At 41.5% G+C, this 144,179-nt stretch overlaps 2 protein-coding genes across 5 annotated transcripts; both read right to left on the bottom strand.

Annotated features, from left to right (window-relative positions):
- Positions 1-27,126: 27,126 nt before the first annotated feature.
- On the bottom strand, positions 27,127-111,038 carry SPG21 (SPG21 abhydrolase domain containing, maspardin). 4 transcript variants are annotated; one of them, XM_060003727.1, is made up of 10 exons: positions 110,705-111,038; positions 106,879-106,965; positions 105,171-105,257; positions 103,772-103,933; positions 82,294-82,374; positions 81,259-81,404; positions 79,173-79,281; positions 78,387-78,494; positions 29,312-29,452; positions 27,127-27,813 (listed from the first exon to the last, which is right to left on the bottom strand). In XM_060003727.1, exons 2-10 carry the CDS (start codon positions 106,939-106,941, stop codon positions 27,697-27,699), a joined length of 1,014 nt encoding a protein of 337 aa, XP_059859710.1. In that variant the 5' UTR covers positions 106,942-106,965; positions 110,705-111,038; the 3' UTR covers positions 27,127-27,696. The 4 variants fall into 4 exon arrangements, with proteins under 4 accessions (XP_059859710.1, XP_059859711.1, XP_059859712.1 ...); XM_060003728.1 differs by having other exon boundaries at positions 110,769-111,038; XM_060003729.1 differs by lacking the exon at positions 105,171-105,257.
- A 7,401-nt stretch (positions 111,039-118,439) lies between these two features.
- MTFMT (mitochondrial methionyl-tRNA formyltransferase) lies at positions 118,440-137,842 on the bottom strand. Its single transcript, XM_060005771.1, has 9 exons — positions 137,589-137,842; positions 135,447-135,656; positions 133,848-133,970; positions 132,011-132,113; positions 130,801-130,876; positions 127,558-127,649; positions 121,280-121,358; positions 120,340-120,422; positions 118,440-119,178 (listed from the first exon to the last, which is right to left on the bottom strand). The coding sequence occupies exons 1-9, from the start codon at positions 137,840-137,842 to the stop codon at positions 118,993-118,995; spliced, it is 1,206 nt and encodes a 401-aa protein (XP_059861754.1). The 3' UTR covers positions 118,440-118,992.
- Between the last annotated feature and the right edge of the window lie 6,337 nt (positions 137,843-144,179).

Genomic DNA, 144,179 nt, shown 5'->3' with positions numbered 1-144,179 from the left:
TATCAGTATCCTGTAGTTTTCAGCATATAGGTCTTTCAACTCCTTGGTTAAGTTTATACCCAGGTGTTTTTATACATGATTTTAAATGGGATTTTTTTTAAACTTTCTGATATTTCATTGTTCATATAAAGAAATGCAACAAATTTCTGTATATTAATCTTCTATCCTGCTACCTTGCTGAATTCATTTATTAGTTCTGGTAGTCTTTGTGTGGAGACTTTGGGGTTCTCTATATAGAGTATCTTTTCATCTGCAAATAGTGACAGTTTTACCTCTTCCCTTCCAATTTGGATACATTTTATTTCTTTTTCTTGTCTGACTGCTGTGGCTAGAACTTCCAATAATATGTTGAATAACAGTGGTGAGAGTGGGTATCTTTGCCTTGTTCCTGAATTTATTGGGAAGACTTTCAGCTTTTCACCATTGAGTATTATGTCAGCTGTGGGTTTGTTGTAAATGGCCTTTATTATGTTGAGATATGTTCTCACTATACCCACTTTGATGAGAGTTTTTGTCATGAATGGATGTTGAATTTGTCAAATGCTTTTTCTGCATCTATTGAGATGATCATGGTTTTTGTGTTTTCTTTTGTTGATGTGGTGCATCACATTGATTGATCTGCATATGTTGAGCCATCCTTGCAACTCTGGAGTGAATCCAACTTGATCATGGTATATGATCCCTTTTATGTATTGTTGGATTCAGTTTGCCAATATTTTGTTGAGTATTTTCGCATCTATATTCATGAAAGACATTGGCCTGTCATTTTCATTTTTTGTAGTATCTTTGTCTGGTTTTGATATCAGGGTGATGGTGGCCTCATAGAATGAATTTGGGAGTGTTCCCTCCTTCTCAGTTTTTTGGAATAGTTTGAGAAGGTTCAGTATAAGTTCTTTATATGTTTGGTAGTATTCCCCAGTGAAGCCGTCCAGTTCTGGACTTTTGTTTGCGGGGAATTTTAATCCTTGTTTTTCAGTTGTTTTTGTAGCTCTTCTTTGTTCATTTCTTTTTGTTTGTTTTTCCTTTTGTGGTTTGATGATTTTCTTTTGTAGTATGTTTGAGTTCCTTTCTTTTTGGTTTGTGTGAATCTGTTGTATGGTTTTTTTTTTGTTTTTTTGTTTTTGTTTTTTTGCGGTACGCGGGCCTCTCACTGTTGTGACCTCTCCCGTTGCGGAGCACAGGCTCCAGACGCGCAGGCTCAGTGGCCATGGCTCACGGGCCCAGCTGCTCCGCAGCATGTGGGATCTTCCCGGATCGAGGCACAAACCCGTGTTCCCTGCATCGGCAGGTGGACTCTCAATCACTGCGCCACCAGGGAAGCCCCTGTTGTATGTTTTTGATTTGTGGTTACCATGGGGTCAAGTATGTTGACCCATAACTAAATCTACTTGCTTTAAACTGATAGTCGTTCAAGTTCAAACACACTCTAAAAGATCTACATTTTTATACTCCCCTTACCCACATTTTGTGATTTTTGATGTCCTATTTTACATCTTCATGCTTATCCTTTTACTGTTTATTGTATTGATAGTTAAAGTCACTTTTTAAAAAAACTAATTAATTAATTTATTTTTGGCTGCATTGGGTCTTCACTGCTGCACAGGACCCTCTCTAGTTGCGGTGAGCGGGGGCCACCCTTCGCTGTGGTGCACGGGCTCATCGCGGTGGCCTCTCTTGTTGTGGAGCACGGGCTCTAGGGACGTGGGCTTCAGTAGTTGTGGCACGCAGGCTCAGCAGTTGTGGCTCGCAGGCTCAGCAGTTGTGGCTCGTGGACTCTAGAGCGCAGGCTCAGTAGTTGTGGTGCACAGGCTCAGCCGCTCCACGGCATGTGGGATCCTCCCGGACCAGGGCTCAAACCCGCGTCCCCTGCGTTGGCAGGCTGATTCGCTTCGCTGTACCACCAGGGAAGCCCTAAAGTCACTTTTACAATTTTTTAAGTTGTCTTTTAATCTATGTACTGGCTTATTTAAGTGATCTTCAATCTTTTTATATATTTGCCTTTCCTATTATGATTTTTCCTTTCCTGTAGACTTTTGTCTTTCCTCTATTAGAGAAGACCCTGCAATATTTCTTTTAGGGTAGGGTTAGTATTGCTGAGTTCTTTTAGTTTTTGTTTGTCTGAGAAATTCTTTCTCTCTCCTTCTATTCTAAATGATACTCTTGCTGGGTAGAGTATCCTAGGCTGCAAGTTTTTCCCTTTCAGTACTTTGACTACATTCATGCTATGCGCTTCTGGCCTGCAAAGTTTGTGCAGGGAAATCAACTGAGCCTTATGGGGTGGGGGGTCCCTTTAACTGACTCTTTGTTTTTCTCTTGCTGCCTTTAGAATCTGCTCTTTAAATTTTGCTATTTTAATTATAATATGTTTTGGTCTGGGTCTCTTTGGGTTTATCTTATTTGGGAGCCTCTGTGCTTCCTGTACCTGGATATCTGTTTCCTTCTTTAGGTTTGGGAAGTTTCCAGCCTTACTTTCTTCAAACGCATTTTTGATCCCCTTCTCTCTCTCTTCTCCTTCTGGAACCCCTATTATGTGTAGGTTGGCATGTTTTATATTATATAAGTCTTGTATGTCGCTTTCATTTTTTTTTTCATTTGTCTTTCTGTCTGCTCTTCTGATTGGGTGATTTCCATTATTCTGTCTTCCAAATCACTTATTCATTCTTCTGTGTCATTTAGTTGACTATTGATTGCTTCAACATTGGTTTTCATATTGGCAATTGAATTGTCTGTTTTTTAAAATTTTATTTATTTTTTGGCTGTGTTGGGTCTTCATTGCTGCATGCGGGCTTTCTCTAGTTGTGGTGAGAAGGGGCTACTCTTCTTTGCGGTGCACAGGCTCCTCATTGCAGTGGCTTCTCTTGTTGCGGAGTATGGGCTCTAGGTGCGTGGGCTTCCGTAATTGTGGCACGCAGGCTCTAGAGCATAGGCTCAGTAGTTGTGGTGCACAGACTTAGTTGCTCTGTGGCATGTGGGATCTTCCCAGACCAGGGCTTGAACCTGTGTCCCCTGCATTGGCAGGCGGATTCTTAACCACTGCACCACCAAGGAAGTCCCTGAATCGTCTATTTTTGATTGGTTCATCTTTGTAGCTTCTAGTTCCTTGTTACAGTGATCTGTGTTTCTAATGATAATCTTTCTTAATTCAGTTAGCATTTTTATTACCTTTTTGAACTCGGTGTCTAGTAGACTGGTGAGCTCTGTTTCATCATTCTTTCAGAAGATATCTCTTGCTCTTTTAATTGGGAGTAATTCCTCTGCCTTTTCATTTGACTTAACGTTCTCTGTCTCTATGAATTTAGGAGAAACAGTTATCTACTGTGGTCTTGAAGAGGCATTTTTTTGTGGGAGTGTCCGTGTGTAGACCGTGTGTGTCCAGTGTTTTTGGTGAGAGGGCTGGTTCGGTATGGATGACAGCCACATCTTCCCTCAGGAAGTGCTGGCCATTATCCCCTTGATAGGGGTGTGTGGTTGGTGTTGGAGTATCTAAAGCCTGTGCAGGGTGTGAGGCGGGACTTCCCCTCTGCTCCGCGGCTGTCACAGCTCTGTCAGGGGTGGGGTCTGCTCCTCAGTTGTTAAAGTAGAAGCCCTGAGGGTTGGGTTCAGTCAGGCTCTGTTGCCTTTGGGCACGTGCCCTGCTGCAAATGAGGTAGTTGCTGGAGCAAGTGAGGCCCATGCAGTCACAGGGGACCTATGTGTTACCTGTGTATGCATCCACAGTTCTGCTCAGAAGCAGCCCAAAGTCGTGTCCCTTCCTCAGTTGTGTTTGTATCAGATCTACTGCAAGGCTATGCTGTGGAGCAGGCTGAGGCTGGGGGCTGTGATGTGTGGCTGCAGGAACTGAGGTGGCTGCACTGCCCACCAGAGATCTGGGCTGCCTCTGTGGCAATCTTCTCTCAGGACATGTCTGCCAGATCCAGCGCTAAGCTGTGGTGTGGAGTGGGCAGAGCTGAGGTGTTGACCCCTTTGGGTTGGGAAGTGTGGTGAGGTGGCAGCAGCCAGTGCAAGGCTCTCTCTGCCCTGATTGTTAGTGAGCCAGCATGAGCATACTCCTTGTGAGTGGAGTCTAGGCTTCTGCAGCCCTTCTGTCTATCCCAGTGGATTTCCCAGCAGGCAAGTGGGCTTGTGTCCTCCATGCAAGACCCCCAGGACGGGGATACCCAGATTGTGGCTCAACTTGCTTGCTCTCCAGGGCGAGGGTCCCAATCTAATGGCTTTTTTACCCGTCTTACCCAGTTACATGGAAATCTTTCTCGCAGGTTTGGTTATATAGGCGTTCTTCTGCCAGTTTCCAGTTGGTTTTCCACAAGAATTGTTCCACATGTAGATGTATTTTTGATGTGTTTGTGGGGGGAGAGGTGAGCTCTATGTCCTCCTACTCTGCCATCTTGATCCTCCTTTCTGTCTCTGAGGAGGGAGGTGGAGGCACTGACAGCACAGAGCTGAGGTAAGTTTTTTTAGTTGAAGTATTGTTGATGTACAATATTATATAACTTTTAGGTGTACATATAATGATTCACAATTTTTTTTTCTGTGGTACGCAGGCCTCTCACTGTTGTGGCCTCTTCCGTTGCAGAGCACAGGCTCCGGACGTGCAGGCTCAGCGGCCATGGCTCACGGGCCCAGCCGCTCCGCGGCATGTGGGATTTTCCCGGACCGGGGCACGAGCCCGTGTCCCCTGCATCGGCAGGCGGATTCTCAACCACTGTGCCACCAGGGAAGCCCAAAGATTCACAATTTTTAAAAGATATACTCCATTTCTACTTATTATAACATATTGGCTATATTGCCTGTGCTGTACAGTATATTCTGTTTTTTTTAACATCTTTATTGGGGTATAATTGCTTTACAATGGTGTGTTAGTTTTTGCTTTATAACAAAGGGAATCAGTTATACATATACATATGTTCCCATATCTCTTCCCTCTTGCGTCTCCCTCCCTCCCACCCTCCCAATCCCACCCATCAAGGCAGTCACAAAGCACCAAGCCGATATCCCTGTGCCATGCGGCTGCTTCCCACTAGCTATCTACCTTACGTTTGGTAGTGTATATATGTCCATGCCTCTCTCTCGCTTTGTCACAGCTCACCCTTCCCCCTCCCCATATCCTCACGTCCATTCTCCAGTAGGTCCGTGTCTTTATTCCTGTCTTACCCCTAGGCTCTTCATGACATTTTTTTTTCTTAAATTCCATATATATGTGTTAGCATATGGTATTTGTCTTTCTCTTTCTGCCTTACTTCACTTTGTATGACAGACTCTAGGTCTATCCACCTCGTTAGAAATAGCTCAATTTCGTTTCTTTTTATGGCTGAGTAATATTCCATTGTATATATGTGCCAGATCTTCTTTATCCATTCATCCGATGATGGGCACTTAGGTTGTTTCCATCTCTGGGCTATTGTAAATAGAGCTGCAATGAACATTTTGGTACATGACTCTCTGAATTTTGGTTTTCTCAGGGTATATGCCCAGTAGTGGGATTGCTGGGTCATATGGTAGTTCTATTTGTAGTTTTTTAAAGAACCTCCATACTGTTCTCCATAGTGGCTGAACCAATTCACATTCCCACCAGCAGTGCCAGAGTTTTCCCTTTTCTCCACACCCTCTCCAGCATTTATTGTTTCTAGATTTTTTGATGATGGCCATTCTGACTGGTGTGAGATGATATCTCGTTGTAGTTTTGATTTGCATTTCTCTAATGATTAATGATGTTGAGTATTCTTTCATGTGTTTGTTGGCAGTCTGTATATCTTCTTTGGAGAAATATCTATTTAGGTCTTCTGCCCATTGTTGGATTGGGTTGTTTGTTTCTTCGTTATTGAGCTGCATGAGCTGCTTGTAAATTTTGGAAATTAATCCTTTGTCACTTGCTTCATTTGCAAATATTTTCTCCCATTCTGAGGGTTGTCGTTTGGTCTTGTTTATGGTTTCCTTTGCTGTGCAAAAGCTTTGAAGTTTCGTTAGGTCCCATTTGTTTATTTTTGTTTTAATTTCCATTTCTCTAGGAGGTGGGTCAAAAAGGATCTTGCTGTGATTTATGTCATAGAGTGTTCTGCCTATGTTTTCCTCTAAGAGTTTGATAGTGTCTGGCCTTACATTTAGGTCTTTAATCCATTTTGAGCTTATTTTTGTGTATGGTGTTAGGGAGTGATCTAATCTCATACTTTTACATGTACCTGTCCAGTTTTCCCAGCACCACTTATTGAAGAGGCCGTCCTTTCTCCACTGTACATTCCTGCTTCCTTTATCAACGATAAGGTGACCATATGTGCGTGGGTTTATCTCTGGGCTTTGTATCCTGTTCCATTGATCTATCTATCTGTTTTTGTGCCAGTACCATACTCTCTTGATTACTGTAGCTTTGTAGTATAGTCTGAAGTCAGGGAGCCTGATTCCTCCAGCTCCGTTTTTCGTTCTCAAGATTGCTTTGGCTATTCGGGGTCTTTTGTGTTTCCATACAGATTGTGAAATTTTTTGTTGTAGTTCTGTGAAAAATGCCAGTGGTAGTTTGATAGGGATTGCATTGAGTCTGTAGATTGCTTTGGGTAGTAGAGTCATTTTCACAATGTTGATTCTTCCAATCCGAGAACATGGTATATCTCTCCATCTATTTGTACCATCTTTAATTTCTTTCATCAGTGTCTTATAATTTTCTGCATACAGGTCTTTTGTCTCCTTAGGTAGGTTTATTCCTAGATATTTTATTCTTTTTGTTGCAGTGGTAAATGGGAGTATTTTCTTGATTTCACTTTCAGATTTTTCATCCTTAGTATATAGGAATGCCAGAGATTTCTGTGCATTAATTTTGTATCTTGGTACTTTACCAAATTCATTGATTAGCTCTAGTAGTTTTCTGGTAGCATCTTTAGGATTCTCTACGTATAGTATCATGTCATCTGCAAACAGTGACAGCTTCTTTTCCGATTTGGATTCCTTTTATTTCCTTTTCTGCTCTGATTGCTGTGGCTAAAACTTCCAAAACTATGTTGAATAAGAGTGGTGAGAGTGGGCAACCTTGTCTTGTTCCTGATCTTAGTGGAAATGCTTTCAGTTTTTCACCATTGAGGATGATGTTGGCTGTGGGCTTGTCATATATGGCCTTTATTATGTTGAGGAAAGTTCCCTCTATGCCTACTTTCTGCAGGGTTTTTATCATAAATGGGTGTTGAATTTTGTCCAAAGCTTTCTCTGCATCTATTGAGATGATCATACAGTTTTTCTTCTTCAGTTTGTTAATGTGTGTCACATTGATTGTTTTGCGTATATTGAAGAATCCTTGCATCTCTGGGCTAAATCCCACTTGATCATGGTGTATGATCCTTTTAATGTGTTGTTGGATTCTGTTTGCTAGTATTTTGTTGAGGTTTTTTGCATCTATATTCATCAGTGATATTGGTCTGTAATTTTCTTTTTTTGTAGTGTCTTTGTCTGGTTTTGGTATCAGGGTGATGGTGGCCTCATAGAATGAGCTTGGGGGTATTCCTTCCTCTGCAGTTTTTTGGAAGAGTTTGAGAAGGATGGTGTTAGCTCTTCTCTAAATGTTTGCTAGAAATCACCTGTGAAGCCATCGGGTCCTGGACTTCTGTTTGTTGGAAGATTTTAAATCACAGTTTCAATTTCAGTGCTTGTGATTGGTCTGTTCATATTTTCTGTTTCTTCCTGGTTCAGTGTTGGAAGGTTATACCTTTTTAAGAATTTACCCATTTCTTCCAGGTTGTCCATTTTATTGGCATAGAGTTGCCTGTAGTAGTCTCTTAGGATGCTTTGCATTTCTGTGGTGTCTGTTGTAACTTCTCCTTTTTCATTTCTAATTTTATTGATTTGAGTCCTCTCCCTCTTTTTCTTGATGAGTCTTGCTAATGGTTTATCAATTTTGTTTATCTTCTCAAAGAACTAGCTTTTAGTTTTATTGATCTTTGTTGTTTTCTTTGTTTCTTATTTCTGCTCTGATCTTTATGATTTCTTTCCTTCTGCTAACTTTGGGTTTTGTTTGTTCTTCCTTCTCTAGTTCCTTTAGGTGTAAGGTTAGATTGTTTACTTGAGATTTTTCTTGTTTCTTCAGGTAGGCTTGTATAGCTATAAACTTCCCTCTTAGAACTGCTTTTGCTGTAACCCATAGGTTTTGGATCATCGTGTTTTCATTGTCATTTGTCTCTAGGTATTTTTTGCTTTCCTCTTTGATTTCTTCAGTGATCTCTTGGTTGTTTAGTAACGTATTGTTTAGCCTCCATGTGTTTGTGTTTTTTACGTTTTTTTCTCTGTAATTCATTTCTAATCTCATAGCGTTGTGGTCAGAAAAGATGCTTCATATGATTTCAATTTTCTTAAATTTACTGAGGCTTGATTTGTGACCCAAGATGTGATCCATCCTGGAGAATGTTCCGTGCGCACTTGAGAAGACAGTGTAATCTGCTGGTTTTGGATGGAATGTCGTATAAATATCAATTAAATCTATCGGTCTATTGTGTCATTTAAAACTTCTCTTATTTATTTTCATTTTGGATGATCTGTCCATTGGTCCATTGGTCAGTGAGGTGTTAAAGTCCCCTACTATGACTGTGTTACTGTTGATTTCCTCTTTTATAGCTGTTAGCAGTTGCCTTATGTATTGAGGTGCTCCTATGTTGGGTGCATATATATTTATAATTGTTATATCTTCTTCTTGGATTGATCCCTTGATCATTATGTAGTGTCCTTCCTTGTCTCTTGTAACATTCTTTATTTTAAAGTCTATTTTATCTGATATGAGTATAGCTACTCCAGCTTTCTTTTGATTTCCCTTTGCATGGAATATCTTTTTCTATCCCCTCACTTTCAGTCTGTATGTGTCCCTAGTTCTGAAGTGGGTCCATTGTAGACAGCATATATATGGGTCTTGTTTTTGTATCCATTCAGCAAGCCTGTGTCTTTTGGTTGGAGCATTTAATCCATTTACGTTTAAGATAATTATCAACAGGTATGTTCCTATTACCATTTTCTTAATTGTTTTGGGTTTGTTGTTGTAGATCCTTTTCTTCTCTTGTGTTTCCCACTTAGAGAAGTTCCTTTAGCATTTGTTGTAGAGCTGGTTTGGTGGTGCTGAATTCTCTTAGCTTTTGCTTGTCTGTAAAGCTTTTGATTTCTTCATGGAATCTGAATGAGGTCCTTGCCTTGCTAGAGTAATCTTGGTTGTAAGTTTTTCCCTTTCATCACTTTAAGTATATCATGCCACTCCCTTCTGGCTTGTAGAGTTTCTGCTGAGAAATCAGCTGTTAACCTTAAGGGAGTTCCCTTGTATGTTATTTTTCGTTTTTCCCTTGCTGCTTTCAATCATTTTTCTTTGTCTTTAATTTTTGCCAGTTTGCTTACTATGTGTCTCGGCATGTTTCTCCTTGGGTTTATCCTGTATGGGCCTCTCTGCACTTCCTGAACTTGGGTGGCTATTTCCTTTCCCATGTCAGGGACGTTTTTGACTATAATCTCTTCAAATACTTTCTCGGGTCCTTTTTCTCTCCCTTCTCCTTCTGGGACCCCTATAATGAATGTTGTTCTGAATGTGAATGTTGTTGCGTTTAATGTTGTCCCAGAGTTCTCTTAGGCTGTCTTCATTTCTTTTCATTCTTTTTTCTTTATTCTGTTCCACAGCAGTGAATTCCACCATTCTGTCTTCCAGGTCACTTATCCGTTCTTCTGCCTCAGTTTTTCTGCTGTTGGTTCCTTCCAGTGTAGGTTTCATTTCAGTTATTGTATTGTTAATCTCTGTTTGTTCTTTAATTCTTCTAAGTCTTTGTTAAACATTTCTTGCATCTTCTCGATCTTTGCCTCCATTCTTTTTTTAAGGTCCTGTATCATTTTCGCTCTCATTATTCTGAATTCTTTTTCTGGAAGGTTGCCTATCTCCACTTCATTTAGTTTTTTTTCTGAGGTTTTATCTTGTTCCTTCATCTGGTACATAGCCCTCTGCCTTTTCATGTTGTTTATCTTTCTGCGAATGTGGTTTTTGTTCCATAGGCTGCAGGATTGTAGTTCTTCTTGCTTCTGCTGTCTGCTCTCTGGTGGATGAGGCTATCTAAGAGGCTTGTGTAAGTTTCCTGATGGGAGGGACTTGTGGTGGGTAGAGCTGACTGTTGCTCTGGTGGACAGAGCTCAGTAAAACTTTAATCCATTTGACTGTTGATGGGTGGGGCTGGGTTCCCTCCCTGCTGGTTGTTTTGCCTGAGGCAACCCAACACTGGAGCCTACCTTGGCTCTTTGGTGGGGCTAATGACAGACTCTGGGAGGGCTCACGCCAAGGAGTACTTCCCAGAACTTCTGCTGCCAGTGTCCTTGTCCCCATGGTGAGCCACAGCCACACAGCCACCCCCCGCCTCTGCAGGAGACCCTCCAACACTAGCAGGTAGGTCTGGGTCAGTCTCCTATGGGGTCACTGCTCCTTTCCCTGGGTCCCGATGCACACACTACTTTGTGTGTGCCCTCCAAGAGTGGAGTCTCTGTTTCCCCCAGTCCTGTCGAAGTCCTGCAATCAATTCCCACTAGGCTTCAAAGTCTGATTCTCTAGGAATTCCTCCTCCCATTGCTGGACCCCCAGGTTGGGAAGCCTGACGTGGGGCTCAGAACTTTCATTCCAGTGGGTGGACTTATGTGGTATAAGTGTTCTCCAGTTTGAGAGTCACCCACCCAGCAGTTATGGGATTTGATTTTACTGTGATTGTGCCCCTCCTACCCTCTCATTGTAGCTTCTCCTTTGTCTTGGATGTGGGGTATCTTTTTTGGTGAGTTCCAGTGTCTTCCTGTCGATGATTGTCCAGCAGCTAGTTGTGATTTTGGTGTTCTCACAAGAGGGAGTGAGAGCATGTCCTTCTACTCTGCCATCTTGGTTCCTCTCGATCGTTTCCTTTGGTCTGCAAAAGCTTTTAAGTTTGATTAGGTCCCATTTGTTTATTTTTGCTGTTATTTCTTTTGTGTTGAGAGGCTGATGTAAGAAAATATTGCTATGATTTATGTCAAAGTGTATTTCACCCATGTTCTCTTCTAGGAGTTCTATGCTGTCATGTCTTACATTTAGGTCTTTAAACCATTTTGAGTTTATTTTTTGTATGGTGTGAGGGAGCGTTCTAATTTCAGTTGATATACATGTAGCCGTCCAGCTTTCCCAACACCACTTGTTAAAGAGACCATCTTTTCTCCATTGTATATTCTTGCCTCTTTTGCATAAATTAATTGGCCATGGGTGTGTGGGTTTAGTTCTAGGCTCTCTATTCTGTTCCATTGATCTATATGTCTGTTTTTGTGCCAGTACCAGGCTGTTTTGTTAACTGTAGCTTTATAATATAGTCTGAAGCCTGGAAGGGTTATACATCCGGCTTTTTTCTTTTTCCTCATGATTGCTTTGGCAGTTCTGGGTCTTTTGTGGTTCCATATAAGTTTTAGGATTATTTGTTCTAGTTCTGTGAAAAATGTCATGGGTAATTTGATAGGGATCACATTAAATCTGTAGATTGCCTTGGGTAGTATGGCCATTTTAACAATATTAATTCTTCCAATCCAAGGACATGGAATATCTTTCCATTTCTTTGAATCATCTTCAGTCTCCTTTATCAGTATCTTGTAGTTTTCAGCATATAGGTCTTTCAACTCCTTGGTTAAGTTTATACCCAGGTATGTTTTTACATGATTTAAATGGGATTTTTAAAAACTTTCTGATATTTCATTGTTCATATAAAGAAATGCAACAAATTTCTGTATATTAATCTTCTATCCTGCTACCTTGCTGAATTCATTTATTAGTTCTGGTAGTCTTTGTGTGGAGACTTTGGGGTTCTCTATATAGAGTATCTTTTCATCTGCAAATAGTGACAGTTTTACCTCTTCCCTTCCAATTTGGATACATTTTATTTCTTTTTCTTGTCTGACTGCTGTGGCTAGAACTTCCAATAATATGTTGAATAACAGTGGTGAGAGTGGGTATCTTTGCCTTGTTCCTGAATTTATTGGGAAGACTTTCAGCTTTTCACCATTGAGTATTATGTCAGCTGTGGGTTTGTTGTAAATGGCCTTTATTTTGTTCAGATATGTTCTCGCTATACCCACTTTGATGAGAGTTTTTGTCATGAATGGATGTTGAATTTGTCAAATGCTTTTTCTGCATCTATTGAGATGATCATGGTTTTTGTGCTTTCTTTTGTTGATGTGGTGCATCACATTGATTGATCTGCATATGTTGAGCCATCCTTGCAACTCTGGAGTGAATCCAACTTGATCATGGTATATGATCCCTTTTATGTATTGTTGGATTCAGTTTGCCAATATTTTGTTGAGTATTTTCGCATCTATATTCATGAAAGACATTGGCCTGTCATTTTCATTTTTTGTAGTATCTTTGTCTGGTTTTGATATCAGGGTGATGGTGGCCTCATAGAATGAATTTGGGAGTGTTACCTCCTTTTCAGTTTTTTCGAACAGTTTGAGAAGTTTCAGTATAAATTCTTTATATGTTTGGTAGTATTCCCCAGTGAAGCCGTCCAGTTTTGGCCTTTTGTTTGCAGGGAATTTTAATCCTTGTTTTCCAGTTGTTTTTGTAGCTCTTCTTTGTGCATTTCTTTTTGTTTGTTTTTCCTTTTGTGGTTTGATGATTTTCTTTTGTAGTATGTTTGAGTTCCTTTCTTTTTGGTTTGTGTGAATCTGTTGTATGGTTTTTTTTTGTTTGTTTTTTGCGGTATGCGGGCCCCTCACTGCTGTGGCCTCTCCCGTTGTGGAGCACAGGCTCCAGACGCGCAGGCTTAGTGGCCATGGCTCACGGGCCCAGCTGCTCCGTGGCATGTGGGATCTTCCCGGACCGAGGCACAAACCTGTGTCCCCTTCATCGGCAGGTGGACTCTCAATCACTGCGCCACCAGGGAAGCCCCTGTTGTATGTTTTTGATTTGTGGTTACCATGGGGTCAAGTATGTTTACCCATAACTAAATCTACTTACCTTAAACTGATAGTCGTTCAAGTTGAAACACACTCTAAACGATCTACATTTTTATACTCCCCTTACCCACATTTTGTGATTTTGATGTCCTATTTTACATCTTCATGCTTATCCTTTTACTGTTTATTGTATTGATAGTTAAAGTCACTTTTTTTAATTTTTTAATTTTGTTTTATTTTTTTAATTTTTTTTTCACGTCTTTATTGGGGTATAATTGCTTTACAATGGTGTGTTAGTTTCTGCTTTATAACAAAGTGAATCAGTCATACATAAACATATGTTCCCATATGTCTTCCCTGTTGCGTCTCCCTCCCTCCCACCCTCCCTATCCCACCCCTCCAGGCTGTCACAAAGCACCGAGCCAATATCCCTGTGCCATGCGGCTGCTTCCCCCTAGTTATCTACCTTACTACGTTTGTTAGTGTGTATATGTCCATGACTCTCTCTCGCCCTGTCACAGCTCACCCTTCCCCCTCCCCATAACCTCAAGTCCATTCTCTAGCAGGTCTGCGTCTTTATTCCTGCCTTACCCCTAGGTTCTTCATGAGATTTCTTTTTTCTTAAATTCCATGTATATGTGTTAGCATACGGTATTTGTCTTTTTCTTTCTGACTTACTTCACTCTGTATGACAGACTCTAGGTCGATCCACCTCATTACAAATAGCTCAATTTCGTTTCTTTTTATGGCTGAGTAATATTCCATTGTATATATGTACCACATCTTCTTTATCCATTCATCCGATGATGGGCACTTAGGTTGTTTCCATCTCCGGGCTATTGTAAATAGAGCTGCAATGAACATTTTGGTACATGACTCCTTTTGAATTATGGTTTTCTCAGGGTATCTGCCCAGTAGTGGGATTGCTGGGTCATATGGTAGTTCTATTTGTAGTTTTTTAAGGAACCTCCATACTGTTCTCCATAGTGGCTGAACCAATTCACATTCCCACCAGCAGTGCAAGAGTGTTCCCTTTTCTCCACACCCTCTCCAGCATTTATTGTTTCTAGATTTTTTGATGATGGCCATTCTGACTGGTGTGAGATGATATCTCATTGTAGTTTTGATTTGCATTTCTCTAATGATTAATGCTGTTGAGCATTCTTTCATGTGTTTGTTGGCAGTCTGTATATCTTCTTTGGAGAAATGTCTATTTAGGTATTCTGCCCATTTTTGGATTGGGTTGTGTGTTTTTTTGTTATTGAGCTGCATGAGCTGCTTGTAAATTTTGGAGATTAATCCTTTGTCGGTTGCTTCATTTGCAAATATTTTCTCCCATTCTGAGGGTTGTCTTTTGGTCTTGTTTATGGTTTCCTTTGCTGTGCAAAAGCTTTGAAGTTTCATTAGGTCCCATTTGTTTATTTTTGTTTTAATTTCCATTACTCTAGGAGGCGGGTCAGAAAGGATCTTGCTGTGATTTATGTCATAGAGTGTTCTGCCTATGTTTTCCTCTAATAGTTTTATAGTGTCTGGCCTTACATTTAGGTCTCTAATCCATTTTGAGCTTATTTTTGTGTATGGTGTTAGGGAGTGATTTAATGTCATAATTTTACATGTGCCTGTCCAGTTTTCCCAGCACCACTTATTGAAGAGGCTGTCCTTTCTCCACTGTACATTCCTGCCTGCTTTATCAAAGATAAGGTGACCGTATGTGTGTGGGTTTATCTCTGGGCTTTCTATCCTGTTCCATTGATCTATCTTTCTGTTTTTGTGCCAGTACCATACTCTCTTGATTATTGTAGCTTTGTAGTATAGTCTGAAGTCAGGGAGCCTGATTCCTCCAGCTTCATTTTTCGTTCTCAAGATTGCTTTGGCTATTCGGGGTCTTTTGTGTTTCCATACAAAGTGTGAAATTTTTTGTTGTAGTTCTGTGAAAAATGCCAGTGGTAGTTTGATAGTGATTGCATTGAGTCTGTAGATTACTTTGGGTAGTAGAGTCATTTTCACAATGTTGATTCTTCCAATCCAAGAACATGGTATATCTCTCCACCTATTTGTATCATGTTTAATTTCTTTCATCCGTGTCTTATAATTTTCTGCATACAGGTCTTTTGTCTCCTTAGGTAGGTTTATTCCTAGATATTTTATTCTTTTTGTTGCAATGGTAAATGGGAGTGTTTCTTGGTTTCACTTTCAGATTTTTCATCATTAGTGTATAGAAATGCCAGAGACTTCTGTGCATTAATTTTGTATCCTGCTACTTTACCAGATTCATTGATTAGCTCTAGTAGTTTTCTGGTAGCATCTTTAGGATTCTCTGCGTATAGTATCATGTCATCTTTAAACGGTGACAGCTTTACTTCTTCTTTTCCGATTTGGATTCCTTTTATTTCTTTTTCTTCTCTGATTGCTGTGGCTAAAACTTCCAAAACTATGTTGAATAATAGTGGTGAGAGTGGGCAACCTTGTCTTGTTCCTGATTTTAGGGGAAATGCTTTCAGTTTTTCACTATTGAGGATATTGGCTGTGGGTTTGTCATATATGGCCTTTATTATGTTGAGGAAATGTCCCTCTATGCCTACTTTCTGCAGGGTTTTTATCATAAATGGGTGTTGAATTTTGTCAAAAGCTTTCTCTGCATCTGTTGAGATGATCATATGGTTTTTCTCCTTCAATTTGTTAATATGGTTTATCACATTGATTGATTTGCATATATTGAAGAATCCTTGCATTCCTGGAATAAACCCCACTTGATCATGGTGTATGATCCTTTTAATGTGCTGTTGGATTCTGTTTGCTAGTATTTTGTTGAGAATTTTTGCATCTATGTTCATCAGTGATATTGGCCTGTAGTTTTCTTTCTTTGTGACATCCTTGTCTGGTTTTGGTATCAGGGTGATGGTGGCCTCATAGAATGAATTTGGGAATGGCCCTCCCTCTGCTATATTTTGGAAGAGTTTGAGAAGGATAGGTGTTAGCTCTTCTCTAAATGTGTGATAGAATTTGCCTGTGAAGGCATCTGGTCCTGGGCTTTTTTTTGTTGGAAGATTTTTAATCACAGTTTCAATTTCAGTGCTTGTGATTGGTCTGTTCATATTTTCTATTTCTTCCTGATTCAGTCTTGGCAGGTTGTGCATTTCTAAGAATGTGTCCATTTCTTCCAGGTTGTCCATTTTATTGGCATAGAGTTGCTTGTAGTAATCTCTCATGATCTTTTGTATTTCTGCAGTGTCAGTTGTTACTTCTCTTTTTCATTTCTAATTCTATTGCAGTATATTCTTATAACTTATTTATTTTTATATATAGTAGTTTGTACCTGTTAATCCCCTACCCCTATGTTGCCCCTTCCCCTTCACACTGGTAACCACTAGTTTGTTCTCTATATCTGTGAATCTCTTTCTTTTATGTTATATTTAGTAGGTGGTTTTAGTTTTTAAATTCCACATGTAAGTGATATCATACAGTATTTTTCTTTCTTTGACTCATTTCATTAAGCATAATACCCTGCAAGTCCATCCATGTTGCTGCAAATGGCAAAATTCATTCTTTTTTTCATGGCTGAGTGGTGTTCCATTGTGTGTATATTTTCTTTATCCATTTTTCTGTTGATGGACATTTAGGTTGCTTCCATATCTTAGCAATTGTAAATAATGCTGCTATGAAAATGGTGTGTATGTAGCTTTTCGAATTAATGTTTTTGTGTTTTCAGGTAGATACCCAGTAGTGAAATTGCTGGATCATATGGTAGTTCTATTTTTAGTTTTTTGAGAAACTTCAATGTTGTTTCCTACAGTGCCTGCACCAATTTACATTCCCACCAACAGTGTATTAGGGTTCCCTTTTCTCCACTTCCTCACCAACATTTGTTATTTGTGTTCTTTTTGATGATAGCCATTCTAACAGGAGTGAAGTGTGATACATCATTGTGGTTTTGATTTGCATTTCTCTGATAATTAATGATCTTGAGCATCTTTTCCTGTGTCTGTTGGCCATCTGCATGTCCTCTTTGGAAAAATGTCTATTCAGGTCTTCTGCCCATTTTTCAATCTGGTTGTTTTTTTGATGTTGGGCTGTCTGAGCTGTATAAATATTTTGGATATTAAGCCCTTATCAGTTGCATGGTTTGCAAATATTTTGTCCCATTAAGTAGGCTGTCTTTTTATTTTGTTGATGGTTTCCTTTGCTGTGCAAAAGCTTTTAAGTTTATTTAAGTCCCATTTGTTTGTTTTTTCTTTTTTCTTGGCAACTGATCAAGATGCTTTTTTTTTTTTTGTGGTACACGGGCCTCTTACTGTTGTGGCCTCTCTCATTGCAGAGCACAGGCTCTGGACGCACAAGCTCAGCAGCCATGGCTCACGGGCCTAGCTGCTCTGCGGCATGTGGGATCCTCCCAGACCAGGGCACGAACCCGTGTCCCCTGTATCGGCAGGTGGACTCTCAACCACTGTGCCACCAGGGAAGCCCTGTTTTTGCTTTTTTTCCCTTTGCTGTAGGGGACAGATTCAAAAAAATATTGCTACAGTTTATGTCAAAGAGTGTTCTGCCTATGTTTTCTTCTAGGAGTTTTATAGCCTCCTGCCTTACATTTAGGTCTTTAATCCATTTTGAGTGTATTTTTGTATATGGTGTTAGACAATGTTCTAATTTCATTCTTTTACATGAAGCTGCCTGGTTTTCCCAGGACCATTTATTTTTACACGTTGCCCTGTTCTTTTTTTTTCTTTTGAATTTTATTTTATTTTTTTATACAGCAGGTTCTTATTAGTTATTTATTTTATACATATTAGTGTATATATGTCAATCCCCATCTCCCAATGCATCCCATCACCCCCCGGCTTTACCCCCTTGGTGTCCATACGTTTGTTCTCTACATCTGTGTCTATTTCTGCCTTGCAAACCGGTTCATCTGTACCATTTTTCTAGATTCCACATATATGCATTAATATCCGATATTTGTTTTTCTCTTTCTGACTTACTTCACTCTGTATAACAATCTCTACCTCTATCCACGTCTCTACAAATGACCCAATTTCATTCCTTTTCATGGCTGAGTAATATTCCATTGTATATATGTACCACATGTCTTTATCTATTTGTCTGTCGATGGGCATTTAGGTTGCTTCCATAACCTGGCTATTGTAAGTACTGCTGCAATGAACATTGGGGTGCATATGTCTTTTTGAATTATGGTTTTCTTAGGGTATCTGCCCAGTAGTGGGATTGCTGGGTCATATGGTAATTCTATTTTTAGTTTTTTAAGGAACCTCCATACTGTTCTCCATAGTGGCTGTATCCATTTACATTCCCACCAACAGTGCAAGAGGGTTCCCTTTTCTCCATACCCTCCCCAGCATTTGTCGTTTGTAGATTTTCTTTTTTTTTTTTTTTTAATGATGGCTAGCACTTTTTAACAATCAAGTATTTTTTAACTAAAAGAAAAAGAGAGAGACCACTCTGGCTGTTTTGTAGGAAATAGACTTGCAGGCGGGACTGGAATAGAATCAGAGAGACCAGTTAGGAGGCTACTGGAGTATTTCAGGCAGAGAAGATGGTGGTTTGGATGGTGACAGCAAGAAGAATTGGTCCAAGTCTGGCTATAATTTGAAGGTTCTTGCTGCTGATTGTATGTGGAGTATGAAAAAGAGAGAAATCAAGGATTGCTCCGGAATATATCGTCTGCTCAATTGAAAGGGTAGAGGGACCTCTAGAGGCAAATGTGGAGTTTAGTTTGGGGCATGTTTGAGACACCTTTTAGACACACAACTGGAGCCGTGAAGTTGGCATCGAGTCGTCAGCATATGGATGCACTTTGAAGTCATGAAGTTGAATGTGTTCACCAAGAGAGTGATGAGTCGAGATAGAGAAGAACTTTCTGGACTGAATCTTGAGGCAGCCCTAACTGTTGGAGGTCAGGGACATGAGGAGGAACCAGAAGGAAATTCTGTACAAACTAGAAGCCCCTGGAAACCTTGGAAATCAGTAGAGTATCTTAGCATTTGCTGCTTAAAGGGTGGTCCTTGGGGCAGCTGTATCAGCAACACCTGGAAACTTGTTAGAAATACAGATCCCTGGGCTCCACTGCAGAGCTGTTGCATCAGAATCTTTGGAGGTGGCATCCAGCAGTCTGTTTTAGCAATCTCTTGTGGTGATTTTTAAAAACTCTAAAGTTTGCAAAGTGCAGTCCTGGAGGATCGTGAAGAGTTGAGTTTGAAAGGCATTGTTGTGGAGCACTTGTTACAGATCTGGCCTCTGCTTTCCTTTGCCCTTTATCCTCCATATAGGAGGTCAGCAGGTGACCCAGTCTTCCACACTTGCTTCAGAGAGAGCGATCCTAGTGCAGGGCAGGGCACACATGGTGTGAGACAGGTGCCTGGCAGAGCAGGCTGTGCAAAGATCCAGGACAGGTGGTTAGAGGAAAGGTGGACACCTGAGCTCCTGAAGTGCCACAGTCCAGGGAGCATCTTAGAGTGGACATCCCAAGCAGGTGTATCTGTTAGTCTGAATTTGCCCTGGGGCTTGGATCTAAGGGAAAAACAAGTAAGGGAAGGCAGAAGCCTCCTGGTCAGTGTCTTTGCATTACCTACTCACTAGCTCCAGGCTGATTTTGAGAGTTCTGTTCGCCTGTGTGCATCACAGACTGCTGATGGGGATTTGCTAAGTGCATCCGAGGGGCCATACCTGTCTAAGATAGTGAAGATAAATAAAGGAAGAAGACTGGAGTCCCTCAGTGATTTAGAGATGTTAACAAGGCAGGCTGTGTGAAAGGTGCTAAGCCAGCATTTTAAACAGAGTGTGGCTGGGGCCCAGAGTGGTTCATCCGATCTGGTGCTGGCAGGAGAAGGCTTTGTTAGAAAAGGAGTTCTTGAACTCGAGTCCATGGTGTAATGCAGTAGGTCCATGAACTTGAGTGGGAAAAAAATGTATACTGGTCAAACTGAAAATTAGCATTTCCTTCTATTATGAATGTAGGCAGCAAACCACAATAGTATTAGCAGAACCTGTGACTCTGTTATCCATGTAAATCATAGATATTCTTTTTTTAATTACTAATTTATTTATTTTTGGCTGCGTTGGGTCTTTGTTGCTGCACGTGGGCTTTCTCTAGTTGTAGCGAGTGTGGGCTGCTCTTTGTTGTGGCGCACGGGCTTCTCATTGCGATGGCTTCTGTTGTTGCAGAGCACGGGCTCTAGGCACGAGGGCTTCAGTAGTTGTGGCACATGGGCTCAGTAGTTGTGATTCACGGACTTTAGAGCGCAGGCTTAGTTGTGGCGCATGGGCTTAGTTGCTCCGCAGTGTCGTTTGTAGATTTTCTGATGATGCCCATTCTAACTGGTGTGAGGTGATACCTCATTGTAGTTTTGATTTGCATTTCTCTAATAATTAGTGATGTTGAGCAGCTTTTCATGTACCTCTTGGCCATCTGTATGTCTTCTTTGGAGAAATGTCTATTTAGGTCTTCTGCCCATTTTTTGATTGGGTTGTTTATTTTTTAAAATATTGAGCTGCATGAGCTATTTATATATTTTGGAGATTAATCCTTTGTCTGTTGATTTGTTTGCAAATATTTTCTCCCATTCTGAGGGTTGTCTTTTCATCTTGTTTATAGTTTCCTTTGCTGTGTAAAAGCTTTTAAGTTTCATTAGGCCCCATTTGTTCCAGGACCATTTATTGAAGAGACTTTTTTTGCATTGTATATTCTCATGTCCTTTTGAATAGATTAATTGACCATAGGTGTGTTGGTTTATTTCTGGGCTTTCTGTTCTATTGGTCTATGTGTCTGTTTTTATGCCAGTACCTTATTGTTTTTATTACTGTATCTTTGTAGTATAGTTTGAAGCCATGGAGTGTGATTCCTCCAGCTCTGTTCTTTCTCAAGATTGTTTTGGCTTTTTGTGGTCTTTTGTGTTTCCATACAAATTTTAAAAGTGTTTGTTTTAGTTCTGTGAAAAATGTCCTTGGTATTTTGATGGGGTTTGCATTGAATTTGTAGATCACCTGGGTAGTATGGTCATTTTAACAATATTAATTCTTCCAATCCATGAATGTGGTCTATCTTTCCATCTGTCTGTGTCATCTTCAACTTCTTTCATCAGCGTCTTATAATTAGTTTTCTGAGTACATTTCTTTTACCTCCTTAGGTAGGTTTATTCCTATTTTACTCTTTTTGATGTGACAGTAAATGGATTGTTTCCTTAATTTCTGTTTCTAATAGTTCATTCTTAGTGTTTAGAAATGCAACAGATTTCTGTATATTAATTTTGTACCCTGCAACTTTAGTGAATTAATTGATGAGCCCTGTTAGTTTTCTGGTGGTGTCTTTAGGATTTTCTATGTATAGAATCATGTTTTATCCAAACAATGACAGTTTTACTTCTTCCTTTTCAATTTGGATTGCTTTTCTTTTCTTGTCTGATTGTTGTGGCTAGGACTTCCAATACCATGTTGAATAAAAGTGGCAAGAGTGGGCATGCTTGTCTTGTTCCTGATCTTAGAGGAAATGCTTTCAGCTTTTTACTGTTGAGCATGATGTTAGTAGTGGGCTTGTCATATATGGCCTTTATTATGTTGAGTTATGTTTCCCTCTATGCCCACTTTCTGGAGAGTTTTTTATCATAAATCGTATTGAGGTTTTTTGTTTGTTTGTTTCTGCGGTATGCGGGCCTCTCATTGCTGTGGCCTCTCCCGTTGCGGAGCACAGGCTCCGGATGCTCAGGCTCAGCAGCCATGGTTCACGGGCCCAGCCGCTCCATGGCATGTGGGATCCTCCCTGACCAGGGCACAAACCCGCGTCCCCTGCATCAGCAGGCAGACTCTCAACCACTGCGCCACCAGGGAAGCCTGGATATTGAGTTTTTATCAAAAGCTTTTTCTGAATCTATTGAGATGATCATATGGTTTTTATTCTTCAGTTTGTTAATGTGGTGTATCACATTGATTGTGAATATTGAAAAATTTTTGCATCCCTGGGATAAATCCCACTTGATTATATTATATGATTATTTTAATGTATCATTGGATTTGGTTTGCTAATATTTTGTTGAGGGTTTTTGCATTTATATTCATCAGTGATATTGGCCTGCGATTTTCTTTTTTTGTGGTATCTTTGTCTGGTTTTGGTATCCGGGTGATGCTGGCCTCATAGAATGAGTTTGGAGTATTCCTTCCTCTGCAGTTTTTTGGAATAGTTTCAGAAGGATAGGTGTTAACTCTTGTAGAAATGTTTGGTAGAATTCTCCTGTGAAGCCACATGGTCCTGGAATTTTTGGTGTTGTTGGAAGTTTTTAAAGTTTCTGATTCAGTTTCATTATGGGTAATTGATCTGTTCATAATTTCTATTTTTTCCTGGTTCAGTCTTGGGAAGTTGTATATTTCTAGGAATTTGTCCATTTCTTCTAGATTGTTCATTTTATTAGCATATACTTCTTTGTAGTAGTCTCTTATGATCCTTTGTATTTCTGTGCTGTTGGCTGTAACTTCTCCTTTTTCATTTCTGATATTATTGATTTGGGCCCTCCCTCTTTTTTCTTGATGAGTCTGGCTAAAGGTTTATCAATTTTATCCTTTCAAAGAACTAGCTCTTAGTATCATTGATTTTTTAAAAATCTCTATTTCATTTATTTCTGCTCTGATTTACAATTTCTTTCCTTCTACTGACTTGGGGTTTTTTTGTTGTTCTTTTTCTAGTTCCTTTACATGTAAGGTCAGGTTGTTTGAGATTTTTCTTGTTTCCTGAGATAAGCTTGTATTGCTATAAACTTCCCTCTTAGAACTGCTTTTGCTGTAACCCATAGGTTTTGGATCATTGTGTTTTCATTTTCATTTGTCTCTAGGTATTTTTTATTTCCTCTTTGATTTATTCAGTGCTTGTTTAGTAGCATATTGTTTAGCCTCCACCTGTTTGTGTTTTTTGCAGGTTTTTTTTCTTGTAGTTGATTTCTAGTTTCATAGCATTGTGGTTGGAAAAGATGCTTGATATGATTTCAATTTTCTTAAATTTCCCAAGGATTGTTTTCTGGCCTAGCATGTGATCTATCCTGGAGAATGTTCCATGAGCACTTGAATGTGTATTCTACTGCTTTTTATGGGATGTTCTCTATGTATCTATTAAGTTCATTAGGTCTAATGTGTCATTTAAGGCCAGTGTTTCCTTATTGATTCTCTGGATGTTCTGTCCATTGATGTAAGTGTGGTAAGGTCCCCTATTGTTACTATCAATTTCTGCCTTTATGTCCATTAATATCTGCTTTATGTATTTAGGTGCTCCTATGTTGGATGCATATATATTTACAATTGGTATATCTTTTTCTTGGATTGATCCCTTGTTCATTATGTAATGTCCTCCTTTATCTCTTGTAACAGTCTTTATTTTAAAGTCTATTTTGTCTGATATGACTATTGCTACGTTGGCTTTCTTTTAATTTCCATTTGTATGGAATGGAAATTTTTTCATCCCCTTTTTCCATCCCCTCACTTTCAGTTTGTGTGTGTCTCTACATCTCAAGTGAGTCTCTTGTAGCCAGCATATATGTGGGTCTTGTTTTTTTATTCATTCAGCTACTCTGTCTTTTGATTGGAGCATTTAGTCCATTTACATTTAAAGTAATTACAGATATGTATGTTCTTATTGCCATTTTCTTAATTGTTTGGGGTTATTTTTATAGGTCTTTTTTGTTCCTTTCTTCTTTTGTTCTCTTGTGATTTGATGACTATCTTTAGTGTTATGTTTGGATTCCTTTTTCTTTTTGAGTGTGTGTGTCTATTACAGATCTTGTGTATGATTACCATGAGGTTTTTTTTTTTTAATATTTATTTATTTATTTTGGCTGCGCCACGTCTGAGTTGCGGCATGTGGGATCTTCATTGCAGCATGCATGTGGGATCTAATTCCCTGACCAGGGATCGAACCTGGGCTCCCTGCATTGGGAGCATGGAGTCTTAGCCACTGGACCACCAGGGAAGTCCCCCATGAGGTTTTTATATATCAATTGATATATATATATATGTGATTGTTTTAAGTTGCTGATCTCTTAATTTCCAATGCCTTTTAACAACCCTGCATTTGTACTCTCCTCCCCTCATGTTTACTGTTTTTGATATTATGTTTTACATCTAATTGTTTTGTGTATCTCTTTACTGCTTACTGTGGATGTAGATTTTACTACTTTTGTGTTTTAACCTTCCTACTAGCTTTGTGTGTGTGTGATTTCCTGCCTTTACTGTTTGCCTTTACCAATGAGATTTTTCCTTTCATGATTTTCGGGTTTCCTGTTATGGCCTTTTCTTTTTTGCTTAGAGAAGTTCCTTTAACATTTCTTGTTTGGTGGTGCTGAACTTTTTTTGCTTTTGCTTGTCTGTAAGGCTTTTGATCTCTCCATCAAATCTGAATGAGAGCCTTGCTGGGGTATTCTTGGTTGTTGTAGGTTTTTCCCTTTCATCAGTTTAAATATATTGTGCCATTCCCTACTGGCCTACAGAGTTTCTGCTGAAAAGTCAGCTGATAGGTTTATGGGACTTTATTTGTATATCATTTGTTGTTTTTCCCTTGCTGCTTTTAATATTCTCTCCATCTCTAATTTCTGCCATTTTGATTACAATGTGTCTTGGTGTGTTTCTCTTTGGGTTAATCCTGTGGGGACTCTGTACTTCCTGGATTGGCTGTTTGTTTCCTGTCCCATTTTAGGCCAGTTTTCATCTATTATGTCTTCAAGTTTGTCCTCGGCTCCCTTTTCTCTGTTTCCTCTTTCTTGGACCTCTATATTAGTGCACTTGATGTTGTCCCAGAGGTCTCTTAAATTGCCCTCATTTCTTTTCATTATTTTTTCTGTTCAGCTTCAGTGATTTCCACTTCTCCATCTTCCAGCTCGCTGATCCATTCCTCTGTCCCATTTAGTCTACTGTTGGTTTCTTATAGTATATTTTTCATTTCAGTTAGTGTATTCTTCATCTCTGTTTGGTTCTTTACATTTTCCAACTCTTTGTTTAAAACTTCCAACTTCTCTCACTGTTTATCCACTCTTCTCCCGTTTTCTTTGATCATTTTTACCATCACTACCCTGAACTCTTTCTTGAGTAGACTGCATATCTCCACTTTGCTTAATTTTTCTTCTGGAGTTTTATCTTGTTCCTTCGTTTGGAAAATACTCCTCTGTTGCCTTATTTTGCCGAGTTGTTGTTGTTTTTTTTATGTATCTGGCAGGTTGGTTACATTTCCCCATCCTGGAGAAGCAGCCTTCTGTAGGAGATGTCCTATGCATCCGAGCAACGCATCCCCCTCTTGTTACCCAAGCTGTATGTCCTCTAGGGTTTCACCCTATGAGGGGTGCATGGGTCCCTCTGTTGTGGCAGGCTGTGTGGATAGTTTGGTAGGCTTGATTGGCCCCGGGTTCAGTTGATTGCCAGGCCTTGCCTTGTGTGTGGGGTGCTAACCCCTGGTTGGTGGGACCAGGTCACGTGGTGGCTGACTGTGGAACCCAGGAGGCCTGGGAGTAGTGCTAGGCACTGGTGGGCAGAGTCAAGGTCAAGGAGACTCTGGGGCTGTTGCCCACCCACTGGTGGGGGAACCCAGGTCCTGGGGCTAGTGCCAGCCTACTGGTAGGCAGAGCCAGATCCTGGAATCTAGTCCCAGTGACCAGGGGTCCCTGAGCTGGTGTTAGGTCGCTGGTGGGTGAGGCCCATTCCTGACATGGTTGAGTGCAGAGTCCAGAGCATCCTGAAGTTTGTGATGGCCTGCTAGTGGGTGGGGCCAGGCCCAGCTGGTCCTAGTGCAGGATCTGGCCTGCTGGTGGAGTGTCCGGGTCCAGCGGCCGTGGAGGTGTGGTTTTCTTCCTGTTGGTGTCTGCTCCCTGGTGGGTGAGACTGGTCTGGAGGCTAGAGCAGACTCCTTGGAATGTGGGACTGTGGCCCAGGCACTGGTGCCTGCCCATGAGTGGGTGGAGCTGGGCCCTATGGTGGGTAAGGCCATGTCCAGAGGTGGCTGGGGGCTCAGGGGGTCTCAAGGCAGCCTATCTGATGGTGGGTGGAGCTGTGTCCCCACCCAGTTAGTTGCTTGGCCTAAGGTATCCCAGCAGTGGTGCCTATAGGCTGTTGGGCCAGGGCCAGGCTGGGTGCTGGGGCTAATAAGCCAGAGGGAGGATTCCACAATGACTTGCCAGCACCAGTGTCCACATGGTAGAATGAGCTCCCAAGAATGGCTGCTGCCAGTGACTATATCCCTAGGGTGAGCTGCAGTTGCCTCCTGCCTCTCCAGGAGATTCTCTAAGAGCAGCAGGTAGGTCTGGCCCAGGCTCCTATATAATCACTGTTCCTGCCCTGGGTCCTGGAGCATGTGAGATTTTCTGTGAGCCCTTTGAGAGTGAAGTCTCTGTTTCCACCAGCCCTCTGGTACTCCTGAAAGTAAGCCCCTCTTGCCTTTTAAAGCCAAATGCTCTGGGTGCTCATCTTGCTAGTGCAGGACTCTTGGGCTGGGGAGCCTGACTTGGGGCTTGGAACCCTCTTTTGGGAGAACCTCTGCAGTTGCAATTCTCCCGTATGTCGGTCCCCCACCTGGGGGTATGGGACTTGGCTGTATTGTGACTCCGCCCCTCCTGCCCATCTTGTTGTGGTTCCTTCTTTATATTATCTTTAGTTGTAGAAGACCTTTTTGGTAGGTTCTGGTCTTTCCAAAGTGTCAACTTTGGAAGCTGATTAGAACAAGTCAACTGTAAAAAGACATTTATGAGATAATCACAAATGAGAACACTGACTGGATGTTAGTATGAAGGAATTATTGATGAATTTTTTAGTGTGATAATGGCATTATTTTATCTCTTGAAGGTACATATAGAAATGTACAGATGAAGTAAGGTATCAGAAATTGCCTTAAAATCATTCATTCATAGGAGTATGTGTGGAAAAAGTGAGGGTTGGATAAGAGATGATACAACACAGTCCATGAGTTGATAATTTTTGAAACTGGGTAATGTGGATGTAGTTCACTATAGTATTTTCTCTACTTTATGTGTGTTTAAAATTTTCCACTGAGGGGGAAAAAAAGCAGGTATGAAAAGTACCTTGCACATAGCAGCAGCTCAATAAAGGATTGTTTCTGTAATCTAACAATGAGCAAACTGCACTTTAGAGAGGTTAAGTAACTTAATCTAAAGACACACGGGCTTGGCAAACATCAGTCTGATTCTCAGAGAGTCCTATGTGTAGGTAGCCCAGTTGGCAGCTATGATAATCACAAAAGCCACTCACTCAAATTGAATTTTTATTCCAAAGACTGTAATGGGTATAAAGACAACAGCCCAAACTGAAAACAATCTGCTTAACTGGAAATTAGAAGTAGTTCATTTGCAGGAGAACAAACAGTGGGTGACAGCCTTGGCACTCTGATAAGTTATAACCAAGAAAGCATAAAAATAACCAATGTCCTTCTGATACACAATGTGGATGTGCAGCATTTACAGCAAATAACAGAAAGGAAAGGAAAAAAATCCACAGAATCCCCCAATTCAGAAATTAATATTCACTTAACAACACAGTGGTGAAGACTTTTGGTAGCAAAATTTTCACAATTCTTAAAATGGGAATCTTCAAAAGTACTTCGTTAAGTTCAAAAGCTAAAAAAACTGAAGAGGGAATAGTTACACTGGCTTAGAAGAGCTGCCGCCTGTCACGAAGATGACAATCAATCAGTCCTAGTTCCAAACACAGTGATAACCGGTGAACCTGACAAACCGAAGAGAGAGGCCGACTGGTGGGCACTGATGTCACTGATTGTACGGACACACTGGATCACTCATCATTAAGAGCCAACTCTAACAGCTACTGCTCCTCCTGACTGATGCCAAGGTTGCCTTTCTGCACCTCGAGCTCCTCAGCACTGACCATCGATGGGTCAATGGCCGCATATTTGGTTCCGTGGAATTGCAGCAAATGTATCTGCAGAAATGCAGAATAATTATTTTAAACAAACATCACTGTTGTGTATTAATGGTTTCTAGTTCTAAAATTAAAGAGTCCTGGGGGAATGGGCAAGATAAGGTCAGGGGGTTAAAAGGTACAAAACTACCATGTATAAAATAAGCTACAAGAATATATTGTACAGCACAGGAAATACAGCCAATATTTTATAGTAACTTTAAATGTAGTATAATCTATAAAATTGTTGAATCACTATATAGAACACCTGAAACTAATATTATAAGTTAACTATACCTCAATAAAAATATATACAGTAAAACATTAGAGTAATACATACTAATTAGAAAAACTAGAAAACAGAAAAGTCAAAAAAATTTTAAAAACCACAATTTGGGGACTTCCCTGGCAGTGCAGTGGTTGAGAATCCGCCTGCCAATGCAGGGGACATGGGTTCAAGCCCTGGTCTGAGAAGATCCCACATGCTGTGGAGCAACTAAGCCCGTGTGCCACAACTGCTGTGCCTGTGGTCTAGAGCCTGCAAGCTACAACTACTGAGCCCGTGCGCCACAAATACTGAAGCCTGCATGCCTAAAGCCTGTGCTCTGCAACAAGAGAAGCCACCGCAATGAGAAGCCCGCACACTATGATGAAGAGTAGCCCCTGCTTGCTGCAACCAGAGAAAGCCCACATGCAGCAACGAAGACTCAATGCAGGCAAAAAACAAAAAAACACAAAAACAAACCAAAACCACAAAACCACTATTTGGGATCTTTGTTCCTCACTTAATATGTAACCAGTCTTTCCAGGTAGCTCCAAATTGTTATTAACATCTTAAATTGCCACATGCTGCTTCACCAGTAGGTGTTAATCCTTCCCCTCTGCTGCTAGGAATCAGGTCCTTCCCATCCTCTGCTGTTCTAACACCGTAATCACTATCTCTGGGAATCAAGTTTTTTTGTATTTATGATCCTCTCCTCAGGATCTGTTGCCACATGTGGAAAACAGGATCAAAGAACATGACTGGTTTTTTAAGCCTCTTGATAGTACTTGCCAAATTGCAAAGCAACCATTTCTCACCACTATTCTAATATCCATTTAGGCAGGTATTAGAAGAAGTAGTGTTTGTTTGTGTGCGTGTGTTTTAATGCATTAAAATTAGACCAAGAAGTCACTTCGTGGGATTCAGATTGACTCCATTTAAGTCTGGTGTCTTGCTCTGGCTGAATTCATTACATCCAGGAGCCAAGGTCCCATTGTACCAAACGGCTGCTTCAGTGTGTGAGTTCAGGCCTGTGGTTCTTAGAAAAGGGAGAGTGGGCATAGAGTCCCTCAGGTGGCTCTAATATGCTTGAATTCTCCTGTAAGTTACTAATGTGGAGCAATGTATCAAGTCAATGCTTCATTCCTACAGAGAATTCTGTAGTTCTCTTACTCGACGACCAAAAAATAAAAGAAACTTTATGTTTCAAACCAGATTCTGTGTTCAAAGTGCTCTGGGATCCAACCTAGGACCTACCTGTACATAGAGATTCACCTCTGCACTTCTGCACAGGTAAGGGAAATTGCCTCCTGTTTTCAGGTGAGCCCTCCGGGCATTAGGATACAGTTTGTACATTTCTTCTTTAGCTTCTGTTGAAAGTGCACTCTGGTCAAACACCTTTAACAGAACATGAGGCCCAAACTGTTATTTCAATGTGTTCTTTGCATGTTCAGCAAAGTGCCGTCCCCCCGCCCAAACCTTACGCTAACCCCTACTCTCATCCTAACCCATACACTAACACTAACCCGTTGTCATACCCTAACCTGTACCCTAAACCGTACCCGTACCCTAACACGTACCCGTACCTTAACCCTAACCTGTACACTAAAACTAACCTGTACCCTAACCCGTTGTCATACCCTAACCTGTACCCTAAACCATACCCGTACCCTAACACTAACCCTTACCCTAACCTGTACACTAACACTAACCCGTACCCTAACCCGTTGTCGTACCCTTACCTGTACCCTAAACCATACCCGTTCCCTAACCCTAAACTTATCCTAACCTGTACCCTAATCCTAACCTGTACACGAACACTAACCTGTACCCTAACATGTACCCTAATCCATTGTCATACCCTAACCTGTACCGTAAACCCTACCCGTTCCCTAACCCTTACCCTAACCCATACACTAATACTAATCCATACACTAACCCGTACCCTAACCCTAAGCCGTTATCATACCCTAACCTGTACCCTAAACCTTACCCATTCCCTAAAACATACCCTAACTCTAAACTGTTGTCTTACCCTAAACTGTACCCTAAACAGTACCCGCTCCCTAACCGTTACCCTAACCGTACCCTAATCCTAACCCGTACACTAACACTAACCGGTACCCTAATACGTATCCTAAACCTAACCCGTGGTTGGACCCTAACCTGTACCCTAAACTATACCCGTTCCCTAATACTAACCTAAACTTAACCTAACCCATACCCTAATCCTAACCTGTACACTAATACTAACCCATACCCTAACCCGTTGTCATACCCTAACCTGTACCTTAACCGCACCTGTTCACCAAACCTAACCCTAACCCTTACCCTAACCCTTACCCTTATCTGTACCTTAATCCTAACCTGTACAGCAACACTAACCCATACCCTAACACGTACCCGATCCCTAACCCATTGTCATACCCTAACCTGTACCCTAATCCTAACCCATACACTAACAGTAACCCGTACCATATCACGTATCCTAATCCTAACCTGTTGTCATACACTAACTGGTATCCTAAACCAAACCCATACCCTAACCCTAACTATAACCCTAATCCTTACCCTAAACATACCCTAATCCTAACCCGTACACTAACACTAACCTGTACCCAGACACATACCCTAATCCGTTGTTGTACTTTAAACTGTGATCTAAACCGTACACGTTCCCTAACCCTTACGCTAACCCATGCCCTAATCTTAACCCATACACTAACACTAACTCATACCCACACATACCCTAATCCTAACCTGTTCTCGTACCCTAACCTGTACCCTAATCCATACCCATTCCCTAACACTAAACCTAACCATGACCCTAACCCTAACCCTTAGCCTAACTCTTGTCCTAACGTATACCCTAATCCTAAACCATACACTAACACTAACCTGTACATTAACACATACCCTAACCTGCTGTCGTACCCTAAACCGTACCCGTTCGCTAACCCTAAACCTAACCCTAACCCTTACCATAACCTTACCCTAACACGTACTTTAATCCTAACCTGTACACTAACACGTACCCTAACCCGTTATCGTATGCTAACCTGTACCCTAAACCGTATCCGTTCCCTACCCTAAACCTAACCCTTACCTTAACCCATACACTAGCCCCTACCCTAACACGTACCCTAACCCATTGTCATGCCCTATCCTGTACCCTAAACCGTACCCGTTCCCTAACCCTTGACCTTACTGTTAACCACACCAATATCCTAACCCGTACACAAACACTAACCCATACCCTAACACATACCCTATCTCTATCTCATTCTCATAGCCTAACCGGTACCCTAAACCATACCCGTTCCCTAATGCTAACCCTAACCCGTACCCTAATCCTAACCAATATACTAATACTAACCCATATCCTAACACATACCGTAAACCAAATCCCTTGTTGTACCCTAAACTGTACACTAAACCTCACCTGTTCCCTAATCCTAACTATAACCCTAAACCTTACGCCAAACCGTACCCTCATCCTAACCCATACACTAACACTAATCCGTACCCTAACACGTACCCTAAGCTTAACCTGTTGTCGTACCCTAATCTGTACCCTAAACTGTACATGTTCCCTAACCCTTACCCTAACTCGTACCCGAATCCTAACCCTTACACTAACCCGTACCCTAACATGTACCCTAAGCCTAACCCGTTGTCATAACCTAACCTGTACCCTAAATCGTACCCATACCCTAACCCTTACTCTAACCTGTAACCTAATCCTAAACCATACACTAAAACTAACACATACCCTAACCCGTTGTCGTACCCTTACCTGTACCCTAATCCTAACCCGTACACTAACACTAACCCCGTACCATAACACGTATGCTAACCCCAACCTGATGTCATACACTAACCTGTACCCTAAACCGCACCCGTGCCCTAACCCTTACCCTAACCCGTACCCTCATCCTAACCCGTACACTAACACTAACCCGTACCCGAACATGTACCCTAACCCGTTGTTATATCCTAACATGTACCCTAAAATGTATATGTTTCCTAACCCTAACACTTACCCTAACCCTTACCATAATCCTAACCTGCACACTAACACTAGCCCATAACTTAACACATACCCTAACTCTAACCCGTTTTTGTACTCTAACCGGTAACCTAAACCTTACCCGTTCCCTAACCTTAACCTTAAACCTAATCCTAACCCTTATCCTAAGCCGGACCCTAATCCTAACCCATACACTAACACTAACCCATACTCTAAATTTAACCCATTGTTGTACACTAACCTGTACCCTAAACCATACCCGTTCTCTAACCCTAACCCTTACTCTGTTACTTGTACCCTGAATCTAACCCGTACACTAACACTAACCTGTACCTAAAACGTACCCTAATCCTAACCTGTTGTCGTACCCTAACCTGTATCCTAATCCATACCCGTTCCCTAACACTAACCCGAACCCAGACTCTAACCCTAACGCTAAACCTTACCCTAATCCTTACCCTAACGTATACCCTAATCCTAACGTGTACACTAACACTAATCCATATCCTAACACATACCCTAACCCTAATCTGTTGTCATACCCTATCCTGTACCCTAAACCGTACCCGTTCCCTAACCCTTACGGTTAACCATACCGATATCCTAATCCATACACTAACACTAACCCCTCCCCTAACACATTATCGTACCCTAACCTGTACCCTAAACCGTACCCGTTCCCTAACCCTAAACCTAACCATAACCCTTACCCTAACCCATACACTAATCCTAACCTGTACCCTAACACATACCCTAACCCGTTTTCGTACCCTAACCTGTACCCTAAACCATACCCATTCCCTAGCCCTAACCCTAAATCTCTTACCCTAACCCTTACCCTAACTCATACGCTAACCCTAACTGGTACACTAACACGTACCCTAACACACACCCTAAACCTAACCCGTTGTCATATCCTAACCTGTACCCTAAACCGTACCCGTTCCGTAACCATAACCCTAACCCTTCCTGTAACCCTTATCGTAACACGTACCCTAATCCTAACCCATACACTAACACTAACCGGTACCCTAACACATACCCTAAGCCTAACCCCTTGTCATACCCTAACCTGTACCCTAAACCATACCCGTTCTCTAACCCTAATGCTAACCCTTACCCTAACTCGTATCCTAATCGTAACTAGTACACTAACACCAACCCATACCATAACACATACCCTAACCTTAAACTGTTGTCATATGCTAACCTGTACCTTAAACCATACCCGTTCCCTAACTGTAACCCTAATCCTGACCCTTACTTAACCGTAACACTTAACCCTAACCCTTGCCCTAACCCGTACACTAACACTAACCCGTAACCTAAAACGCAACGTAACCCTAACCCATTGTCGTACCCTAAACTGTACTCTAAACCATACCCATTCCCTAAGCCTAATCCTAACTCTAACCCTTACCCTAGCCTGTAACATAAACCTAACCTGTACACTAACCCGTATCCTAACCCATACCCTAACCCTAAACAGCTGTCATAACCTAACCTGTAACCTAAACCGTACCCGTTCCGTAACCCTAACCATAACCCTTACCCTAATCCTTACCTCAACCTGTACCCTAATACTAATTCATACACTAACATGTACCCTAATAGTACCCTAAACCTAACACGTTGTTGTACCCTAACCTGTACCCTAAACCAAGCCTGATCCCTAACCCTAGCTGTTACTCTAACTCGTAACCTAATACTAACCTGTACACTAACACTAACCCATACCCTAACATGTACCCTAACCTTAACCCATTGTCATACCCTTATCTGTACACTAAACCATATCCGTTCCCTAACCATAATCCTTAACCTACCATACCCTAATCCTAACCCGTACACTAACACGTACCCTAAACTTAACCTGTTGTCCTACTCTGACCTGTACCCTAAACCACACCTGTTTCCTAACCCTAACTCTAACCTTAACTTTTATCCTAACTCTTACCCTAACCGTACCCTAACCTAACCAGTACACTAACACTAATCCATACCCTAAGACGTACTCTAAGCCTAACCTTTTGTTATACCCTAACCTATACGCTAAGCCATACCCATTCCCTAGCCCTAACCCTTACCCTAATCCTTACCCTAACCGTACCCTAACCCGCACACTAACACTAATCCATACTGTGACACATACCCTAAGCCTAACCTGCTGCAGTACCCTAAACCGTAACCGTACCCAACGCTAACCCTAACCCTTACCGTAACCCATACCATAATCCTAAACCGTAAACTAAAACTAACCCATACCCTAACATGTACCCTAACCCTAAACCGTTGTTGTACCCTAACCTGTACCCTAAACCATACCCGATCCCTAACCCTATCTGTACCCTAATCCTAACCCATACAATAACACTAATCCATACCCTAAGCCTAACCTGTTGTCGTACATAACCTGTAGCCTAAACCATACCCATTCCCTAACCCTAACGCTAACCCTTACCCTAACCAGTACCCTAATCCTAATGCATATGCTAATACAAACCCTTACCCTAACACGTGCCCTAACCAAAACCCATTGTACCCCAAACTGTACCCTAAACCGTACATTAAACCTTACGCTAACCCGTATCCTCATCCTAACCTGTACACTAACACTAACGAACACCCTAACACGTACACTAACCCTAACCCATTGTCATACCCTAACCTGCACCCTAAACTGTACCCGTTCCGTAACCCTAACCCTAAACCTTACCCTAACCTAACCCGTACCCTAATCCCAATCCATACACTAACAATAACCCGTACCCTAACCCTAATCCATTGTCGTAGCCTAACGTGTACCTTAAACCATACTCGTTCCCTAACACTAACCCTATTCCTAATCCTTACTCTAACCCTTACCCTAATCCGCACCCTAATCCCAATCTGTACACTAACACCCGTAACTTAACACGTACCCTAACTCTAACCCGTTTTCGTACCCTAACCAGTACCCTAAACCTTACCAGTTCCCTAATCCTAACCTTAATCCTAACACTTACCCTAACACTTATCCTAATCCTAACCCGTACCCTAACACTAACCCTTACACTAACATGTACCCTAACCCGTTGTTGTACCCTAACCTGTACTGTAAACCATACCAGTTCTCTAACCCTAAACCTAACCAAAACCCTTACCCTAACCCTTACCCGATCCATACCCTAATCCTAACCCATACACTATACTAATCGGTACCCATAACATACCCTAAGCCTAACCTGTTGTACCCTAACTTGTACCCTAAACCCTAGCCTTTCCCTAATCCTAACCCTAACCCTTAACCTAACCCTTACCCTAACCCGTACGCTAACCCTAACCCGTACCTTAACACTAACTCGTACCCTAACATGTACCCTAACCATAACACGTTGTTGTTCCCTAACCTTTTCTCTAAACTGTACTCGTTCCCTAAGCCGTACCCTAATCGTAACTCATATGCTGACACTAACCCATTCCCTAACACGTACCGTAATCCTAACCCGTTGTCGTACCCTAACCTGTACCCTAAACAGTACCTGTTCCCTAACGCTAACCCTAACCCTAGCCTTATCCTAAACCTTACCCCAAACCGTACCTTAATACTAATTCGTACACTAACACGTACCCTAACACATACCCTAAACCTAACTTGTTGTAGTACCCTAACCTGTACCCTAAACCGTGCCCATTCCCTAACCCGTACCCGAACCCTTACCCTAACCCATACCCTAATGCTAACCTGTACACTAACACCCATACCCTAACACGTACCCTAACACTAACCCACTGTCATACACTGAACTGTACCTGTGCCCTAACCCTTACCCTAACATGTACCGTAACTATAACCCATTCTGTACCCTAAAACATATACATTCCCTAACCCTAATACCCTAACCCTAACCCATACAGTAATTCTAACCCGTACACTAATACTAACCTGTAACTTAACACGTATCCTAACTCTAACCCGTTTTCATACCCTAACCGGTAACGTAAACCTTACCCGTTCCCTAACCTTAACCCTAATCCTAACCCTTACCCTAACCAGACCCTAATCCTCACCTGTACACTAACACTGATCTGTACCCTAACACGTACCCTAAACCTAACCCGTTGTACCCTAAATTGTACCTGTTCCCTAACCCGAACCCTTACTCTTACCCTAATCTGTACCGTAATCCTAAGCTATACACTAACACTAACCCATACCCTAACACGTACCCTAATCCTAACCCATTGTGGTACCCTAACCTGTACCCTAATTCATACCCATTCCCTAACACTAACCCGGACCCATACCCTAAACCTTACTCTAACCCTTTCCCTAATGTATACCCCAATTCTAACCCATACACTAACATGAACCCATACCCTAACATGTACCCTAACCCTAACCTGTTGTCATACTCTATCCTGTACCCTAAAACATACCCGTTCCCCAACCCTAACCCTTACCATTACCCATACCAATATCCTAACCCGTACCATAGCTGTACCCTAACATGTTGTCATACCCTAACCTGTACCCTAAACTGTACCTGTTCTGTAACCCTAACACTCACCCTTAACCCAACCGTCACCCTAACCCGTACCCTAATCCTAACCCATACACTAACAATAACCTGTACCCTAAGCCGTACACTAACACTAACCCGTACCACAACATGTACCCTAACCCTAACCTGTTGTCGTACACTAACCTGTACCCTAAACCGTATCAGTTCCCTAACCCTAACAATAACTCTTACCCGAACCGTACCCTAATCCGAAGCTGTACACTAACGCTAATCCGTACCCAATCCCTAACCCTAATCCTTACCCTAAGTCTTACCCTAACCTGTACACCAAAACTAACCCGTACCCTAACCCGTTATCGTACCCTAACCTGTACCCTAAACCGTACCCGTTCCCTAACCCTAATCCAAACCCTTACCCTAACTTGTACGCTAATCCTAACCCATACACTACTACATACCCTAACATGTACCCAAAATCTAATCCTTTGTCATACCCTAACCTGTACCCTAAGCCGTACTCATTCTCTAACCCTAATCCTAACCCTTAATCTAAACATAACCCTTACCCTAACCCGTATCCTAATCCGTAAACTAAAAACCCGTACCCTAACACGTACTGTAACCCTAACCTGTTGTCATACCCTAATCTGTACCTGAAACCGTACCCGTTCCCTATCCCTAACCGTTACCCTAACTCGTACCCTAATCCTAACCCATATGCTAATACTAATCCGTACCCTAAAATGTACCCTAACCTGTTGTCATACCCTAAACTGTAACCTAAACAGTACCCGATTCCTCACCCTAACCCTTACCCTAACCGTACACTAATCCTAAACCGTACACTAACACGTAACCTAACCTTAACCTGTTGTGCCCTAACCTGTACCCTAAACCGTACCCATTCCGTAGCCCAAACCCTAACCCTCACCCTTAACCTAACCCTTACCCTAACCCCTGCCCTAATCCTAAACCGTACACTAACACTACCCTGTACCATAACACACACCCTAAGCCTAACCCGCTGTCAATACGCTAACCTGTACCCTAAACTGTACCTGTTCTCTAACCCTTACCCTAACATGTACCGTAACCCATTGTACCCCAAACTGTCCACTAACAGTAACCCATACCCTAACATGTACACTAACCCGTTGTCATACCCTAACCTGCACCCTAAATTGTACCGTTCCCTAACCCTAACCCTAAAGCTAATCCTTAACCTAATCAGTACCCTAATCCTACTCCATACACTAACCCTAACCCTAACACATACCCTAAGCCTAATCCATTGTACCCTAACCTGTATCCTAAACAGTACCCGTTCCCTAAAACTAACCCTAACTCTAACCCTTACCCTAACTTTACCCTAATCTTAAGACGTACCCTAACCCTAACACGTTGTTGTACCCTTAACTGTACCCAAACTGTACCCATTCCCTAGCCCTAACCCTTACACTAACCATTTCCCTAATACTAAACTGTACACTAAGACTAATCTGTACCGTAACACGTACCCTAACCCTAACACGTTGTCATACCCTTACCTGTATCCAAACCGTACCCATTCCCTAGCCCTAACCCGAACCCTAACACTAATCCTTACCCTAACCTATACCCTAAACCTAACCAGTTGTACACTAACCTGTACCCTAAACCGTAGCCATTCCCTAACCCTTACCCGAACCGTACACTAATCCTAACCCGTACACTAACACTAATCTGTACCCTAACACGTACCCTAAGCCTAACCCATTGTCGCACCCTAACCTGTACCCTAACCGTACCCATACTCTAGCCCTTAACCTAAACCTTATCCTAACCCATACTCTAATCCTAGTTCATAAACTAAAACTAACCCATACCCTAACCCATTGTTATAACTTAACCTTTACCCTAAACCATACCCATTCCCTAAACTTAACCATTACCCTATCCCTTGCCCTAACTGTACCCTAACCTAACCTGTGCACTAACACTAATCCGTACCCTAACATGTACCCTAAGCCTAACCCTTTGTCGTACCCTAACCCGTATCCATTCCCTAACCCTAACCCGTACCCTAATCCTAGCCGTACACTAACACTAACCCTTTCCCTAACACGTACCCTAACCCTACTCCCTTGTTATACCGTAAACTGCACTCTAAACCGTATCTGCTCCCTAGCCTGAACCTTAATCCTAAAACTAATCCTTACTCTAACACCCTAACTGGTACTCTAACCTAAACTGTACATTAACCCATACCTTAACATGTACCCTAACTCAAACCCATTTTCATACCCTAACCTGTACACTAAACCGTACCTGTTCCGTATCCATAACCCTAACCCTTACCCTATCCCATAACCTAATCCTGAATCGTACACTAACACTAACCCGTACCCTAACCCTAACACGTTGTCATACCCTAACCTGTACCCTGAACCATACCCGTTCCCTAACCCGTACCCTAATCCTAACCTGTACCTTAACACTAACGCATTACCTAACACGTACCCTAACCCTAAACAATTGTCATACCCTAATCTGTACTTTAAAGCATACCTGTTTCCTATCCCTAACCCTTACCCTAACCTGTACCCTAATCCTAACCTGTACGGTAAAACTAACTCTTACCCTAATACATACCCTAACCCTAATCCGTTGTCATACCCTAACCTGCACCCTAAAGCGTACCTGTTCCCTAACCCGAACACTAACCCTAATCCTTACCTTAGCACGTACCCTAACCCTAAACCGTTTTCGTACCCTAACCTGTACCCGAAACCGTACTGTTGCCTACCCATAAATCTAACCCTTACCCCAACCTGTACCCTAAACTGTACAGTAACACTAATGCGTACCCTAACCGTTGTCAGAACCTTACCTGTACCCTAAACCGTACCCGTTCCCTAACCATAACTCTAACAATAACCCTTACCCTAAACTTACTCCTATCTTAACACATACACTAACACTAATCCATACCCTAACCCAAACCCATTGTCATACCCTTTACCCTAAACCATTCGCGTACCCTAGCCCTAACCTTAATCCTTAACCGTACCCTAAGCCTAACCCATACAGTAACACTAACCGGTACCCTAACACGTACCCTAACCCGAACCCTAATCGTAACCGAAACACTAAGACTAACATGTACCCTAACACGTATCTTAACCCTAAACTGCTGTCATGCCCTAACCTGTACCCTAAAGTGTACCCATTCCCTAACTCTCACCCTAACCCGTACACTTACACTAATCTGTACCCTAACACATACCCTAAACCTAACCTGTTGTTCTACCATAATCTGTACTCTAAACTGTACCTGTTCCCCAACTCTAACTCTTACTCTTACTCTTAAACTTACCATTACCTGCACCAATATCCTAACCTGTACCCTAACACGTACCCTATCCCTAACCCCTTGTCATTCCCTAACCCTAAAGCTTACCCTAACCCATAACTTAATCCTAACCTGAACACTAACACTAACCAGTACCCTAATCCTAACACACTGTCATACCCTAATCTGTACCCTAAACCATACCTGTTCCGTAACCCTCACCCTTACCATAACCCTTACGCTAACATGTATCCTAATCCTAACCCACAAACTAACACTAACCCGTACTCTAACACTTACCCTAAGCCTAACCCATTGTACCCTAAACTGCACCTGTTCCCTAACCCTAACCCTTATCTTAACCCGTACCCTAATCCTAACCCATACACTAAAACTAACGGGTACCCTAATCCGTTGTTGTACCCTAACCTGTACCGTAAACCGTACCCGTTCCCGAACCCTAACACTAACCCTTACCCTAACACTTATCCTAACCCGTACCCTAATCCTAACCCATACACTAATAAACACTCACCTATACCATAACACACACCCTAACCCATTGTCCTACACTTACCTGTACCCATTCCGTAAACCTAACCCTAACCCTTACCCTAACTTTACCCTAATTCTAACCCGTACACTAACACTAATCCGTACCCTAAGCCTAACCCGTTGTCCTACTCTAACCTACACCCTAAACTGTACCTAACCCTAACACTAACCCTAATCCTTAACCTAACCCTTACACTAACCCATACCCTAATAATAAACCGTAAACTAGAACTAACCCATACCCTAACACGTACCCTATACCTAACCCCTTGTCATTCCCTAACCCTAACCCTTACCCTAAAGCTTACCCTAACCCGTAACCTAACCCTAACCCAAACACTAACCAGTACCCTAACCCTAACACGTTGTCATACCCTAAACTGTACCCTAAACAGTGCCTGATCCCTAATACTAGCCCTAACCCGTACAATGACCCTTAACCTATCCCGTACCCTAATCCTAACCCATACACTAACATTAACCCATTTCCTAAAACGTACCCTAATCCTATCCCGTTTTCGTACCCTAACCTGCACCCTAAACTGTACCCATTCTCTAACCCTAACTCTAACTCTAAATCTAATCCTTATCCTAATCCTTACTCTAACTCGTACCCTAATCCTAGCTCGTAAAACACCACTAACCCATAGCTTAACACGTACCCTAAACCATAGCAGTTCCCTAATCGTAACCCTTACCCTAATCATAACCTGTACACTAACACTAATCCATACCCTAAAACGTACCCTAAACCTAACCAGTTATCATATGCTAACCTGTATCCGTTTCCTAACACTAACCCTTACCCTAACTCATATCCTAATCATAACCAGTACACTAACACTGACACGTACTCTAACACATACCCTAAACTGCTGTCATACCCTAACCTGTACCTTATATGGTACCCGATCCCTATCCCTATCCCTAACCCTTATCTTAACCCTTACCCTAACTCATACCCTAATCTTAACCCGTACACCAACACTAATCTGCACCCTAACACATACCCTAAACTTAACCTGTTGTCCTACTCTAACCTGTACCCTAAACTCTACCCACTCCATAACCCTAACCCTTACCCTAACCCTTCTCCTAACCCATTCACTAATGCTAACCCCATACCCTAACCCTTACCGTAAGTCATACCTTAATCCTAACCCATACACTAACACTAACCCGCACCCTAACATGTACCCTAAACTTAACCCGTTGTCCTACTCTGATCTGTACCCTAAACCATACCCGTTCCCTAACCATAATCCTTAACATACCATACCCTAATCCTAACCCGTACACTAACACTAACCTGCACTCTAACACGTACCCTAAACTTAACCCGTTGTCCTACTCTGACCTGTACCCTAAACCATACCCGTTCCCTAACTCTAACCTTAACCTTTATCCTAACTGTTACCCTAACCGTACTCTAATCAGTACACTAACACTAATCCGTACCCTAAACCTAACCCTTTGTCATACCCTAACCTATACGCTAAGCCGTACCCGTTCCCTAGCCCTAACCATAACCCTTACCCTAACCGTACCCTAATCCTAACCCGTACACTAACACTAATCCGTACCGTAACACATTCCCTAAGCCTAACCCGCTGCAGTACCCTAAACCGTACCCAACGCTAACACTAATCCTTAATCTAACCCTTACCATAACCCACACCATAATCCTAAACAGTAAGCTAACCCTTACCCTAACACGTACCCTAACCCTAAACCGTTGTCGTACCCTAACCTGTACCCTAAACCATATCCATTCCCTAACCCTTACCTTATCTGTACCCTAATCCTAACCCATACAATAACACTAATCCATTCCCTAACCTTACCCTAACCAGTACTCTAATCCTAACCCATATGCTAATACAAATCCTTACCCTAACACGTACCCTAACCCAAACCCATTGTACCCCAAACTGTACCCTAAACCGTACCCGTTTCTTAACCCTAACCTGAACCCTAAACCTTACGCTAACCTGTACCCTCATCCTAACCCATACACTAACACTAACGAATACCCTAACACGTACGGTAACCCTAACCTAACCCCTACCGTAATCCTAATCCGTACACTTACAATAACCCGTACCCTAACCCTACCTGTTGTCATACCCTAACCTGTACCCTAAACCGCACCCATTCCCTAACCCTAACCTTAACCCTAACCCTTATTCTAACGCTTATTCTAATCCTAACCCTAACACTAACACTTACATTAACCCGTCCCCTAATCCTAACCTGTACACTACACTAATCGTTACCTATAATGTACCCTAAGCCTAACCCATTGTGGTGCCCTAACCCGTACCCTAATCCTAACCATACACTAACACGTACTCTAACACACAACCTAACCCATTGTCGTACCCTGTGTACCCTAAACCGTACACATTCCCTAACCCTATCCCTAATCCTAACACTAACCCTAACCCGTACCCTAATCCTAACCATAAACTAAAACTAACCCATACCTCTATACGTACCCTAACCCTAACTCATTGCCATACCCTAACTCATGCCCTAAACTATACCCGTTCCCTAACCTTAACTCATACTCTTATCCTAACCCTTACACCAACACTAACACGTACCCTAACACATACCCTAAGCCTAACCCGTTGTCTAACCCTAACCCATACCCTCAACCGTAGCGATCCCATAACACTAACCCTTACCCTAACCCATACCCTAATCCTAACACACACCCTAACTCTAAACCATTGACGTACCCTTACCTGTACCTTAAACCTCACCCGTTTCCTGTCCCTAACCCTAACCTGTACCCTAATACTAACCTGAACACTAATAGTAACCCATACCCTAAAACGTACCCTAACCTAACCCGTACCCTAATCCGTACACTAACAATAACCCACACCCAACACGTACCCTAACCCTAACCCATTCTCATACACTAATCTGTATTGTAAACCACACCCGTTCCCTAATCCTAATCCATACCCTAATCATAACCCATACACTAACACTAACCTGTACCCTAACAAGTACCCTAATCCTAATCCGTTGTCGTAGCCTAACCTGTACCTTAAACCATACTCGTTCCCTAACACTAGTCCTATCCCTATTCCTTACTCTAACCCTTAACCTAATCCTAATCTGTAACACTAACCCATAACTTAACAAGTACCCTAACTCTAACCTGTTTTCGTACCCTAACCAGTACCCTAAACCTTACTGGTTCCCTAACCCTAATCCTTACCCTAACGCTTATCCTAATTCTAACCCATACACTAATACTAACCCTTACACTACCATGTACCCTAACCCGTTGTTGTACCCTAACCCTAACCCATACACTATACTAATTGGTACCCATAACATACCCTAAGCCTAACCTGTTGTACCCTAACTTGTACCCTAAACTCTACCCTTTACCTAATCCTAACACTTAACCTAATCCTTACCAGAAGCCTTACCCTAACCCGTACCCTAATCCTAACCCATACCCTAACACTAACCCATACCCTAACACATACCCTAACCCTTGTCATACCCTATCCTGTACCCTAAACTGTACCTGTACCCTAAACCGTACCCATACCCTAATCCTAACTCGTACCTTAACACTAACCTGTACCTAACCATAACATGTTGTCGTTCCGTAACCTTTTCTCTAAACTGTACTAGTTCCCTAACCCATACCCTAATTCTAACCCATACACTAACACTAACCCGTTCCCTAACACATACCATAATCCTAACCCATTGTCGTACCCTAACTTGTATCCTAAACCATACCTGTTCCCTAATGCTAACCCTAAACTTACCCTAAACCTTACCCTAACACTAATCTGTACACTAACACGTACCCTAACACATACCCTAAACCTAGCTCGTTGTAGTACCCTAACCTGTAACCTAAACCGTGCCCATTCCCTAACCCGTACCCGAACCTGTACCCTAACACTAACCTGCTGTCATACACTAAACTGTACCCTAAATTGCACCCGTGCCCTAACGCGTACCCTAATCCTAAACCGTATACTAACAATGACCCGTACCCTAACACATACCATAATTATAACCCATTGTCATATCCTATCCTGTACCCTAAAACGTATACATTCCCTAATCCTAACACCCTAACCCTTACCCTAACCCGTACAGTAATCCTAACCCATACACTAACACTAACCCGTAACTTAACACATACCCTAACTCTAACCTGTTTTCATACCCTAACCGGTAACCTAACCTTAGCCATTCCCTAACCTTAACCCTAACCCATATACTAACACTGATCCGTACCCTAACATGTACCCTAAACCTAACCTGTTGTCGTATCCTAAACTGTACCCGTTCCCTAATCCGAACCCTTACCCTAATCCGTACCATAATCCTAACCCATACACTAACACTAATCCATACCCTAACACGTACCCTAATCCTAACCCATTGTGGTACCCTAATTCATACCCGTTCCCTAACGCTAACCCGAACCCGGACCCTAAACCTTACCCTAACGTATACCCCAATCCTAACCCATACACTAACATGAATCCATACCCTAACACGTACCCTAACCTGTTGTCATACTCTATCCTGTACCCTAAAACATACCCGTTCCCCAACCCTAACCCTTACCCTTACCCGTTCCAATATCCTAACCTGTACCATAACCATACCCTAACATGTTGTCATACCCTAACCTGTACCCTAAACTGTAACTGTTCTGTAACCCTAAGCCTAACACTCACCCTTACCGTCACCCTAACCCATACCCTAATCCTAACCCATACACTAACCCATACCACAACATGTACCCTAACCTGTACCCTAAACTATCAGTTCCCTAACCCTAACAATAACCCTTACCCTTACCCGAACCGTACCCTAATCCAAACCTGTACACTAACGCTAATCTGTACCCCGATAAGTACCCTAAGGCTAACCCATTACTGTACCCTAACCTGTACCTAAACCATACCCAATCCCTAACCCTTACCCTTACCCTAATCCTTACCCTAACCTATACACTATTCCTAACCTGTACACCAAAACTAACCCATACTCTAAACCGTACCCTAACCTAAACCCTTACCCTAACTCATATGCTAATCCTAACCCATACACTAACACCACTGTGTACCCTAACACGTACCCAAAACCTAACCCTTTGTCATACCCTAACCGGTACGCTAAACCATACCAGTTCCCTAAACCTCACTCTAACTCTTACTCTTATTCTAACATATACCCTAATCCTAACCCATACACTAACCTGTACCCTAACACTTACTCTAACCCTATCCCGTTGTCATACCCTAATCTGTACCCTAAGCCATACTTGTTCCCTAACCCTTACTCCAAACATAACCCTTACACTAACTCGTACCCTAATCTTAACCCATACTCTAAAATGTACCCTAACCCGTTGTCGTACCCTCAACTGTACCCTAAACAGTATCCGATCCCTAACCCTTACCCTAACCGTACACTAATCCTAAACCGTACACTAACACGTAATCTAACCTTAACCTGTTGTCGGGCCCTAACCTGTACCCTAAAGCGTACCTGTTCGCTAACCCTAACCTGCTGTCATACCCTAACCTGTACCCTACACCCTACCCATTCCCTAACCCTTACCCTAACCTGTATCCTAATACTAACCCATACACTAACACTAACCCGTACCCTAAAACATACCCTAACTCTAAACCGTCATCATACCCTAAACTGTACCCTAAACAGTACCCGCTCCCTAACCCTAACCGGTACCCTAATACGTATCCTAAACCTAACCCGTGGTCGGACCCTAACCTGTACCCTAAACCGTACCCTAACACTAACCTAAACTTGACCTAACCCGTACCCTAATCCTAACCTGTACACTAATACTAACCCATATCCTAACCCGTTGTCATACCCTAACCTGTACCTTAACCGCACCTGTTCACCAAACCTAACCCTTACCCTAACCCTTACCCTTATCTGTACCTTAATCCTAACCTGTACAGCAACACTAACCCATACCCTAACACGTACCCGATCCCTAACCCATTGTCATACCCTAAGCTGTACCCTAATCCGTACCCATTCCCTAACCCTTATCCTAACCTGTACCCTAATGCTAACCCATACACTAACAGTAACCCGTACCATATGACGTATCCTAATCCTAACCTGTTGTCATACACTAACTGGTACCCTAAACTGTACTGATACCCTAACCCTAATTATAATCCTAATCCTTACCCTAAACATACCCTAATCCTAACCCATACACTAACACTAACCTGTACCCAGACACATACTCTAATCCGTTGTTGTACTTTAAACTGTGATCTAAACCATACATGTTCCCTAACCCTAACCCTTACGCTAACCTGTGCCCTAATCTTAACCCATACACTAACACTAACTCATACCCTAACATGTACCCTAATCCTAACCCATTCTCGTACTCTAACCTGTACCCTAATCCATACCCGTTCCCTAACACTAAACCTAACCATGACCCTAACCCTAACCCGAAGCCTTACCCTCTTATCCTAATGTATACCCTAATCCTAAACCATACACTAACACTAACCTGTACATTAACATATACCCTAACCCGCTGTCGTACCCTAACCTGTACCCTAAACCGTACCCATTCGCTAACCCTAAATCTAATCCTAAGCCTTACCATAACCCTTACCCTAACACGTACCTTAATCCTAACCTGTACACTAACACGTACCCTAACTCCTTATCGTACGCTAACCTGTACCCTAAACCGTATCCGTTCCCTACCCTAAACCTAACCCTCACCCTAACCCGTACCCTAACACATACCCTAACCCTAACCCATCATCATGCCCTATCCTGTACCCTAAACTGTACCCGTTCCCTAACCCTTGACCATACTGTTAACCACACCAATATCCTAACCTGTACACAAACACTAACACATACCCTATCTCTATTCCATTCTCATAGCCTAACCGGTACCCTAAACCATACCCGTTCCCTAACGCTAACCCTAATCCTTACCCTAACCCGTACCCTAATCCTAACCAATATACTAATACTAACCCATACCCTAACACATACCATAAACCAAATCCTTTGTTGTACCTTAAACTGTACACTAAACCGCACCTCTTCCCTAATCCTAACTATAACCCTAAACCTTACGCCAAACCGTACCCTCATCCTAACCCATACACTAACACTAATCTGTACCCTAACACGTACCCTAAGCTTAACCTGTTGTTGAACCCTAACCTGTACCCATTCCCTAACCCAACCCTAACTCATACCCGAATCCTAACCCTTACACTAACACAAAGCTGTACCCTAACACATACCCTAAGTCTAACCCGTTGTCATAACCTAACCTGTACCCTAAACCGTACCCATACCCTAACCCTTACTCTAAGCTGTAATCTAATCCTAAACCATACACTAAAACACGTACCCTAACCCATTGTCATACCCTTACCTGTACCCTAAACCATACCTGTTCCCTAACCCTAACACTAACCCTTACCCTAACCCGAACCCCATGCCATAACATGTACACTAACCCCAACCCGATGTCGTACACTAACCTGTACCCTAAACCTCACCAGTTCCCTAACCCTTACTCTAACCCGTAACCTAATACTAACCTGTGCACTAACACTAACCCGTACCCTAATACGTACCCTAACACTAACCCGTACCCTTACCCGAACCATACCCTAATCCTAACCCATACACAAACACTAATCTGTACCCTAATAAGTACCCTAAGCCTAACCCGTTCTCTTACCCTAACCCGTACCTAACCCGTACCTGATCCCTAACCCTTACCCATGCACTAATCCTAATCTGTACACCAAAACTAACCCGTACCCCTAACACATACCCTAACCCTAACCCATGTCCTACACTAACCTGTATCCTAAACTCTACCCATTTCCTAATCCTAACCATAACCCTTACCCTTACCCAAACTGTACCCTAATCCTAACCCGTACACTAACACTAACTCATACTCTAATATGTACCCTAAACCTAACCCATTTTCGTACCCTAACCTGTACCCTAAACCATACCCATACCCTAACCCTATCCTAACCCTAACCTGTTGTCATACCCTAACCTGTACCCTAAACGATACCCATTCCCTAACACTAACTCTAACCCTTACCCTAACTTGTATCCTTGTCGTAACCAGTACACTAACACTAACCCGTACCCTAAACAGTTGTACCCTAATCTGTACCTTAAGCCATACCCATTCCTTAACTGTAACCCTAACTCTAACCCTTACCTTAACCCTAACCCATACCCTAAAACGTACTCTAATCGTAACCCATTGTCGTACCCTAAACTGTACCCTACACCATTACCTGTTCCCTAACCCTAATTCTAACCCTTACCCTAACATGTAACATAATCTAACCCGTATACTAACACGTACCCTAACCCGTTCTCGTACCCCTAACCCTTACCCCAACCCGTACCCTAATACTAATTCGTACACTAACAGTAACCTGTAGTCTAACAGTACCCTAACCCTAATCCTCATCCTAACCCGTATCCTAATCCTAAACCATACACTAACACTTACCCGTACCCTAACTCCTACCCTAATCCGTTTTCATACCCTAAACTGTACTCCTTCCCTAATCTTATACCTAATCCTAACTCTAACCTTTACCCTAATCCGTACACTAACACGTAAGTTAACACGTACCCAAACTCTAACCCGTTTTCGTACCCTAACCGGTACTGTAAATAAACCTGACAAGTTCCCTAACCCTAACCTTAACCCTAACCCGTACCCTAAACCGTGCCCATTCCCTAACCCTAAACGTTATCCTAACCCTTACTCGTACTCTAAAACTAACCCATACACTAACACTAAGCTGTACCTAACACATACCCCAACACTAACGCATTGTCGTACCCTAAACTGTACCGTAAACCGTACCCGTTCCCTAACCCTTACCCTAACCCTTGCCCTAATCCGTACCTAATCATAACCTGTACACTAACCCATACCCTAACATGTACCCTAATCCTAACCCCTTGTCGTACCCTAAACCGTATCCGTTCCCTACCCTAATCCTAACCTTTACCGTAACACATACACTAACCCGTACCCTAATTCTAACCCGTAGACTAACCCAAACCCTAACCCATACCCTAACCTGTATCCTAATCCTAACCAATATACTAATGCTACCCCATACCCTAACACGTACCCTAGCTCAAATCCCTGTTGTACCCTAAGCTGTACACTAAACCATACCTGTTCCCTAATCCTAACCATAACCCTAAACCTTACGCTAACCCATACACTAACACTAATCTGTACCCTAATGCGTACCCTAAGCCTGACCTGTTGTCGTACCCTAAACTGTACCCTAAAGCGTACCCATTCCCTAACCCTAACTCTAACCCTTATCCTAGCTGGTACCCTAATCCTAATCTTTACACTAACACTAACCCATACCCTAACAAGTACTCTAAGCCTAACTCTTTGTCGTACCCTAACCTGTACCCTAAACCTAACCAAAAACCCTTACCCTAACTCTTACCCAAACCATACCCTAATCCTAATCTGTACACTAACCCGTACCCTAACACATACCCTAACTGTAACCCATATCTGTTCCCTAACTGTAACCCTAAACCTAACCCTTGCCCTGATCCATAAACTAATCCTAACCTGTACACTAACACTAACCCATACCCTAACATGTACCCTAACCTTAACCCATTGTCGTACCCTTACCTGTACCCTAAACCACATCCATTCCCTAACCATAACCCTTAACCTACCGTACCATAATCCTAACCCGTACACTAACACTAACCCTCACCCTTACACTAACCCTTATCCTAACCCATACCGTAAGCCTGTCCTGTTGTCATACTCTAACCTGTACCCTAAACCGTACCTGTTCCCTAACCCTAACACTAACCCTTACGCTAACCCATACCCTAATCCTAACCCGTACCCTAACACGTACCCTAAACTTAACCCGTTGTCCTACTCTGACCTGTACCCTAAACCATACCCATTTCCTAACCCTAACCTTAACCTTTATCCTAACTCTTACCCTAACCGTACCCTAACCTAACCAGTACACTAACACTAATCCATACCCTAAGACGCACTCTAAGCCTAACCTTTTGTCATACCCTAAGCTATACGCTAAGCCATACCCATTCCCTAGCCCTAACCCTAACCCTAATCTTTACCCTAACCGTACCCTAATCCTAACCCATACACTGACACTAATCCGTACCATAACACGTACCCTAAGCCTAACCTGCTGCCGTACCCTAAACCGTAACCGTACCCAATGCTAACCCTAACCCTTAATCTATCCCTTACCGTAACCCACACCATAATCCTAAACCGTAAACTAAAACTAACCCATACCCTAACATACCCTAACCCTAAACCGTTGTTGTACCCTAACCTGTACCCTTACCTTATCTGTACCCTAATCCTAACCCATACGATAACACTAATCCATACCCTAAGCCTAACCCGTTGTTGTACATAACCTGTAGCCTAAACCACACCCATTCCCTAACCCTAACGCTAACCCTTACCCTAACCAGTACCCTGATCCTAACACATATGCTAATACAAACCCTTACCCTAACACGTACCCTAACCAAAACCCATTGTACCCCAAACTGTACCCTAAACCGTTTCCTAACCCTAAACTGAACCCTAAACCTTACATTAACCCGTATCCTCATCCTAACCTGTACACTAATACTAACGAACACCCTAACATGTACGCTAACCCTAACCCTAAACCTTACCCTAACCTAACCCATACCCTAAAACATACCATAACCCTAACCCATTCTCATACACTAACCTGTACCCTAAACCACACCCGTTCCCTAACCCGTATCCTAATCATAACCCATACACTAACACTAACCTGTACCCTAACAAGTACCCTAACCCTAATCCGTTGTCGTAGCCTAACATGTACCTTAAACCATACTCGTTCCCTAACACTAACCCTATTCCTAATCCTTACTCCAACCCTTACCCTAATCCACACCCTAATCCTAATCTGTACACTAACACTAACCCGTAACTTAACACATACCCTAACTCTAACCCATTTTCGTACCCTAATCAGTACCCTAAACCTTACTGGTTCCCTAACCTTAACCCTAACCCTTACCCTAACGCTTATCTTAATCCTAACCCGTACACTAACACTAACCCTTACACTAACATGTACCCTAACCCGTTGTTGTACCCTAACCTATACTGTAAACCATACCAGTTCTCTAACCCTAAACCTAACCAAAACCCTTACCCTAACCCTTACCTGATCCATACCCTAATCCTAACCTGTACACTATACTAATTGGTACCCATAACATACCCTAAGCCTAACCTGTTGTCGTATCCTAACTTGTACCCTAAACCCTATCCTTTCCCTAATCCTAACCCTAACCCTTAACCTAACCCTTACCCTAACCCTAACCCATACCTTAACACTAACTCGTACCCTAACCATAACACGTTGTCGTTCCCTAACCTTTTCTCTAAACTGTACTCGTTCCCTAAGCCGTACCCTAATCCTAACCCATACGCTAACACTAACCCATTCCCTAACACGTACCGTAATCCTAACCCGTTGTCGTACCCTAACCTGTACCCTAAACAGTACCTGTTCCCTAACGCTAACCCTAACTCTAGCCTTATGCTAAACCTTACCCCAAACCGTACCTTAATACTAATCCGTACACTAACACGTACCCTAACACATACCGTAAACCTAACTCGTTGTAGTACCCTACCGTGCCCATTCCCTAACCCGTACACTAACACCCATACCCTAACACGTACCCTAACAGTAACCCACTGTCATACACTGAACTGTACCTGTGCCCTAACCCTTACCCTGACACGTACCCTAACATGTACCATAACTATAACCCATTATCATATCCTATCCTGTACCCTAAAACGTATACATTCCCTAGCCCTAATACCCTAACCCTTACTCTAACCCGTACAGTAATCCTAACCCGTACACTAACACTAACCTGTAACTTAACACGTACCCTAACTCTAACCTGTTTTCATACCCTAACCAGTAACGGAAACCTTACCTGTTCCCTAACCCTAACCCTAAGCCTAATCCTAACCCGTACACTAACACTGATCTGTACCCTAACACGTACTCTAAACCTAATCCATTGTACCCTAAACTGTACCTGCTCCCTAACCCAAACCCTTACTCTTACCCTAATCTGTACCGTAATCCTAAGCTATACACTAACACTAACCCATACCCTAACACGTGCCCTAATCCTAACCCATTGTGGTGCCCTAACCTGTACCCTAATCCATACCCGTTCCCTAACACTAACCCGGACCCAAACCCTAAACCTTACTCTAACCCTTTCCCTAATGTATACCCCAATTCTAACCCATACACTAATACGAACCCATACCCTAACACGTACCCTAACCCTAACCTGTCGTAATACCCTATCCTGTACCCTAAAACACACCTGTTCCCCAACCCTAACCCTTACCATTACCCGTACCAATATCCTAACCCGTACCATAACTGTACCCTAACATGTTGTCATACCCTAACCTGTACCCTAAACTGTACCTGTTCTGTAACCCTAACCCTAACACTCACCCTTACCCCAACCGTCACCCTAACCCGTACCCTAATCCTAACCCATACACTAACAATAACCTGTACCCTAAGCCATACACTAACACTAACCCGTACCACAACATGTACCCTAACCCTAACCTGTTGTCATACACTAACCTGTACCCTAAACCGTATCAGTTCCCTAATGCTAACAATAACCCTTACCCGAACCGTACCCTAATCCGAAGCTGTACACTAACGCTAATCCGTACCCAATCCCTAACCCTAACCCTAATCCTTACCCTAAGTCTTACCCTAACCTGTACACCAAAACTAACCCGTACCCTAACCCGTTATCGTACCCTAACCTGTACCCTAAACCGTACCCGTTCCCTAACCCTAATCCAAACCCTTACCCTAACTTGTACGCTAATCCTAACCCATACACTACCACATACCCTAACATGTACCCAAAACCTAATCCTTTGTCATACCCTAACCTGTACCCTAAGCCATACTCGTTTTCTAACCCTAATCCTAACCCTTAATCTAAACATAACCCTTACCCTAACCCCTATCCTAATCCATAAACTAAACACCCGTACCCTAACACGTGCCATAACCCTAACCTGTTGTCATACCCTAACCTGTACCTTAAACCGTACCCGTTCCCTATCCCTAACCATTACCCTAACTCATACCCTAATCCTAACCCATACGCTAACACTAACCGATACCCTAAAATGTACCCTAACCCGTTGTCGTACCCTAAAACTGTAACCTAAACAGCACCCGATTCCTCACCCTAACCGTACACTAATTCTAAACCATACACTAACACGTAACCTAACCTTAACCTGTTGTCGTGCCCTAACCTGTACCCTAAAGCATACCTGTTCGCTAACCCTAACCTGCTGTCATACCCTATCCTGTACCCTAAACCATACCCATTCCGTAACCCAAACCCTAACTCTCACCCTTAACCTAACCCTTACCCTAACCCGTGCCCTAATCCTAAACCTTGCACTAACACTACCCTGTACCATAACACACACCCTAAGCCTAACCCGCTGTCAGTACACTAACCTGTACCCTAAACTGTACCTGTTCCCTAACCCTTTCCCTTACCCTAACACGTACCGTAAGCCTAACCCGTTTTCATATCTTAATCTGTACCTTAAACCGTGCCTGTTCCCTAACCCTTACCCTAACATGTACCATAACCCATTGTTGTATCCCAAACTGTACACTAACACTAACCCATACCCTAACATGTACACTAACCCGTTGTCGTACTCTAACCTGCACCCTAAACTGTACCATTGCCTAATCCTAAAGTTAATCCTTAACCTAATCAGTACCCTAATCCTACTCCATACACTAACACTAACCCGTACCCTAACACATACCCTAAGCCTAATCCATTGTACCCTAACCTGTACCCTAAACCGTACCCGTTCCCTAAAACTAACCCTAACTGTAACCCCTACCCTAAACCTTACCCTAACTTTACCCTAATCTTAAAACGTACCCTAACTCTAACACATTGTTGTACCCTTACCTGTACCCAAACTGTACCCGTTCCCTAGCCCTAATCCTTAAACTAACCATTTCCCTAATACTAAACTGTACACTAAGACTAATCTGTACCCTAACACGTACCCTAACCCTAACGCGTTGTCATACCCTTACGTGTATCCAAACCGTACCCATTCCCTAGCCCTAACCCTAACCCGTACCCTAAACCGTACCCGTTCCCTAACCCTTACCCAAATCGTACCGTAATACTAACCCATACACTAACACTAATCTGTACCTTAACACGTACTCTAAGCCTAACCCATTGTCGTACCCTAACCATATCCTAACCCTAACACTAATCCTTAACCTAAACCTTACCCTAACCCATACTCTAATCCTAGTTCATAAACTAGAACCCATATCCTAACCCATTGTCATAACCTAACCTTTACCCTAAACCATACCCATTCCCTAAACTTAACCATTACCCTATCCCTTGCCCTAACTGTACCCTAACCTAACCTGTGCACTAACATTAATCCGTACCCTAACATGTACCCTAAGCCTAACCCTTTGTCATACCCTAACCCGTACCCTAAACCGTACCCATTCCCTAACCCTTACCCTAACCCGTATCCTAATCCTAGCCGTACACTAACCCTTTCCCTAACACGTACCCTAACCCTACTCCCTTGTTATACCGTAAACTGCAGTCTAAACCGTATCTGCTCCCTAACCTGAACCTTAATCCTAAAACTAATCCTTACTCTAACACTTACCCTAACTGGTACTCTAACCTAAACTGTACATTAACCCATACCTTAACACGTATCCTAACTCAAACCCGTTTTCATACCCTAATTTGTACACTAAACTGTACCCGTTCCCTATCCATAACCCTAACCCTTACCCTATCCCATAACCTAATCCTGAATCGTACACTAACACTAACCCGTACCCTAACCCTAACACGTTGTCATACCCTAACCTGTACCCTGAACCATACCCGTTCCCTAACCCGTACCCTAATCCTAACCTGTACCTTAACACTAACACATTACTTAACATGTACCCTAACCCTAAACCATTGTCGTACCCTAACCTGTATTTTAAACCATACCCGTTTCCTATCCCTGACCCTTACCCTAATCTGTACCCTAATCCTAACCTGTACGCTAAAACTAACTCTTACCCTAACACATACCCTAACCCTAATCCGTTGTCATACCCTAACCTGTACCCTAAAGCGTACCTGTTCCCTAACCCGAACACTAACCCTAATCCTTACCCTAACCCGTACCCTAATCTTAACCCGTACACTAACCCTAAGCGTTACCTTAGCATGTACCCTAACCCTAAACAGTTTTCGTACCCTAACCTGTACCCGAAACCGTACTGTTGCCTACCCATAAATCTAACCCTTACCCCAACCTGTACCCTAAACCATACAGTAACACTAATACGTACCATAACCGTTGTCAGAACCTTACCTGTACCCTAAACCGTACCCGTTCTTTAACCATAACTCTAACAATAACCCTTACCCTAAACTTACTCGTATCTTAACACGTACACTAACACTAATCCATACCCTAACACGTGCCCTAAGCCAAACCCGTTGTCATACCCTTTACCCTAAACCTTTCGCGTACCCTAGCCCTAACCTTAATCCTAACCCTTACCTTAACCGTACCCTAAGCCTAACCCGTACAGTAACACTAACCGGTACCCTAACACGTACCCTAACCCAAACCCTAATCGTAACCGAAACACTAAGACTAACATGTACCCTAACACGCATCTTAACCCTAAACTGCTGTCGTCCCCTAACCTGTACCCTAAAGTGTACCCGTTCCCTAACCCTCACCCTCACCCTCACCTGACCCTAAACGGTGCCCTATTCCTAACCCGTACCCTAACACATACCCTAAACCTAACCTGTTGTTCTACCATAATCTGTACCCTAAACCGTAGCTGTTCCCCAACCCTAACCCTTACTCTTACTCTTAAACTTACCATTACCCGCACCAATATCCTAACCCGTACACTAACACTAACCCATACCCTAACACGTACCCTATCTCTAACCCCTTGTCATTCCCTAACCCTGAAGCTTACCCTAACCCATAACCTAATCCTAACCTGAACACTAACACTAACCAGTACTCTAGTCCTAACACACTGTCGTACCCTAACCTGTACCCTAAACCATACCTGTTCCGTAACCCTCACCATAACCCTTACACTAACACGTATCCTAATCCTAACCCACAAACTAACACTAACCCATACTCTAACACCCTAAGCCTAACCCGTTGTCGTACCCTAAACTGCACCTGTTCCCTAACCCTAACCCTTACCCTAATCCTAACCCATACACTAAAACTAATGGGTACCTTAACCCGTTGTTGTACCCTAACCTGTACCGTAAACCGTACCCATTCCCGAACCCTAACACTAACCCTTACCCTAATCCTAACCCATACACTAACAAACACTCACCTATACCATAACACATACCCTAACCCATTGTCGTATACTTACCTGTACCCGTTCCCTAAACCTAACCCTTACCCTAACTTTACCCTAATTCTAATCCGTACACTAACACTAATCCGTACCCTAACACGTACCCTAAGCCTAACCTGTTGTCCTACCCTTACCTACACCTTAAACCATATCTAACCCTAACACTAACCCTAACCCTTAACCTAACCCTTACACTAACCCATACCCTAATAAACCGTAAACTAGAACTAACCCATACCCTAACACGTACCCTATACCTAACCCCTTGTCATTCCCTACCCCTAGCCCTAACCCTTACCCTAAAGCTTACCCTTACCCGTAACCTAACCCTAACACTAACCAGTACCCTAATCCTAACACGTTGTCATACCCTAACATATACCCTAAACCATTCCCCCTCCCTAACCATAATCCTAACCCTAACCTTAACAGTACCCTAATCCTACCCCGTACACAAACACTAATCCATACCTTAACAAGTACCCTAAACCTAACCCATTGTAGTACCTTTACCTGTATCCTAAACCATACCCTAATTCTAACCCATATACTAACCCTTACCCTAACAGGGACCCTAACCCAAACCCATTGTTGTACCCCAAACTGAACCCTAAACCGTACCCTAACCCGAACCCAAAACCTTACACTAACCCGTACCCCTATCCTAACCTGTACACTAACACTAACCCATACCCTAACACATACGCTAACCCTAACCTGCACCCTAAACCTTACCGGTTCCCTAACTTTAAACCTAAACCTAACCCATACCCTAAACCTAACCCGTACACTAACACGTACCCTAACCCATTTCCTAGCCCTAACCATACCCTAATCCTAAACCGTACACTAACACTAGTCCCTACCCTAACGGGTACCCTAAGCCTAAGGCATTGTCGTACCCTAACCCGTACCTGCACCTAACCCTAACCCTTAACCTAACCCTTACCCTAACCCATACCCTGATCCTAACCTGTAAACTAAAACTAACCCGTACCCTAAAACATTCCCTAACCCTAGCCCTTACCTTAACGGTACCCTAATCCTAACCCGTACACTAACAATTCGTACCCTAACACATACCCTAAGCCTAACCCATTCTCGTACCGTAACCTGTACCCAAAACCGTACCCGTTCCCTAACCCTTTACCTTAACCAGTACTGCAATTCTAACCCATACACTAAAACTAACCCATACCCTAACACATATCCTAACCCTAACCTCTTGTCATATCCTAACCTGTAACCTTAACCCTACCCATTACCTAACCCTAAAACTAAAACTAATCTTTACCCTAATTCTTACCCTAACCCGTACCGTAATCCTACCCCGTACACTAACACCCATACCTTAACATGTACCCTAACCCATTCCCTAACCCTAAACCTTACCCTAACCCTAACCTGTACACTAAAACTAACCCATACTCTAACATGTACCCTAACCCTAACCTGCTGTCGTGTCATAACCTGTACCCTAAACCGTACCTGTTCCCTAACCAAAACCCTTACCCTAACCCTTACCCAAACCGTACCATAATCCTAACCCATACACTAACACTAGTCAGTACCCTAACACGTACCCTAAGCCTAACCTGTTGTCGTACCCTAATGTGTAACCTAAACCGTACCCATTCCCTAACCCTAACCCTTACCCATACACTAACATTAACCCGTATCCTAACACCCTAAACCTAATCTGTACTCTAAACCGTACATGTTCCTAAACCTAATCATACCCTAATCTGTACCCTAAACCGTACATGTTCCTAACCCTAATCCTAACCCATACACTAATGCTAAGCCATACCTTAACACATACCCTAACCCGTTTTCGTACCCTAAACTGTACCCGTTCCCTAACACTAAACCTAACCCTGACCCTAACCAGTACCCTAATCTGAACCCGTACACTAAAAATAACCCGTCTAAACCTAATCCTAATCCTAAATCTAATGGTTACCCTAACCCATACCGTAATCCTAACCAGTACACTATCACTAACCTGTACCCTAACACATACCCTAGCACTAACACGTTGCACCCTAATCTGCACCCTAAACCATACCCATTCCCTAACCGAAACCCTAACCCGTACCCTAATGCTATCCCATATACTAATACTAACCCTTACCCTAACACATACCCTAACCCAAACCCATTGTACTCTAAACTGTACCCTAAACCATACCCGTTCCCTAACCCAAACCCCAAACATTATGCTAACCCGTACTCTCATCCTAACCCATACACTAACACTAACCCATAACTTAACACGTACCCTAACCCGTTGTCATACCCCTACCTGTACCCTAAAGCATACCCATTTCCTAAACCTAACCCTCACCCTTACCCTAACCTTAACCTAATCCTAACCCATACCGTAACACATACACTAACCCTAAAACATTGTCGTACCCTTACCCTAAACCATATCCATTCCCTAACTGTAACCCTTACCCTAACCATACCCTAATCCTAACCCGTACACTAACACTAATCCGTACCCTAAGCCTACCCTGTTGTCGTAGCCTATGCTGTACCCTAAACCGTACCCTTCCCTAACACTAACCCTTAACCTAACCCTTACCCTAACCTGAACCCTAATCCTAAACCATACACTAACCCATTCTCTAACACGTATACTAACCTATCAGACCCTAACCTGTACCCTAAAGAGTACCCATTCCCCAACCCTAATCCTAACCCGTACCCTAACACATATCCTAAGTCTAACTCATTGTGGTACCCTAACCTGTACCCTAAACTGTACCTGTTTTGTAACCTTAACCCTAACCCTATCCTTGCCCTAACCCTTACACTAACCTTACCCTAATTCTAACCAACACTATCCCATACCCTAACATGTACGCTAACTCTAAACCATTGTTGTATCCTAACCTGCTGTACCCTAAACCATACCCTTTCCCTAACCTGTACCCTAACGGTAACCTGTTGTCGTATCCTAACCTAATCCATACCCTAATCCTAACCTGTACACTAACACTAGCCTAACCTGTACCCTAACCCATACCCGTTCCCTAACCCTAACCCTCACCCTAAGCTTACCCTAACCCGTAACCTAATCCTAACCCATACACTAACCCATACCCTAACACATACCCTAACCTGTTGTCATACCCTAATCTGTAACCTAAACCGTACCCATTCACCAACCCTAACCAGTACCCTAACAGTAAACCATACCCTAACGTACCCTAACACTAACCTGTTGTACTCTAACCTGTACCCTAAACCATTCCCGTTCCCTACCCTAACCCATTGTTGTACCCTAAACTGTAACCAAAGCCATACCCGTTCCCTAACACTGATGCTAACCCTAACCTTAACCTAACCTGTACACTAACACTAACCCGTACCCTAACATGTACCCTAACCCGTCGTTGTACCCTAACCTGTGCCCTAAAGCGTACCCATCCCCAATCCTAGCCCTAATCCTTACCCTAACCCGTACCCTAATCCTAACCCATACACTAACACTAACCTGTACTCTAACACGTACCCTAGCCCTAACTCATTGTGGTACCCTAACCAGTACCCTAAACTGTACCCATTCCCTAACCCGTACCCTAAGTGTAACCCCTTGTCATTACCCTAACCTGGACCCTAAACCATACCCGTTCTCTAACACTAATCCTAACGCTAACCCTTACCCTAACTTGTATCCTAATCGTAACCAGTACACTAACACTAACCCATACTGTAACACGTACCCTAACCCTAAACTGTTGTCGTATGGTAACCTGTACCTTAAACCATACCCGTTCCCTAACCCTCACCTTAACCCATACCCTAACACTAACCCGTAACCTAAAACGTACTGTAACCCTAACCCATTGTCGTACCCTAAATGGTACCCTACACCATACCCATTCCCTAAGCCTAATCCTAACTCTAACCCTTACCCTAACCCATACACTAACACTAACCCGTACCCTAACCCTAAACAGTTGTACCCTAACCTGTATCCTAAACCATACCTGTTCCGTAACCCTAACCATAAGCCTTACCCTAATCCTTACCGCAACTCATACCCTATTACTAATTCATACACTAACACATACCCTAACAGTACCCTAAACCTAACCCGTTGTCATACCCTAACCTGTACCCTAAACTGAGCCCGATCCCTAACCCTAACCGTTACTCTAACCCGTAACCTAATAATAACCCATACCCTAACACATACCCTAACCCTACCCTGTTGTCGTACGCTAACCTGCACCCTAAACTGTACCCGTTCCCTAACTATAACCCTTACCCTTACCATACCCTAACACTAACCTGTACACTAACACTAATCCGTAACCTAATAAGTACCCTAAGCCTAACCCGTTATCTTACCCTAACCTGTACCTAAACCATACCCGATCCCTAACCCTTACCGTAACCCATGCACTAATCCTAATTTGTACACCAAAACTAACCTGTACCCTAAACTCTACCCGTTCCCTAATCCTAACCATAACCCTTACCCAAACTGTACCCTAATCCTAACCCGTACACTAACACTAACCCTAACACGTACCCTAACCTGTATCCTAATCCTAACACGTATGCTAACACTAACCCATACCCTAACGTACCCTAAACCGTACCCATTCCCTACACTAAACCTAACCCTAACCCTAACACTAACCCGTATCCTAAAACGTACCCTAATCCTAACCCACGTACCCTAATCCTAACCCATTGTCATACCCTAAACTGTACCCTACACCATACCCATTCCCTAACCCTAACCTTATCCTAAGCCATAACTAATCCTAACCTGTACGCAACACTAACCCATACCCTAACACATACCCTCTCCCTAACCCAATGTCGTACCATAACCTGTACCCTAAACCACACACGTTTCGTAATCCTAACCCTTACCCTAACCAATACCCTAATACTAACCCATCCACTACCACTATTCCATACCCTAACATACCCTAAACCTCACCTGTTGTCATACCCTAACCCGTACCGTAATCCTAACTCGTACGCTAAAACTATCCCATACCCTAACTCTCACCCGTTGTCGTACCCGTTCCCTGGCCCTAACCCTAAATTTAATCCTTACCGTAACCCTTACCTTAATCCGTACACTAAAACTAACCCATACTCTAACCTGTTGTCATACCCTAAGCTGTACCTTAAACCGTACCCGTTCCCTATCCCTAACCCTTACCCTAACCCATAACTTAATACTAACCCGTACCTTAAAACGTACCTAACCCGTTGTCATACCCTAAACAGTACCCGATCCCTAACACTAGCCCTAACCCTTACAATGACCCTTAATCTATCCCGTACGCTAATCCTAACCCATACACTAACATTAACCCATTTCCTAAAACGTACCCTAATCCTATCCCGTTTTCGTACCCTAACCTGCACCCTAAACTATACCCATTCTCTAATCCTAACTCTAAATCTAATCCTTATCCTAACCCTTACCCTAACTGGTACCCTAATCCTAGCCCGTAAAACAACACTAACCTGTAGCTTAACACGTACCCTAACCTGTACCCTAAACCATAGCAGTTCCCTAACCATAACCCTTATCCTAACTCGTACCCTAATCATAACCTGTACACTAACACTAATCCATATCCTAAAACGTACCCTAAACCTAACCAGTTATCATATGCTAACCTGTACCCTAAACTGTACCCGTTCCCTAACACTAACCCTAACCCTAACTCATATCCTAATCGTAACCAGTACACTAACGCTGACATGTACCCTAAACCGTTGTCGTACCCTAACCTGTACCTTATATGGTACCCGATCCCTATCTCTATCCCTAACCCTTATCCTAACCCTTACGCTAACTCATACCCTAATCTTAACCCATACGCCAACACTAACCTGCACCCTCATACCCTAAACTTAACCCGTTGTCCTACTCTAACCTGTACCCTAAACCATACCCGCTCCATAACCCTAACTCTAACCCTCACCCTTACCCTAACCCTTCCCCTAACCTGTACCCTAATCCTAACCCATACACTAATGCTAACCCCATACCCTAACCCTTACCCTAAGTCATACCCTAATCCTAACCCGTACACTAACACGTACCCTAAACTTAACCCATTGTCCTACTCTGACCTGTACCCTAAACCATACCTGTTTCCTAACTCTAACCTTAACCTTTATCCTAACTTTTACCCTAACTGTACTCTAATCTAACCAGTACACTAACACTAATCCATTCCCTAAGCCTAACGCTTTGTCATACCCTAACCTATACGCTAAGCCGTACCCGTTCCCTAGCCCTAACCATAACCCTTACCCTAACCGTACCCTAATCCTAACCTGTACACTAACACTAATCCGTACCGTAACACGTACCCTAAGCCTAACCCGCTGCAACCCTAAACCGTACCCAACGCTAACACTAACCCTTAATCTAACCCTTACCATAACCCACACCATAATCCTAAACTAACCCTTACCCTAACACGTACCCTAACCCTAAACCGTTGTCGTACCCTAACCTGTACCCTAAACCATATCCGTTCCCTAACCCTTACCTTATGTGTACCCTAATCCTAACCCATACAATAACACTAATCCATTCCCTAACCTTAACCTTACCCTAACCATTACCCTAATCCTAACCCATATGCTAATACAAATCCTTACCCTAACACGTACCCTAACCCAAACCCATTGTACCCCAAACTGTACCCTAAACCGTACCCGTTCCTTAACCCTAACCTGAACCCTAAACCTTACGCTAACCTGTACCGTCATCCTAACCCGTACGCTAACACTAACGAATACCCTAACACGTATGGTAACCCTAACCTGCATGCTAAACTGTAACCGTTTCCTAACCTAACCTGTACTGTAATCCTAATCCGTACACTAACAATAACCCATACCCTACCCGTTGTCATACACTAACCTGTACCCTAAACCGCACCCATTCCCTAACCCTAACCTTAACCCTTACCCTAACGCTTATCCTAATCCTAACCCTAACACACTCACCTGTTCCCTAATCCTAACCCGTACACTACTTGGTACCCATAACGTACCCTAAGCCTAACCCATTGTGGTGCCCTAACCTGTACCCTAAACCGTACCCATTCCCTAACCCATACCCTAATCCTAACCATACACTAACACTAACGCGTGCTCTAACACACAACCTAACCCGTTGTCATACCCTAACGTGTACCCTAAACCGTACACGTTCCCTAACCTGTACTTTAATCCTAACACTAACCCTAATCCGTACCCTAATCCTAACCATAAACTAACCCATACCCCAATACATACCCTAACTCATTGCCATACCCTAACTTATGCCCTAAACCATACCCGTTCCCTAACCCTAACCTTAGCTCATACTCTTATCCTAACCCTTACACCAACACTAACATGTACCCTAACACATACCCTAACCCGTACCCTCAACCGCAGCAATCCCATAACACTAACCCTTACCCTAACCCGTACCCTAATCCTAACACATACCCTAACTCTAAACCATTGACGTACCTTACCTGTACCTTAAACCTTATCCATACCCTAATACTAACCTGAACACTAACAGTAACCCATACCCTAAAACGTACCCTAACCTGTTGTTGTACCCTAAACAGTACCTGATCTCTAACCCTAATCCTACCATAACCCTTACCCTAACCCATACCTTAACACTAACCCATACCCTAACCATAACACATTGTCATTCTCTAACCTTTTTTCTAAACTATACTCGTTCCCTAACCCTAACCCTTACCCTAACCCATACACTAACCCGTTCCCTAACACGTACCCTAATCCTAACCCGTTGTCATACCCTAACCTGTACCCTAAGATGTACCTGTTCCCTAACGCTAACCCTAAACCTAAGCCTTACCCCAAACCTTACGCTATTCCATACCCTAATCCTAACCCATATACTAATACTAACCCATACCCTAACACGTGCCCTAACCCAAACTCCTTGTTGTATCCTAAAGTATACCCTAAACTGTACCCGTCTCCTAACTCTATCCCTAACCCTAAACCTTACGCTAACCTGTACCCTAATCCAAACCCATACACTAACACATACCCTAACATGTACCCTGACCCTAACCCATTGTCGTACATAACCTGTAGCCTAAACCGTACCCGTTCCCTAACCCTAACCTGAACCCTACACCTTACTCTAACCCGTACCCTCATCGTAACCTGTACACTAATGAATACCCTAACACATACGCTAACCCGTTGTCATACCCTAACCTGCACCCTAAACAGTACCCATTCCGTAACCCTAACCCTAAACCTTACCCTAACCCGTACCCTAATCCGTACACTAACAATAACCCATACCCAACACATACCATAACCCTACACTAACCTGTACCCTAAACCGCACCCATTCCCTAACCATAACCCTAATCCGTACCCTAATCATAACCCATACACTAACACTAACCTGTACCCTAGCAAGTACCCTAACCCTAATTCGTTGTCGTAGCCTAACCTGTACCTTAAACCATACTCGTTCCCTAACACTAATCCTATTCCTATTCCTTACTCTAACCCTTACCCTAATCCTAATCTGTAACACTAACCCATAACTTAACAAGTACCCTAACTCTAACCTGTTTTCGTACCCTAACCAGTACCCTAAACCTTACTGGTTCCCTAACCCTAATCCTTACCCTAACGCTTATCCTAATCCTAACTCATACACTAATACTAACCCTTACACTACCATATAACCTAATCCGTTGTCGTACCCTAACCTGTACTGTAAACCGTACCAGTTCTCTAACCCTAAACCTAACCCAAACCCTTACCTGATACGTACCCTAATCCTAACCCGTACACTATACTAATCGGTACCCATAACATAGCCTAAGCCTAACCTGTTGTTGTACCCTAACTTGTACCCTACACTCTACCCTTTCCCTAATCCTAACCCTTAACCTAACCCTTACCAGAAGCCTTACCCTAACCCGTACCCTGACACTAACCCATACCCTAATACATACCCTAACCCGTTGTCATACCCTATCCTGTATCCTAAACCGTACCCATACCCTAATCCTAACCCATACCTTAACACTAACCCATACCCTAACACGTACGCTAACCATAACACATTGTCATTCCCTAACCCTTTCTCTAAACTACTCGTTCCTTAACCCATACCCTAATCCTAACCCATACACTAACACTAACCCGTTCCCTAACACGTACCGTAATCCTAACCCGTTGTCGTACCCTAACCTGTACCCTAAACCGTACCTGTTCCCTAATGCTGACCGTAACCTTACCCTAAACCTTACCCTAATACTAATCCGTACACTAACACGTACCCTAACACATACCCTAAACCTAACTCGTTGTAGTACCCTAACCTGTAACCTAAACTGTGCCCATTCCCTAACCCATATCCTAACACTAACCTGCTGTCATACACTAAACTGTATCCTAAATCGCACCCGTGCCCTAACGTGTACCCTAATCCTAAACCGTATACTAACAATGACCCGTACCCTAACACATACCATGACTATAACCCATTGTCATATCCTATTCTGTAGCCTAAAACGTATACATTCCCTAGTCCTAATACCCTAACCCTTACCCTAACCCGTACACTAACACTAACCTGTAACTTAACACGTACCCTAACTCTAACCCGTTTTCATACCCTAACCGGTAACCTAAACCTTACCCGTTCTCTAACCCTAACCTTAACCCTAACCCATACACTAACACTGATCCGTACCCTAACACGTACCCTAAACCTAACCCGTTGTCGTACCCTAAACTGTACCCGTTCCCTAACCCGAACCCTTACCCTAATCTGTACTGTAATCCTAACCCATACACTAACACTAACCCATACCCTAACACGTACCCTAATCCTAACCCATTGTGGTACCCTAATCTGTACCCTAATCCATACCCATTCCCTAACACCCAAACCCGGACTCTAAACCTTACCCTAACGTATACCCCAATCCTAACCCATACACTAACATGAATCCATACCCTAACACGTACCCTAACCTATTGTCATACCCTATCTTGTACCCTAAAACGTACCCGTTCCCCAACCCTTACCCTTACCCTTGACCCTACCATTACCCGTTCCAATATCCTAACCCGTACATAACCGTACCCTAACACGTTGTCATACCCTAACCTGTACCCTAAACTGTACCTGTTCTGTAACCCTAACACTCACCCTTACCCTAACCGTCATCCTAACCCATACACTAACAATAACCCATACACTAACCCATACCACAACACGTATCCTAACCTGTACCCTAAACTGTATCAGTTCCCTATACCTAACAATAACCCTTACCCTTACCCGAACCGTACCCTAATCCGAACCCGTACACTAACGCTAATCCGTACCCCAATAAATATCCTAAGGCTAACCCATTACCGTACCCTAACCTGTACCTAAACCATACCCAATCCCTAACCCTTACCCTAATCCTTACCCTAACCCATACACTATTCCTAACCTGTACACCAAAACTAACCCATACTCTAAACCATACCCTAACCCAAACCCTTACCCTAACTCATATGCTAATCCTAACCCATACACTAACACTACTGTGTACCCTAACACGTACCCAAAACCTAACCCTTTGTCATACCCTAACCTGTACGCTAAACCACACCCATTCCCTAAACCTAACTCTAACCCTTACTCTTATTCTAACATATACCCTAATCCTAACCTGTACCCTAACACGTACCCTAACCCTATCCTGTTGTCATACCCTAACCTGTACCCTAAGCCGTACTTGTTCCCTAGTCCTTACTCTAAACATAACCCTTACACTAACTTGTACCCTAATCCTAACCCATATGCTAACACTAACCCATACCCTAAAATGTACCCTAACCCGTTGTCGTACCCTCAACTGTACCCTAAACAGTACCCGATCCCTAACCCTTACCCTAACCGTACACTAATCCTAAACCGTACGCTAACACATAACCTAACCTTAACCTGTCGTGCCCTAACCTGTACCCTAAAGCGTACCCGTTTGCTAACCCTAACGCTAACCCTAACCTGCTGTCATACCCTAACCTGTACCCTAAACCGTTCCATAACCCAAACCCTAACCCTCACCCTTAACCTAACCCTTACCCTAAACCGTACACTAACACTAACCTATACCATAACATATACCCTAAGCCTAACCCACCGTCGTACACTAACCTGTACCCTAAACCGTACCCTACTCCTAACCCATATGCTAATACTAACCCTTACCCTAACCAGTACCCTAACCCAAACCCATTGTTGTACCCCAAACTGTACCCTAAACTGTACCCATTCCCTAACCCTAACCTGAACCCTAAACCTTATGCTAACCTGTATCCTCACCCTAAACTGTACACTAACACTAACCCATACCCTAACATGTATGCTAACCCTAACCCATTGTCGTACCCTAAACCGTACCTATTCCCTAAAACTAACCCTAACTCTAACCCTTACCCTAAGCCTTACCTTAACTTTACCCTAATCCTAAGACGTACCCTAACCCTAACACGTTGTCGTACCCTTACCTGTATCCAAACTCTACCCATTCCCTAGCCCTAACCCTAATCCTAACCCTTACCCTAACCTTAACACGTACCCTAAACCTAACCAGTTGTACACTAAACTGTACCGTAATCCTAACCCGTACACTAATCTGTACCCTAACATGTACCCTAAGCCTAACCCATTGTCACACCCTAACTGTACCCATACCCTAACCCTAACACTAACTCTAACCCATACTCTAATCCTAGCTCATAAACTAAAACTAACCCATATCCTAAGACGTACCCTAACCCATTGTCGTAACCTAACCTTTACCCTAAACCATACCCATTCCCTAAACTTAACCATTACCCTATCCCTTACCCTAACTGTACCCTAACCTAACCTGTACACTAACGCTAATCCGTACCCTAACATGTACCCTAAGCGTAACCCTTTGTTGTACCCTAACCCGTACCCTAATCCTAACCGTACACTAACACTAACCCTTACCCTAACACATACCCTAACCCTACTCCCTTGTTATACTGTAAACTGCACTCTAAACCGTTTCCGTTCCCTAAACCGAACCTTAACCCTAAATCTAATCCTTACTCTTAACACTTACCCTAACTGGTACCCTAACCTAAACCGTACCTTAACACGTACCCTAACTCAAACCCGTTTTTGTACCCTAACCTGTACACTAAACCATACCCTTTCCCTATCTATAACCCTAATAACCCCTACCCTAATCCTAAACCGTACACTAACACTAACCCGTACCCTAACCCTAACAGGTTGTCATACCCTAACCTGTACCCTTAACCGTACACGTTCCCTAACTCGTACCCAAATCCTAACCCAAACACTAACACTAACTCTTACCCTAACACGTACCCTAACCCTAATCCGTTGTCATACCCTAACCTGCACCCTAAACCGTACCCATTCCCTAACCCGTACACTAACGCTAAGCCTTACCTTAGCACGTACCCTAACCCTAAACCGTTTTCGTACCCTAACCTGTACCCGAAACCGTACCATTGCCTACCCATAAACCTAACCCTTACCCCAACCCGTACCCTAACACTAATCTGTACCCTAACCTGTTGTCATAACCTTACCTGTACTCTAAACCATACCCGTTCCCTAACCGTAACTCTAACAATAACCCTTACCCTAACCTTACTCCTATCCTAATGCATACACTAATACTAATCCGTACCCTAACACGTGCCCTAACCCAAACCCGTTGTCATACCGTAACCTGTACCCTACACCATTTGCGTACCCTAGCCCTAACCCTTTCCTTAACCATACCCTAATCCTAACCCATACAGTAACACTAATCAGTACCCTAACATGTACCCTAACCCTAAACTGTTGTCATGCCCTAACCTGTACCCTAAAGTGTACCCATTCCCTAACCCTAACCCTCACCCTAACCTGACCCTAAATGGTGCCCTAATCCTAACCCGTACCCTAACACATACCCTAGACCTAACCTGTTGTTCTACCATAATCTGTACCCTAAACTGTAGCCGTTCCCCAACCCTAACCCTTACTCTTACCCTTAAACTTACCGTTACCTGCACCAATATCCTAACCCATACACTAACCCGTACCCTAACACGTACCCTATCCCTAACCCCTTGTCATTCCCTAACCCTTACCCTAAAGCTTACCCTAACCCGTAACCTAATCCTAACCCAAACACTAACCAGTACCCTAATCCTAACACGTCGTACCCTAACCTGTACCCTAAACCATTCCCTAACCATAATCCTAACCCTTACCTTAACGGTACCCTAATCCTACCCCATGCACTAACACTAACCCATACCCTAACAAGTACCCTAAGCCTAACCCAGTGTAGTACCCTAACCTGTACCCTAAATCATACCCATTCCCTAACCCTTACCCTAAACAGTACCCTAATCCTAACCCATATACTAATACTAACCCTTACTCTAACACGGACCCTAACCCAAACCCACTGTTGTACCTCAAACTGAACCCTAACCTGAACCCAAAACCTTATGCTAACCCGTACCCCTATCCTAACCTGTACACTAACCCATACCCTAACACGTACGCTAACTCTAACCCGTTGTCATAACCTAACCTGCACCCTAAACCTAAACCTAACCCATATCCTAAACCTAATCCGTACACTAACATGTACCCTAACACGTACCCTAACTTTACCCTAATCCTAAGACGTACCCTAACCCTAATACGTTTTGGTACCCTTACCTGTACCGAAACCATACCCGTTCCCTAGCCCTAGCCCTAACCCTAACCCTTACACTAACCCTTACCCTAACCGTACACTAACACTAGTCCATACCCTAACGGGTACCCTAAGCCTAAACCATTGTCGTACCCTAAACCGTACCCATACCCTTACCTTAACAGTACCCTAATCCTAACCCGTATACTAACATTAATCCGTACCCTAACACATACCGTAAGCCTAACCCGTTCTCGTACCCTAACCTGTACCCGAAACCGTACCCGTTCCCTAACCCTAACACTAAATCTAATCCTTACCCTAATCCTTACCCTAGCCCATACCCTAATCCTAACCCGTACACTAACACCCATACCTTAACACGTACTCTAACCTGTACCCTAATCCTAACCCATACACTAACAGTAGTCAGTACCCTAACACGTACCCTAAGCCTAACCCGTTGTCATACCCTAACGTGTAACCTAAACCGTACACGTTCCCTAACCCGTACCCTAATCCTAACCCATGCACTAAAACTAAGCCGTACCTTAACACATACCCTATCCCTAACCCGTTTTCGTACCCTAAACCGTACCCGTCCCCCAACCCTAACCCGTAACCTAATTCTAACCCATACACTAACACTAACCCATACCCTAACCTGTACCCTAAACTGTTCACGTTCCCTACCCTAACCGTTACCCTAACCCTTACACTAAGCCGTACCAAAATCTAACCGGTACACTAACACCCATACCATAACACCTACCCTAACCCTAATCCATTGTTGTACCCTAAACTGTAACTTAAGCTGTACCCGTTCCCTAACATTAACGCTAACCTTAACCTAACCCGTACACTAACACTCACCCATACTGTAACATGTACCCTTACCTGTACCCTAAACCGTACCCCATCCCTAACCCTTACCCTAACCCGTGCACTAATCCTAATCTGAACCCAGACCCTAACCCTAACGTATACCCTAATCCTAACCTGTATACTAACACTAACCCATACCCTAACATGTACGCTAACAGTAAATTGTTGTCATACCCTATCCTGTACCCTAAACCATACCTGTTCCCCAACCCTAACCCTTAACCTTACCGTTATCCGTACCGATATCCTAACCCATACCCTAACCTGAACCCTAACACGTTGTCGTACCCTAACCTGTACCCTAAACCGTACCTGTTCTGTAACCCTAACACGTATGCTAATCCTAATCCGTACAGTAAAACTAACCCGTACTATAACACATACCCTAACCCGTTGTCATACCCTAACCTGTAACCTAAACCCTACCCATTCCATCCCTAACCCTTACCCTAACACTTACCCTGACCATACCCTAATCCTAAACCATACACTAACAGTAAATCCGTACCCCAACACGTACCCTAAGCCTAACCCGTTGTCCTACCCTAAGCCGTACCCATTCCCTAACCCTAATGCGTACCCTAATCCTAACACGTATCCTAACTCTAACATGATGTACTACCTTAACTTGTACCCTAAACCGTACACGTTCCCTAACCCCAACCCTTACCCTAACCCATACCCTAATCCTAACCTGTAGGCTAACACTAACATGTACCCTAACCCTAACATGTTGTCATACACTAACCTGTACCCTAAACCGCACCCGTTCATTAACGTTAACCCTAACCCTAAGCCTTATCCTAACCCGTACCCTAATCGTAACCCACATACTAATACCCATACACTAACACATACCCTAACCCATTGTCGTACCATAAATGGTACCCTAAACCATACCCATTCCCTACCCTCAACCTAACCCTTACCCTAATCCTGACCCGTACACTAAAACTATCCCATACCCTAACACATACCCTAACCCTCACCCGTTGTCGTACCCTAACTTGTACCCTAAACCGTACCCATTCCCTGGCCCTAACCCTAAAATTAATCCTTACTGTAATCCTTACCCTAACCCGTACCCTAATCGTAACCCGTACACTAAAACTAACCCATACCCTAACCCTAACCCATTGTCGTACCCTAAGCTGTACCTTAAACCATACCCGTTCCCTAACCCATACACTAACATTAACCCATTCCCTATAACGTACCCTAATCCTATCCCGTTTTTGTACTCTAACCTGTACCCTAAACTGTACCCATTCTCTAACCCTAACTCTAATCCTTATCCTAACCCTTACCCTAACTGGTACCCTAATCCTAGCCCGTAAAACACCACTAACCCGTAGCTTAACACGTACCCTAACCCGTTTTCGTACCATAACCCTTACCCTAACTCGTACCCTAATCCTAACCTGTACACTAACACTAATCCATACCCTAAAACGTACCCTAAACCTAACCAGTTATCATATGCTAACCTGTACTCATTCCCCTAACCCTAACTCGTATCCTAATCATAACCAGTACACTAACACTGACGCGTACCTTAAACAGTTGTCGTACCCTAACCTGTACCTTATCTGGTACCCGTTCCCTATCCCTAACCCTTATCCTAACCCTTATGCTAACTCGTACCCTAATCCTAATCCATACCCTAAACCGTACCCGCTCCATAACCCTAACCCTCACCCTTACCCTAACCCATACACTAATGCTAACCCCATACCCTAACCCTTACCCTAAGTCGTACCCTAATCCTAACCCGCACCCTAACACGTACCCTAAACTTAACCCATTGTCCTACTCTGACCTGTACCCTAAACCATACCCGTTCCCTAACCCTAACTCTAACCTTTATCCTAACTCTTACCCTAACCGTACCCTAATCTAACCAGTACACTAACACTAATCCGTACCCTAAGATGTACCCTAAGCCTAACCCTTTGTCATACCCTAATCTATATGCTAAGCCGTACCTGTTCCCTAGGCCTAACCCTAACCATAACCCTTACCCTAATCCTTACCCTAACCATACCCTAATCCTAACCTGTACACTAACACTAATCCGTACCATAACACGCACCCTAAGCCTAACCCGCTGCAGTACCCTAAACCGTAACCGTACCCAACGCTAACACTAACCCTAACCCTTAATCTAACCCTTACCGTAACCCACACCATAATCCTAAACAGTAAACTAAAACTAACCCATACCCTAACATGTACCCTAACCCTAAACCGTTGTCGTACCCTAACCTGTACCCTAACCCTAACCCAAACCCATTGTACCCCAAACTGTACCCTAAACCTTACGCTAACCCATACCCTAATCCTAACCCGTACACTAACGAATACCCTAACACGTACAGTAACCCTAACCCGTTGTCGTATCCTAACCTGCATGCTAAACTGTAACCGTTCCCTAACCCTAACCTAACCTGTACCATAATCCTAATCTGTACACTAACAATAACCCGTACCCTAACCCTACCCGTTGTCATACACTAACCTGTACCCTAAACCGCACCCATTCCCTAATTATAACCCGTACACTAACACTAATCTGTACCCTAACCCTAATCCTTTGTTGTACCCTAACCTGTATCCTAAACTGTACCTGTTCCCTAACCCTTACCCTAAACAGTACCCTAATCCTCACCCATATACTAATACTAACCCTTACCCTAACACGGACCCTAACCCAAACCCATTGTTGTACCCCAAACTGAACCCTAACCCGAACCCAAAACCTTACGCTAACCCATACCCCTATCCTAACTTGTACACTAACCCATACCCTAACACGTACGCTAACTCTAACCCATTGTCATAACCTAACCTGCACCCTAAACCTTACTGGTTCCCTAACCTTAAACCTAAACCTAACCCATACCCTAAACCTAATCCGTACACTAACATGTACCCTAACACGTACCCTAACTTTACCCTAATCCTAAGACATACTGTAACCCTAATACGTTTTGGTACCCTTACCTGTACCGAAACCGTACCCGTTCCCTAGCCCTAACCATAACCCGTACACTAACCCTTACCTTAACCGTACCCTAATCCTAAACCGTACACTAACACTAGTCCGTACCCTAACGGGTACCCTAAGCCATTGTCGTACCCTAACCTGTACCCTAAACCGTACCTAACCCTTACCCTACCCTTACCTTAATGGTACCCTAATCCTAACCCGTACACTAACATTAATCCTTACCCTAACACATACCCTAAGCCTAACCCGTTCTCGTACCCTAACCTGTACCTGAAACCGTACCCATTCCCTAACCCTTTACCTTAACCAGTACTGCAATCCTAACCCATACACTAAAACTAACCCATACCCTAACACATACCCTAACCCGTTGTTGTATCCTAACCTGTAACCTTAACCGTACCCGTTCCCTAACCCTAAAACTAAATCTAATCCTTACCCTAATCCTTACCCTAGCCCATACCCTAATCCTAACCCATACACTAACGCCCATACCTTAACACGTACTCTAACCTGTACCCTAACCCGTGCCCGTTCCGTAACCCTAACCCTCACCCTTACCCTAACCCGTACACTGACACTAATCCATACCCTAACACGTACCCTACGCCTAACCTGTTGTCGTACCCTAACCCTTACCCTAACCTGTACCCTAATTCTAACCTGTACACTAAAACTAACCCATACCCTAACATGTACCCTAGCCCTAACCTGTTGTCGTGCAATAACCTGTACCCTAAACTGTACCCGTTCCCTATCCCTAACCAAAACCCTTACCCGAACCGCACCCTAATCCTAACCCGTACCCTAACACTAGTTGGTACCCTAACATTGGTACCCTAACATGTACCCTAAGCCTAACCCGTTGTCGTACCCTAACATGTAACCTAAACCGTACCCGTTCCCTAACCCTAACCCATACCCTAAGCCTAAGCCGTACACTAACACCAACCCATACCCTAACACATACCCTAAACCTAACCCGTTGTTGTACCCTAACCTGTACCCTAACACTAACCCTTAACCTAACACTAAGCCGTACCTTAACACGTACCCTATCCCTAACCCGTTTTCGTACACTTACCTGTACCCTAAACTGTACCCGTTCCGTAACCCTTACCCTAATACTTACCCCCCCACCCGCCACGCATTCCTTTCAACAGACATGGCTGAACCCTTCTAGAGCCCTCTTGCTCTAGACTCTAACTCCAATGTCAAACATTAATACAGATTTTTTTGCCAAATGTCTCTTGCACTGTTTAGCGGAAAAAATTCTACCATGAATTTCCTTTGTCCTCAAACATAAGTAAATTAACAGAATATTAATAGCAATCTTTTTTTTTTTCTGGCTGAGTTGGGTCTTCGTTGCTGTGTGTGGGCTTTCTCTAGTTGCGGCGAGCGGGATGTGGTGTGTGGCTTCTCATTGCAGTGGCTTCTCTTGTGGAGCACGGGCTCTAGAGCGCAGGCACAGGAGTTGTGGCGCAGGGCTGGGATCTTCCCGGACCAAAGATCCAACCCATGTCCCCTGCATTGGCAGGCGGATTCTTAACCATTGAGCCACCAGGGAAGTCCCACGAACAATCATTGAAAATACTAATTTCAAAAAGATCACGAAACCCCAAAAGGGACTTCCCTGGTGGCGCAGTGGTTAAGAATTCGCCTGCCAACGCAGGGACATGGGTTCATGCCCTGGCCTGGGAACATCCCACATGCCGCAGAGCAACTAAGCCCATGCGCCAAAAACTGAGCCTGTGCTCCGCAACAAGAGAAGCCACCGCGATGAGAAGCCCGCGCACCGCAACAAAGAGTAGCCCCTGCTTGCCACAACTAGGCCCGGGCACAACAATGAAGATTCAGTGCAGCCATAAATAAATAAATTTATAAAAAAAAGAGAAAAAAGAAAATTTTATTAAAAAAATTAAAACAGTTATATAAGTAGCATATACTCAGTGAAAAAGAATTCAAAAAAAATTTTTTATAGTATAAGATAAGAAGTCCAAACCCTTTTCTGGGGGAGCCACTGTTAGAAGTTTGGAATATATGACTCTAGAATCTTTCAGTATTCATACAAATTTATGTTTATGCACGTGCAAAAAATTATTCAAAGTAATTTAAAAGAAACAAAAGAACCCATGAAAATAAAAATAGGTGCATCTCCACCTTGCTAAAACTTGTAGACAGTTTTAAGTGACTATGTACCTAAGTTGTGAACATAACTTTGAAAGGGCAGGCAGAGCAAATGCCCTGTGAGGACCATATATTTCACTGAGAGTACTGAAAAGCCTGCTCTGTGTCATGGTAAATGTTGGAATTATAGTGGAGAATGATAAGTTCTTGTACATGTTTGTAATGGATAATTTCCTGATAAAAATCAGTTCTTAAACATACCATGTTACTTGCACTTAGGAATAAATCCATTATGAGACAGAACAGTTATGTGATTAAAATAAAAAGTCAAAGCCACAGTGAGATACCACTTCACATCCATTAGGGTGGCTACTACTACCAAGAAAAACAGAAAATAACAAGTGCTGGAGAGGATATGGAGAAACTGGAAACCTTATGCATTGCTAGTGGGAATGTAAAATGGCACAGCCCCTGTGGAAGACAATAAGGCAGTTCCTCAAAAAGTTAAATATAGAATTACCAAACATTTCAGCAATTCTACTTCTAGGTATGCACTACCCAAAAGGATTGAAAGCAGGAACTCAAATGGGTATTTGTACACCGATGTTCACAATAGCCAAAAGGTGGAAACAACTCAAATGTGTCAGTAGATGAGAAGATAAACAAAAGGTGGTATATACGTACAATGGAGTATAATTCAACCTTAAAAGGGAATGATACTGTAACATGGATGAACCTTGAAAACATTATGCTAAGTAAGTGAAACAAGCCAGATACAAAAAGATAATTATATGATTCCACTTGTATGAGGTATCTAGAATAGGCAAAGTCATAGAGAAAAGAAGTAAGATAAAGGTTAGTAGTAGGGATTGGTGGGGGGAATGGGGAATTATTGTTTAATGGGTACAGAGTTTCAGTTTGGGATGATGGAAAGTTCTGGAGATAGATAACAGTGGCAGTTGGACCACACTGTAAATGTATTTAATGTCACTGCTCTGTACACTTAAAAGTGATTTAAATGGTGAATTTTGTTATGTATATTTCACTACAATTAAAAAATATATAAGAAGCAAGTTTTTGTGTTAGACTTTATGGAATTCTTGATTCTCTGCACTCACGAGGCACCTTCACTTTACTGCCCAGATTTGTAATTTCGGCTAAAGAGCAATATCTGTTGATGAGAATAGCAAAGCAAACCAAAATGGGTCAGGACTACCATGTTTGTTTAAATTTACTTTGATTTCAATGGTGTTATTCCTGCCAGGAAAAATACAGGATAAGCAATAAAAGATTATTTTGGATTTGAAAAAGCTGGGGGGTAAAAATAAAGAAAATCCAAGGCAGTATTTGAAGAGGCACACTGAAAAATCATAAAATAATTACAAGGTGGATCTTGACATATACATATAGAAAAAGGCAAAGCATCTATTTTACTTAAAAGAAAACTTACGTCCATGATGGTTACAGGGATGTCCCGAATTTTATGAGGTTCCACATAAGAATTTTGACAATTCAGGGTAAGTCTTGAAGCCAGTTCACTCTGCCCCAAACTTTCCAGCTGCAGAAAGAAACAAACAAAGGTGAATTTTTAAAAAATTAATTTTGTTTTGTACATTTACATTAAATCCACAGATAATGTCTGTGCTTAGAAAGGTGGTATTATGTGTGGTGGGGCCAGTATGGTCACCACTGAGGAAACACAGTGTATTTGAGACCATAACTGGGCCTTGCAAGTGGTGACATTTTTCTATTCTGGGCACCTGGCCTTCCACAGCCCTCAGCCTGAGCCGACGCTTCCACCAGGTGCCTGTGGGCGCCAAGCCAATTCCAGCAGCTCCAAGAGGACAGGGAGACATTTAAGTAGAGGCCTCCAAAGAAAAACGTCTATCCCAGTAGTCCCTGAATGCAAGTCCACAGACCTGCTCCATCACACTTACCTGGGGAGGTGGAAGAGGAGGGGTGAGGTAAAAACACAGATTCCCAGTGCCCTCGGCCAGGGATTCTAGTTCAATGGTCTGGTGTGAGGCCTTAGAATCTGTATTTTTAAAAGCTCCCCCAAGTGATTCTGATGAATTACTCAGCAGCAGGACTATCTGTCTGGATGTAGTAAAGTTAATATGGAAGAACGCTTAACAAATACCTCTGGTACACAGTGAGACAGGTATTTCTTCAGGAACCAAGCAGACATGAAAATTCCAAGTACAAGGTGTCCCCACCCCAAGGCCATGATCCTTACCCTGTCCACCATGAAATCAATGGCATCAGCCATCATAGGGTCCACTGGGCCAGATGAAAAGTTTCCAAGAACGATTTTTTTGAGCATAAATGACGGCATCAGCCAAAAGCTGTTAAAAAAAAAAAAACCTGATAATTTAAATTTCCAAGACTACACATAAATGGCAAATATTCATTCAACACTGAAGCTTCGTATTAGCTAGGTACTTGGGACCTAGAGATTTAAAAAAACCTAGTCCCTTCCCTTTAAAGAGCTAGTTTTGAAGCACCTAGTTTTTGTATACATTTTCTCAAGCTCCGAGTTATGGTTTAATATGATCCAACTTTTGGGGATTTGGAATAATTATAAGCAATATTTCAAAAATGCCTTTACAGAGGTAGACATTCTGATGATTCCAAGATTTTATTTTCTATTTGGTCTTATTCCAATGGCTAACCTATTTGCGGTAAACTGTACACTTAACATATCAGCCTTGAGGTTTATATCACCTTTTGATTAAAGATAGATTTCAAAATAGGAAAATCAGAGTTATTATACCTCCTATTGCTACTACTGGGTTCAATTGGGCTAATTCAAGGCAATTCAGTCTTTATGTATTTCTATATGTGATCTGTCATTAGTATTTACTCCACTAATTACACTGAGAGCCATTATACAGGGTAAACATGAATTTCTCTACCCTATGCTGAAAATGACTTATAAAAGGTGTAGACCAGGGACTTCCCTGGTGGTCCAATGGTTAAGACTCCATGCTTCCAATGCAGGGCACATGGGTTCGATCCCTGGTTGGGGAACTAAGATCCCACAGGCCGCAGCCGAAAAACAAAACAAAACAAAACAAAAAACCACAAAACATGTGCAGACCACCTTCTGATGCATATTCCCAGTGGGCTTCCCTCACAAGGACCAGACAGCCATCTTCCAGTCACCTTCAGTGATCTTTCTAAGTTCTCTACCCCACAGCTCCTTATCTTCTAAAGGTGATGCTGCCTAGGTGTGCTCTGTAGAGGGCGCATCCTCTTGGCTCTGTTTGCCCCTGCAGCCTCTGTGTGGCACACGGTAAGCACTCAGACATTTGATAAAAAGTAGCTGATAGGCAAGAGCACAAACGAAGTGGGGGAAGTCTTGGCTTCTGACAATTAAAACATGAAAAATCATCAAAAATAATCAATGACTTAGTGCATTATCTGGACATGAAGTATCTGTGTCTGATGTATACAAGAAATTGCTGCACGAATGCTGAGTAAACAACTGAGAAAATATCAGGAGAAATATTTTAAAAATCAGAGTGAATGTTGAGTAGATGTGAAAACCATGAAAACAATGTTTACCTAGAACATTATATGAAAACCAATCTGATCACACAGGTAGGTTTAGTTACTAGGTTGCTTTCTGCGGTAGAGCCTAGCCTTGCTAGCAATGAAAGAAATATCATGAAGTCAGCTTTAAGGTACCATTAGACATCTATCAAGTTAATTAAAATGATAAAATCAATAAAGGGATGGCTCAGAGGAAACAGGTACCCCACTAGTTGCCCCACAAAGCATTCCACCATTTCCATCTTTCTAAAAAGCAGACTAACGTTGTAAAAGTGTCAAGATGTGCAGAATCTGCTGACAGACTAAATGCTCTAATCTCTCCCTTTTGGGGAACATGTCTCAAGAAAATAACTCAGAAAGGGAAGGAACAAAAGTAATTTATACAAAGATTTACAGTAGAACATGATGAAAAATTGGGAGAAGCCAAAGGCCTTAAAAAACTACAACAGGACTGTGTACACAAAATACTAAGTGGAGCAAGCAGAACACAGTATCAGTTACATATGCACTAAACTGTAAAGGCATGTGAACATATAGTAAATAAAGCTAGACAATGATTTAGAGTAGTGGAAACAACTGAATTTAGAACTCTTTCAATTCTTTTCTTTTCCAAAGGTGACTGTTTCTAATTTTAAAAGCCAGGGTGGTTTCAAAAGACACAAGTATAGATGGCCTCTCCCTCCCTAATGCATTGAAAAACCAAAAGCCAACATTTTCAAAATTCCACTGAAAATAAAAAAATGTTGGTTGAATGTTTACATTCTTACCTGTTTGCAGTCCATGTTTGGTTAAAGATAGAAGTGTCACTGAAGGAATTGCAGAGGATGAGAGAATGGACTCTGGGAGATTTGTGAGTGTATTCAGCAAACTTCTGGGCCAAAAAGCCTCCCAAAGAAGCCCCAAAGAGATGAACCTAATTGGAAACAAACACAAGGATCCTAAAAACAATGATCTTGAAGTATCAAAAAAAATTGTTTTAATTATCACCAACCACAGAATACAATGTCATCACCAGTCATTAGACTGAAATATTTACAGCAGTTAGAAGTTTAGAAAATACTGTATTTAAATGCAATGTCTACACCCTGTCAAGAAGAAATACAACTGTGCATATAAATTACACAAGTTAAAAAATATTATTCATAGATTACATTAGAAAATTAAACTACTTTGTCATTTCTGTTTCAGAAAACTATGATTCGGTAATTCCACTCCTAGACACGTACCCAAGAGAACTGAAAACATCTGTCTACACAAAAACTTGTATAAGAATGTTCATAGCAACATTACTCATAATACCTAACCAATGGAAACAAACCAAATGATGAATGGATAAATAAAATGTGTTATATCCATACAATGGGATATTATTTGACAATAAAAAGGAATGAAATAGTGATATAATCTGCAATACTGATGAACCCTGAAAGTGTTATGCTAAGTGAAAAAAGCCAGTCACAAAAGACCACAGATTACATCATTCCATTTACATAAAATATCCAAAATAGGCAAATCCATAGAAACAGGGCTCCAGGGAGGAAGGGTGGGGAGTGACTGCTAAGTATGGGGTTTCTTTTAGGGGTGGAAAAATGTTCAGAAATTGACTGTGGTGATGGTTGTACATACTGTGAATATATTAAAAAACGGTGAATTCTACACTTTAAAAGGGTAAACTGTACAGTATGTGAATTCTATCTCAAAAGAGCTGTTATTAAAAAATAAAAGACAACACCAGACTTAACAATGTATCAATAAATGTTGCATTAAAATCACATGTGAGTAATTAGTTTCAAGGGACTCACTTTATCCAACTGTAAATGGTCTAAAAGTTTTCTGAATCCATCACAGAATTCAAGATGGTCCCAATAAACTGGATACTGCAACTAGAATAATAACAATAAATTTAAAATTTATTTTAAAAACTGCAGAGGTAAAATACAACTCATATATATATGAAAAATTCAGGACTTTCATAATAGCATTTCTCATTTGCTTAATCTCTGCTCCTCATTCAAAATATGTGGAAAATAAGCTCTCATCTTATCCTAAACTTCAAAATTCACATTTTATCTAATAGAACAACTTAAAAAATAAAAATAAAAAAAGCACACTTTAGTGATATTATGTACACAATTTTAAGTCACATCAATTTCCTTTCCAAATAGCTAAGAAACTCTGAGGTTCAAGGATGAACAGAGCAGAACCCATTCAAATGAAGAAATTCTTTTTCCCCTTTAAACCAATTTCGTTCTGAATTATGGCTCAGGAGAACTAGAAATAAAATCTGTTCTAAGGAGAGTTTCCTCTCTTTTTGGTAGCATTTCTTTAAGGCAGTATTCAATAAAATTGTTCCTCTACTTTTAATGACTTAGTCATTCTAACTGATTTCTTGTAGTACTTTTGTTTGTGACCAAAAATTTCAGATGCTTGACCCTAAGTAGCCTATTAATGTTGACAATAATGAAGAAAAAGAAACACAAGTCATTAATTCCTTTCTAGGAGGCTCAGGCTTGTCACCTAAGAGTTCCCCTCTCTTTAATACGTGTAAAACCCATCTTAAAGGCTTGCTGTTTTAAGCACTTAGATTCATTTTGCCATTGACATATCACTGGGATAGATACTGCCATGTAAATTATGGGATAATTTCAGATATGATGTAATATGTTACTTTTACTACTAAAATTCCACTTGTGGATAGGATTCCACTTTTCTGAAGCAGGATGGAGAACAGACTCTCCTAGCTGCAAATTTGAGAATTTGAGTCAGATGACAGCCTAAAAGAAAGGAGATGACATTTTTATGAATCCTTTAATTTAAAAATGTCTGTGCCTTACGGAGTGTAGCAGAGCTGAGGTGTCAAGCACAGCCATTTCACACTAGAAACTCTGGCTTGAAGTACCAGGTGGAAGGCCTCTGCATGCAGGACTCTATGAGCAAGTGAGACTGGAAGCACAAAGGGAAAAAAAAAAACTGGAGACAAGATGGTGGAGAAGGACTTGAGCTCACCTCCTCTTATGAAAACACCAAAATCACAACTAACTGCTGACAAAAAAAACTTGAGCCTACCAAAAAAGATATTCTATACCCAAAGACAAAGAAGCCATAACGAGACACCTGAGGAACAGAGACCACAAACACAGAAAATTAGACAAAATGAGATGCAGAGAAATATGTTCCAGATGAAAGAACAAGACAAAACCCCAGAAGAACAACTAAGTGAAGTGGAGATAGGCAAGCTACCTGAAAAAGAATTCAGAGTAATGATAGTAAAGATGATCTAAGATCTTGGTAAAAGAATGGAGGCACAGATCGAGAAGATGCAAGAAATGTTTGAGAAAGAGCTAGAAGCTTTAAAGAACAAACAAACAGAGATGAACAATACAACTGAAATGAAAAATAGAATAGAAGGAATTGATAGCAGAATAAATGAGATAAAAGAACGAATAAGTGAGTTGTAAGACAGGTTGGTGGAAATCACTGCTGCAGAACAGAATAAAGACAAAAGAATGAAAAGAAATGAGGACAGTCTGAGAGACCTCTGGGACAACATTAAACACACCAACATTCACATTATAGGGGTCCCAGAAGAAGAGGGAGAGAAAGGGCCTGAAAAAATATTTGCAGAGATAATAGCCAAAAACTTCCCTAACATGGGAAAGGAAACACTCAAATCCAGAGAGTTCCATATAGGATAAACCCAAGGAGGAACACACCAAGAAGTGTATTAATCAAATTTATAAAAATTAAAGACAAAATATTAAAAGCAACAAATCATATACAAGGACTCCCCATATGGTTATCAGCTGATTTTACAGCAGAAACTCTGCAGACCAGAAGGGAGTCGCACAATATATTTAAAGTGATGCAACCCAGAATACTCTACCCAGCAAGACTCCCACTCAGATTCAACGGAGAAATGAAAAGCTTTATGGACAAGCAAAAGCTAAGAGAATTCAGCACCACCAAACCTGCTTTACAACAAATGCTAAAGGAACTTCTCTAGATGGAAAAGAAAGGCCACAACTAGAAACAAGAAAATTACAAACGGGAAAGTTCACCAGTAAAGGCAAACATACAGTAAAGGTAGGAAATCATCCACACACAAATACGATATGAAAACCAGCAATCATGGGACTTCCCTGGTGGTCCAGTGGGTAAGGCTCTGTGCTACCAATGCAGGAGGCCCGGGTTCGATCCTTAGTGGGGGAACTAGATCCCACATGCATGTCACAACTAAGCATGCCACAACTAAGAGTCCACATGCTGCAACTAAGAAGTCTGCATGCCGCAACTAGAAGATCTCACATGCTGCAACAAAGATCCCGTGTGCTGCAACTAAGACCCAGCACAGCCAAAATAAATAAATAAATAAACAAACAGATAGATAGATAACACCAGCAATCGTGAGAAGAGAGTACAAATACAGGATGTTAGAAATGCATTTGAAATTAGGAGACCAGCACTTAAAACAATCTTGTATATACAGACTACTATAACAAAACCTCATGGTAACTGCAAACCAAAAATCTACAATAGATACACACACAAAAAAGCAGCAGCAATCCAAACAAAACACTAAAGATAGTCATCAAATCACAAGAGAAGAGAACAAAAGAGGAAGGGAAGAAAAAAGACCTACAAAAACAAATCCAAAACAATTAACAAAACAGCAATAAGAGCATACATATCGATAATTACCTTAAATGTAAATGGATTAAATGCTCCCACCAAAAGACACAGACTGGCTGAATGGATACAAAAGCAACACCGATATATATGCTGTCTACAAGAGACCCACTTCAGACATAGGGACACATACAGACTGAAAGTGAGGGGATGGAAAAAGGTATTCCATGCAAATGGAAATTAAAAGAAAGCTGGAGTAGCAATTCTCATATCAGACAAAACAGACTTTAAAATAAAGACTGTTACAAGAGACAAAGAAGGACACTGCATAATGATCAAGGGATCAATCCAAGAAAAAGATATAACAATTGTAAATGTATATGCACCCAAGATAGGAGCACCTCAATATATAGGCAAATGCTAACAGCCATAAAAGGAGAAATTAACAGTAACACAATAATAGTAGGGGACTTTAACACCCCACTTACATCAGTGGACAGAACATCCAGACAGAAAATCAAATAAGGAAACACAAGGCTTAAATGACACATTAGAGCAAATGAACTTAATTGATATTTATAGAACATTCCATCTGAAAGCAGAATATACATTCTTCTCAAGTGCATATGTCCCATTCTCCAGGACAGATTACATGCTGGGCCACAAAGCAAGCTTTGGTAAATTCAAGAAAACTAAAATCATATCAAGCATCTTCTCCAACCACAATGCTATGAGATTAGAAATCAACTACAAGAAAAAAAACCTGAAAAACACAAACACATGGAAGCTAAACAATATGTTACTAAACAACCAATGGATTGCTGAAAATATCAAAGAGGAAATCAAAAAATATCTAGAGACAAAAGAAAATGAAAACACGATAATCCAAAACTGATGGGATGCAGCAAAAGCAGTTCTATGAGGGAAGTTCACAGCAATATAATCTGACCTCAGGAATCAAGAAAAATCTCAAACAACCTAACCTTACACCTAAAGCAATTAGAGAATGAAAAACAAACAAAACCCAAAGTTAGTAGAAGGAAAGAAATCATAAAAATCAGAGCAGAAATAAATGAAATAGAGATGAAGAAAACAATAGGAAAGATCAATGAAACTAAAAGCTGGTTCTTTGAAAGGATAAACAAACTTGATAAACCTTTAGCCAGACTCATCAAGAAAAAAAGGGAGGGGCTCAAATCAATAAAATTAGCAATGAAAAAGAAGTTACAATGGACACCACAGAAATACTAAGGATAATAACACACTACTACAAGCAACTATATGCCAATAAAACGGACAACCTAGAAGAAGTGGACAAATTCTTAGAAAGGTACAATCTTCCAAGACTGAACCAGGAAGAAATAGAAAATAAGAACAGACCTATCACAAGTACTGAAATTGAAACAGTGATTTAAAAACTTCCAACAAATTAAAGATGATACAAATAGAGGGAGAAATATACCATGTTCTTGGATTGGAAGAATCAACATTGTGAAAATGACTCTACTACACAAAGCAATCTGCAGATTCAATGCAATCCCTATCAAACTACCACTGGCATTTTCACAAAACTACAACAAAAAATTTCACAATTTGTATGGAAACATAAAAGACCCCGAATAGCCAAAGCAATCTTGAGAACGAAAAACAGAGCTGGAGGAATCAGGCTCCCTGACTTCAGACTATACTACAAAGCTACAGTAATCAAGACAGTATGGTACTGGCACAAAAACAGAAAGATAGATCAATGGAACAGGATAGAAAGACCAGAGATAAACCCACGCACATATGGTCACCTTATCTTTGATAAAGGAGGCAGGAACGTACAGTGGAAAAAGGACAGCCTCTTCAATAAGTGGTGCTGGGAAAACTGGACAGGTACATGTAAAAGTATGAGATTAGATCACTCCCTAACACCATACACAAAAATAAGCTCAAAAGGGATTAAAGACCTAAATGTAAGGCCAGAAACTATCAAACTCTTAGAGGAAAACATAGGCAGAACACTCTATGACATAAATCACAGCAAGATCCTTTTTGACCCACCTCCTAGAGAAATGGAAATAAAAACAAAAATAAACAAATGGGACCTAATGAAACTTCAAAGCTTTTGCACAGCAAAGGAAACCATAAAGAAGACCAAAAGACAACCCTCAGAATGGGAGAAAATATTTGCAAATGAAGCAACTGACAAAGGATTAATTTCCAAAATCTACAAGCAGCTCATGCAGCTCAATAACAAAAAAACAAACAACCCAATCCAAAAATGGGCAGAAGACCTAAATAGACATTTCTCCAAAGAAGATATACAGAGTGCCAACAAACACATGAAAGAATGCTCAACATCATTAATCATTAGGGAAATGCAAATCAAAACTACAATGAGATATCATCTCACACCAGTCAGAATGGCCATCATCAAAAAATCTAGAAACAATAAATGCTGGAGAGGGTGTGGAGAAAAGGGAACACTTCTGCATTGCTGGTGGGAATGTGAATTGGTACAGCCACTGTGGAGAACAGTATGGAGGTTCCTTAAAAAACTAAAAATAGAACTACCATATGACCCAGCAATCCCACTACTGGGCATATACCCTGAGAAAACCATAATTCAAAAAGAGTCATGCGACTTCCGGGAAGATGGCGGAAGAGTAAGACGCGGAGATCACCTTCCTCCCCACAGATACACCAGAAATACATCTACGCGTGGAACAACTCCCACGGAGCACCTACTGAATGCTGGCAGAAGACCTCAGACCTCCCAAAAGGCAAGGAAGCCCCCACGTATGTGGTTAGGGCAAAAGAAAAAAATAAACAGAGACAAAGGGATAGGGACGGGTCCTGCACCAGCGGGAGAGCTGTGAAGGAGGAAAGGTGTCCACACACTGGGAGGCCCCTTCGCGGGCGGAGACTTTGGGTGGCGGAGTGGGGGAGCTTGGGAGCCGCGGAGGAGAGCACAGTAACAGGGGTGCAGAGGGCAAAGCGGAGAGATTCCAGCGCAGAGGATCGGGCCGACCGGCACTCACCAGCCGAGAGGCTTGTCTGCGCGCCCGCCGGGGCGGGCGGGGCTGGGAGCTGAGGCTCCGGCTTCTGTCGGAGCGCCGGGAAAGGACTGAGGTTGGTGGCGTGAACACAGCCTGCAGGGAGTTAGTGCACCGCGGCTAGCCAGGAGGGAGTCCGGGGAAAAGTCTGGACCTGCCGAAGAGGCAGGAGACTTTTTCTTCCCTCTTTGTTTCCTGGTGCACGAGGAGAGGGGATTAAGAACGCTGCTTAAGAGAGCTCCAGAGACGGGCGGCTCGCGGCTAAAAGTGCGGAGCCCAGAGACAGACATGAGGCGCTAAGGCCGCTGCGCCGCCACCAAGAAGCCTGTGTGCGAACGCAGGTCAGTGTCCACACCACCTTCTGGGGAGCCTGTGCAGCCCGCCACTGCCAGGGTCCCGGGATCCAGGGACAACTCCCCCGGGAGAACGCACGGCACACCTCAGGCTAGCAACGTCATGCTGGCCTTTGCCGCCGCAGGCCCGCCCCACACTCCGTGACCCCCCCCCCCCCCACCGCCGGCCTGAGTGAGCCAGAGCCTCCGAATCAGCGGCTCCTTTAACCCCGTCCTGTCTGAGCAAAGAACAGATGCCCTCCGGCGACCTACACGCACAGGCGGGGCCAAATCCAAAGCTGAGCCCCTGGGAGCTGTGAGAACAAAGAAGAGAAAGGGAAATCTCTCCCAGCAGCCTCAGAAGCAGCGGATTAAAGCTCCACAATCAACTTGATGTACCCTGCATCTGTGGAATACATGAATAGACAACAAATCATCCCAAATTAAGGAGCCCTGTGGATGAAAGGCTCTTGGTGCTGCAGCCAGGAGTCAGTGCTGAGCCTCTGAGGTGGGAGAGCCAACTTCAGGACACTGGTCCACAAGAGGCCTCCCAGCTGCACATAATATCAAACAGCGAAAATCTCCCAGAGATCTCCATCTCAACGCCAGCACCCAGCTTCACTCAACGACCAGCAAGCTACAGTGCTGGACATCCTATGCCAAACAACTAGCAAGACAGGAACACAACCCCACCCATTAGCAGAGAGGCTGCCCAAATCATAAGTCTACAGACACCTCAAAACACACCACCAGACGTGGACCTGCCCACCAGAAAGTCAAGATCCAGCCTCATCCACCAGAACACAGGCACTAGTCCCCTCCACCAGGAAGCCTACACAACCCACTGAACCAACCTTAGCCACTGGGGACAGACACCAAAAACAACAGGAACTACGAACCTTCAGCCTGCAAAAAGGAGACCCCAAACACAGTAAGATAAGCAAAATGAAAAGACAGAAAAACACACAGCAGATGAAGGAGCAAGATAAAAACCCACCAGACCTAACAAATGAAGAGGAAATAGGCAGTCTACCTGAAAAAGAATTCAGAATAATGATAGTAAAGATGATCCAAAATCTTGGAAATAGAATAGACAAAATGCAAGAATCAGTTAACAAGGACCTAGAAGAACTAAAGATGAAACAAACAATGATGAACAACACAATAAATGAAATGAAAAATACTCTAGATGGGATCAATAGCAGAATAACTGAGGCAGAAGAACGGATAAGTGACCTGGAAGATAAAATAGTGGAACTACTGCAGAGCAGAATAAAGAAAAAAGAATGAAAAGAACTGAGGACAGTCTCAGAGACCTCTGGGACAACATTAAACGCACCAACATTCGAATTATAGGGGTTCCAGAAGAAGAAGAGAAAAAGAAAGGGACTGAGAAAATATTTGAAGAGATTATAGTTGAAAACTTCCCTAATATGGGAAAGGAAATAGTTAATCAAGTCCAGGAAGCACAGAGAGTCCCATACAGGATAAATCCAAGGAGAAATAGGCCAAGACACATATTAATCAAACTGTCAAAAATTAAATACAAAGAAAACATATTAAAAGCAGCAAGGGAAAAACAAATAACACACAAGGGAATCCCCATAAGGTTAACAGCTGATCTTTCAGCAGAAATTCTGCAAGCCAGAAGGGAGTGGCATGACATATAGAAAGTGTTGAAGGAGAAAAACCTGTAACCAAGATTACTCTACCCAGCAAGGATCTCATTCAGATCTGATGGAGAAATTAAAACCTTTACAGACAAGCAAAAGCTGAGAGAGTTCAGCACCACCAAACCAGCTCTACAACAACTGCTAAAGGAACTTCTCTAGGCAAGAAACACAAAAGAAGGAAAAGACCTACAATAACGAACCCAAAACAATTAAGAAAATGGGAATGGGAACACACATATCGATAATTACCTTAAATGTAAATGGACTAAATGCTCCCACCAAAAGACACAGATTGGCTGAATGGATACAAAAACAAGATGCATATATTTGCTGTCTACAAGAGACCCAGTTCAGACCTAGAGACACATACAGACTGAAAGTAAGGGGATGGAAAAAGGTATTTCATGCAAATGGAAACCAAAAGAAAGCTGGAGTAGCAATTCTCATATCAGACAAAATAGACTTTAAAACAAAGACTATTAGAAGAGACAAAAAAGGACACTACATAATGATCAAGGGATCAATCCAAGAAGAAGATATAACAATTGTAAATATTTATGCACCCAACATAGGAGCACCTCAATACATAAGGCAAATACTGACAGCCATAAAAGGGGAAATCGACAGTAACACATTCATAGTAGGGGACTTTAACACCCCACTTTCACCAATGGACAGATCATCCAAAATGAAAATAAATAAGGAAACACAAGCTTTAAATGATACATTAAACGAGATGGAGTTAATTGATATTTATAGGACATTCCATCCAAAAACAACAGAATACACATTTTTCTCAAGTGCTCATGGAACATTCTCCAGAATAGATCATATCTTGGGTCACAAATCAAGCCTTGGTAAATTTAAGAAAATTGAAATTGTATCAAGTATCTTTTCCAACCACAACGCTATGAGACTAGATATCAATTACAGGAAAAGAGCTGTAGAAAATACAAACACATGGAGGCTAAACAACACACTACTTAATAACGAAGTGATCACTGAAGAAATCAAAGAGGAAATCAAAAAATACCTAGAAACAAATGACAATGGAGACACAACTCAAAATCTATGGGATGCAGCAAAAGCAGTTCTAAGAGGGAAGTTTATAGCAATACAATCCTACCTCAAGAAACAGGAAACATCCTGAATAAACAACCTAACCTTGCACCTAAAGCAATTAGAGAAAGAAGAACAAAAAAAACCCCAAAGTTAGCAGAAGGAAAGAAATCATAAAAATCAGATCAGAAATAAATGAAAAAGAAATGACGGAAACGATAGCAAAGATCAATAAAACTAAAAGCTGGTTCTTTGAAAGGATAAACAAAATTGATAAACCATTAGCCAGACTCATCAAGAATAAAAGGGAGAAGACTCAAATCAATAGAATTAGAAATGAAAAAGGAGAAGTAACAACTGACACTGCAGAAATACAAAAGATCATGAGAGATTACTACAAGCAACTCTATGCCAATAAAATGGACAACCTGGAAGAAATGGACACATTCTTAGAAAGGCACAACTTGCCAAGACTGAATCAGGAAGAAATAGAAAATATGAACAGACCAAACACAAGCACTGAAATTGAAACTGTGATTAAGAATCTTCCAACAAGCAAAAGCCCAGGACCAGACGGCTTCACAGGCGAATTCTATCAAACATTTAGAGAAGAGCTATCACCTATCCTTCTCAAACTCTTCCAAAATATAGCAGAGGGAGGAACACTCCCAAACTCATTCTACGAGGCCACCATCACCTTGATACCAAAACCAGACAAGGATGTCACAAAGAAAGAAAACTACAGGCCAATATCACTGATGAACATAGATGCAAAAATCCTCAACAAAATACTAGCAAACAGAATCCAACAGCACATTAAAAGGATCATACACCATGATCAAGTGGGGTTTATTCCAGGAATGCAAGGATTCTTCAATATATGCAAATCAATCAACGTGACACACCATATTAACAAATTGAAGGAGAAAAACCATATGATCATCTCAATAGATGCAGAGAAAGCTTTTGACAAAATTCAACACCCATTTATGATAAAAACCCTGCAGAAAGTAGGCATAGAGGGAACTTTCCTCAACATAATAAAGGCCATATATGACAAACCCACAGCCAACATCGTCCTCAATGGTGAAAAACTGAAAGCATTTCCACTAAGATCAGGAACAAGACAAGGTTGCCCACTCTCACCACTCTTATTCAACATAGTTTTGGAAGTTTTAGCCACAGCAATCAGAGAAGAAAAGGAAATAAAAGGAATCCAAATCGGAAAAGAAGAAGTAAAGCTGTCACTGTTTGCAGATGACATGATACTATACATAGAGAATCCTGAAGATGCTACCAGAAAACTACTAGAGCTAATCAATGAATTTGGTGAAGTAGCAGGATACAAAATTAATGCACAGAAATCTCTGGCATTCCTATACACTAAGGATGAAAAATCTGAAAGTGAAATCAAGAAAACACTCCCATTTACCATTTTAAAAAAAGAATAAAATATCTACGAATAAACCTACCTAAGGAGACAAAAGACCTGTATGCAGAAAATTATAAGACACTGATGAAAGAAATTAAAGATGATACAAATAGATGGCGAGATATACCATGTTCCTGGATTGGAAGAATCAACATTGTGAAAATGACTCTACTACACAAAGCAATCTATAGATTCAATGCAATCCCTATCAAACTACCACTGGCATTTTTCACAGAACTACAACAAAAAATTTCACACTTTGTATGGAAACACAAAAGACCCCAAATAGCCAAAGCAATCTTGAGAACGAAAAATGGAGCTGGAGGAATCAGGCTCCCTGACTTCAGACTATACTACAAAGCTACAGTAATCAAGACAGTATGGTACTGGCACAAAAACAGAAAGATAGATCAATGGAACAGGATAGAAAGCCCAGAGATAAACCCACACACATATGGTCACCTTATCTTTGACAAAGGAGGCAGGAATGTACAGTGGAGAAAGGACAGCCTCTTCAACAAGTGGTGCTGGGAAAACTGGACAGGTACATGTAAAAGTATGAGATTAGATCACTCCCTAACACCATACACAAAAATAAGCTCAAAATGGATTAAAGACCTAAATGTAAGGCCAGAAACTATCAAACTCTTAGAGGAAAACATAGGCAGGACACTCTATGACATAAATCACAGCAAGGTCCTTTTTGACCCACCTCCTAGAGAAATGGAAATAAAAACAAAAGTAAACAAATGGGACCTAATGAAACTTAAAAGCTTTTGCACAGCAAAGGAAACCATAAAGAAGACAAAAAGACAACCCTCAGAATGGGAGAAAATATTTGCAAATGAAGCAACTGACAAAGGATTAATCTCCAAAATTTACAAGCAGCTCATGCAGCTTAATAACAAAAAAACAAACAACCCAATCCAAAAATGGGCAGAAGACCTAAATAGACATTTCTCCAAAGAAGATATACAGAGTGCCAACAAACACATGAAAGAATGCTCAACATCACTAATCATTAGAGAAATGCAAATCAAAACGACAATGAGATATCATCTCACACCAGTCAGAATGGCCATCATCAAAAAATCTAGAAACAACAAATGCTGGAGAGGGTGTGGAGAAAAGGGAACCCTCTTACACTGTTGGTGGGAATGTAAATTGATACAGCCACTGTGGAGAACAGTATGGAGGTTCCTTAAAAAGCTACAAATAGAACTACCATATGACCCAGCAATCCCACTACTGGGCATATACCCTGAGAAAACCATAATTCAAAAAGAGTCATGTACCAAAATGTTCATTGCAGCTCTATTTACAATAGCCCAGAGATGGAAACAACCTAAGTGTCCATCATCGGATGAATGGATAAAGAAGATGTGGCACATATATACAATGGAATATTACTCAGCCATAAAAAGAGATGAAATTGAGCTATTTGTAATGAGGTGGATAGACCTAGAGTCTGTCATACAGAGTGAAGTAAGTCAGAAAGAGAGAGACAAATACCGTATGCTAACACATATATATGGAATTTAAGAAAAAAAAAATGTCATGAAAAACCTAGGGGTGAAACAGGAATAAAGACACAGACTTACTAGAGAATGGACTTGAGGCTATGGGGAGGGGGAAGGGTAAACGGTGACAAAGCGATAAAGAGGCATGGACATATATACACTACTAAACGTAAGGTAGATAGCTAGTGGGACGCAGCCGCATAGCACAGGGAGATCAGCTAGGTGCTTTGTGACCGCCTGGAGGGGTGGGATAGGGAGGGTGGGAGGGAGGGAGACGCAAGCGGGAAGAGATATGGGAACATATGTGTATATATAACTGATTCATTTTGTTGTGAAGCTGAAACTAACATACCATTGTAAAGCAATTATACTCCAATAAAGATGTTTAAAAAAAAAAAAAAAAAAAAAAAGGCCATATATGACAAACCCACAGCCAACATCGTCCTCAATGGTGAAAAACTGAAAGCATTTCCACTAAGATCAGGAACAAGACAAGGTTGCCCACTCTCACCACTCTTATTCAACATAGTTTTGGAAGTTTTAGCCACAGCAATCAGAGAAGAAAAGGAAATAAAAGGAATCCAAATCGGAAAAGAAGAAGTAAAGCTGTCACTGTTTGCAGATGACATGATACTATACATAGAGAATCCTAAAGATGCTACCAGAAAACTACTAGAGCTAATCAATGAATTTGGTGAAGTAGCAGGATACAAAATTAATGCACAGAAATCTCTGGCATTCCTATACACTAAGGATGAAAAATCTGAAAGTGAAATCAAGAAAACACTCCCATTTACCATTTTAAAAAAAGAATAAAATATCTACGAATAAACCTACCTAAGGAGACAAAAGACCTGTATGCAGAAAATTATAAGACACTGATGAAAGAAATTAAAGATGATACAAATAGATGGCGAGATATACCATGTTCCTGGATTGGAAGAATCAACATTGTGAAAATGACTCTACTACACAAAGCAATCTATAGATTCAATGCAATCCCTATCAAACTACCACTGGCATTTTTCACAGAACTACAACAAAAAATTTCACACTTTGTATGGAAACACAAAAGACCCCAAATAGCCAAAGCAATCTTGAGAACGAAAAATGGAGCTGGAGGAATCAGGCTCCCTGACTTCAGACTATACTACAAAGCTACAGTAATCAAGACAGTATGGTACTGGCACAAAAACAGAAAGATAGATCAATGGAACAGGATAGAAAGCCCAGAGATAAACCCACACACATATGGTCACCTTATCTTTGACAAAGGAGGCAGGAATGTACAGTGGAGAAAGGACAGCCTCTTCAATAAGTGGTGCTGGGAAAACTGGACAGGTACATGTAAAAGTATGAGATTAGATCACTCCCTAACACCATACACAAAAATAAGCTCAAAATGGATTAAAGACCTAAATGTAAGGCCAGAAACTATCAAACTCTTAGAGGAAAACATAGGCAGGACACTCTATGACATAAATCACAGCAAGGTCCTTTTTGACCCACCTCCTAGAGAAATGGAAATAAAAACAAAAGTAAACAAATGGGACCTAATGAAACTTCAAAGCTTTTGCACAGCAAAGGAAACCATAAAGAAGACCAAAAGACAACCCTCAGAATGGGAGAAAATATTTGCAAATGAAGCAACTGACAAAGGATTAATCTCCAAAATTTATAAGCAGCTCATGCAGCTAAATAACAAAAAAACAAACAACCCAATCCAAAAATGGGCAAAAGACCTAAATAGACATTTCTCCAAAGAAGATATACAGAGTGCCAACAAACACATGAAAGAATGCTCAACATCACTAATCATTAGAGAAATGCAAATCAAAACGACAATGAGATATCATCTCACACCAGTCAGAATGGCCATCATCAAAAAATCTAGAAACAACAAATGCTGGAGAGGGTGTGGAGAAAAGGGAACCCTCTTACACTGTTGGTGGGAATGTAAATTGATACAGCCACTGTGGAGAACAGTATGGAGGTTCCTTAAAAAACTGCAAATAGAACTACCATATGACCCAGCAATCCTACTACTGGGCATATACCCTGAGAAAACCATAATTCAAAAAGAGTCATGTACCACAATGTTCATTGCAGCTCTATTTACAATAGCCAGGACATGGAAGCAACCTAAGTGTCCATCATTGGATGAATGGATAAAGAAGATGTGGCACATATATACAATGGAATATTACTCAGCCATAAAAAGAGATGAAATTGAGCTATTTGTAATGAGGTGGATAGACCTAGAGTCTGTCATACAGAGTGAAGTAAGTCAGAAAGAGAGAGACAAATACCATATGCTAACACATATATATGGAATTTAAGAAAAAAAAATGTCATGAAAAACCTAGGGGTGAAACAGGAATAAAGACACAGACTTACTAGAGAATGGACTTGAGGCTATGGGGCGGGGGAAGGGTAAACAGTGACAAAGCGAGAGAGAGGCATGGACATATATACACTACCAAACGTAAGGTAGATAGCTAGTGGGAAGCAGCCGCATAGCACAGGGAGATCAGCTCGGTGCTTTGTGACCGCCTGGAGGGGTGGGATAGGGAGGGTGGGAGGGAGGGAGACGCAAGCGGGAAGAGATATGGGAACATATGTATATATATAAAAAACAAAATTAACTTGTAAATGAGCTGTATTTAATTTGCTTAAAAGAAATTGAGTGCTTATATACATTCTCAGAAATATAAAAGAAGCTCACTAGAATACATTTCAGGTTCGTGTGATCTGGGAAATATTTAATATTGAATTAATATTTGGTATTAGAGCTAGCTTAAGCTTGTGGTCTTAATTAATACAGACCTGTCTTTAGAGACATCAACATTAAGCACAATATTTTCATTGTACCTAGGGCTATTGAAAGTCAATAAATGCATATTGTTTCTGTTATGAAATTTGTCAACAGGGAAAATAACCTGATATGATTAAACTTTTAAGTAAAAAAAAAAAAAAAAAGAGTCATGTACCAAAATGTTCATTGCAGCTCTATTTACAATAGCCCGGAGATGGAAACAACCTAAGTGCCCATCATCGGATGAATGGATAAAGAAGATGTGGCACATATATACAATGGAATATTACTCAGCCATAAAAAGAAACGAAATTGAGCTATTTGTAATGAGGTGGATAGACCTAGAGTCTGTCATACAGAGTGAAGTAAGTCAGAAAGAGAAAGACAAATACTGTATGCTAACACATATATATGGAATTTAAGAAAAAAAATGTCATGAAGAGCCTAGGGATAAGACAGGAAGAAAGACACAGACCTACTGGAGAATGGACTTGAAGATATGGGGAGGGGGAAGGGTGAGCTGTGATAAAGCGAGAGAGAGGCATGGACATATATACACTACCAAACGTAAGGTAGATAGCTAGTGGGAAGCAGCCGCATAGCACAGGGATATCAGCTCGGTGCTTTGTGACCGCCTGGAGGGGTGGGATAGGGAGGGTGGGAGGGAGGGAGACGCAAGCGGAAAGAGATATGGGAACATATGTATATATATAAAAAACAAAATTAACTTGTAAATGAGCTGTATTTAATTTGCTTAAAAGAAATTGAGTGCTTATATACATTCTCAGAAATATAAAAGAAGCTCACTAGAATACATTTCAGGTTCGTGTGATCTGGGAAATATTTAATATTGAATTAATATTTGGTATTAGAGCTAGCTTAAGCTTGTGGTCTTAATTAATACAGACCTGTCTTTAGAGACATCAACATTAAGCACAATACTTTCATTGTACCTAGGGCTATTGAAAGTCAATAAATGCATATTGTTTCTGTTATGAAATTTGTCAACAGGGAAAATAACCTGATATGATTAAACTTTTAAGTAAAAAAAAAAAAAAAAAGAGTCATGTACCAAAATGTTCATTGCAGCTCTATTTACAATAGCCCGGAGATGGAAACAACCTAAGTGCCCATCATCGGATGAATGGATAAAGAAGATGTGGCACATATATACAATGGAATATTACTCAGCCATAAAAAGAAACGAAATTGAGCTATTTGTAATGAGGTGGATAGACCTAGAGTCTGTCATACAGAGTGAAGTAAGTCAGAAAGAGAAAGACAAATACCGTATGCTAACACATATATATGGAATTTAAGGAAAAAAAGTGTCATGAAGAGCCTAGGGATAAGAGAGGAAGAAAGACACAGACCTACTGGAGAACGGACTTGAAGATATGGGGAGGGGGAAGGGTGAGCTGTGATAAAGCGAGAGAGAGGCATGGACATATATACACTACCAAACGTAAGGTAGATAGCTAGTGGGAAGCAGCCGCATGGCACAGGGATATCAGCTTGGTGATTTGTGACCGCCTGGAGTGGTGGGATAGGGAGGGTGGGAGGGAGGGAAATGCAAGAGGGAAGAGATATGGGAACATATGTATATGTATAACTGATTCACTTTATTATAAAGCAGAAACTAACACACCATTGTAAAGCAATTATACCCCAATAAAGATGTTAAAAAAAAACAACAACTTCCAACAAACAAAAGTCCAGGACCAGATGGCTTCACAGGGGAATTCTATCAAGCATTTAGACAAGAGTTAACACCTATCCTTCTGAAACTATTCCAAAAAACTGCAGAGAAAGGAACACTCCCAAACTCATTCTATGAGGCCATCATCACCCTGATACCAAAACCAGACAAAGATACCACAAAAATAGAAAGAAACCAATATCACTGATTAACATAGATGCAAAAGTCCTCAAAAAAATAATAGCAAACTGAATCCAACAATACATTAAAAGGATAATACACCATGATCAAGTGGGATGCAAGGATTTTTCAATATCCACAAATCAATCAGTGTGATACACCACATTAACAAACTGAAGAAGAAAAACCATATGATCATCTAATAGATGCAGAAAAAGCTCTTGACAAAACTCAACACCCATTTATTATAAAAACTCTCCAGAAAGTAGGCATAGAACCTACCTCAACATAATAAAGGCCATATATGACAAACCCACACCAACATCAGACTCAACGGTGAAAAGCTGAAAGCATTTTCTCTAGGATCAGAAACAAGACGAGGATGTCCACTCTTGCCACTTTTTTCAACATAGTTTTGGAATTCCTAGCCACGGGAATTAGAGAAGTAAAAGAAATAAAAGGAATCCAAATTGGAAAAGAAGTAAAACTGTCACTGTTTGCAGATGATGCGATAGTATTCAGAGAAAATCCTAAAGATGCTATCATAAAACTACTAGAGCTCATCAATGAATTCGGTAAAGTTGCAGGATACAAAATTAATACACAGAAATCTGTTGCATTTCTATACATTAACAATGAAAGATCAGAAAGAGAAATTAAAGAAACAATCCCATTTACCAATGCAGCAAAAAGAATAAAATATCTAGGAATAAACCTGCCTAAGGAGGAAAAAGGCCTATACTCTGAAAACTGTAAGATGCTGATGAAAGAAACTGAAGGTGACACAAACAAATTGAAAGATAGACTGTGTTCTTGGATTGGAAGAATCAATATTGTCAAAATGACTATACTACTCTAGGCAATCTACAGATTCAATGCAATCCCTATTAAATTACCAATGGCATGTTTCACAGAACTAGAACAAAAAATTTAAAAATCTGTATGGAAACACAAAAGACCCGAATAGCCAAAGCAATCCTGAGAAAGAAAAATGGAGCTGGAGGATCCGGTCTCCCTGATTTCAGACTATACTACAAAGCTACAGTAATCAAAACAGTATGGTACTGGCACAGAAACAGAAATATAGATTAGTGGAACAGGATAGAAAGCCCAGAAATAAACCCACGTGCCTACAGTCAATTAATCTATGACAAAGGAGACAAGAATATACAATGGAGAAATGGTGCTGGGAAAACTGGACAGCTACACGTAAAAGAATGAAACTAGAACATTCTCTAATACCATACACAAAAATAAACTCAAAATAGATCAAAGACCTAAATGAAGACTGGATACTGTAAAACTCTCAGAGGAAAACATAGGCAGAACACTCTGACCTAAATCACAGCAATATCTTTTTGGATCCACCATCTAGAGTAATGAAAATAAAAATAAACAAATGGGACCTAATTAACCTTAAAAGCTTTTGCACAGCAAAGGAAACCATAAACAAAATGAAAAGACAATCCACAGGATGGGAGAAAATATTTGCAAATGAAGCAACTGACAAGGGATTAATCTCCAAAATATACAAACAGCTCATGCAGCTCAATATCAAAAAACAAACAACCTGATTGAAAAATGGGCAGAAGACCTGAGTAGACATTTCTCCAAAGAAGACATACAGATAGCCAAAAAGCACATGAAAAGATGCTCAACACTGCTAATTATTAGAGAAATGCAAATCAAAACTACAATGAGGTATCACCTCACATGAGTCAGAATGGCCATCATCAAAAAGTCTACAAACAATAAATGCTAAAGAGGGTGTGGAGAAAAGAGAACTCTCCTACACTGTTGGTGGGAATCTAAATTGGTACAACTACTGTGGAGAACAGTATGGAGGTTCCTTAAAAAACTAAGAACTACCAGGCTTCCCTGGTGGCACAGTGGTTGAGAGTCCGCCTGCCGATGCAGGGGACATGGGTTCGTGCCCCAGTACGGGAAGATCCCACATGCCGCAGAGCGGCTGGGCCTGTGAGCCATGGCCGTTGAGCCTGCGCGTCCGGAGCCTGCGCTCCGTAACGGGAGAGGCCACAACAGTGAGAGGCCTGCGTACCACAAAAAAAAAAAACAAAAAAAAAAACTAAGAACTACCATTTTATCCAGCAATCTCACTCCTGGGCATATATCCAGAAAAAATCATAATTCAAAACGATACATGCACTCCAATGTTCAGTGCAGCACTGTTCACAACAGCCAAGACATGGAAGCAACCTAAATGTCCATCGAGAGGAATGGATAAAGAAGATGTGGTACATATATACAATGGAATACTACTCAGCCATAAAAATGAATGAAATAATGCCATTTGCAGCACCATGGATGGATCTAGAGATTATCATACTAAGTGAAGTTAAGTCAGACACAGAAAGACAAATATCATAGGATAACATTTATATGTGGAAGTTAAAAAAATGATACAGGGGCTTCCCTGGTGGCGCAGTGGTTGAGAGTCCGCCTGCCAATGCAGGGGATACGGGTTCGTGCCCCAGTCCGGGAAGATCCCACATGCCGCGGAGCAGCTAGGCCCGTGAGCCATGGCTGCTGAGCCTGCGCGTCCGGAGCCTGTGCTCCGCAACGGGAGAGGCCACAACAGTGCGAGGCCCACGCATCGCAAAAAAAAAAAAAAAAAAAGATACAAATGAACTTAAAACAGAAACAGACTCACAGACTTCGAAAACAAACTTACTGTTACCAAAGGGCAATGGTAGGGGGAGGGATGAATTAGAAGTTTGGGATTAAAATATATATATAGTAGTGTTACTATATATAAAATAGATAATCAACAAGAACCTACTGTATAGCTCAGGAAACTCTACTCAATATTCTCTAATAATCTATATGGGAAAACCATCTGAAAAAGAATGGATATATGTATATGTATAACTGAATCACTTTGCTGTACACCTGAAACTAACACAACATTGTAAATCAACTATAATATAAAATAAAAATTAAATTTAAAAAATCTGTGCCCTAGACAGGTAATAAAACTGTATATGACTTGATACACACACACACAACTGAGTACGAGTAAAACTGGGAAATCTGAACAAGGCTGGTGGATTACATTAACATCAATGTCTTGGTTGTGATATCCTACTACAGTTTTATAAAATGTTACTATTGGGAGAAACTGGGCAAAGTATATAAGGGATATCTCTCTAGTATTTCTTACTGCATGTGAACCTATAATTATCTCAATAAATATGTAAATGAAAAGAGGATCCATGCATTTTAACTGCTAGGTATTTAACAAATACCTAGTAAATTTCAGAACCTCCTGGGGTTGGGCATTCTGATCAAATCTTAAGAAGGACAAAGTAATTTTGAAGACATTGGTGGCCTTTTTCTTGATTCATTATCTAGCTAAGAAATAGCAAAAGCCTACATCAAGAAGCAAGAAGAAACATCCAGCCAGAAGGCAAGGCTATGTGCCCTGTCAGTTTAGAGTGATAACCACACTGTTCGCTTTGGACAGCACTCTAAAGTGAGACAGACACCCAGGGGCTGCTCAGGTTCCCCCTCCCTGGCTGATCAACAGGGACCACAAGGACAGAAAGTGTCACGACTTAGGCTGCAGTGGACTGGAATGAGGGCGGTTACCACTCTGCTCTCCTGCAATGCTGTCCACTGAGAGGGATTACTGAAAACCCAGAACAAGGGAGGATTATGTTGCAGGGATTCAAACACACAATACGAGGAATGGTTAAAGAATCTGGAGAAATTTAGCTGGAGAAGAAAAGACCTGGGGGCGGAAGGCAGTAGGCCACCGATAATAACTAGTTTTTTCAAGAAAGAGAAGGGCTGCCTGGATGAAGAGGAATTGGATTTGTCTTTTATGACCCCAATTAGTGGTAACCCCATTGGAATTTTCAGTTATCAACCAAGAGAAGAGATCTGGTCCACGTTTTCTCTCTTCTAGGCAGTAAATAAAATGTATACTAACAGCAGTACTTCCAAGGGGAGTAATGTTTACATGTTAACATTCCAGGTCCCAAAAACAACTGCTGGCTCCAAAGCCAGAGCCTCTCCTTCCAGGGGAAGTTAGGAAACCAACATCCATTGTCCTGATCCGATCGAGGCACACCAAACACTCCACTGTGAGCAACAGTGCCTTCCTGGGAATTCCCTGGCAGTGCAGTGGTTAGGACTCTGTGCTTCTACTGCACGGGGCATGGGTTCAATCCCTGGTCAGGGAACTAAGATCTCGCTGCCACACCGTGTGGCCAAAACAAAAACAAAAAAACAAACAGTGCCTTCCTACCTACGCCCACCTCCCAGAGAAGAAGCTTAGAGAATGATCAATGCGAAACTAGATTTGGACCGAACTCAGTGATAAAGATTAGAAACAAAAAACCAAATGCGAAGGATATGAGCTAATTAATGAGCCTCACCTCACCTATCAAAGACTCACATTAAAGCAAGCTTTCAGTCCCCTGGATGTCAGCTGATCCCTCTGCTGCCCCCGAAGCAGTGATGTAATAAAAGGGGAGGGTGAATGGGGTCAGAAGACTGAGCTGGGCTGTCCCTCCATGGCCTACTGGCTGTGTGACCCTCGGTGATCACTAAAACGGTCCGGACCTCAGTCTCCTTAACTATAAACAAGGACAATGCTTCCTGCTGGTCAGACTTATTCAGAAAATGCATGTTCAAGCTGAGGGTAAAGAAGGCTTCCAATAGAGGTTTGTCCCCTCTGAGCCTCTGTATGTTGGTGAACCACACCACCTTCCTTCAAAAAACTCCCTTTCACATTTTAACAAAGGAAAACAGTATCTTACCTCAATAAAAAACAAGCCTATTACTACAGTTAATCAGAAACAGAAGCGCACATGCACACACACACACAGAAAACCAGAAAATGTGGACTTAATTTCAATCCTGAATCAATAATACTTACAGCTATAACCCGGTAACCCCATCCAGTCAAAGCCAAAATCTGCCGGAAAAATACATCAGCAGTTCCGCTGACGGGAGGGAGAAATATGAGAGGACACCTGATATTTCTGGGGCCTGCATCGTAGAGCGACCAGATCTTACTGTCGTCATCATCCACAATAATCTGGAGGGAAAATTATAAGAAACAAAATGAAAAACCTCATGGATTGGGTTTTATATAGTTATTTCAGCACTATAGTTTCACTGACAATTTTAATATTACTGCCTTGGTTGTTACAAGCTAATGAGGGGATCACACCAGACTAGCACATATAAAGAACGGCTGTCTCCACTTCCCTCTTCAGTGCTGACATAGTCCATGGAACTGCTTTATACTTCTCCCAAGAGCTGTTTTCTCTATCAGTTTTGAATTTTCCTCCCCAGACATGATTATATGAAATTTATCATTTACCATTAAACAGTAAACTCTGTACATGGCATCTGATTTCTTCCCCATACTTCTGCCTGTGTGTGTGTGTGTGTGCGCGCGCGCGCGCACGTGCGCGCACGCACACACGTGCATGTGCGCATGCGTGTGTGCACATAGGAGGAGGACAATTTGCAGAGTCATCCTTGGGTGCTGGCCCAGAGGGCGGGCTGGGATCAGCAGGGTCAGTGTGTGCAGGGGAAGTGAGGGGAAGAAACGACTCCAGCCTCCAGGGAGAAACTGGGTAGAGATGGGACCTCTCAAAGAGATGCTTCAGGAGCCTGCTCTAGACCAAGACTCTGAAGGGGAGACCTCTGCTAGAGAGGAGGGACGAGGCAGGTATAGGCATCACTGTCCCCAGAGAATGTTTCAAACCATTCAGTCAGTGTGGGGACTGGGCTCAGGGAAAAACTGGCTTTTGGAGGAAAAGGGGGTAAGAAGGAGGAAGGTCATCAGAAACCTTCCTGATTTAGTGGTTCTTGACCCAAAAAGGGAAACAGATGAGCATTACATGAGCCGAGACAAATCAGGTGTTTAGCACAGAGTTTGGCAGATACTGAGTGTTCAACAGTGTCAAGAGTGTTAGCTACAGTATGCACTGCATGATAGTTTAATTTTTGTTCTCTTTGGCTGACTTTTTGGTATTTGGAAAAGTACATTAACTGCTTGAACTTTTGCCAATGCAAATCAACACTTATCCTTTTTACATTAAAAAGTTCAAGGTTCTATTTTCTGAGAGCTCCTAACTGGCAGTGCTGTGGGGCCCATGGTGCCAATGTGGGTGGCGGCACACTAACCGCGGTCACTGGCATCACTGGGAGCAGACAAACAGGGCAGGGCAAAGCCCAAAGGGTCCTAACCAACACCTTCTGGACTTCCTCGGGTGACAGTATATCTCATGATTATGTTTTTGCCCTTTGTATTTGCCACTCACATTTTTGCTTTTCCTGTTTCTTTTTGCTATGATTGTAGTAAACAAAATCTCAGTAACCTCTGACAGTGGTATGCGGTAAATTCCAACCTTATAATAATAAAATTCATATGAGATAAGATATTCAGATCTCTGAAATGAAAATCTAGCACTATGAAATTTCAAGCAAACTTTTCACGTCTTGTGGGCCAAACTGACCAAAGGAGAAAATTACATCAATGAAACTACTACTTCCAAGAATATTTAGGTAAGTTTGTGTTGTTTTGGGTCTGGTGATTAGCTTGCTGAGTGAGTCCATCAAGAGGAGCTCACATGAATCACTTGAGGGGATGGGACAAGGCAGAGGGACTCTGGGGGCAATTCTCCTAGCATGGGCAGTAGTTCCTGGGGTAGCAAGAAGAAAGGCGGGTTCCCTTTGGTAAGCTGCCAATTAGTTCTGGCTTTTTTTTAAGGAATTTTTTCTTTTTTTTAAAGAAGTTAATTAATTTTTTGGCTGCGTTGGGTCTTTGTTGCTGACTGCGGGCTTTCTCTAGTTGCGGAGAGCAGGGGCTACTCTTTATTGTGGTGCGCGGGCTTCTCATTGCCGTGGCTACTCTTGTTGCGGAGCATGGGCTCTAGGCGCACGGGCCTCAGTAGTTGTGGCACGCAGGCTCAGTAGTTGTGGCGCACAGGCTTAGTTGCTCAGCGGCACATGGGATCTTCCTGGACCAGGGATCGAACCCATGTCCCCTGCACTGGCAGGCGGATTCTTAACTGCTGTGCCACCAGGGAAGCCCAGTTCTGGCTGTGAAGCCAGATTAATTTGATTTTAATTTAAACTCAACTAGACTGTGTGACTTTAACATGTTAACCTCCATGAACCTCGGTTTTCCCATCTGCTAAGTGGGCACACCACTATCCACTTGGTTAAACTGTTGAAAGAATTAAATAAGATATTTGGGGACTTCCTACAACAGTGCCAGGTATATAGCAGGTATTCTGTCTATACTTGGAGACTGTATCTCAAATTTCTATATGAAGTGTAATTCTGTTATCAATTCAAACTTGCATGATACTTCCACAGCTATCTATCCTGACAAAATAATTACAACAGAGACACAGATGTTCTTCAGATCATAGTACTCTAATATTTCTGCAAGGGGATCAGCAAAGATTTTATTCTGACACAACTTTTGTCTAGTGTGATCCCCAAACATTTGGGATTAACTTGGGACTCAGAGTCAACAAACTTCAATAGAAGTGTTTAGCGTTTTTAGACATCCCAGGCATATAAAGTTTCCAAAAGATGACTATGGCAGAATGAGTATATATCATGGCAAACAGAGGACCTATAATGTGACTCACTGTAAATCTTAAATCTGAGGAACAGGAAAATGCTTTCTAATAGAATCTAACTGCACTTACTGTACAGTTGCAGTTGCTGTCAGCTTTCTACTAAACTATACAGAGGAGTACACATATTCCTGCTTGCTTGAATATGTAAAAACAATTATAAAATAATGAGTACAGTTATTCTCACTTTTACTCTTGAATGAGTCTCAAAGGTTGATTGTACTTGACAGGGAAGGGGTGAACTTTAGGCTCTCCAACCCAGTCACAATACTTGGCAATAACCTTTACTCTCGAACACTACTAAGACATAACACCTAAATCACACATAAAAACAATTACAAGATTTTGCAAATAAGAGGTGTAGTAAAACCATACATACCTTTTTAAGGGGGACTGTACTTCTAAACCAGTTATAATCAGGAGAGACTTTAATCTCTCCCATGATTAGCTGAAATGGAGGTTAACCCTGAAATAAAAGCATGTGATGTTTCATGTCAAGAATTCATGTTTACATCAGCACTAAATGTAGAGTCTGGTCTAGCTCTACCAACAATACTTTAAAGGATAAAACTGAGGAAATGGGCTATTTCACCTTGTCGGCGTATACTTAAACTACAGAAAACAATTTGGTGAAAACCTATAATCATGGAGCAGGAAGGGCCCCAAGAGAGAATTATTCCAACCCTCTTAGTTCCTCCAGAAGAAGAGTCTGGTCTAGAAAATTTTAATGACTTACCCAAGATCCCACGGCTATTGCAAAACCAGGACCAGACACAGGACAGCCTTTTCTGACACCTGACTGTCTGTCCTAGTTAAATGATTTCAAATGCAGTAGCATAACCTATCTTTTGACAAGATCTTAAGAATCTATGCTAATAAAGATATTCCTGTCTGATAAAATTCTAGAGAACAGTCCATACTAGAAAATGGAGTTAATGTAAGCCTGCTTCCTCATAAATTCATAAAATGCCGTAAATCTCACTCTAGGGGAACATAGCTTCAGAAACTCACACATAGTTTTTAATGCAAAATACAGGAAAACTTGCTGTTCATATGGATGTGGTTAAAAGTGATATAATGTACTCTGAAAGATCCATGGTAAGATACCAGAATAGACCTGAAGGCACAATAACTAGCAACAAAACAAAACATGTGCCTTTAGAAAAAATGTGTGGTCTTCTGTTGTGAGATTAGTGATTTCCAGCTTTTATAGCTCTGTGACGTTGGAAAAGTCACTGACCCTTTTGGGGCTGTTTTCTCATCTGTGACTATTTCACCACTCTCTCTCCAAAGCGTTGGACAGTGCTTGGTACACAGCAGGCATTATCTGTTGACTAAATAAATGACTACATCCTAAGCAGGCCAAACTAGGCAATCCTAGAGTCCCTTTTAACCCGGGTACCTACGAGCTTTCCATTAGCTGGGTGTCTTCAACTTAAAGGCTACCCCTCTTTGCTCAGGGATCTGTGTTGTGTTGTAACAGGAACCTGAAAATTATAGTTCCTTGTTGCAGATTCTTATTGCCCAATGGAGAACTTCCACCCATCAGTTTGGAAGGATTCAAATGCTTGTTTGCATCATGTCCTCTACCCCAGCACAAGCCTGGATTTTCCTAGCAGGGCTAGGATGAGTTTGAGACCCTAGGACTTAACTCCTGCGATGACTCTGAACTGCCATTTTAGAGGGGCTGCTTCTCTGGACTGGTCAGGAGCTGGGGATTCTAAAACCAACGAATCTTCCTCCTTGGCCCTCCAAATCTTCTCCCTCAAGTACGCAGGGCACTGAGCAATCTCAACTGCAAACTAACCTTGGGGGTTACTAAACTGAACCCCAAGGAGATGGTAAATGTAGACATCCAATATTAAACTAGGTTTACAACCTTGACACTGTAATAATGGTCTCTTCTCTCAAGGCTAGGATGGTACTTAGAAAAGTTTATTAAAATCTTAAGTGGCTCTAAAATATCAAGAAAATTATCAGCCAGTCTTATGCTGAAAATCAGTGTGCGCAGATGTATTTCTTATTCATACTGAAATAAAGAAAATCATTCTTTGCATATTCATTTTCTCTTAACAAATATTAACATGTTAAAAATTGAAGCCATTTGAACTACAGCCTTTCTCTGAGCTGGTCACTGCTTTTAATTGAAAGCAACTAGCCCATATAGTTAATTCCAGAATATTTTCTACCTAGACAGACTTGAAATATTTCTATATCATCTAAATATTGCCTAATGGAGACATTTTCTAGTATTGCAATACTATAAACAATCACTATTCGACAGGAGGAAATATCAAAAACATGTTTAGAAAAAAACCTACTCAACAGATTTATAAAACACTTTAGCTAATTAAAGCCAGAAAGTATGCTTCTAGATTCACCAAACTTGGGATAAAATAAAGTATTCATAGTTTGAATCAGTTGCAATCTACAAACCAAACTACCATACAAATACATATACACACATCATTCACAGGCACACACATTCACTGTCATCCACTTCTTCCCTCAGCAGTAAGTAGAAAGATGTTCCTCACCACAGTCCTCAGTATTATCCACTACCACCTAATATTATTTTATAACTAATCTTGCTGGATGGAGAGATTCCACCCAACTGTGACTAAATTTTTGTAGAGGCAAGTGATTTTAACACTTGCGCTAGTTTGGCAGTACATGAAAGCTAAGATAGATACCAAATGTTGCATCTGACCAACTGACGTTTAAGTGAAAAAAAAAAAAAAAAAAACTGCTGCAAAGGGAAAGCAGCTGTGAGTGGTATGAAAAGGAAGTTTGTTCTCCCAGCTCTCTTTCATCCACTTCAGGGGAATACTTTTCCAAGTCACAAGGGGAACATTCTGCATAGGGCAAAAAAAAAAAAAAAAAAAAGGTTCACTGAGACTGTAACTCAACTGGTCAGTATTAAATAAGAAAGAATGTGGACCACGAACTCAATGCTGATTTGATCTCTCACAATTCTTCACAAAAACAAAAGCACCTGTTCATGTTGCTGGGAAAAGGGCTGCAGGAATTTTGCCTTAATCCTGCCTAAGAAAACTCCCTCCTCAGGGAGTGCTCTGGACACCGGGGCCTCTCTGGCCCTTGTACTGCTCGACAATTAAACTGCTAGTTGTGAGTGTGCACCAAGAATTACATGCACTTATCCCTCAAGGTTTCAGCAGAACCAGCCAGTTTACAGTCCACTTATCCCTCAGGGTTTCAACAGGCCCTGCCAATTTACAATCAGTGAAATTGCCTTTACAAATGTGTAAGTCATCTAACCAGTTTAACTAGTCAGATGTTTTCTTATCCTTTATCTCAATCATATGATCTTCGTATGGACAATCTGTGATTATTATTAACACCAGCAATAACGAAATATTAGAACCTGAGAGTCTCTGGGCAATGCCATTGGCTTTTTAATGCAAGCCTCCATACCTCACCACACCAGTACAGAGCTATTCTTTTTTTAAGTTTCCTCAGGGGAAGATTTACCCCTCCTTTCTTCAGAAACTTATTCCATTATCTTCTAAACCTCATGGGAGGATAAAGCTGACTACTTGACATTTTGACGGTGACACCTCATCTTGTACTCTGTCTTAGTATAAAAGCTTTTGAAAATTTGCACACAGCTATTCTATCACCCCTTAGTCTCTTGAAGCTTTGTGCCAACAGGAGCTGGAACATTGTAGGTGGAGACAAAGAAGCAGCATAAATGCAGAACTCATGACTCCCTAGGAAAAGTGAGACAGCCTAGCCCTGCTACTTTCCTCATGCCTCCTTCACAAGCCTCACACCTGGCCCGTACTCAGCAATGACAAAGGCATTTATCACTTTCAGGCTGAGGTGCAATCTCCAAAATAACTAGTCTGCTCAGAGTTCTTAAAAGTTTACAGGAAAAATATGTTCCTGGGCTGCAGCACTGTAGCCCCAAAATGGTATTACAGTTGTATGCCCAGGTCAAGCGCCCCACTGCCCACCCCAGGCGGCCCACACACAGACCTCCACCTTCTCCCAGTCCCACTGATGACAGCTACACAAAGGCAGGGGCACAGGCACACCAATCACCCCCATGAACTCAGACTCGACCTCAGACACACACAGGGACGTGCAATCACGTGCATGGTCACATGAACCGACCCACTCAGGGCCACACTCACAAAGTCACACCGACAGAGGCAGCCGCGCACACTACAAACCATACTCACCTGCAGCCACAAACGCGTCACACACCCACATCCCCCGCTTCCCAGGGCCTCGCTCACCCCTCACCTGCCGTGGCCGCCCCCAGGTCCCTTTCCCTCCTCCCCAAGGCGGCTCTTCCCTCCACTACGGGTGCGGGCCTGGGAAGCTGCTGGGCCTGGGTCGGGGCCGGCGGCTTGAGCGCTCAGTAACCGCAAGCGCTGTGGACCTTTGGGGCGCGCTGGAAGGCCGGCCTCCGAGGGGCGGGGAGCGCAGCCAAGCGAGCCTCGGCCACCGCCCTCCCTCCTCCCGAATCGTTCGCGCAGCTGGCTCAAGCCTCGCGTTTCCGCGTTCGGAGGGGCGGGGCCACGCAGCGAGGAAGGGGTGGAGTTGCGTGACTCCGGCGGTCACCATGGCGACGGGGAGGGTTGGACCACAGGGTGAGACTCCGGCGCTCTATTGTACATCCTGCCGGGTGCGGAGTCGGCATCGGCTCTGGCGGTGGCGGCGGGCGCAGGGAGGAGGTCCGAGGAGCCTCTGGGTCAGTTCTAGGTCACCCATGTGACGTGAGCACCTAGGGAGAGGTCGTGGGACTGGAAGAAAGGGGCGCCTGACCCTTGAGACCTGCCTCCGCCTGCAGTTCGCGCCCTCTTGGAGGAAGCAGATGCCGACCTTTTCTCTCCATGTAAAGCTTTGAGGGGATCCCTTTGGGTTACAGGCTTTGATGAACACGGCTTTGTATACTCTTTTCTTGGCAAGATTTTTTTCCTTTGGCACAGCTACAGACGCCCTCCCTAATCCTCCACTGTAACGCCCCCACCTCCCTTCCCTGACTTGTGCTGAGGTCCTGGGGATTTCCGGGAACAGCTCCCACTGAGCCTCCAGCTCCTTCATCACTTTCCCTTAAAGGAATAGAGAATATTAATCTATTTATAATCATTTTTCTTAAGATGTTGCAGAGGTCATGACTCTCCTTTTCAGTAAAATATTTGGAGGTATGAAAAGGTTGAATAACATGTAAATCTCCTTGTTGGAAGTTTTTTAATGATCCTTCAACAAGATCCTGCTGAAAATGCCTCTCCCTAATCTGTGTTAGGGAAAACGTGTACCCTATTAAAGGCCTTTGCCTTTACCCTGGCAACTGTTTTGGGGATTAAGGTCAGGGGAGAATCCAAGTAAACTGCATCCTAAATCATGACATCTGCCCTCCTGCTCAGGAGCCTTGGTTCCCAGTCTAGAACTTGGACAAATCCCAAACAAATTTCCCAAGAGCACAGTAACATATATGCCTTTTTTTCCCCCAAATCACCTTTTCGGAATTTTGAGTCAGTAACAGAAAATGGTCTTCTATTATAAGCACCACATAGCTGCTACACAGGGAATGTTTTTGTGGAAGATTTTTAACTTTGGGACTTTTTCTAAAAAACTTGGAGATGTTTAATGAATGGAATACCTGGCAAATGACTGGTTGTATTTATGTAAAATCCATTATGGGTACTCATTACATTGTTTATCTGTCTCCCCCAGTGGGCTGGGAGCTTTAATTTAGAGCAAAGTGAACGGAGTGATTTAACCAGTGCCTTAGCTATTATGACCTGGTTCATAATAAGTACTAAATGTGTACTGAATGAACTAATTAGCAAATAAAGAAATTTATCTACTTGTATTCCTAAAGCTGTATTCCTTATATCCCATACTTCCAGACCTCACTTGAGTATCAGCCCTGAAGAGACATGAACTATGGATGTGCCCAAATGTATTAGAAGTCCTTATTCTGTTAGTTTGGTAATAATAATTTTTAACTTGACTGTTGATAATGGAAAACTATTTCGCTATGTAGATATGTTTTGTTATGTGTATACTTTTATTAAAAGATCAAACCCAAAATAATGAATGTTTTGTTTCCCTTAGAAAAGGAACCCATGGTCATGTTTGGATCTTCGGCTGGTCCATAACACATAGCAAGCACATTGTCCATTCCCTAATCTGAACAAGAAACATTTAGTATCTGTGAATTCCAGCTGTCCTGTAATTGCACAACTGCAGGAAGCAAACTTTTAACCCAGGGCAGGCCACAGTGCAGGCAGACCTGGTGGATATGGCTGGGAGGGTTTGCAGCTGTCATGGTTGGGGTCTGCTAGATGGTTCCCACAGCACCAGTCCCTGTGTGAGAATCTCACTTTACAAACTGGAATGTTCACAAAATACTCTGTGAACACCGAGCAAAGTAAACAGGTGGCCAGCTGGTTCTCAAAATTGCCCAAACCCAAGCTCTTTTCCTCAAATTTATCTTTTGACAGGATAATATTCGTTTTAAAAACACATGTGCAAAATAATCCTAGGTATCTCTCTTATGCACATATACATACCAAACAGAGTAGTGGTTACCTCTGAGGGGAAACTGGGAATAGAAGGGGTGTTGAAGGAGAAGCTGGCTTTAGAGTTAGTATTTGAATTTATATAAGCATGTATCCATATGTTATTGTGTGACAAAAAATTACTTAAAAGCAACTATATTCATGCTTTAAATGCTGCTGTAAACCTGCTCTAAATCCTTCAATAGCTCCCCATTGCCTTCAAGCTAAAGTCCAAAGTGTATGGGCTACAGCAGGTCTGACTCTCCCAAAGGGCCCATTACACCCTATGAGGTCTCAAACCTCTAGGCATTTGTGTATGCTCTTCCCTCCACTCAGAGTGTCCCCCCTCCACCAGAGTGAATCTCCCCTATTTTGCTCCCAGGAACCATGTGTGAAAAAGTAAAAGAGGAGCAAAACACTTAGTTTTTCACACTAATACCAATTCTTGGAATACCATCCTTTTAAGCTTTCCAGGGTACAATCGACTGTAGTGTTATATATCAAATTATGCTAAGAACCAAGATTGAAAATGAATGCTGTTTCCTCATTGCCAGACCCAGTCTGTGACATACACATACTATACTGGATTAGAGGGATCAGACACAGAGTGGGGATTCTAAAACTGCCCAAGAAAGATACCGACATGACTCTTCTATAGTTTGCTACCTAAAGGTCCTATCAAACAAGTTATATACAGTTATTTATAATTAATAATTTATTACCATTCACGAGTTAAGAAACCTGAGTTCTCTCCTTGGGCAAGACATTTCCTCTCTCTAGGTGTGGTTTTCTTTTCTGTAAAATGAGTCCAAAGTTAGACTAAATGATCTCTAAGTTCTTCCTAATTCTAAGATTTTAGATTCCATGTACTTATGAGAGCTACATTACAGAATCTTTACAACAGCCTTTCCTCAAAGCTGTTCTCTGATAATCCCCCCACCATCACTCCCTTCCAATCAAACTTAAAAAAAAAAAGTAACCTGGCCAGTGAGTTGCAACTAAGGAGCTCGCCTGCCACAACTAAGACCCGGCGTAACCAAATAAATAAACAAACAAAACAAATATTAAAAAAAAAAAAAAGTATCCTGGGGCTTCCCTGGTGGCGCAGTGGTTGAGAGTCCGCCTGCCGATGCAGGGGACACGGGTTCATGCCCTGGTCCGGGAAGATCCCACATGCCGCGGAGCGGCTAGGCCCGTGAGCCATGGCTGCTGAGCCTGCGTGTCCGGAGGCTGTGCTCTGCAGCGGGAGAGGCCACAACAGTGAGAGGCCCACGTGCTGCAAAAAAAAAAGTATCCTGCACACAAAAATGCCTGCTTATGGAAACAGTATTTTGACTTCTTCAATAAGTTAATGTCTGACCATTATCAACTTGGTAAAATAAAAGTTCCTAAGCAAAGGTACCACATCTTTTGTATCATCTGCCAACCTAGCATCTCAATGTTTCTTCCGTAAATAACAATGCGATAACCTTCCGGAAAAAGAGCTGCAATTTAAAAATCCTGGGAAACAAGAGCTGCACTATTATACTATAAAATAAAGCAGCTTCTATCCGTAGGGCTCTAGAAAACTTTATGAATTCTTAGAGGTAATAAAGACAGTGATTGAATAGTAACTAAAATGGGAAAATCTTTTTGAAATTGTCTAGCCTAGTGCATGCATATGATGGGCACTCAATTAACATGTGCTCCTACTTCTACATTTCTGAGCACAAAAGCCTAATATATTAAATTCCTTGATCAAGGATAAAAATATTTGCAATAGAGGTAGGGTACCAAAGTGGTTAGGCCCACAGACTGGTGTCAGACTACTGGAGTGTGAATTCTAGCTCTACCACTTATTAGCTATCTAACAGTCTGGAAAAATGAGGATCAATAACATTACCTGACTCATAGGGTTACCGTAAATATAAAATGAGATAGTTCAGGTCGAGTCCTTATCAACGAGACTAGCAATCAATAAATGTTGGCTAATAATAATGGTATTGAGAGCCTGCTGTGTTCCAGGCACTGTGCTAGGTACATTACGTATACTATTTTTATTCCTCATGAGAATCCTTGCAAAGCAGGTACAATTTTCATTTCATAGATAAGGAAATAGATTCACAGAGGGTGTGTAATCAGCCTCAGCTTAAGGTCAGTGGCAGGGCTCATGCCATGTTTGTTGAATCTAAGACTCTACCTCTCAAAATCCTATCTCTTTACCTTGAAATTGTTTGATAAATATAAAGAAAAATGGTGAAAACAGGTTGTACTTCCTTTAACACAACGTTTAAAAGCAATAAACATTCTTTCAGCAGACTTTTTCAAGAGCTTAATTTTATGCTCAGGAACATTTGTTTTGTCCCTCAAATCGAACCAAGAATAAAATCCTTTTTAAACAAAATCTACGGTAGTCTTTGGGTTCTAATATTGTTACTAGCTAGCTGTTGCTGGACCCCCGTTTCATCATCTCCAAACTGAAATTTTGAGTACTAAATCATTGAGCCTTTCCCGCTCTAAAATTCTTTTCCTCCTGTTAGTCTAAAGGCATCTCAGCAACTTGCTGCTGCCATCCAGAGGAGAAAATATTGTTGCAGGCCCAAAGAAGTCATAGCAGTGTTAGACTGTGGTGACAAAAATAGCTACCATTTATTGTCTACTGTTTGCCCCGTGCTTCCCTGGGCATATTCTATATGTATTTCTATTCTGCAAGATAGAATGCTTTTACATTCTACCCTTGTTTTTAAACTGAGAAATCAGAATTAAAAAAAATTTATTTTGGTTGTGCCACACACGGCATGCGGGATCTTAGTTCCCCAAGCAGGGATTGAACCCGTGCTCCCTGCAGTGGAAGCACGGAGTCCTAACCATTGGACCACCAGAGAATTCCCAGAATTTAAATTTTTTTAAATTTGTCCTGGGTCACCCAACTAGCCATGAGTAACTGAACTGTTTGTTTTGAGTCTGATGTTTTTTCAGCAATGACAAGAATCAAAATAGAAGCATCTTGTACAAGGAGGCAATGTGATTGCAAATCCATCCTTTCAGCCAGAGTGCAGAAAAGGCTGTGTTCCACCCTTTCTGGGAGGACCCCGGACCTAAGGCCCAACATGTGGCCCCATGTGTACCTCTTGCTAGTTAAAGCTGTTACTACTGTAACATACAAATTATTTGTTGAGTGTGATCAAATGCAGATTCCCATATCCAGAGGTTCTGATTCAACCGCTGGAGTAGGGCCCAGGAATCTACATTTTAAACAAGTACTCCAGGTGATTCTGGTTCAGATGAGAAACTGCTCAGTCATACTGGGTTGTGGTCTCTACAGGGGGCCTGAAAGAGTGGGTCATCTCATTTCCTGAGGCCTATCTGGGATGTGCACCATTTAATTTTTCAAAGAAATGGCTGTTAACATAGAGATGGCATTCTAAACCTGGTGTTTGTCTTCCAGTCCCATGATGGGCTTGAGGCTCCCTGGATGGGAAACTGCCCTCTATGAGATGGGCCTTGCACTCCTGACTCAAGATTTCATACGTATAAATGGTATTTCATGTTGTCCTAAGTGTACCAACCACGTCAATCATGATGACCAGCTTCCCTTTCCAGCTCACACAGCCTCACCCACAGCCCCCTACTTGGCATTAGGCTGAATTGTTTATGCAGGTGGCATCACTGGACTGGGGTAGGCCTTGACTCACTGTCTGGCCAAGGGCTAGGGGTGGTCTGGCAAAAAGATTCTGCCCAGCAAGGGCAATGGTAATAGGCTAAACAATCAGATAGGCTCCACCAAGAATGCAGGGAGGCAGACCTGAGACCATTTACCACCATGTAGTAAGAGATGAGAACTTATAACAGAAATCTGTGCCCTCACTAAGGTTCCCCACTCCCCGTGGCAATGTCTGAGTGGGTACCTCCCGAGTTTCCCTGCAGAAATCACCAGTAAGCTCCCAGGCGACACTGACTCTCGTTCTCTCTGAATTCCATAACGTGAGCTTAGTGCCTGGAGAGGGGAGCGAGCGCTCAATACACATCAACTGAAAAACAACAACAAAAAGGCACTTTCACACAGTCATTGATTCTCAGAACTATTTTGGGAGTGTTCTTTTTTATCTTCAGCCCCATTTCACATATGAGGAAACTAAAGTTCAGTGATGTTTAGTAACTTGTTAGAGATCAAAGAGCTCATCAGTGGTGAAGCCAAAACTCTCCATAAGAATATAATAACCAACTGATAACTCAAGTTCTTACTTCCACAGCAAAATCTTTTAAACCATTTCCCCCACCCCCATTAACTGCTGCCGTAGTTCGTATCTTCATGTTTCGAACCTCCCAACAGATCTTCCTGCCCCAGGTTTTACCTCCAGTCTACCTTCCACTCCACTACCAGAGTTAACTTACCAAAATGCAGATCTGTAGTCGCGTCACTTCCTTGATTGTCTATTGCACTACAAGACAAAGGTCCAAATTCTCCTGGTCTTCAAGCCCTCCATGATCTGGTCTTCCAGACTCATCTCCATCGTCCTACTCCATTTCTATCAATTCTTCCAGTTTCTTTAAAACACAGCTCTTTTTTCCTGTGTTTAACATGCCATTTGTTTCTCTTCCATGATCCACCGTTAGCGTTCTCCAAGCCATCTACATATACACTTACGTAAGTGTGTAACTAGCTCATACGCGGAGGAGGGCATAGCAAATTTATGGTTTAAAGAATGATAATAAAAGGCAATCATGTTCCCAGTTTAAGAACCACGTTACCAACCCCCTACGGGATAGTGTTCTTGTATGCCTCTGTTCCTCTGCACATGCTAGAATCTTCTTCCAGGCCTTAGTCTGCATAATGAACTCATCATTTGGAACCTCAGATTCAGCTTTGCCTCCTCTGGGAAGCCTCTAATGACTCCCTTGAGGGTGACTTACTGCTTCCACTATACCTTCATTATGGCATTATAACAGTATTCTATTTGCTTATGCTTGCCTCCCCAGGAGATTGAACACACCAAATATTATTTAATCTCTGAATCTCCAGCAATCAGCATAAAGTCTGGGTACACTGCAAGTGTTCAATAAATAGGATGTTTACACAACCTGGTTCGCCTGGGAGAGTCCTGTTTATGCCTGTTGTCCAGAAATAATTAATATAACCTGCTTCTTTTTACTCATGAACATGTCCTAATTTAGATGACCAATTATCGATCACGCTATCAATAAATGTTGTTGAATGGACGAATTAATGATTGCAGAAAGATTTTAACTGATAGAATCTAGGCAGGAAGAGCTCATTATGTAAAGATATTAAAAAATTCAACAGCTGGCCACTGCACCTCCTTCCTCCTCCAGAAGTGCCTGACTCTCCTGGAGATGGAGATGAGTTTGCACAGACCAGATGCTCAATAACCTTTACTGCACAAATACATTGAAGAATGTTACTGTATTCCTACTTTAAGAAAATCTAGATGTAAAATCTGAATTTATTGGACAGATCAATGTGACACAGATTATTACACATTATGAATGTTTATGACTTGGTGAGAACTAGATGGTAGCTAAATTTAAAGAGCTGACTTTACTCCTTGTTGAAAATCCAAAATGCAGATTAAATACTACTGAAATGGTAACATAGTCGATGGGGACACATGATTTTTAAAATTTAATAGATGCACTTTTTAAAAGAACCTCTCTTCAGTATATACACATAACAGTTAGTTGTACTTGCTCTTAGGGAAAGATACAATCTCCATGAATCTGATATTATAAATAAAAATTTAATTTAAAGTTTCTTTTGTTATTGAAATAGAAAAAAGCTGTTTTTAACTACTGTTAAATGAAAAGTGGAAAGTGAGGTAATTTATCTTTTTGACAATAATCTTTCCTTCCAACAGTGTCATCTTCTCTGAAAGTCAAGGTAATTCCTTGTAAATAAGGCTTTTAACAAATTACAAGTATGTAGTAGGTATTTGTCCATCTTCTTCCTACTTGGTGCACTATTGCATAGCAACAATTTTTTTTTCCTGCTTCTTCTTCAGTGGAAGTCTGAGAGTCTGAAATCTGCACTGGCTTGGTTGAGCCAGGGAATTTTTTTGGTACCAGGGATGTAAATATCCATTGTAGAAATCAGTAGCTGTTAGTGTTTTCTTGAGCATCACTGATCGAACACCAATCCAGCCATCCTAAAGGGCAAAAGACAAATAGTGAATACGCGGTGCTGGCAAAACTGGTGGTAAATTTTAGTTTATAAAATTTTTATCATGAAAAAAATAAACCAACAAATCTTTACTAAATGCCAGGCTACAAACAGCACTAAGTAACATATATGATTCTTTGACTCTAAAAGTTTGTTACCGAGGAGTGATAACAAATGTATAGACCTACTTAAATCTATTTAAACATAGACAGGGAAGAATAAAAAGGTACGTTGTATTTGTGTGGTGCCTGACAGTTTTCAGAGTATGTCCATGTATCTTATTGTTACTGGTTGTCAAAATACAAGCACTCTAAAAAGTAGGCAGATCCAATATTATCCCCAGAGAAAACTGATTTTACAAGAGAAAACTGATGCCCAGAGAGTGTGAGTGATTTGTCCAAGGTGACATAACTGGTGGGACTCAAACTCACATGTTGAGACAACCCACTTCTTCTATGAGAGCAAACTATGGATTTGCAGTATAGATGTACACAGACCCAGACGTATGCACCCAGTGCTATTCCAGAATAAGTTGAAGAGAGGTTGCTGTAGGCATTCTGTATCTACAGTCTTGTGTAGGTCAGATCAATCTATCACACATTTTAAATACTCTTTCTTGAGCATGGAACATTGCACATAAATACCACATGAAGGAAAATAGGAAGGAACATGGAACACTTCTCAGGATAATGTCATTGTCTTAAAAATGATAATGGTTTCAAAGTCATTTTAAATAGTTAAGAAATCTCCCCTCTAGCCACATTAAACAGTAGAAGCAAGTAGGATACAGGCACTGTTGTAGTTCAGTGAGATACTTTGACATTACTATTTTTTTGTGATAGTCCTATTAACAAGATGATTTGTTAATTAAATTGGATTACTGAGAATATACAAGTTTCTTTTGAGAAAGAACTAAAGTTACTGAATCTTCTTTCATGGTCTGAGTAATAATAACACCTTGATAAAACTTCATCTCTTGAAAAAAATTATACTAGACATTCTACTATTTCTTAAGAAAATTAAACTGTCCATTGGCTCAATCTGACGGGCAGGCAGTTGAGTGAAGTCTCAGCTCAAAATGACAAATGATACCAACTATAAACTCAGTAAAACAAGTGTGATAACGTGAAACTAAAGGAAAACGTACCTTGCAACAAACCAGCAGTATTTGTGACTGTCTGTGGTATATTACTGATCCTGGAATAACAGCCTGTCCTGTTAATTTTGGATCTAAAGACAGGGGAGGGGAAAAGAGGGATATGAGAGAGAGAATAAATAATTATGCAACTTCACGATGCTTCTTAAAAATCAAAAAACATTCTGCAAGACAGTACTAATATCGGAGGGTACACATCTGCTGATGCCCTGACTTTGTAATCTAAAACTTACGATAGAGCTGTGGTGCTCTGTGTGTATCTTGAACCCAAAGGGAAGCTTTCCATACACACAAGAAGCTATGAGTCCTTTACCCAGTGTCCCAGAGATCAACCTAAAATGTTGAATCTAGAAGTTTTGACCATTTGGGGGAAATAACTAGCTACCAGTGGAGAGACATACAGGAGACTTAGGATCTAAGCTGGCCCTTCCATCCATGACTAAACAAGTCCCAATTCCCAGATTTCTGGGGAACTCTCTGCCTTTGTGGCTCACATTCCTTCAGTCCACCAGGATGGGAGGGCACTGATGGGCCTCTGAATGGACCAGGGTCATGAAATGCTACACCCTGGCCTAAGATTCTCACTGGGGTGCCCAGAGATTTTCATTATGATATTCACCAGAATGAAATCAACCTAGGAACTCTGCATTCCCTGAAAACCTTAATATAGGGAATCACAGAGCTTAAAATGGGATAGTAACACTGATCTGCCTACTTCTCAGGTTCTTATGATGATCAGAAGAGAAAATACACGTGAATGGACACTGTAAAGAATAAGACTATAAATGAATGTAAAGTATTATCATTATTGAACTGAAACAAGCTAAAAGAATCCTTATTTTTAGTAAATGGGACCTATGGTAAAACAGACACATTTTCAAATAGACTATACTGAAAACATTTTCCATGTCAGCTATTCAAAAATAAGTACCAGTGAGGACTGAACTATTAACTTCTACCACATCCAGGAGTTTAATGGTACTATTCATCCAGAGTGTCTGCAACGGAATCTGCAAACAAAATGAAAGAAGGATGATAAATAAATACACTCAACCCTGAAACCCTTTTCAACTACTATTTTGTGTTAATCCGGTCTGACTTCTCTCCCAATTACAGAGGAATTGGGAACTCAGTCTCTAAATCTTACAGAATAGAACATAACATGACCCTCTACATCAGTCTCCAGGATTCATTAGATCTTAAAATTAAACACTGTTTTAAAATCAATGTTTATATCTTCATTAATACTTCTAGTTAAAAATCATGCTCATTTTAAAAAATGCAAGCATTACAACAACTATATTAAAAAAAAATTAGAATGTGAAAGTATTCTGTACTCCCATCCCCAGAGGTAACCACTGCTAATAGTTCAATGTGTATATCCTTGTATTTCTCCTACAAATATAATTATCACAAAAATCTAGAACATACTGTTTGACAAGGAACTTTTTTTACTTAACCATAAACTGTGGACAAATTTTCATCAGTACACACTTATCTATTTCACTCTTTAATCTGCTGCACAGTATTCCATTTTATAAAATGTACCATAATTTATGCAACAAATGCCTTTATGATGGATATTTCATAACACATTACAAAATTATGAAAAATTTTAAATGTGATAAATAGCCTGGTAGATATATCTTTGAGGACTTTTATATTTCTGGAGAATAGTTGTTTTTTAAGTGGACCACCAGGGTTAAAGAGTATCAACATTTTATTGTTAAACTGCCTTGATAAGAGAAGAAAAATGACAGTCTATTGCTGTTTATTATTAGTGAGGCTGAGGAGCAGTCCATATCTACCTGCACATTTTATTTATTTCTTAGGCCTATTTATGCCCTTTGCCCATTAAAAAAAAAACAACAACAACAAAATCTGAGTTATTCATCTCTTTCTTATTAATTTGTGAAAGGCTTTTATATTTTTAGGAAATTAGCCCTTTAGTTCTCAGATGTATTATGAATATTTTTCTAGTTTGTTGACTTTAAATATTGGGTAATTTTTTTCCATGCATAATTTTTTAATTTTTATGGAGTAATATTTATCACTCTTTTCTCTCATGACTTCATTGGTTCGTGTCATGCTTAAAAAGGCCTATCCACGTTTATCAAATATTATAAAATTATTCAACTGTTCTTTTTCCCAGTTCTTTGTGGTTTCATTTTTTGAAAACACTTAAATCCTTGATCCATCTAGATTTTATTTTGATTTGAAAAGGTGAGACTTGAGGGTTCCCCCTTTTAAAGGCTGACCAGCTGTCCCAACACTATTTATTGAATAATCCATCTCACCTTTCCCCTCAGTGTGAAATGCTACCTTTATTACATTTGGTTTAAATAGGCTAACAGAAATTAACACACACCAGGAAATAAGTTCTCTCAAATTTCTGAAGTAAAGAAACAGATTTTCAGACTGCAGTTCACTCCTCTATTTCATAGACGAGGATAGTGAGGCCCAGAGAAATGCAGCTGTTTTCCCAAGGTGACACAGCTAGTTAGTGGCAGAGCCAAGGATCAGAAGCTATGCTTTCTCATTCTCAGCTCAGTGCTCTTTTGATGATATTCTCTAAAGAGGACATTTTACTTTCAGAACAGTTAGGTTATTTCAAAGATGTGAACGATTAATCAGAGAATTAAAGAAATCAGAATTAAGTAAATTTGAAGAAAAGTATTCACAACTTATATATGTCATACTTTGGTAAAATACCCTCTTCTATAATTTGCTTGTTTTTCTTTCATCTGCTTCTAATAAAAGTTATGAAATGACTTTCATGTGTGCAACTTTTTTCTTTCAAAGAACTCAAAATACTTCTGAAACATAATTACTGTTTGAAAAATGTTTATATTTACTGAGAACTATAAATATGATAGGTATAGAATCAGAATATCCCCTTCTTGTTCTTGAGGTAAAGCTCATCTTCACCTTATCATCAGAGCACTGAAGAAAGGAAAGTGATGGTAAGGAAACAGTCATTTCTGTGCGCACTGTCATTACTGTCAAAATCATATGTTGGCGTGGATTTAAATTCACAGTTTATCTCCTTTGATCTTGACAGTTGTGGACCAGGTCATTAACTCCATTTTAGAGATAGAAAAGCGGAAGCTCAGAGAAGATAAGGATCTTGCTCTTGGTTAACACATGCCAACTCTAGGAATCAAATTTCACCTTCTGGCTCCAAGATAGGAACTCCTTCTGTTGTAGCACAAGAATTTCTCAGTGGAGAGGAAAGGTGAATTGCAGAAGATAAGAATTATTATGCAGTGTTTAACTTTTTGGGGAACTGTCAAACTGTTTTCTAAAGCAGCTGCCCCATTTTACATTTCTACCAACAATGAATGAGGGTTCCAAATTTCTCCATATCCCTGTCAACACTTGTTATTGTCTGTTTTTTAAAATTACAGTAATCCTAGTGAGTGTGAAGTGGTATCTCAGTATAGTTTTGATTTGCATTTCCCTAATGACTAATGAAATTATCTTACCATATGCGTAGTGGCCATTTATATATTTTCTTAGGATAAATGTCTATGTAGATCCTTTGCTGATTTTCTAATCATGTTATTTATCTTTTTGCTATAAAAGTTCTTTATATACTCTGGATACTAGACCCTCATCAGATATATGATTTGCAAATATCTTCTTTTATTATGTAGGTTGTCTTTTCATTTTCTTGTTAGTGTTCTTTGAAGCCCAACGGCTTTAAATTTTGAAGTCCAATTTCTCTATTTTTAGTTCGTTGCTTATGCTTCAGGCATTATATCTAAGAACCACTGCCTACTTCAAGGTCATGAAGATATGCCCCTATATCTTCTTCCAAGAGTTTTCATAGTTTCAGCTCTTACATTTAGGTTTCTGATCCATTTAGAGTTCATTTTTATATGTGGTATGAGGTAGGGATCCAAATCCATTTCTTCTGATTGTGGATATCCAGGTGTCCAAGCACCATGTGGTAAAAAGATTATTCTTTCCCCATCAAATTGCCTTGGCACCCTTATCAAAAATCAAGTGACCATAAATGTATGGGTTTATTTCTGGACTCTGAATTCTATCCCATTGAGCTTTGTGTCTTTGTCAGTATCACACTGCCTTGATTACAGGAACTATGCGTCCTGATTTCATAGGAACTTTGAAATTGGAACTTTGCTCTTCTTTTTCAAGATTTTCTGTCTATTCTGGGCCTCTTGGGATTCCATATGAATTTTAGGATAAGGCTGTCAATTTCTGCAAAGAAGTCAACTAGGAATTTTATAGGGATGGTGTTCAGTCTGTAGATCAATTTGGGGAATAGTGCCATCTTAACAATATTAAGTCTTCTAATCCATAAACACAGAGGCCCTTCCATTTACTTAGGCCTTCTTTACTGTTTATTAGCCCTATTAGTTTTGGGGGGTGGAATTATTTATAATTTTCTATATATAAGATTACACCATCTGCAAATATAGTTTTACATTGTTCCTTTTTTCTTGCTTAATCACCCCGGCTATAACCTCCAGTACAATGTTGAATAGAAGTGGTGAGAGTGGGTATCTTGGTCTTATTCCTGATCTTGGAGGGAACATTTTCAATCTTTCGCCATCAAATATGATGTTAGATTTGGATTTTTTTGTAGATATTCTTCATCAGGTTGAGGAAGTTCCCATCTATTCTTAGTTTGTTGAACATTTTTATCATGAAAAGGTACTGGATTTTTCAAATGCTGTTTCTGCACCTACTGAGATAATTATGTGGCTTTTGTCCTTTATTCTATTAATATGGTATATTACGTGGATTGATTTTTGTATGTTGAACCAGCCTTACATTCCTGGGCTACATCCCACTTGGTCATAGTGTATAATCCTTTTCTACATGTTGTTTGATTCACTTTGCTAATTCTGTTAAGGATTTTTGCCTCTATATTAATAAGGGCTATTGATTTGTAGTTTTCTTTTCTTGTAAAATCTTTATCTGGTTTAGCTTACTTGACTTTTGTACTAGCTGCTCCCTCTGCCTGGAATGGTCTTTTCCTGACCTTGGCATGACTTGCTCCTTATTGTCTTTCATACCTCAGCTTAAATGTCAGTTCAAAGTGGCCGTCCCCATTTAGATATCCAGGCTAAAACAGCCACCAGTTAATCTATCACGTTATTTTAATTTTCATCAAAGAGCTTATCAAACCATCTGATATTTTTCTTATTTATTTATTTGTTTCCGTCTTCTCACATCACCTCTAATACTAGAACAATGACTGACATATAATAGGCTTTCAATAAATACTTTGTTTAATTAATGAATAAGAGCAGATATCAGTTAATGAGTACCTACTCAGATACTGTACTAGATGCTTTATATACATTATATCATTCTAATTTTCAAATGAACTAACTAAAGCTCAAAGATTAAATAACCTTCTCAAGTCTACAAAGCTAGGAAGTAGCAGAGAGAAGATGGAACCCTGCTCCGTCTGGCTCTAAAGTCAATGTTCCTTGCCCTATGCCGTTCTCTTACAGTGGGGAAAGTATAGGGTTTGACGTCAGGCAGATCTGGTTCAAAACCTGACTCTCACTAACTAGCAATGTGACCTTGAGCAACATTCAACAGCCATTCACTGAGTATCTTCTTTAAGCCTCAATTTCATCAACTTAAAATGGGATAATACCCATAACAGGAGGCTGTAATCCTCACCGAAGAACCTGGTGTGCTACAGATATTCAATGGCAGTTCTCCATTTTAACCTACAGAGGAGGTCCATTAAAAACCCCACACTTGGTAGACTCAGAGTTCCAACAACATAAGATGCTATCAAAATGAAGGGAAAAAAACCCCAATAAATTTGTCAAAGAACTGAGAATTTAATTCAGATATTTAACAAGTTATTACAACTAGATTTTATATGCCATATGTAAAAATCAAGGATTTAAGAATTCAGTTGTAAAAAATGGGCCAAAGGCAGAAAGACATACTAGTAAAAGCATTGGACTAGGAGTTAGAAGATTTAGGTTCATTATTCAGAGACTGGGCACCCGAAGTTAGTCACTTCATTTTCATTCTCCTCATCTATGAAACAGGATAATAAAATTTGGCTGTGGGAGATGGCAAAATATCTATTTTAAAGTGCTTTGTGAATTCTAAGGCCCCTATGAAAACTTGAAGTTTAAAGAATATTTAAAAAATGAATGTCATATATTCAGAAGAATTGAAACAGGGACTCAAACAGATATGTGTACACCCAAGTTCATGAAGCATTATTCACATTAGCTAAAAGGTAGAAACAACCCAAATGTCCATCGATAGACAAATGCATAAACAAAATGTGCTACATACATACAATGGAATATTATTCAGACTAAAAAAGGAATGACATTCTGATACATGGTACAACATGAATGAAACTTGAAAACATTATGCTAGGTGAGATAAGCCAGACACAGAAGGATAAATATTGTATGATTCCACTTATATGAGGTACCTATAAAAGGCAGATTCATAGAGACAGGAAGTAGAATAGTGATTACTAGGGACTGTGGGGCGGGGGGAACGAGGAGTTGTTATTTAATGGGTATAGAGTTTCAGTTTGAGATGATGAAAAAGTTCTGGAAATGGATACGGGTGATGGTTGCATAACAATGTAAATGTACTTAATGCCACTGAAGTATACACTTAAAAATGGTTTAAATGGTAACTTTTATGTTATATATATTTTATCCCAATAAAAAAAGTTTCTTTTTTTTAACATCTTTATTGGAGTATAATTGCTTTACAGTGTTGTGTTAGTTTCTGCTGTATAACAAAGTGAATCAGCTATATGCATATGTATATCCCCATATCACCTCCCTCTTGCATCTCCCTCCCACCCTCCTTATCCCACCCCTCCTAGTGGTCGCAAAGCACAAAGCAGATCTCCCTGTGCCATGAAGCTGCTTCCCACTAGCTATCTATTTTACATTTGGTGTTGTATATATGTCAATGCTACTCTCTCACTTCATCCCAGCTTACCCGTCCCCCTTCCCTTGTCCTCAAGTCCATTCTCTACTATGTCTTTATTCCTGTCCTGCCCCTAGGTTCAAAAGAACCAAAAAATAGTTATTTAAAAATAAATGAACTTCAGGATCCTTTGGTTTTGTTTATGAGATTTATTCCTAAATTAAAATATTTCAAAAGTAAATTACACACACACACACACACTCACACACATAATTAGGTAAAACTGCAATTTGACTTCCAACTTACTATATTTCCAATGGCACGATGAAGTCTGAATATTTGCTCTGAAGTTTGTTCCTCCCATTTTATACAGCTGGTAGCAGCAGAAATCTTAGGGGCTATAAGATAAAGCCAATAGCAAGAATGAATATCAGATCAGTGACCATAAATTGGTAATTACTGATACTGAATGACAGATACAAGAGAATTCATTATATTATTTTCTCAACTTTTGTATGTTTTAAATTTTCCATAATATAAGATATACACATACATACATAGTAAATAAAAGTACTAGAAGAAAACATGGGTAAATTTCTTTATAACCTAGGAATAGAAAAAGTTCTTCTATGACTCAAAATCCAGAAGCAATTAAAGAATGATAAATGTGACTACAAAAAATTAAACTTTTGTAAGACAAAAAGAAATGTCATAAATCAAGCCAAAAAACAAATGACAAACAAGTTATTTGCAACTTATATCACAGTACTTTATATCTGTTTATATATATTCCATGAGAGATGTATCTATAATAAATATAAATATTTATATGTAATTACTATATATATCTGTGTTATATATATTTATATTATATTTAGGAGTACTTTGTATCTATTATATAGGTTTATTTATATCTATTACACAAAGTACTCCTAAAAACTGAGACAAAAAAGACCAAAAACCAGATAGAAAAATGGGCAAAAGATATAACAGACCCTTCTCAGAAAAAAAGAAATGCAAATAGTCCTTAAACATATGAAAAGCTCTTCAGGGCTTTCCTGGTGGCGCAGTGGTTGAGAGTCCGCCTGCTGATGCAGGGGACACGGGTTCGAGCCCCGGTCCGGGAAGATCCCACATGCCGCGGAGTGGCTGGGCCCGTGAGCCATGGCTGCTGAGCCTGTGCGTCCGGAGCCTGTGCTCCTCAACGGGAGAGGCCACAACAGTGAGAGGCGCGCGTGCCGCAAAAAAAAAAAAAAAAGTAATAATTAGTTGTAAAGAGGAAAATGCAACCCTGAAAATTAAAAACAAACTGAAACAAAGGAACTTAACTATATATCAAACTAGATAACAAAACCACATGGAAAAAATAATTATCTCCAGTAAGTTTTGAACACAGTACTCTGACTATATACCCTTCATAGAATATATTTTAAAAAACTGCAGGAAAAAAAAAACTGCAGAAAAATCTTAACTCTCACTTAGTAGTTACACTTTCTGTAGTGATATTGGTGTTGTAATCTTGAAATTATTTTATGCACAGCAAATAAAAAACAGGTCAGCATTGATTTAAAAAAGATTTTCTGTGTAAGAGAAAATACCAGAAAAACCCTGTACTTTAAAATTTGAATCAGAAACAATATGAGCTCAAATATATTTTTTTAAAGGCTTTACTGAATTTGTTACAATACTGCTTCTGTTTTATGTTTTTTTTTTTGGCCCTGAGGCATGTGGGATCCCCCAACCAGGGATTGAACCTGCACCCCCTGCATTGGAACGTGAAGTCTTAACCACTGGACAGCCAGGGAAGTCCCTGAACTCAAACATTTTTAAAAAATATAATGCCTACCCTTCACCACTAACACTTCATTTTGGAACACATCATTGTATTAGACGGTTTCTAAATACTATCCCCCAACTAAAATAAACAAGGGAGAGGTGGCTGATTCCAACATGGGAAAGAGAATTTACAAGGTGAGCCTGGGACATTTTGCGATAGAAACAAGGAAGCGCTCAAAAACTAGCTGGGGGTGGAGGGATATCAAAAGGATTCAGGAGCCAACTTTAAGAGGCTACCTCTAGCTAAATTTGGGACAACTTGAGCAGCACAAAGCATTATGAATGTAATTAACTATAAAACACAGTAAATAAAAATCCACAAGTCAAATGATTAAAAAAACTCACTCGCCACCATAATTGAAGGTGACTATGGCACCAACTCCCTATTTTAAAAATTGATAATTAGAGAAAGAATTAAGCATTTATCCTGCCATTTTAGGATGAATTAAAATTCATCCGCAATTAATAAGGAAAAGCTCTTCTTTACAGAACAATGCCAACTATTAAATATAAAAGGAATTGGAAAATCACCAGTTTGATTTTCATTGAAATAATTCATTCAGGGAAGGAGCATCAATCCATGCTAAAATTGTTACGTGAAAGGCTAGCGGGGAACCGGATATTTGCATGGTGCCAAAGTATTACCCCAGGGATTACCTGCCATTTGCAAAGGGAGAAACACATCTTTACACTGGAAAGATCTGGTGGTCACCACCTCCACCAAGTGATCAAATTTAGCTTCACTAGCCTTGATGCAACCTGGTATTATGGCTTACTGATATGACTCCCTAAGACTGTAGGGGACGGAGGCGGGGGCTTCTCCGAGTAGATCCTTTAAACAGTTTTAACTTTTGAGTCATGTAAATGTCTTACATAGTCAAGAAAAAAAATTACATCATAAATAAAAAGCAACCCTTAAGGTTAAAAAACAAACTGAAGCAAATATCACTGGAACGCAATATCATCTATGAAATACTCTTTCCACAAACTTTAAGCCTGAATCTCATCAAGCCTTTAGAACTTCCGATTTACAGGAATTTTAAGGGCTAGAAAAACACATTAAACAACACTGGAAGGAAAGAGACAATTGGCCTGGTCTCTTCAAAAAGTTAATGACATGGAGGGAAAAAAATAGTGGAGGAATTACTCTAATGAGACTAAAGAGACATATGACTAATTATAATTGGATCCTAGTTTGAAAAAATATACAGCTATAAAATATGTTCTTAGAGTGTCAGGAAAATTTAAATATGGACTGGCTATTCGATGCTATTAGGGAACTGTTCATTTTTCCTAGGAGATGCATGTTGAAATATTTAGGGATGAAAGGTCATGATGCATACTTCCAAATGGTATAGCAAAAATTAAAATATATATGCTACATAAACACATATATAAAGAAAATATGGCCAAACATTAATAATTGCTGACTCTGGGTTAAACAGGTATTCACTCTCTTTCAACTTACCTTTGTGTTTGGTACTTTTCAATATAAAGGATAGAGAAAATGGTTCTAATCTTTCATAAGGCTAAATGTGAAGAGGGAGAGAGACCCCTTACCAATCATTCTCTGGAAAAGGACATGCAAGTGGACATTCAATCTTTAGTCAAAATTAAGGGAAACTTGTAAGTGAGGAAGCCACAGTGTTCAGATGCCATCACAACAAACAAAACCTTAGGAAACATGTAAGAGTCTCTGCCGTCTGCACTTACCATGTGTCACCCCCTCGGCTGGCTGCTGCCTTCCATTGTTCAAACTTTCAGGCAAAGTTTTCAAAACTGAAATAAGCTTTAAAAAAAGAGAGTAATATATTCAGGATGAAAAGAACAAAAGGAGAAATACATTACAATTCAGTACCATGAAATTACAGCTTTAAGAGCTGTGTGGCAGGGTAAAGCAGTAAATTGGCTTAAGCTGTGAGGATCCATCTACTTGGTGGAGTTTCAGTGGAGATGTTGCTCTCTGTAGAGTACAGGTCATTGATTTCCTTCCAGAGAATGCTGAGCCTCGACTGGCTATCAGAACAGCCGGTGCTCGGCCATCCACACTCTCACTCTCACTCTGAAGGAAGGCAGTGGGGACTTCGTACTCTGGAGTCACATAGTTCTGGGTTCAAATCCCAGTTCTACCACCTGCTAGCTGTGTCACTGTGGAAAAGTTATTTTACTTGTCTGTGGCCTTCAATGTCATTATCTATAAAACAGGTGAAAGCAATAGCTACCTCAAAGGTTTCTTGAGAAGGTTAAAAAAAAAAATAAGTCTATGAAAGTATCTAAAACAGTCTTGGCACACAAGCCAGTGCTCAATAAACGACAGACACTATAATAACAGCATTTCCGAGGTGAGTGCCTAGAATGGGAAGCATCATCTATACAGCGGGGGGTGGGGTGGAGGGGGGTTCCTCTACAGAAAATTTAGTTCAGATGAAAATCATTAATTGGGTCATTAAGCCTTTATTCACACCCTATTGTATGCAGACTCAAAAAAAAGTCTCAGAGTTCATTCACAGCTAGGGGGTCAGCAGAATTCCAATGGTACAGATGCAAATGACTGGAACACAGGCACAGAAGTGGGAGGAAAACAGAGACTTACTTAGGAAATGATGTTAGTTCAGTTCGACAGGGGTGAATAGTACGTCTATGAGACTAAGGAGAGTGAAAATGGGAAGAATAGTCTAAAAGCCTCACCATGAAATGTAACAGACCATATAAAACCACATATTTCATTCAAAAGCTTTGATTAAGTACATACTCTGTGTAAATTCTCAAAGACTAACATAAGATCACAAAAGCCATGCTAATTTTTAGGAAGCCAGGGATAGAAACCACTTTTTAAAGAGAAGCTTAGAATCACACATCATAAAATTGTTCTTTTCATCATAACCACTTAGGAAACAAGCAGGGGGATATTGGAAAACTGTACCATGTTGGCACCCAGTCTTGACAGCACTGCTTCCAAATCCTTTGTGGTGCTCTTGGGTGGTACAGGAACCGTTTCCTGTTTGAGAATTGGGCCTACATCAAACCTACCAAAAAATCAAAAGCAAATAATAACATGATTACTGACTATTTCTTAAGATCAATATGTTTGTCTACATGAATGTTTATATACCACAAGGACAGTTTTTTTCTTTGTTCAGGTGGGTTTTGTTTTGTTTTGTTTTTTTAGGCCACACAGTGCGGCTTATGGGATCTTAGTTCCCTGACCAGGGATCGAACCCGGGCCCGCTGCAGTGGAAGTGCAGAGTCCTAACCACTGGAAGGCCAGGAAATTCCCCCACAAGGATAGTTTAACCATGGCCATGAATGTGACTATTAGCCATTGGCAAGGGAGAAATGTAAGTTTGAAAGAAGGGAGAGCAACATTAGCATGTTACTAATATCACTTTAGTCTATCAACTAGTTTAAGCGCATTAACTTTTCACCATTCTCTGCATTTTCATCTGCTTTATTCTCGAGTACCATTTTCTGGTCATTTATGGAGTCAATACTTGAGCTTAACAAAATTAAATTCTAATACAGTCATTTTACTAAGCTATTAAAATTTTAAAAATTAAAATCCATAAAATTAAAAAAAAAGAAGGGAGAGCAAAATCTGGCCTATATTTAGATTTTAGGTTTATTATTTCACAAAGGAAAAAGGTTGCATATCAGGGATTTAATTGCAACTACAAATAATTCTATCATTAGTAGTAAATAGTACAAAAAAAAATCTCTAATTATATAATGAAAGTACAGAGCAAAGAATATGTTTTCCAAGGAAGTACAACTAGGAATTTACAATCATTCCTTCCTGTATTTCCTTTCTCAAAGGACAAGAGTTTTGCCTGAATTATAATCAATAGTGATTATAAGTAGGTACAAGGGTATTTGCATTCCCATAAGTCTTATATTCAATATTTTATATCAAGCTCTGCAAATATTGGCCATCAGCTTTTATTAGAAATATATTTTGTTTTAATACTTAACTTTGTGTTCTGTTAACTCCATTTTTAACCTATGAGCTTTAATAAAATGCTTATTATGAAAAGTTACAAACATTCCAAAAACAGAATGAACAGTCTAAGGAATCGCCATATACACATCTCCCAGATTTGAGAATTACCAAAGTTTCGCCACTCTTGTTTCATCTGCCCCTCCCCTCTTTTTTTTTTTTTGAAGTAAGTTAAAGCAAATCCCAGATATTGACTTGGTCTTGTGAACTCGTGAATTTTTCTTCTCTATGGGGACGTTAGGTGATAATAGGCAGAGGCATAATACACTCCTAAAACAATTTAAAATAATTGTTTCTTAGATTGTAGGTATAATTTTAAAAAACATTTAAGACAATTATATAACACATTGGTATACAACGTATTCTTACTTCAGGTTCCAAAAAATTTTTGACCATAGAAACCAAAGCCAGCAGAACAGAGATTCATAACTAATATACAAAAATCCATCTCTCATCTACACAACATCGTTTATAGAAATCCAGTTGTTAATAATTTATTTCAATTAACAAGTTTAAAGAGACACTGTGTAAATGCCAAAACACGTGGTTTATGTTAGAAACCAGGAAGAAACCCAGGAGTTAGAGAAATTAGTACTCTAGTACACTCTAATTTATTACTAATTTCTAACTCCTGATTAGAAATTAGGAGTTAGAAATTAGTAATAAATTAGAGTGATTAATACCCACTCATCCACCTCCACTTCCCCCCAGTCAGACTGACATCAACATTCAACATCACAAAAAGTCTCAAGAAAATATGCTCTACCTTTTAGGTCTAACTTGCATAATCGTTACTCCAGCAACCGTGTCTCCGTGCAAGACCGTATGGATTATAGGGGCTGGACCACGCCACCTCGGGAGGCAACTGGGATGGACATTCAAGATGCCACTGAGTTAGAAAAGGCAGGAAATTAGTATGCAAGTGGGCTTTTTACCATTTAATTTACTGCTACCTAAACTAATATGCACTTTTCATCATTAAACTTGCCCAGAAATGTTGAAAAACAGTTAAATCTAGTCTCATACCAACTGAAGCAGGAGTGAGAGCTAAGTTCAACTTTCTTACCATAAGAGACCAATGAAACTCAATTAAAAAAAGAGCAGGAACAACTATTCATTGTTCTGAAGATGTTCCAGCTTCGCAATTCGAGACATAGCTCGCAATGTCTGGGAGTTTTTAAAGACAAAAAATGTGTCTTTTACTATATGAGAAAAACCACTGAAATCCAATCGTGCATCTCATGGACGATGTGAATTATACGTATAGCTTAGTTACATAATTACCCTCACTTCACTTAGTTTGTATATAGAGTTCCTAAAACAAGCTTCTTAAATCCCCATCTAATGATTTATTCACCTTTGCTGTTTATCCCTATACACCTTTTACCCATTAATGAGCAATTTTAATAATTTACTCATCTGTCATTAGTTTAATGTCTCCATCAGCACGAGTATACACTTGACAGTGCATATGTGTATACATATATTCTAAATTCCACTGTTCAGCCCAGTCTCATTCCTCCAACAAATATTTACTGAGCACAATCCATGTTCTGGCACTAAGTGCTGGGGATATAAGCAACAGTGAACCACACAGAAAAAAAAAAAATTCTGCCCTCACAGGCCAATATAAGGACTTGACTTGTATTCTGAGCAAGATGGAAAACCACCAGAGAATTCTGAGCAGAGTGACATGATCTGACTTATGTTTTAAAAGGATCACTTTGGTGTTGGGTGGTAAAAGACTGAGAGGGCCAAAGACAAAAGTGGAGACCACTTAGGAGGCTACTGCAGTATGACGGCCAAGAGTGGTGGCAGAGGAAGTGATGAGAATCAGACATTCTAGAGAGATTTCAAAGGCACAGCCAATAGGATTTCCTGATAGATTGGATGCGTGGTGTGAGATAAGGAATTAAGAATAATGCCAAGGCTTTGGGTCCGAGCAACTTAAAGGCTGGAGTTACCATGTACTGAGATGAAGATTATAGGAAGGAGCAGGTTTTGGGGTGAAAGTTCAGGAATGTTGTTTTGGACATCTTACATGTAAGGTGCCTATCAGACATCCAAGCAGAGCTGCGGAGGAGGCAGGGGGTATCAGGGGCCTGGAGTTCAGGGAGAGAGAACTGGAGGGACACATCTGGCAGTTATTAGCATACATATGGAATTTAAATGAGGGTGGGTGAGAGCCCATAGATAGTGGTAAAGAGTATCACACATTTTAACAATTCATGCCACTAATAAAACCTTTTAAGAGAAAATACTAAAGAAAGCAGAATTAAGTTCAAGTTAATGCACTTTATAGATACCAGATCCATATATAAAGACCGAGGTCTCTACACTGTTTTTCCTTACAAATAAAACTTACTAGGGAAATTTAAGAATAAGAGCCTCACTCAAAAGCCGGCCAAATGAAGCTACCACTCCAACATCATATTCTCCAGATCCCACATCTGGCCACTCATACACTGGAAGCTGAGATTGGACAGCATATTGCTTCACCGGCAGTCTTTTTGGTGATGGGGAGGGAACTGTGACCACCTCCAAGTTTTCAATTAATTCTTCCCCTTTGTTTTCCCTAAATTGGAAAGATTAGAAGAAAATGTGACAGTGTTAAGAAAATGTCGGAAAGCTAAACTACTTCACACATTTCTAAAGCATTTTTATGATTAAATTAAGAAAGCATTTAAGGGTAAATGATTAAAACTAGTGCAACTGAGAGACTAAAGTTTTATTTTTATTTAATTTTAATTGTTTTAAATTTAAAGAGCCACAAGTGGCTACTGGCTACTGTTTGGACTGTTATGGTTGTAGAAATTTCCTGTGCATGCAGAAACATATACAGTACAGACATTTTACACAATTGTAATATTATATATACTCTCCTGCATTTTGTTTTTTTCTCTTAACACTATGTATGCTATTATGTGAGTCTTTTTAAAAAATGGGTTAAATATACATTTGTTTGTATATGCATCAAACATTTCTAGAACAGGAAACTGAAAACAGTGGCTATCTTTGAAGAGAACTGGGGACTGGGAGAAAGAGATGGAAGGAACTGACTTTCCATTTTATATCTTTTGAATTTTTTACTATAACGACGTTATTCAAACAATACTTAAAAAAATATATATATACATATATCTGTGTGTGTGTGTATATATATATATATATATATATATATATATATATATATATACACACACACACACACACACACACACACACACACACACACACACCATGGGCATCATTCCATGACATTATATGTAGCACTACCTCATTTTTTTAACCTGCTGCAAAGTATTCCAGTGCCTGGGGCTGTTTATTTATTTATTTAGCAGGTACTGCATCATGCAGGTACATCATCATAAATGTTGAGGATTTATGAGAAAAGGAATAGACAGGAGGGCCCAAAAGAAAAAGTGCAGAAGTACTGGAGCTGCCAAGTGAAGCATCAGCAGAAGCGTCAGGATACATGCAGTGAGAGATGCAGGAGGCCATACACGGAAAGTAGCATGTAGAGAGTGTATTACGGAGGTGTGCAAAGGGAACATGTGTAAAGGAAGTGTTTCAGGGTGTGTTACAGAGGGGAGTGTGTGAAGGGGGAAATACAAGGGGATTCATGAATGAGTCAACATCAGGGTCTGCTGGGAAGTATTTGTAGAGAAGACTTGATGGAGGGAGATGACAGAAATGAGTGTGAGGGTGCATCAGGAAAAAACGGAGTGGGGAAATAAAAAATGGAGGCTGGGGAAAGGAGACAGAGCAGGATATATGGGCATAGCCACCACATACCATGGACTTTCAGGACAGGCTGGATCTCAATTATTTTTGTCCAGGAAACACAATTTGTTAAATTTTAGAAATACTAAATGTATACCTAAGAGTTCTGATTTATAAATTTATTCATAGGAAAACAGTTCGTTTTTGTACTATGTCTTCATTTCAGTCTCAGAAAACTGGATCCGGTTGTATACCGGGAGGCGATGGGGAGCGAAGGCGTGAGGCAAGCGTGTGCAGAGGGATGGATGCCTGTGCCTGGGAAGAAGCCCAAAGGATTAGATGATACAAATCAGGTGAGTAGGAAGAAGTGGAAAGGGGAGGTCTTTGAAGTCAGAGCCCGTTTTAGTACCAACCTGCTCAGCTGATGACCCTGGGCAATCTCTTAACCTCTCTGGGCTACGGTTTACATGCTAAACGGGCAGGGAGGTGGTGGGACTGGACGGAGATGATGCAGGTAAAGCAACGAGCGCGGCCTTGGCACCGCGGGGCGCCCGGTGGCGCTCAGAGCGCGGAAGGAGTCGGGCGTGTAGACCGGACAGGACCAGGCGGGCGCCCAAGGGCTGACCGAGCACCTTCCGGGAGCCCGGAGACGCCGAGATCTGGGCCCACACCCCTCCGGCGCAGCTGCTTTCCCCGACTAGGAGTCCAAACCCTCGAGGCCGGCCGCAGTGGCTCCACAGCCGCGTCCTCGACCCCCGGGCCTCCCAATCCCTGGCCCCGGTACCTGGCGGCCTGCAGCGCCCGCAGCGTTTCGCGGGCGAACTGGTCAGTGCCGAAAAAGAGCACCCGCCAAGGCGGCTTCTCGCGGACTCGAGCGCCCCGGCCGTCCTCCCCGCCAGAGGATCCGCTCAGGCCGAGCAGGGTTCGCCACTGAGGGCTCGGCCTCCTGCCCGCGCCGCCGCCGCCGCCGCCGCCGCCGCCGCCGCCGCCGCCGCCGCCTGGCAGGGGCCCCCAGCAGCAGCGTACCAGAACCCTCATTGCCTCCGCGGGCGGCAGACCCTGCGCACGCGCGTTGCGGTGGGCGGAGCAGGAGCTAGGCAGGAGGGGCGGGGCCGGGGAGGAAACCCGATGGGCGAGGTCTTTCAGCGACTGGGGCGGGGCTTGCCTGATTGCAGGCGCGGCAGATGAAGGAATTTGCCGGTTCAAGTGTCCCCGTGACTTTTGTTGCATTTGTTTGCACGATTTAGCCAATCTCCCCAAACAACTCTTTTGGAACAAATCATATGAGTTTTCAGACGACGAAATCTCATTTATTTTTTTATTTCTGTATCATTTTCTCAGCCATTATAACTAATATTTACTAGAAGCCATGCTTTGGCTAAGCATTTTATATATCTGTTAGTTTAGTTAATCCTCATATCAACTGTACCAGGTAGATATTATTACAACCATTTTACTGAAGAGGATCTGAGGCTCCGTGAAATTAAGGTAATTACCTATGTAGGATCCTCACAGCTAGCCCCATGTAGCTCCAAATTCTGTGATCCTAACCATTTGGCCTTCATAGCAATCCTATGTACTAGGGAAGTCAATGTCCCCTTTTTGCCCCTGAGGAAACGGAGGCTTAATTCTTGTTCGTAGTCACTCTGGTGAATCAAAGGCCTGCTCTTGCCCGTACCCCGTGGGTTCCCTCCCACACCGAGGGATATCATAGAAGACACTCTTAAGGAAAATGGGCAGGGGAAGCTGTCCTCAGAAGACCTCTAAAGATCTTTAGTGCTTAGATTCTGTATTCCTGAGGCCTATGCAGTGGCCTTCTCCTTGAGGATGGTCACACATCCTGGCTGTTGAGTGGAGACCAGATTCTCTTCTAGTTTTACTGCCCTCCCCACCTCTCTTCCTCTCTAAATGCTATCCATTCTTCAATGCCAAGGTCAGACATCCTTCCTGAAGACTTGAGCTCTTGCTTGCATGGACTTAATGTCTTTCTCTATGTGCCCTTTTAATGCTCTGTGGGGACCTCTGCTTCTCACACAATTTGGAATTACTGAGAGAGTTGTCTAATGTATGCATAGACATTGACAAATTCACCTGTGTGTTGAATAGAAAAGAGAGAGGCAAAGAGGAAGGGAGGGAGTGTATTTCCAGTGATTCTGTTCATCTGATCATATATGAGATGAGGAGCTAACTGAGATCCCAACCTTCTATTCCTACAATCAAGTTCTCTTGTAGTATCCTCTCTTAGGGTAAGTGAAATATGATTCTAATATTTTAAAAATGGTCTTTTCCCATACAACATGATCTATAAATACAACCCAAATACTCATTTAGGTTTTCGCCTTAGACTCTGGCTGCTGTCTAAAGAGTGACTCTTCGTATTTGTCTTTATGTAATTTCTCTCCTTGAGTTAGAGAGCCTGAATTATGCTACAATTTATTTTTGGCAGCCCAAATTCTCCACAGGTAGCCCCGCCCCACAGAGCTGCCTTGAGCCACTCACAGCGCCCTCTGCCGAGCACATACCGACGGCTCAGTCTGAAGGGCCAACGCCAATCTGTTTTCTTTCCTCCATAGAGTTGGCTCCTACCGCCGACATCTAATTTTCTAGTGGGTGGTCTTTTGATTTTTAGTAAACTTATTTTTTAAAAACTGAACATGAATTTATTGTAACAGCTTAAGTTTTCCCAGGATGCTAAAATGGAAATCTTTCTGAAACTCTTGGTGGTAAAATGGGTTTGTATTGGGGGTGGGGGAGTCCATTTCCAAGCCCAGACAAATCCACGTCTGGAGCTATTATAAAGCACACAGAGAAAATGAGGACGTTAGCTCCTAACGGCAAGGAGTTTTAGGTAAGAAGTTAAGACGCCCAGAAAGCATATCCAAGAGGACTGGGCTATAATAGAACCCAGATAATGTTAATTTGGCTGGTGCTTCAGTTTCCAGAAATTTCTCTCCCCTGATGAATGGAGTATGTGTGCATTTGAATCAGTGAAATTACTCCAGTTTCTGAGTCTGGGTGACAAGAGATTGACAGAGAGGAAGAACTGCTTGGTGGTAACCATGATGACTTTCAGCTTTGCTTTGAAACTGAAGTGATGAGACAAGCAAGTGGAGATGTTTGGTAGAAATCTAGAATGTGAGACTGGCTTCCATGACTAGGGCGGGTGAGAGAGCTGATCCTGGAGTGTGAGGAAGCAGGAAACATCCCCTCTCCCTATTCCCCATCATCCCACCCTAAACCTATGTGTGTATGATTTCTGAGGAGTCGGGAGATCTGCCACAGAGAGAGAGAGAGAGAGAGAGAGAGAGAGAGAGAGAGAGAGTGTGTGTGTGTGTGTGTGTGTGTGTGTGTGTGTAATTAGCCCGTTGGTGTTGAGAGTCAAAAAGGGGAGCAGCCGGAGCCCTGGGAAAGATGAAGCAAGGGCATGAGAGGAAAATGGTCAGAAGGACTTCCCCCATGGTCCAGTGTTTAAGACTTGCGCTTCCACTGCGGGGGGCAAGTGTTTAATGCCTGGTCGGGGAAGTGCCACATGCCGCACGGTGATGCCAAAAAAGGGCAGGGGGAATTCTGGTTGGTATGTGGCTGATGCTTGAGTCCACAGAATTCCTGCATGTGCCCTGGGAGGCAATGCCACATGTGACCAGGGGGAGAGTTGCCATACACAGGCATCGCGCCAATGTCAGCGGCAGGAACTGAACGGAGGGACGCAAGCCAGCGATGCCTTCTGGGATGCGGCCCCTTAGTGCGAAGTTCCATAAACGGCCATCTACTGCCTGTGGTTGCATCAGAAGCCCACAAGGGGGCGCTGCGCACTAATTTCCCATCACAGCGTGGTGGACACGCTTCAGAGCTTCTGACTCCCGTTTGTCTGTCTGACTGTCTGTGTTGTTAGGGCCCTTTGTGGTCTCAGTAGATATCACTTCCTAATTTGTCCAGCTGCTCTGTAAAGCAGCAAGGCCACCCGCTAGGGAAGGACCGGGACATGCTGGCCACCCCCATCTCTTAACACCCGCCTCAGCTCTTACAGATAATACACAAATGTTAAAGAGGCAGTTCTATGCAACAGACTCTCTCCCACCAGGGCGGCCTGGGATGCCTTTCCGTCCCAGGGAAGAGCTTAAGAGGCAGTGTGGGCCCACAGGACTGGGTGTCCTTGAGGAGAGAGACTGGAGAGGTTACATGACAGCTGAAGGATGCCAGAGACGCAGGAAGGGAAGCCAGATGTGGTATTATAGGAATGAGAAGCAGACTAGGGATAAGAGAAAGGGTTAAGAAAGTTTCTTTTTGCTGCCCATAGTCAACCTAGTAAAGCAAGAGAAATATCAAAATAGGCTTAAAGAGATCAAATCATAAAATCTTCGGTTGTTTCTCAGCCCCTTCCCCCCAAGCAAAAGAGCTGTGCTATATTAACAAAGGGAGAGTACAATTTCTTTTTATAAACTACCTTTGCCTATCCACAAGGAAATTGACAAGATAGTAAAGCCTCTCACATTTAATGGAGCTCATAATTTGACTAGTCTAGAGGCTGGTTATCACTTACATAAATTTAGAACAAGGGTTTCAAGAACTCTTGGGAAAATAAAAGGAGGAAGAAAGAAACAAGTGTCCAAAAAGAACAATACATTTTAGTTAATAGAAGGTGTCTGGGACTTCCCTAGTGGTGTAGTGGCTAAAAATCCGCCTGCCAGTGCAGGGGACACGGGTTCGAGCCCTGGTCCGGGAAGATCCCACCTGCCGCGGAGCAACTAAGCCCGTGCGCCACAACTACGGAGACCATGCACCACAACTACTGAAGCCCGTGTGCCTAGAGCCCGTGCTCTGCAACAAGAGAAGCCACTGCAATGAGAAGCCCGCTCACCACAACGAAAAGTAGCCCCCACTCACAGCAACTAGAGAAAGCCCGCGCACAGCAACAAAGACCCAACCAGCCAAAAATGAATAAATTAATTAATTTTAAAAAAAAAGGTGTCTGGTTACTAAGACAACATAGGAAATGAAAGATATCCAAATAGATATTAGACTAGCCCTGAGAAATCTTTCTATATAAGACTTAAAAACATAAATTTGTTTATTTTTTATTTATTTATTTTTGGCTGCATTGGGTCTTCGTTGCTGTGCGGGCTTTCTCTAGTTGCTGTACACGGGCTTCTCATTGCAGTGGCTTCTCTTGTTGTGGAGCACGGGCCCGGGCACGAGGGCTTCAGTAGTTGTGGCACACGGGCTTAGTAGTTGTGGCTCGAGGGCTCTAGAGCGCAGGCTCAGTAGTTGTGGCGCACAGGCTTAGCTGCTCCGCGGCATGTGGGATCTTCCCCAACCAGGGCTCGAACCCGTGTCCCTTGCACTGCAGATTCTTAACCACTGTGACACCAGGGAAGCCTTTCATTGCTTTTTATAGCTGATTAATATTCCATTGCTTATTCAATTCATCAGTCAAGGGACATTGGGTTGTTTCTACTTGTTAATTATTATGAATAATACTGCTATGAACATTCATGTGCAAGGTTTTGTGTGGACATATGTTTTCAATTTTCTTGGGTATAGACCTAGGAGTGGAATTGCCGGGTCAAATGGTAACTTCACATTCTTCTTTTAGAAGAACTGTCAAGGTGTTTTCCAAAGTGGCTGCACCATTTTATATTCCCACCAGCAGTGTATGACAGCGTGCCAGCAATCTTTCCTGATACTTCAGGGAATTAACTCATGAGTTCTGGCCTTTTGGTGTGAATTGACTTTGCCTGGCAGGCTGTACCAGAGCACTTAAATCCCAGAATTTCTGGAACTCCTTTATCTAGAAGCAGATAAATTTTTAAACACAGACAGCTGACCCAATATTTGCCTACAGAGAATTCATCATGTAGGACTGAATGAAACCAGTGACAGAATGTAGATTGCGTTGTCTTGGAATGTTTTTGGTACTTTTCTACTGTTCTATATTCTGCTAGGCATATGATTGATTAAGGGCCTTTTTATTGCATCTCTAACCTTCAGTTTAGCAGGCTTTAACTCTTCAAACTGAAAGAAACTCTCTCTCTTAACAGGCATAGTTAAAGGAACTATTACCCTAAATCTCCTTGATTATTAGCTTTGTGAATCATCCTCCCTTTAGCTGGTATTTTATTTCAGATGATCCCTCAAGATTCATGAAAGAAATAATATTGTGTACTTCAGATCATCCAGTTTTTCGAAGCCAGGGACTAAATGCCTCAGAATACCTGCCCACATTGTCATACCCTATGAGAGTCCAGGAGGTATAAAATGTCCTTCTCTGTAGCACTATCCATAATGGAGGTCAGGAAGGCCCCTGCTTTCCAGGGAGGTTATTGGCATAAGTTCAATAAGAATTGGTTCTCCTTCCCACCAAAGTATGACTGGAAAATCCAAATGAGTAACCAAGTCCAGCCAGGAGGGTCATATTTAGAGATGAATTTCTTTTTATGAGTTTTAAACCTTCCCATGGATAGGAAACAAGGACTGCATTTTATATACGGAAATGATGCTGTAAAACCCTTCAAGGAAATGGCTTATGGAGTCACAACCTTACAGGTAGTAAAGGCTGACACTTCTAGACAGGCCAGAAACATTCACAAACTTCAGGGAGCTGGAGAAGAGATGTGGAAACTGATGACCAAACCTGGTGAGGTGAATTAGATTGTGCTTGATTTCTGTCCTCAGAGCAAACACACTGATAAGTTCAGTAGAAAGCACTTCTGGTGGAAGAAATGGAAACTCAACCCTACGGCTTTGTAACATTTACAGGCAAAAGTTAACTTTCTGCTTCTAACCTTATAGGTCTAATTTTGTTCACCATTCAGCAAAGAGGCTTTGTGCATTTATAGATGCCACTCGTTGCACCCCTGAATTAAAACATGACACACAGAATAACACTTACATGATTCAGGCTCATAAACTGCATGAGATAGTTACCACCAGACTGAAATACCATACAATATTTGTTTAGAAATTCCCCCCAACCCTCCTACACTGTTGGTGGGAATGTAAGTTGGTGCACCCACTATGGAAAACAGTACGGAGGTTCCTCAAAAACCTAAAAATACAGTTGCCATATGATCCAGCAATCCTACTCCTGGCATATATTTGGATAAAACTATAATTCAAAAAGATACATGCAGGGCTTCCCTGGTGGCACAGTGGTTAAGAATCCGCCTGCCATTGCAGGGGACACGGGTTCAAGCCCTGGTCCGGGAAGATCCCACATGCAGCGGAGCAACTAAGCCCGTGAGCCACAACTACTGAGCCTGCGCTCTAGAGCCCACGAGCCACAACTACTGAGCCCACGCACCACATCTACTGAAGCCCACGCACTCTAGAGCCTGTGCTCTGCAACAAGAGAAGCCACCGCAATGAGAAACCCGCG

Source organism: Delphinus delphis, chromosome 2 (genome assembly GCF_949987515.2).
Source record: "Delphinus delphis chromosome 2, mDelDel1.2, whole genome shotgun sequence".
Taxonomy (NCBI): Eukaryota; Metazoa; Chordata; class Mammalia; order Artiodactyla; family Delphinidae; genus Delphinus; species Delphinus delphis.
This window is presented reverse-complemented; position numbering and strand designations above follow the sequence as displayed.

What these genes read in the sequence shown, in the direction of transcription:
- SPG21 (XM_060003727.1), bottom strand. Translation starts at nt 106,941, where the DNA reads ATGGGAGAGATTAAAGTCTCTCCTGATTATAACTGGTTTAGAAGTACA. An exon ending in TTGATTTCATGGTGGACAGG is followed by an intron (nt 78,495 to 79,172) that starts GTAAGGATCATG and finishes TTCTTTCTGCAG; the next exon opens with CTGGAAAGTTTGGGGCAGAG. An exon ending in AGGTGAATCTCTATGTACAG is followed by an intron (nt 27,814 to 29,311) that starts GTAGGTCCTAGG and finishes GCATTTCTGCAG; the next exon opens with ATACATTTGCTGCAATTCCA.
- MTFMT (XM_060005771.1), bottom strand. Translation starts at nt 137,842, where the DNA reads ATGAGGGTTCTGGTACGCTGCTGCTGGGGGCCCCTGCCAGGCGGCGGC. An exon ending in AGCCGAGGGGGTGACACATG is followed by an intron (nt 127,650 to 130,800) that starts GTAAGTGCAGAC and finishes TTTATCTTATAG; the next exon opens with CCCCTAAGATTTCTGCTGCT. An exon ending in TACTGCTGGTTTGTTGCAAG is followed by an intron (nt 119,179 to 120,339) that starts GTACGTTTTCCT and finishes TTTGCCCTTTAG; the next exon opens with GATGGCTGGATTGGTGTTCG.